At 39.8% G+C, this 143001-nt stretch overlaps 2 protein-coding genes and 2 long non-coding RNA genes across 7 annotated transcripts; 1 reads left to right on the top strand and 3 right to left on the bottom strand.

Moving 5' to 3' along the window:
* Nucleotides 1-8995: 8995 nt before the first annotated feature.
* Nucleotides 8996-28004, bottom strand: LOC147828528 (uncharacterized). Of its 2 annotated transcripts, none has more exons than XR_015450642.1 (4): nt 27846-28004; nt 20406-20568; nt 19582-19798; nt 8996-16871 (listed from the first exon to the last, which is right to left on the bottom strand). It is a non-coding gene; the product is annotated as an uncharacterized LOC147828528 (long non-coding RNA). The 2 variants fall into 2 exon arrangements; XR_015450641.1 differs by having other exon boundaries at nt 19582-19750; nt 27846-28003.
* An 8589-nt stretch (nt 28005-36593) lies between these two features.
* LOC110347385 (uncharacterized) lies at nt 36594-58540 on the top strand. 2 transcript variants are annotated; one of them, XR_002391988.2, is made up of 5 exons: nt 36594-37145; nt 38369-38466; nt 50257-50355; nt 54110-54505; nt 55066-58540. It is a non-coding gene; the product is annotated as an uncharacterized LOC110347385 (long non-coding RNA). The 2 variants fall into 2 exon arrangements; XR_015450640.1 differs by having other exon boundaries at nt 54110-58540.
* Nucleotides 58389-65031, bottom strand: Btf3 (basic transcription factor 3). Of its 2 annotated transcripts, none has more exons than XM_087209579.1 (6): nt 64748-65031; nt 64118-64186; nt 61433-61546; nt 60846-61047; nt 59427-59483; nt 58389-58697 (listed from the first exon to the last, which is right to left on the bottom strand). In XM_087209579.1, exons 2-6 carry the CDS (start codon nt 64184-64186, stop codon nt 58651-58653), a joined length of 489 nt encoding a protein of 162 aa, XP_087065705.1. In that variant the 5' UTR covers nt 64748-65031; the 3' UTR covers nt 58389-58650. The 2 variants fall into 2 exon arrangements, with proteins under 2 accessions (XP_087065705.1, XP_087065706.1); XM_087209580.1 differs by lacking the exon at nt 64748-65031 and adding an exon at nt 64504-64685.
* A 30886-nt stretch (nt 65032-95917) lies between these two features.
* Nucleotides 95918-141314, bottom strand: LOC110347234 (ankyrin repeat domain-containing protein 26-like). The gene is made up of 15 exons (XM_087209578.1): nt 141307-141314; nt 138749-138842; nt 136222-136250; nt 136057-136129; nt 134057-134212; nt 131244-131299; nt 122415-123341; nt 116273-116340; nt 115799-115892; nt 112606-112718; nt 110958-111081; nt 104192-104482; nt 102693-102907; nt 100322-100560; nt 95918-99073 (listed from the first exon to the last, which is right to left on the bottom strand). The coding sequence occupies exons 4-14, from the start codon at nt 136115-136117 to the stop codon at nt 100365-100367; spliced, it is 2301 nt and encodes a 766-aa protein (XP_087065704.1). The 5' UTR covers nt 136118-136129; nt 136222-136250; nt 138749-138842; nt 141307-141314; the 3' UTR covers nt 95918-99073; nt 100322-100364.
* Between the last annotated feature and the right edge of the window lie 1687 nt (nt 141315-143001).

The raw sequence follows: 143001 nt of genomic DNA, 5'->3' as shown, positions 1-143001 counted from the left end.
GGAAAGTTGCAGAAAGAAAGGAAAAACTGAAGCAGTCGTCCCAGGAAACAAACTAGACTAAGGATCTCAGCCAGAAAACCATGGCCAGTCATTTTAGATACCGATAGTGGTAATGTTGAACTTTAAACCCCTATTTATCAGTCTGCTCAGGGTTTAAGTTCCTAGGAGGCAGAAATTCGCTTGTGAAGGGATATAATGTACCACTCTGTGGAGGAGCGGGGAAGAGGGTATGACTATTAACAATCCACCACTGCCTCCCAAAACATATGGGATGCAGGAGGTAAAACCTACCTAGAAAAAGAGAAAAACATTTTTTTTCTCTACATGCAAGCTAGGAAGTATATACAAACTACTAATATTTCACCCATTTTCAGGAAGACACATACTTTAAACATTTTCTAACACTTAATGGATTTACCTAAAACCATTCACCCTTCCATTTGGTTCCTTTTCTCGTTAGTATGCATCTATGCTCCATTCTGATTTACATTATGCAGCAACAAAATCCAGTGCTCCACTGGGGCATATCACTCTGAGTATTGCTTCAACCACGTTCTCCACTGAAGAACAACCAACTTGTCTTGAGGTTGAATTTAAAATACAGTAAGTCCCTGACTTAACAAACATTTGAGTTGCTAACTTATATGAATAGACCTCGCATTATGAACACTTGTAGATGTGAACAAATAGCAGAAGTAGCTCACTTGTCTGCACATAGTTGTGCTCCTGTGTGGTTACTGTATAGTGCTATAGTGCACGGTAGTACACTGCTCAATCAGAGCCCAGGATGTCCAGAAGCAAGAGGAAAAGCAGTGATGATGTGGAGGGTTGGTTTTTTTATGCTTTACGTTGTATATTTGTGTCAAAGGTGCGTAAGACTCACTTTGTCAGACTTAGGAATGTTCTCTTGGAATGGGACTCATTTGCAAGTCAGGGACTTACTTCATATTGAAAGCCAGTCATAAATTTCCTCTTTTAAAAATAAAGCATCTTTAGGGCCGGGGATTTAGCTCAGCGGTTCCACCGCCTGCCTTGCAAGTGGAAGGACCAGAGTTCAATCCCCAGTTACAAAAAACAATATAAATAAAAATAAAGCATCTTTTAGGTAATTTTTGTTAATTGCATAAATATTTATTTGAAGTTTTGTACCATACACTGCTTGATACAAGGGTAAAATGCTAAGCAAACAGACATGGCCCTGCCATCAAGATACTCACAGCCTAGTATTAGAACTCATTACCGCATTGCCACAATGCAATGTATATATATTTTTTTGTATTAAATTTTTTTATTGGTACATTGTAGGTATACAACACAATTACATTTCTCATTGGGAATTGTACCTTTATATAATGCATCTTGGTTCTTATTTTTTCCCCATTCCTAGCCCTCCCTTCACGCCCTCCACCCTTCCCTATTTACAAAGACTTTATTTGCATTTTTTCCATTTCTCATCATTTTTTCCTTTCCCTTCTCTCCTTTCCCCTGCCCCTCCCACTACCCCTACCCCTTTGGACCTTTTCTTCCTATTTTACATTATCGATTATTCATTCTAATAATTGGTACATTTTAGGTATCCAATATAATGACATTCATCATTGGAAATTTGCACCTTTACATAGTCTCCCTTGGTTCTTGTTTTTCACCCTTGCCCAGCCCTCCCTTCAACCCCTCCAGCCCTCCCTATTTACAAAAATTTTGTTCCTATTTTTCCATTTTCTCATATTAATACCATTCCCTTTTATCCTTTCCCTTAGCCTTCCCACTTCCTTCCCCCTTGCCCCTTTTCTTCCTATTTCACATGACCTATTATACATTTAGTCCTTATTTACACTTTCAGTTTCTCATACCAGAGAAACTATTCGGTATTTACACATCTGTGTCCTATTTATTTCACTTAAGAGTATTGCCTCAATGTGCATCCACTTAGTTATAAATGTCTCTAATTTCTCATTTTTTATGAGAGTACTACTGAGTAGTACTCCATTTTATTAAAAAAACACATTGTCTTTATCCAGTCTCCAGTTGATGGGCATTTGGGCTGTTTCCAAGTTTTAACTATTACAAACTGCGCTGCTATGAACATGGGTGCACATATATCACTGTGGTATGATTCTTTTAATTCTTTGGGGAAGATCCCCAGCAGTGGAATAGCGGGGTCAAATGGGATTTCCAGTCCTAGTTCTTTGAGGTATCTCCATACTGATTTCTACAGTGCTCGCACCAGTCTACACTCCCACCAGCAGTGGAGCAGGGTTCCTCTTTCCCCACAGCCCCACCAGCATTTGTTATTGGTTGATTTCATGATAGCAGCCATTCTTTCTGGAGTGAAGTGGAATCTCAGCATTGTTTTCATTTGCATCTCTCAAATGACCAGTGATGTTGAACATTTTTTCATGTATTTATGTGCTATTTCTACTTCTTTGTGTGAGAAATGTCTGTTCATTTCAGATGCCCATTTTTGGATTGGGTCTTTAAATTTGGAAGGTCTGATCTTTTTAAGTTCTTTATAGATTCGAGATAGTAGACCTTTGTCTGAGGAAGAGCAGGTGAAGATTTTTTCCCACATTGTGGATTGTCTCTTCACACTGCTGGTGGTTTCTCTTGCTGTGCAGAAGCTTTTTAGTGAAAAGAGATCCCATTTGTTGATTGTTTGTGCTAGTTCACGGGCAACTGAGGTTTTGTTCATAAAATCTTTTCCTACACCAATGTCTTCAAGGGTTCTACCTAACCTCTGTTCCAAATGGTTCAGAGTTTCTATTTTAATATTTAGATCTTTAATCCATTTTGATTTTAGTTTAGTGCATGGTGAGAGATACAGGTCTAGTTTTAATCTTTGGCAAGTTGAAGCCCAATTTTTCCAGCACCATTTATTCAAGAGGCTATCTTTCCTCCAGTGAGGATGTTTGGCTCCTTTGTCGAAGATGAGATGGCTGAGTGTGTCTGGCGTTGTTTCTGCATCTTCTAATCTGTTCCACTGGTCCTCAAGCCTGTTTCTTTGCCAGTACCATGCTGTTTTTATCACAGTAACTTTGTAGTAGAGTTGCAGGTTGGGGATTGTGATACCCCCTGCCATGTCTCTGTTACCTAGAATTGCTTTTGCTATTCTGGCTCTCTTCTTGCTCCAAATGAATTTTTGGATTGTTTTCTCGAGATCTATGAAGTATGCTGCTGGGATCTCAATTGGAATTGCATTAAATCTATATAGCAGTTTTGGAAGTATGGCCATTTTCACTCTATTAATCCTTCCTACCCAGGAGCAGGGGATGTCTGTCCATTTTCTGATATCATCTTCAATCTCTCTTTTCAGAGTGCCATAGTTTTCAGAGAAGAGGTCTTTGATTTCTTTCGTTAGGATGATTCCTAGGTATTTCAGTTTTTTGGATGCTATTGTGAAAGGAATTATTTGCCCTATTTCTCTCTCAGTGAGTCTATTGTTTGTGTAGAGGAAAGCTATTGATTTTTGTGTGTTGACCTTGTAACCAGCTACTTCACTGAATTTGGTTATTAAGTCTAGAAGACTTTTGGTGGAGTTCTTGGGGTCTTCTATATAGAGTATCATGTCATCTGCAAATAATGACAATTTGACTTCTTCATTTCCTATCTTTATTCCTTTTATTTCTTTCTCTTGTCTAATTGCCGTGGCTAATGTTTCCAGAACTATATTGAACAAGAGTGGTGATAGTGGAGATCCTTGTCTTGTTCCTGATTTTAGAGTGAAGGATTTCAGTTTGTGACCATTTAGTATGATATTGGCTGTTGGTTTTTCCTAGATGGCTTCTATCAGTTTGAGGTAGAGACCATCTATTCCAATTTTTTGTAGGGTTTTTATCATAAATGCATGTTGGATTTTGTCAAATGCTTTTTCTGTGTCTATGGAGATAATCATATGGTTTTTGTCCTTGGCTTTATTGATATAGCGTATTACATTAATTGATTTTTGTATATTGAACCATCCCTGCATCCCTGGGATGAATCCCTCTTGATCAGGGTGTATGATCTTCTTGATGATCTTCTGCATTCTGTTTGCGAGTATCTTATTAAGGATTTTTGCGTCTATGTTCATTAGTGAGATTGGCCTATAGTTCTCTTTTTCAGTTGGGTCTTTCTCTGCTTTGGGGATCAAGGTGATGCTTGCTTCCAGGAATGAATTTGGGAGTATTGCTTCCCTTTCAATTTCATTGAAGAGTTTAAACAGTAGCAGCAGCAGTTCCTCTCTAAATGTCTTGTAGAATTCAGCAGTGAAGCCATCAGGGCCCGGGCTTTTCTTAGGTGATAAGGTTTTAATTACGTTTTCAATTTCATTGGTTGATATTGCGTTGTTCAGAATTTTTAGGTCTTCTTCGTTCTACTTTGGTAATTCATATGCATCTAGGAATCTGTCCATTTCTTCTGTGTTTTCCATCTTATTGGCATATAGTTTCTAGAAGTAGGTATTGACGATCCTCTGGATTTCTGCTGGGTCTGTTGTCATTTCACCCTTTTCATTCCTAATTGCATGGATTTGGGCCTTTTCTTTCCTGTTTCTGACAAGATTGGCTAAAGGTTTGTCAATTTTGTTGATTCTTTCAAAGAACCAACTCTTGGCTTCATTGATTTTTTTGTATCATTCTCTTAGTCTCCATTGCATTGATTTCTCCTCTGATCTTTATAATTTCCTCCCTTGTATGAGCTTTGGGGTTGTCCTGCTCTTCTTTTTCTAGAAGCTTGAGGTTCAGCATCAGGTTGTTTAATTGGGCTCGTTCTGTTTTCCTAATATGCATATTCACTGCTATGAATTTCCCTCATAAGACTGCTTTCATTGTGTCCCATCGATTCTGATATGTTGTATTGTCATTGTCATTTAATTGAAGGAACTGTCTGATTTCTTCTTTAATGTCCTCTGTGACCCATTGGTTATTCAGAAGTGTGTTGTTCAATTTCCATGTGTTTATGAAATTTTTCCCATTTCTTTTGCTATGGATCTCCAATTTCATCGCACTATGGTCTGATAATATACAGGGGATAACTTCAATTCCTCTGCACTTACTTAGACATGTTCTATGTGTGAGTATGTGGTCTATTTTGGAGAATGACCCATGTGCAGCTGAGAAGAATGTGTATTCTGAGTTTGTGGGGTGGAAGACTCTGTAAACATCTGTTAAGTTCATTTGTTCAAGACTTCGATTGAGTTCTAGTATTTCATTACTTATTTTTAGTCTAGTTGATCTATCTATTTGTGACAGTGGGGTGTTGAGGTCCCCCACTGCAATTGTATTAGTGCATATATGGCTTTTCATGTCCATTAGTATTTGTTTTATATAGTTGGGTGCACTAGTGTTTGGTGCATAGATATTTATGATTGTCATCTCTTTCTCTTGGATGCTTCCCTTTACAAGGATGTAGTATCCTTCTTCATCTCTCTTAGTGTTGGTTTGAAATCTACTTGATCTGCCAAGAGGATAGCTACTCCTGCTTTTTTTTGGGTTCCTGTCACATGCAGTATTGTTTTCCACCCTTTAACTTTCAGTCTATGAGTTTCCTTTTGAATTAAGTGTGTTTCTTGTATGCAGCATATTGTTGGATTTTGCTTCTTGACCCATTCTGCCAGTCTATTTTTTTTGATTGGTGAATTGAGACCGTTAACGTTGATGGTTATAACTGAAACGTATTGACTTGTCATTGCCATGACTTTTTCTTTTTGTTGGGTTCTCCCCCTTTACATTTAATTTCTTGTCATGCCAGATAGGTTCATTCTGCTTTGCTTCCTGGGGTTGTGATCCTCAATGTCTGTTCCTAGGATATTGTGTAAAATTCTTTGGAGTGCTAGTTTGGTATTCACGAAGTTCCTAAGGTGCTCTTTGTCATGAAAGTATCTTATTTCTCCATCCATTTTGAAAGATAGTTTTGCAGGGTACATCAATCTGGGTTGGAGGCTGTTTTCTTTTAGGGCTTGGAATATGTCACTCCAAGCTCTTCTTGCCTTGATGGTTTGTGTTGAGAAGTCTGCTGTGATTCTGATGGGCTTTCCTTTGTATGTGATTTGTTTCTTTTCTCTGACTGCTTGGAGAACTTTGTTCTTCTGTTGTGTTTCTGGAATCTTAACAATTATATGCCTATGTGTAGATTTTTTTTGATCAAGGCTATTTGGAGTCCTATATGCCTCACTTATCTGTATGTCAAGTTCTTTTCCCCTGCTTGGGAAGTTTTCTGCCATTATTTCTGTGAAGAGATTTTTTATGTCATCTGCACTCTCTCCTGTTTCTTCATTGAGCCCAATCAGTCTTATGTTATTCTTTTTTGCATCATGTAGCAGCTGCTGGATTGATTTCTCATGTTCCCTTATAATTTTGAAGCAATTTTTCTTTTCCTGGTCACTAATTGCAATCTTATCTTCTATATCTGAAATTCTGTCCTCACACTGGCTCCTTCTGCTGTGTAGACTTTCAATGGAGTTTTTCATGTCCTGGAAATCTATTTGCATCTGTTTTATGGATTCCATTTGTTTCTTATGTTGGGATTCCATCATGTTCCTGAGCTCCTCTCTAGATTTATTAATCATGTCTTGCACTAAGGGCACAATTTCTCCTGTTATCTGAGAAATTATTTCTGATTTCATTTTTTCCAGATCCCCTTTTATTGCCAGTTCAGTGGGTCCAGGTGGTTGAGTATCAGAGGGTTCCATCTCATTTCCCTTTGGGGTTGCTGTAGGTGATCTGGAAGTCTGTTTTTGAGACTTATTTATGTGTTTTCTCATTTTGACTGGGGCATGGGGCTGTTAGCGCCTTCACGGATTACCTCCTCTGAGCTGGGTGAGGTGGGCCAGGGGCCGGGAGCAGCGGTAGGGATGGTGACCCAAAAGCCCTTTCCTGTGGGCTGGGAGCAGCCGGAGGGATGGTGGCCGGGAAACCCCTTCCTCTGGACCAGGAGCAGTGGGATGGTGGCTCAGAAGCCCCTCCCTCTGGGCCGGGAGCTGTGGGAGGGATGGTGACCCGGAAGCCCCTTCCTCTGGGCCAGGAGCAGCAGGACAGAAGGTGGCCCAAAAGCCCTTTCCTCTGGGCTGGGAGCAGCGGGAGGGATGGTGACCGGGAAGCCCCTTCCTCTGGACCAGGAGCAGTGGGACGACGGCTCAGAAGCCCCTACCTCTGGGCCGGGAACAGTGGGACTCAGTACCTTGGTCTGGTGGTCTGGTGTCCTCTGCGCCTTGGTAATGTGGAATCAGGTGTCTGCCTGTCTGCAGTGGGGTGATTCGATGTCTTCCGCCTGACTCAGGACCTCGGTAGGGCGTGCACAGACCTGCCTGTCTGTAGCGGGCTGATTCGGGGTGTGTTCCGCGCGACTGGCGACCTCGGCAGGGTGTGGGCAGACCTGCCTGTCTGCAGCGGGGTGATTCGGAGTCTTCCGCGTGACTCAGGACCTCGGAAGGGCGTGCACAGACCTGCCTGTCTGCAGTGGGCTGATTCGGCGTGTGTTCCGCGCGACTGGGGACCTCGGCAGGGTGTCAATGCAATGTATATTGACAATAGTTTTAAAAAGTTTAAAAACCTTTCTCAAGAAAATATGAAATGAACACCGATCAAAGATTTTCTCAGTCATTACTTAGTGAAGAAACCAGTATGATGTCTAAACTAATTTCAAGAGCATTCAAAAAGTTCAATATTTTAGGTAAATGTTAGTTCAAGATTGCTGAGTGACATACAAATGTTTAAATGTCCAACAGGCCCATAAACCATAATCTTTCAAGTTTTCTTTTCCACTGGATAGAAATTATTTACATCTCTACAGAAATCAATGGTGATGAGACCACTAAATCTGAAGTCTTTAATTGATAATAAACAGTGAGTTGAATTAAATACTTTCCCCCAGATTAACGGCTCTCCCATTTTATGAGAGGTACCTCAGAGTCAGGAAGGCTTGTTAAAATTCAGACTGTTTGGCCCTGCCCAGTTTCTGGCTGGTCTCTCTGGAGTGGAATCTGAGAATTTTCCATTCTAGTAAGTTTTCAGGTAGTCCAGAGTCCTTGTTCTGATTCTCCTGTGGTTTTCTCAAGATGCCAGAGAAAGGATGTCCCTCCTTTGGGTCTTTATCCCAAGTTTAAGATAATTTTTCTAATAGTCGCCAGCCTTAGAATCATAAATAACATTCAAAGTTATTCTTGACCACAAAATATAGGCTGGTTAGGCTTGATCGGATTATTTATTTATATCCATGTAGCAATGTAACTATATCTAAGCCTCAAGTTTTCTCTGCAAATCTAGAGCCTTACGTTACTAAGGAACTGCTAAGACAAGAAAAAATTACTTTCTATTCAATAATTTTCACAATAAACCTCAGACTTGTTGTTGTTGTTGTTTTGAGACAGGGTCTCACTATGTAGTTCAGGGTGGCCTTGAACCCACTGTGTAGCTTAGGCTGGCCTCAGACTCGTGGTGATCCTTCTGCCTAAGCCTCCTGAGTGTTGGGATTACAGGAGTGCACCACCACACCTGGCAATTTCAGACTCTTAAAAGTCTGGGTTATTTGCTCCTCCATCCCAAGGCTTAGGTCTTATATCCAAGAAACTTTTTTAAAAATTAATTTTACTTACAGTATCAATAAATCAGTATAAATTCCTCCCTTCTTAAGGTCTTCAAAATTTGCTAATTTCCCTAGGTTTTTAGTAAGCACGGGACCTGAAGGCAGACATCAAGGCCAGTGTATGAAGAGGGGTTTGTAGACATATAAAAACAACCCTTTTTAATAAAAGGTCTTGTGCCTGGTTAATAGCATCATTCTCAAATTCATCCCTTTGAACATGACATTGCTCCAATTAGATCTTGGAAAAATAAGGATAAATTCTTATACCTATGCAAAGAACAGTTTTGTCATGAAAGACTCACTAAAAGGTACTTGTTTCTGAATATTGAGAATATCCATGAAAATCAGATGCCACTTAAAAATCTTTCATTTTGTTACTTCTGCATAGTCTATTAAATGAAAGATGAAAGAGTACTTCTTCATGTATCCATAAAAATAAGACATCAAAAATAATACAATATTCCACACAAATAACCATAATGTATTAATCAGCTTTCTCATTGGTGGGGCACCCAAAACCCACAACTTAAAAGAAGAGGTTTAATATAGCACGCAATTTCAGGGGATTCAGAACATGGTTCTCCATGCAAGAACATCATGGCAGAAAGGCATGGCAAAACAAAACTGCTTAGTTTATGGCATCCAGAAGGCAGAGCAGGTAAGCAGTATCTGAGAAAGGTAGTAAACAGGAAAGGTAAGAGGAAAAGGAGGAACAAGGGACCAGATATAGTACTCAAGGCCACACCTCCATGACCCACCCAGAACATACCCTTGTCAGTGTGACACTTAAACACATCTCCTTAAACCATACTTAATCCCAAAATAAATACAAGTTCACAATTCCTTCTAAGATGATACAACTATCATGTGTTCAACCAAAATTGTAATAATCCCTGCTTCAAAGTCTCAACAGTTCTAGCATTTTTCAAAAGTAGGAGTCAAAGTTTCTTCTGAGACTCAGGGCAAACTCTTAGCTGTGAGTCTCTATAAAAAAATCAAGAACAAGTTACATAATCCCGAGGTACAATAGCACAGGGTAAACATTTCTTTCCCACAAAAGAGGAATAGGGGCATAGAAAAGAACTGGACCAAATCAAGCTCAAAACATGGCCTTTCTCTTGGGCTGGGTTGCTCATAGCCTGTACTTTAACCTCTACACCCTATCAGTATTCTGATTTTCTGAGCCCCATCAGGCTCTACTTACAGCATCTAAAGGCTTCTCTAGCCTGCATCTCCAAACCTTACCAAACTCCTCCTACAATCCAGTTCCGAAGGCTTCTAAACCACATAGTCAAGTACAATCACAGCCACAACTGCATTTCTTAACTACCAATTTTCTGTATTAGCCAGCTTTCCTGTTGTTAGGCTACAATACCCAACACCTGAAACTTAAAGGAGAGATTTAATTTAGCTCATGATTTCAGGGAATTGAATGCATGGTCGGCAGGCTCCAAGGCAGGAACATCATGGTTGAAGGATTTGGCAGAGCAGAGATGCATAGTTCACTGGGGTCAGGAAGAAGGGCAGGGTAGCAGCACCAGAGAGGAAGGGGCAAAGAACCAGATATAGGATCCAAAGTCACACCTCCATTACCCACCTACACATACCCAGAAGTGTGCTCCACCAATGCTTGGGGAAGTTAACACATAGTAACATTTTTCCTCATCAGTTCATTTGGTCCTCTTGGATAATTAAGTCTTATTTCCTGACTGAGATCAAGAACTAAGCTACCATAAAGTACATTTGAACTGAAAAGAATCTTTGGAATCTTGGAATCCAGAAATTCTGACTCAGTCTACCATACAGCCTAAAAAATACCAGCCAAGAAAGCATGTTTCCAAAAGACTATTATTTACAGACAGCAATAAGAGTATCTGGAACATATTTATATGTGGCTCAGACACTAGAGGCTCTGATCTTAGACAGACATACAGTAAAAGCAGAAATGATAGACTGAATGATTGACTACCTTCATACAACACAAAATCAAAAAAGAGGAGAAATAAAATTCTTCTTTGTGGCACCCTACATAACTATTTCATTAAAATTGATCAATATTTCCCTTGGAGATAAGGACATATTACAGCCATTAACGTATTAACAAATCTTCAAAGCCTTTCTAGAAAATGTACAATATCTGAAATGTTTATATTAGTAGCATTATACCCATACAGATTTAACCTCAGGAAACCTCAACATCTTTTCCTGTTTGACAAATTTTCCCATGGTATTCTTTCTGTAATACTGAGCTAATTAAGAAATATGGAAAACACCAAACAAACTTACTTGTTTCCAGCCTCCCTCTTTTTATACAGTGAAATGACAAATCTTTGTAACCTTCCAAGGTCTCTCTGGGAATTCTCAAAGATAGCTGTTAAGTACACAAACCATCCTGGAAAAAAACAGTATTTCTTTTCTAAATTTAGAATCTGATCCTTGGAGACAAAATCAGGTTATAAGAGAAGATTTGGACAATAGTCTATGGGTGCTTAGAAACAACAATTGGTTACCTATTTCATCAAAATGACAGTAAAATATTTTTAGATAAACATACAAGAAGGCAATACAACTATAAGAAAGTCAGGTCTTTCACAAATGAGAAAACTTGGCTTTTATTTAATGTTTACATAATCAAGGGGATAGTAAAATTGATACAAAACAACGAAATTATGCTGAGACTTGGCAATTTCTATCTGTACAGATTACACAAAAGGTAAAAAATAATTTGTTCACTGCCACTGCATGAGGGCACAGAGACCAATTCATCATTTTAACAGAGGGAAAAATAGAATTCTAGCTTTGTAGTACTGTAAAATTTGTCAATAAAGTTTTGTGAGCTAGTTTATTTTTCCTTAAGTCATCTTGTATCCAAGGGCCATCAAAACTGATAGAAATTTGCCAAAATTATAAGACATTCAACTGACTTCTCTTCAGGGAGATGTTATAAATCAAGGGATATAAAATTCCCTTCTTCTTTCCCTCTACAACTTGTTACACAGCCTCAATTTGTTACACAAGGTTATCTTTCCCTCTGCTCTTTTGTGTTCTGAAACAATGCCGCTTCCTTGTAGGTCAATGGTTGTAGGTCAACCATTGTCTTTTTTCTTAGGAAAGAAAACCACGCACACAGTTGAATTTCTCTACCACTACTGACATAGTTTTCATCATCTACATTAATTATAATTTTTAACTAAGCTAATAATTCATTTTTATGGAGAAATGAGAAGGTAAATAGTTGAGAAATGTCAGTGCAAAGAATTGTAGCAGGGTAGAAAAGCTCATGAATAAACACAGAACTTCCTACAGCCCCATACATCTCTTTTGAACTTTGTTAAAGTGGTAAAAATGAACACTTATTCATTAATGTGTCCCAAAGATAGAGCTAATGTTTAATATGCAAAAATAAGAACCAAAAGTATATAAACCCAAAAATATGATTAATAGTCATTGCTTAAATGGTCTATTTTACTGGGAAATTATCTAAATATCTAATAATTATTCATTTATGACTTACTGTGTTATTAATCTAAGCTTTAAATTATTTAAGGATCTTGGAAATTAAGTTAAATCTGACAAACTATAAGTTATTACTGATGATACTAGAAACTTGTTCAAAATCATGATTCAATTTAGTTGAATACAAATTGAAGATTTTGTAATCTTTAACATAGCAATATTTATCTTATTTGATCACAAACTGATATAACAAGTTTAAGAAATAAAATTAGTGTTTTTCTGAGATTAAAAGCCCTAAATTTTAATTTAAAAAATTAAATGTATCAGGGGCTGGAGATTTAGCTCAGTGGTTCTGGCGCCTGCCTCGCAAGCATAAGGTCCCAAGTTCAATCTCTGGTACCAAAAAAAAAAAAAATTAAATGTATGCTTGTATCATGCCCTGTAGTGATAAGCTCAGGGAAAAGGTGTATAGCCATTGTTCAAACTATTAAATCAGCTAATTTGTTCAAAGACTCACCTTCACTATGTAAACTTGGATTCACAAAATGTTTCTGAGATAGTGATTTCTAGAAAAACAACCATCTTTCTTAAAAGACTAGCACAATTTGAATTACAAGAGGTTCATTCTGTATGGTTTAAATTTGGAAAACATTTATTTATTAATCATTTGAATGATCATCTCTATAAGCTAACCATACCAATGCTCTTTCAACGTAAACAATATTATAATCTAATTCATTAATACCTTCTAGAGATAGGAAATATTTCATACTTATACAGAGGGCTAAAGACCTTTCTTAATTACAGATATAAGACACCTAGTGAGCTTGTAGCTTCAGATCTACAAATTTAGCCGCAGGTCAAAAAATTCAGAGTTATGTTCCTGTCCACTGAATATATAAGTTCTTAATTGATTTGAGATTGTGTATAAACAAATGAGCCAAACAAAGCAAACTCTATTAAAAACCACACAGGATTCTCTGTCATTTCTCACTCAACAGAGAACAAGTCTCCCACTATTCATCCAATAGAGATCACTGAATAGTCAGATCATAAAAGCAAATCCCCAGACACTGCTGCCACTAATAGAGAATAATTTATTCAACGTGTGCAAACTAGAGGTCAAGGAAAGATTTGCAGGCAAATGGGGGTTATCCCCTCAAACATTTCAATGCATGACCTTTGGAACTGATCAATTTAATTTTCAAAAGGTTACAAGACATGGCATTCTTGTACAAATAAATACATGATAAGATTTTACTCAGTATGTTCATTAATGAGAATAACAGTAAGAGATGAAAACTGGCTCCAAGAACATCTGGAAAGTTGGGGAATTTTTGACAATGTGAAGACACAATTGCCAGGTCATACACAAACCTGGCTAATGTCCAAGGGGACATAAACCTTCTGTGGATCATTTCCACAGAAGAGAAATTGTTCCTTTATCAGGCAAAATCTCCAAACTAACATGTAACTTCACTAAGTCTGGGACCTTTAATAAATACTGAATCAAATTTCATTTCTCCAGCTAATCCTCTGGGGGTTTTGTCCCATGTGACATTGAAAGGACATGTCACCATGACCTGTTAATGCTTCAGGGAAAGCCAGGCTGCACTAAAGTAATCACGTTCAGAATTAATCTCTTCTTTCATCAACTGAGAGGTAAACTAACACAGGTATCCTGAAGTGTTGGCGAGAACACTTTTCTCCCAGTGGCCTACTGATGAGATGGCACAGCACATGCCAGAGTCACTGGCGACAGAAGCCACACACTGGAGATCTGACTAAATAGTTAATTTTTTTTTAATATTCTTGATCTTTATGAAAATATTGTTAACACTTGGATAAATGTATATGCTTTTAGGGGAAATGTAATGTATGGTTTTAACCACTTAGCTATAAAGATTTTAATAGTTTTTTAGCTTTGACTATGTCTTTAAAACATCATTTAGCCTCCTGAGTTTTGGAAAACAGTAAGATTTCATCATCATACCTTTTTATCTTTATCCAGCCCAAAAATTAAAGCTTTAAGCTCTTTCATTAAAAAATACTGGCCAGGGGGGCTGAGGATGTAGCTCAGTGGTGCTGCACCTGCCTGGCAAGTGCAAGGCCCTGAGTTTGATTCCAGGTACTGAAAAAAAATACTGGCCAAACATGCATGTATTATGTTCATATAATTTTGCAAATTATATCATTGAATATTTATATTTCCAGGAGGTGGCAGTACTATATTCATATCTCTTGAAAGATTTGCTGTGTAAGAAATAAAATGTTTATAAATATGATAGTTTTAATGTGGACAACAACAAAACAAAAAACAGGACAAACTTTGGCTATAATAAATTAAACGTTATAAGTTAGACATTCTTTCCCTGTAATACTTGAACTTTTTTCTGTGGCAGATTCTCATATTTACATATTCAATGAGAGCCTCAAAAGTTTACCATCTATTTATCTACTCCTCTGTAGTGGACAGTACTGATAAAATCCAAAGTGATGCAGTAACTTTTCATTTCTTTTTTGATTAGAAATTTTTACTATATTTGGTTTTATAATAAAAATGCCAATAAAAACATGAGAAAGGACTATAAATGACTGACACTTTTTAGGTGTGGATATAGACAGGAAGTACAACCATTTAAAGAGGTACAATCCAAAGTGAATTATGTAAATATCCTTCGATTAAAGTGAACTTCAAAGGGTTATTCCATCTTGTTTGGATTTTCCTCTTCCAATGGTAAAAGCCCTTTCCACCAGTGTGAGAGCTATGTGACACTAACTGTGCATACAGGAACCTACATTGTTACCACATCCCTGATGGGAAGCAGTATACTTTACTATTGGTGATTTTATGCCCTGTGGAATTGAAATTAGGATCAGAAGTATAATCATTACACTGGGACCAGACCATTGCAACCATATTGTCTGATAAATTCCCCTCTCAGTGACAAGAGTACAGTTGACCCTCTGTATCCAAATCCACATATTCAACCAATCACTGACTGAAAAATATTTAGAAACAAAAATCATCATCAGTACTGAACATATACAGACTCTTTCCCTTGTCATGATTCCTTAAATAATATAGTATAGCAACTATTTACATAGCTTTCGCACTATATTAGGTATTATAAATAATCTAGAGATGACCTAAAGTATATGGGAGGATATGTGTACGTTACACACAAACATTATGTCATTTCTATCTAAGGACCTCAAGCATCTGAGGATTTGGGCATTTGTGGGGGTCCTGGATCCAATCACCTACTGGAGACTGTGTAGACCACAGCATGCTTCCTTTGCCTCACATTTTAAAACCCACAAATCCAGAGAAATTGTTCCTCATTTGGCAGAATCCAAATGTTATCAAAATGACAAATTTGCTCATGTTATTTTATAAGGCTAGAAAGCATCTTAAATGATTAGATATTTCTACCATCTTCCCTCTTCCCATTCATTGAAGATGTGTTACATGTGGGAAGCCTTGTAAATACCTTCTGTGTGCTCAGTTGATCTACTCGGCATCTCTTCTGCAAAAGGTTAAACGTTGAAAACAGGAAATGTCCCCCTGAAAGTCATTTAATTCTTCAATATACATTTATGACACACTCTTGCTAGATACTGGCTGGCCCTGGGGAAACAGAAGAGACCACCACAGATTTGACTCCCTGCTCCAAGGATTTGCCACTCTTCTCAATGTCATTCCTATGCTTTGCTGAATGAAAATGTTGCCTTGTCTGCTTTGATGAGATGCTATATGCTTCCCAGCGATAGCACTATGTCTTCGGTCCGCTTTCACATGGCTTCCCCTTGAGAAATCTAGTGTTGCAACCAACATTTTATTTTAGAGAAAGAACCTACCACAAATGCCAAGCTTTGTGTGATGCTGGACTCCTGGCCTCTCCTTCCTCTCTGCAGCTGAGGGATCTAGTTAGGGGAAGAGGGCAACATAACTAACCACAAAGCAACATGAAACAGGTTGTAACAAAAGTCCATGTTAAAGATGAGGAAAATTAAGAAAAGAAATTATCTTTGTGATCAAGATAGTATGCAAACATCAACCAAAAGAATGTTGGTGTGACTACATTAATATCAGCATATGGAAATGTAAGGACTTGGAATAGTCAGACTTGAAGAAGAACAAAAAGGAGCTTAATTACCAAATTAACCAATGGAACACAGTGTAGAATCCAATATATTTTCTTCCTCATGGGAGTTTATCTGTAGGGTAAATTCCTAGAAGTGAAATTTGCCTGGTCACAGGATATGTTTACCAACAATTTTGATAGATGTTGCCAATTACCTCCAGTTTATTATCTTCTGCCTCCACACAGAGTACATGTTTGCCTATTGTTTACTAACACTGCATGGTTTCTTTTTTATCTTCCTCATTCCAATTATTAAAAGAGGTAGGTCATTTCAATTTATAATTAATCATAAATAAGATTGAATACATTTCATATACTTGTAAGCCATTTCCTTTCCTTCTTTGTGTTCTTTGTCATTTATCTATTGAGTTATTCTTTTTCTTACTAATTCTAAAATTTATTTATATGCTAATGAAATATATACAGTAAGGAATATTCTTTGTACTAAAGAATTTTTTAATGTACTAGGAATACTTAGTTGCAAGTGTTTTTCCCAGTCTATTGATTAGAAATCATTTTGTTACAAGAGATGGAACTCATTTAAATAATAAAGGACACTTATTGGCTCACACAATTAAAAAGTCCATAGTACCCACAACTTTAGATGAAGCCTGATCCAGCAGCTAAGAATTCCATTTCTTTTTTCTTCTGCTTTCCACAGGGTTGCTTCATACACAAGCTCCAGCAATTCCTAGGTCTCATATCCTCACCCTGTGCCGGAGACAGAGAGAGACAGAGAGAGACAGAGAGAGACAGAGAGAGACAGCGAGAGAGAGAGAGGCAGAGAGACAGAGAGAGATTGAGAGAGAGATTGATTCAGCACTTGGCCACTAGATCCCCCCTTTCCCTCCTCTCTCCTCTCCTCTTCCATCGCTGATGGAATAAGTTTTCTCAAGGTGGGAGGATATGTTAATTAGTTTCAGTTGGTTAGAACCCACCACCCTACCCATGTACCAATGTACATAGATGAGAATGAGGAACAGAAAATTTCCCAAAAGATTAGTGTATATGAACAACTGCAGGAGAAGGGAGTTATGGATATCTATATTAGCCAGCTCTGTGTGACTGCAATGAAATGGCTGAAGCACTGAACCTATAAAGAGAAAAGATTTATTTAGCTCACACTTTTGAAGGTTCTAATTCCAAGATTGGGTAAGGGCAGCAAATGCAGCACATCCTGGAAGGAGTGTGTATAGTGGAATATGGGCCTATCTCAAACAGGAGCAGAGAGAGAAAGAGTCAAAGGTCCCACAGTTTCCTTTGAGGGTGAACTCTGCAATGTCCTACAGACCTTCCACTAGGTCCAACCTCAAAGGTCCATTGCATCTCCCATGACTGCCACCTGGGGACCATGCCTTTACATATGGACTTTGGGGGATACTCAGTATACAAGCCATGGCAATATCATTATCTGAAAAAGAATAGTTTAGCCTCAGGGTCCCTTATTTTAACAGTTTTCCTTAATTCCTGACCTTTGGACTCAGTTCTAGCAACTGGAATTCTATGGCTTGAAAAAGTAGACAATAGAACAGAAGAGCTACTGATGCTAGCAATAAAACTGAATGCAGTAACTTAAAATTTTTAGAAAAATTTTGGAGGTACATTTTTAGAAATGCAGTCTTTCCTATTTAGTACTCAAAAAGTTTCCTTGTGAGGATGTCTGCAAAAAAATCCTTTTCTCAGATACCTGACTTTCTAAATTTGATGTAGTTCCTGAAAATGCAGTTTGTAATTCTAAAAACCTCAAATGCATAATTGTATTCAAAACAAGGTTTGTAACTCTAGAAGATATAAACTGCCATTCTTCTTTGTACAAAACAATGGTCTTAAAACTGTCTCCTTCTTTCTTCTCCTTTTGTGCATCAAGGTAAGGACATAGTTGACTAGTTGATTCATCTCAAAGCAGTGTGTTCCAGGAAGTTTATTCCAACAATCAATTTGTCTTTTGGTGCCGGGTGTGGTGGCACAGGCCTGTAACCCCAGCACTTAGGAGGCTGAAGGAGGCTCAACATGAGGTCCAGGCCAGCCTGACATACACAGTGAGTTCAAGGCACCGTCATAGGCAAGACCCTGCCTCAAAAAAAAGTCTTTTGGTATTATATTAATTTTTTCAGTCAGCCATTTTTGATGAATTATTATATTTTTATAAAATATACTATTAAAATTATTTAAAATACTATTAAAACATTTTATGGCATATTACTTTTACTAGTATTGTTTAGTTACATTTATAAATTTATCACTTCCTTGGTGCTCTCAAAACAATGCCTTAATTTGTTAAAAGTGTGGGGTGTTCCTTCAGAAGAGCCCTATGTTCTGAGCAGGAATATGGTGGACATTGGCAGATCTTTTGAATTTTCCATCTCCCTTTATGGAAATTAAAGAATCCTGGCACTCTTCGCTGGCCTCCCCCTTCCTTAGCTGCCCTCTTCCTGTGTCCCTTGCAGCTAGGGTGTGAGCATGTGACTTAGGGTTAACCAGTCAGGTGCACCAGCTCCAGACATTTGAAATGGGAGCTACTGAGCCAAAAGCAGAAAGAAGAGCAGAATCTGCAGTGGTAACTACAGCAAATTTAGTTTCTGGGAGCAGTAGATGGCATACAAAATGTGGCAGCCATGTCCTCATTGGCAAAGATTTTGGCTATAGGCCTGGGGCAACCTATCTCCCTGTTCTTGGCCCCCCGCCCCCTCAAGACCTCCTGGGATTCCTGGGAACCGGAAGCTTTCTAGTTACTTCCTTTTCTGTTTAAGCAGAATTGGTTTCTGATGATTAGTTGACAGCGAGAAAATAAGGAAGCCTTTCCTCTCCCTAACTCACTAGGGGTACTCCATGCAAACAGCTCCTCTAGTCTTGACTGTGTTTGTACTCCCTTTCCCCCACTCTACCTCTCCCCTCCCCTTCTCCTTTCTTCATAGGCTCCCTTCCTTTCCCCTTCTTCCCTCTTCCTCCCCCCTTCTTCCCTCTTCCTCCCCTCCTTTATGAGGGGCCAGCAACAGAGGCATTCCCCACACACTCACCATGCCTCACTGGCTCAACATCTTCCACACACCTTTGCTGAGAAGAGCCCCACCCCATACAACACTGCTCCTGTATGTAGACCCCTGAGGCCACCCAGTCCCCTTCATCCATCATGCACAGACATTTCTGACCGTCAGGCTAGGATACAACTCATGCCTAGCTTAGAACTTTCTAAATACTGAGAAATGAGTTACTTTGAAAATGCATTGTCCTCTTTCTAGAAAGATCCTTGTGGATTATTTCCATAATGTAGCAGGATTACATTATTCCAGCTCAGATGACCCTGCTTCCTAAAGGCTTGGACCCCACCAATTTCCCTAATTTTCCCCTCCCTCCCTATTTTCCCCCTTCCCCACTTGTCACACCCTCCCTTCCAGTCCACAAACATTTACTGAGTACTTACTAAGAAGCAGACAAGACGATAGTGTCACAGCTCAACCCTCCCTGCAGTAGTCTCACTCCAGTAAGCTTATTTACTCCACTATGTTCTGTATCCCAAAATGAGTCACTGTCAGCAATAGTCAAGTCTGTTCCTGTGCTCTTGTAGGTGACAGGAGCCTCTTATCTTTCCACTGCAAAGGAAGCGCCTTCAGATCTGAATCATGCAAATGGTGACATTTCTATTTTTTCAAAAACAAATGAAAAAGCACTTTCAAACAGGAATCATGCAGTTATGTCCCAGGAGCCAGCTAAGGACAACTTCTCTCTGTTTCTTCTTTTTTTTTTTGTACCAGGGATCGAACTTGGGTCCTTGGGCTTGCGCAGCAGGCGGTGAAACCACTGAGCTAAATCCCCAGCACTTCTCTCTCTTTCTGAAAGTATCAGCAGGAGCTTCCCAGACTCTAGATCCTGGAGGAGAGTTGTGGGCAAACTCCACGTGACCAACCTGGACCCAAATCAGACTTAGTCCCTCAGCCCCCCCACCCCCAGGAACCAAAAACCATGCATAAGAATCCCACAGTCACTTCCTCTGCCAGCCAATTCCAATAATCAACTTTCCCTAAATGTCTATATGCATATTCTGACATATGCAAATCAAACACAACAGGTTCATTAGAGATAGATTTTAAGAAAGTTATCAACATACCTAGACACATACCATCTCCAGTTAAAATAAATATATAAACTATTTTAATTTTTGCCCCATAAATTATAAGTAGGCTAACACATTCACAAAATAATAAAGTTTAATAATCTTTACTCCTACTGAAGATCACTTTTTCTTACCTTTAATTGATTGAGCTTTTCACAGGCCACTGGACTGGAGAGTCAGATTTTCTACATCTCCTTCTCCAAGAGTCATACCAATTTCTATAATCCTTCTGGCAGAGATTCATCAAGAGCTGGGAAGGATCATTCCAAATCAGGTCCATTAACAGGAAAAAGAGGCCTGGGGATACAGTCAAGTGTCAGAATACTTGCCTAGAATGTGCAAGATCCTGTGTGCAATTCTCAGCACCACAAAAATGAAAATAAAAGGGCCGGGGATTTAGCTCAGTGGTTTCGCCACCTGCTGCGCAAGCGCAAGAACCCAAGTTCAATCCCCGGTACTAAAAAAAGAATATAAAAAAGAACAGGAGACAAGCATTCCGAAGTGACAACCCCATGCAGCAGTCTGAACACACCTCTGACTTCACCTGCTTTGTGCACACCTGAGTTCAGTGTTCCCTCGTAATCATCCTCAGCCCCTTAAAGGTTTTGGAGGTTTCTGGGGATTCTGAGGTTTGGGTATCTACAGACCTAAGAGGAATACTATTCCAGCTCAGGAGGTTCCTACACAGCTGTCAGGTAAACATGCACCTGGGAGAAAGTTGAGGCTGCTCCTGGGTACTGGGGGTGAACTTCCTAGCAGTCTGCTCTCCAAAGAGTCCTTCATCTCACAGCGAGCAGGACTTTAAAGTACTCATCAGTGGCCTGGTTGAAGTCCCTTAGGATAACAATTTGTGACCATTTTTAACCTAAAAACAGGCCAAATTCTTTACACTATATACATTTAGATCCAACCTTTGACTATGCCCCAAATTATTTTAAAAATAAAAAAAAATTAACTGAAAGATGGGTTTCAACCATCACAGGTATTTGCCAAAGTAATCTTAAGTATTATTTCAGTGATTCTCACAGTAGGTTTGAATGACACTCTTCACAGCAACACACTGCCATCCATGGCCTCATCGACTGCGCCCAGGAGCCCCTTAGAGAGGTTTGGATAATCTGACAAGCAGGGAGACCATGGCTCAAGGAGCCATGCAAGGAGTCATGCATCACGCAAGTAAAGGACCCAGGCCTTCCACGCTGTGCTCGTTCATGCTCAAAACAGAAACAAATAGATTCTGTCTCAGCATTTTCTAAGCTCAAATACAGTGGTACACAAACCAGTGAGCCTATCTTTTAAAATTTGCTTTTAATTGTTTTGTTTGAATGAGAAGCTATTCACTGTAAATAATTTGTTATCTACATTTTCCAGAAGAAAAGAATAACAGAATTAACTTTATGTGCCAACATAGGAGCGTGCTCTCTTAGGAGGTGAAAAGCAACTGACATGCACTGTTCTGGCACAGCTGTCACCTGGCTTGTTATGACAGTGCTATTCCACCACTACTGTGTACAAACTAGGGTTTACTAACACAAATTATATTTTAAAGGGTGAGGATCATTATTTAAAGGCCTACCATAAAGTTCATATTAAAGAAATCCTTAGTCTCTAAACTTTCTTTTATGCAAATATGCCCCATTTCAACAATTCTCAAGTGTGCTTTTTTCCTCTTTTCAGTTTGACATCTCTGAAGTCAGGATACAGCTTGGAACACGGGATACACTTGATACTTTCATACAGTAACTGTCCACCAGGTGACAGTAATGATGTAGTAATGTGAAACTTCCATTGACACAGGTTAGGATCAAGAAACTGTCAACCTCAAACCAACTTAGAATTTATTAAATACAGTCATCCCTTCATATCTGCAAGTTCCATGCCTGCAGATTTAAGCAACTTTGGATCAGAGATATTTGGATTTAAAAAAAGCTGTGTCTGTACTGAACATGTATGGACTTCTTGTCATTATTTATTGAAAATATAGGATAACCACTACATACATAGCATTCACATTGTATTAGGTTCTATAAGTAAGTTAGAGATGATTTAAAGTGTGCAGGAAGATGTGCATAGATTTTATGCAAATATTATGCCATTTTATGCAGGACTTGAACATCCACAGATTTTTATATCCACGAGGGTCCTAGAAACAATCCCCATAATAATGAGGAGCCATTGCACACAACAACTTGCTTGAAGCAAGGCTCAGCTCAACAAGAGCTGACTTTGAATGGCTTATATATTAGAGACCCAGCTGTTATTAAATCTAGCATTAAAGCCTCACCAAATGTTATTTAATGGTGAACTTCATCTAGGATTACATATTTTTCCAAGCTTTGCTGAAATCAAAGGAATTGAGGGAAAGATAGATCCCACCAAGAAATCATCAACTGATGCAGAGAACCTAGGTTTCATTCTTACCAGTTGTTATGCCAATGATAACCTAAGCACTTTAGCGGTTAGTTTGTGGGGGAAATCTCTACCAGGGTGGGGAGTTGGGATTAGTATTACAAATTAGCACCATTAGTTTTGTATTAAATTCCTATTGATGCTTCTACCAATAACCTCAAATGTAGTGTCTTAAAACACACAAATTTATTTTCTTACAATTCTGTGGGTTAGACTTCCAACAGGATTCTTGCTGGACTAAGACCAAGGTGTTGGCAGGGCTGGGATGCTTTCTGGGGCATCTAGGCTAGAAGCTACTTCCTTGCCTTTGCCAGTGCTGGAGCTGCCATAGTTCTTGGTTGGGGTCCCCTCCTCCCTCTTCAAAGCCAGTGACATTGCCTGGCTCTGGTTCTGCTGTTATCCCTGCTCACTCTGCTTCTCCCTTCTGCCTCTTTCTGACTTTCAAGAGCCCTGGTGATGATGTAAGGCCCATCCAGATAACCCAAAATACTCTTCTTGCTTTAATATCAATTGATTAGCAACTTTAATTCCTCTTTTCCATGGAACCTAACATATTCATAGGTTCTGGGAATTAGAACACTGACCTTTTTGGGAACCCATTATTCTGCCTACTAAAGCCCATGTTTTTAGAAAGTGGCCATTTCTCCTTTCTTTTAGCTCTTTGTGTCCTCCCTTGGACAGAATTTGAGATAGTCATCCAATTTTTGAACTATTGGATTCTTTAAAAGTTCAATTTAGGCTAAATCAGATAATCATGGAGCTAAGTGGCTGGGTTATACCCCTTCAGCATCATTCTCCCACCAAAACTATGTTTGCTGACTTTTATATTATCCAAATGCCATTGGCCTATATCTAAGAGCAGTCCAAGGAAATGACCAGTATATTGACGATAAAGTTGCTGGGAGAACATTGTTCACATACATAAAGTTCTCTCATGAAGGATGAGAAATTTCCTTCTGGTCTCATTACAGGAATAACAGCTAATTTACTTTTATGTTTTGGGTCTTATGAATCACATAACTTGTCAAGTTCTTCTTTTTGTGGTTAACATGAGTCTCAGGTCAAACTTGTGGCCCATTTTAGCACATGTATAGGAATTCTTTGCACATATTTTGTGCATACTAACCTCACTCTTAGCTCTTCTTAGTTTTCTATCCTGATTTTTTCTTTGATGGGATTTCATTGTTTATTTCACATTTAATTTCATTTTGTTATGTTGTAAGCATCTTTTCATTCTTTCTAAAATCCTTTGTGGAATGGTGCAGTTATAAGCAAAGAAACATATCTGACATGGAAATCACATCCTAAGTGAAGATTTGGGTAACTCTTCAATTTACCAAATTGCTCAGAAGACATATAATCTGTAGGGCACAGGGAAAAGGGACGTTACTAGAACCTCTGCAGTGAAGTCCTAGACTCCTGTGAGCCACAGCAGTACAGGGCGAATTAAAGGAAAGGTAGAAAAATGAGACTAAGAAGCTGAGCTTTGGGTCTGATCAGTGCTGCTCTGGGCGGCAAAGATGAAAGCCCCCAGCTTACTGCAGTACATCCGGAGAAACAAATGTAACAAATGACTTGCAGAGAGTTCAGTACATCCTGCCTAAATAAGATGTAACAATCCAAGAACACCGAGAACTGAGTAGATGTTTGTTCCTCCCAGGATGTTTTCGGCTCCCAGGATGTTTCTTGTCCTGGAGAATCACAGCATCACCGGATCATTGAGGTCTCAGTTGTGACCGGAGGCCAAAATGGAATTATGTCTTGGAATTCCATAACTGGGCTGTAGGCAGGAGAATTAGGCTAACCAAATGAGTTTTCCCTAAAATTATGTAGCATTGCTCCCTATAATAATCTCCTTCTATTGTACTTATTCTTGGGGAGAACATTGTAGTTCTGATATTTTCTCCACAGAATTGAACTATTGGAAATACCCAAGACCTGTTCTGATGCTTACATCAGACTGCTCAGTTGGAGGAAGTAGTGGAGGAAAAATAATCCACTAAGTCTTCCTGAAAATGTTTCGAATGTTTACTTTTCAAGAGTCAAATTCTAGAAGAAAAGAAATTTCACTGAGAAACAAATGTGAGTTTAGCAAGGCCAGGGGCTCAAGCTGCTGCTGCTACCGCCGCCCAAATTGAGCTCCGATGAGAGGGAAGGACAAAGAAGCAAGAGAGTGGAAGTTAATCTGTTTTACAGTCAATGTGACGTGCACCTCCTTTTCAAAGTCAGATTATGCAAACCTTAAAACAGCAGCCTTCTTCCTTTCTTTAACTCACTATCCTGCTTCATATAGGCAACATCAATTCTGCTTTTTTCTGGTTTATTCTTCTATATTTTTAGGTAACATGCTTAAATAGCTACCAGTTTATTTATCAATGTAAGCATAATCCATGGAGTTCTTATGGTAGATAAGGTTTTAACTCCCTTAGCTCACAACAACCTTCTCTTTCTGTCAACTTCCTTAATCATTTTGTTACGAAACATCCACGGATTACATTAGCTGGGTGCGGTGGCATGCACCTGTAGTCCCAGTGTGAGACCTAACTAAAGTTTGACTCCATCTTAAATATAAGACAGTGAAGTGGCCTTGACATAAATTCCACTTCACTGAAGTCAACTATTCCCCTAGTCTCCTTTGTGCCCATAAAATAATGATAAAATGTCCTTGCTGTGGGACAACAGATAAAAAAAAGAGACACAGCTCCTAACTCAATCCTCTGTCTGCCCAGAAAACAGATGCTCCCAGGCCCATTATCTATAGAACATTCTGTCAATGTGCTGATTGTTCCTTTTTCCCATAAACTCTACATGTAGCCACCCCTCAACCCCCCATGCTTGCTAAATATCAACCAATCATGTAACTGCTAAATAGAACATCCCCAAACCTGGCGGTAGCCACAATAAAAACCCTGCTGATTTGGAATTCGGGGCTCTCAATCCTGATCCGCTGCGTCGGTGATGGTTGAGTGCCCCTGCTCAAGCTTGAATAAACAACCCTTGTGTGTTTACATCGGAATTGGCTCCTTGGTGGTCTTTGGGGACTTTGTGATCTGGGCACAACACCAGCTACTACAGAGGCTGAGGCAGGAGCATTATTTGAACTCATAAATTCAAGACCAGCCTGGACAAAACAGCAATACCTCCCCATCTAAAAAAAATTCACTGCTTATATAATTATAACTATGCAAATATTATTTCTGACCAGCTTAGGGAGTGACTTGTTCAAATTTTTTTGCATATCCTAAATTGGTACAGTGTCTTATTTTTTAATTATTTAGTTAAATACTATTCTTAAGTGTTCTTGGTCCTTTTCACAGTTTCTGTAGTGAAATCAAAGTCACGATCTGTCAGTTTCATTTTTCTCTATGGATCTCCCTTCTCGGAGACAGGGTTTTGACCATTCCAACACAGTGGGCTTACACTGGGGGCCTGACACTTAGCTATCTTTCTGAGAATCCACTTCACCTTCTCTCTGCTAGTTTCTGTGAAATGGCTTCCTTCTTCCTTGATTCTCTCCTTCCTGTTCATGGAAAAGTTCCTCCAGCATGAGAAGAGGATGCACCGAAAAGGGTGCACATTTTTCCTTGAGAAGTGGTCTGCTGCAAACATCTTTATTCTCTTATGCTGAATTCATAGCCTGCTTAGGTGTGCGTTCTAGTTGGAAGTCATTTTCCTTCACTATTTTGAAGACATTTCTCCATTTCTTTGATTTTGGTTTTGTTTGGTTTGGTTTTGCTGTACTGGGGATTGATCACAAGGCTTTCACAATGAGTTGCATCCCAGCTCCGACTTTCACCCCTTAAAAAAAAAATTTTAGACAGGGTCTTGCTATGTCATTAAATTGCCTGAGCTGGACTCAAACTTTTAATCTTCCTGCTTCAGAGTCCAGAGTGCTAGACATACAGGTCAGGCATGAGTCACCATGCCTATCTCTCCATTGTCACGTAGTGCAGCAGTCCCCAACCTTTTTAGCTCTAGGGACAGTTTTGTGGAAAACAATTTTTCCACAGACTTGTGGATAGTGACTTTAAAATGATTCAAAGGAGAGCTTAAACTGTCACAGTTCACAGCAGGGTTTGAGCTCCTATGAGAACCTGATGCCCAGCTGATCTGGAGGAGGTGGAGCTCAGGCAGCTGTACATACAGAAGCTGGACATCCCTTGCTGCTCATCCCTTGTTGTACCCTTTGGCTCCTAACTGGCCACAGACCACTACTGGTTGGTGGCCCAGGGGCTGGGGACACTGTTGTACCATATGGTGTTGCTATTGAGAAGTCAGCCGCTGATTCCTGATCCTGTTCCCGTCATTTCACACCACATTCTAGAAAGTCTTGGTATCATCTCTGTCCTTTCTGTTCTGAGGTTTCCTGAGGACTTCCTTCTGTGGGTGTCTTCTCATTCATTGGTGTAGCTGTCAGTGGACTCTTTTCATCTAGAAACTTAAACTTTTAGGTAGGGGAAATTCTCTTATATACTTTCTTGGTATTTTCTTCCCCATAGCATTCTCTTTTCCATTTTCCTCATTTTTACCTATTAATTGGAATATTGAATTTTCCACTTCCTTGTGTTTTGCTTCCAAATTCTCTATCTCTGTCTATTTTCTGAGAAAATACTTTATTTTCCCGTAGTTTGACTTTTAATCACAGCTTTTATATTTTTATCTTCAATTAATTTATTCTCTTGTTCATTAAGTCTCTTTTGTAATAGTGTGTGTGTGTGGCCACACCCCTTCCTGTCTCTCAGAGGGCATTAATTCATAATTTATTTCACACTTTATCCTGCTATTTGAATTGAATTGTTATCCTCTGATTCCTTTCTTCTTTTAGCATATCTTTCATTTTGAATTGCCCTCAAATGTCTGGTAATCACTAGAAATAACTTCATATTTAAGAATGAGGCATTAGGGCCGGGGATTTAGCTCAGTGGTTCCACTGCCTGCCTCGCAAACGCAAGGACCCAAGTTCGATCCCAGGTACCAAAAAAAAAAAAAGAATGAGGCATTAGAAAAGCTGTCTGTGTAGGTGTGGCTTGGAAGCCTTCTGGTGGTGTATCAAAATGTGTAGATCTCATTGTCTACAAAGAAAGACTTCCTAATATCCCAGCTGTGAAGTAGAGGTCTGGTGCTGTCATGTGGGGAGCCAAGAGGGAGAAGCCAAGGTAACTTACTTCAGTAGGTGGACTTGGGCTTCAGCTTCTTGTTTTCTACCTTCTGCCTCACTCCACACTCCAGGGTGCCTGCTGCCTCTGGTCCCAGAGCCTTTCTGGCCAGAGTTCTCCAGAAAATATGCCTCCCTTTCCTGGGCGTGGAGAAGGTTCAGTTGCCCGGCTGCCCACAGTGAGGTAGCACTTGAGGCCTAACTTCCCTTCAGAGAGACTTGCAGGAAATGCCCCTTGTGGGCCCTCCTCACTGTGCTTCTGAAGTACCCACTCCTGTGATTCTCAAGGCTTCCCAAAGTTCTGAAGTATGAACAGCCCTGCTTCTCACTTGACCCCCTGAAAGTCATACTCCACACTGAGAAGTCTGCCTGTGTATGTTGCCCGCTTCCATCATAGATGGAGTTCAGTTCCTGTTTCTCATTTTTGCTGTGGTTCAGGCTAATCTTTCAAACAAGGTTCAGGCTAATATTTCACAACTGTTTCACTTTTCTGCAGTTGATTGCTGGACTCTGTTTTCATAACAAACAAATATGAAAACACTTAGGTTTTTCAACTGCCTTACCTTAAATACTTCATGCCATGATTTCTTGACCTTTCAGAGTCTGTGGCATATCTAGACGTTCAATTACATACTTGGCACTAGGCAGATAATTGTTTCCTTCTCTTCCATTTTAGCCTTCTGTCTATCTGTCCTCACTACGTGTTTTATAAGCACACCAATCAGTATGATACAAAATGCCTAACAAGCCCACCAATCTTCAAAGAAGTTAATAAAACATGACCTATTCTGTGGAGAAAAGAGGTGGGGGAGGCAGCAGTTCAAAAGCAACTGAAATGTCAACATGGTTTGGAAAAGGTCAATTAGCAATATCATTGTAAAAATGCTGTGCTTGTGGTAAGCTTGATTAACAGAACAATGAAGCCTATTATGAAAAATTTTAATAAAACATTCTGCACCATCCCTGCCGCTGCTCCTAGCCCAGAGGAAAGGGCTTTTGGGCCACCTTCTGTCCTGCTGCTCCTGGCCCAGAGGAAGGGGCTTCCGGGTCACCATCCCTCCCACCACTCCCAGCCCAAAGGTAGGGGCTTCTGAGCCACCATCCCACTGCTCCTGGTCCAGAGGAAGGGGTTTCCTGGCCACCATCCCTGCCGCTGCTCCCAGCCCACAGGAAAGGGCTTTTGGGTCACCAACCCTACTGCTGCTCATGGCCCCTGTCCCACCTCACCCAGCTCATAGGAGGTAATCCGTGAAGGCGCTAACAGCCCCATGCCCCAGTCAAAATGAGAAAACACGTAAATAAGTCTCCAAACCAGACTTCCAGATCACCTACAGCAATCCCAAAGGGAAATGAGATGGAACCCTCTGATACTCAACCACCTGGACCCACTGAACTGGCAACAAAAGGGGATCTGGAAAAAATGAAATCAGAAATAATTTCTCAGATAACAGGAGAAATTGTGCCCCTAGTGCAAGACATGATTAATAAATCTAGAGAGGAGCTCAGGAACATGATGGAATCCCAACATAAGAAACAAATGGAATCCATAAAACAGATGCAAATAGATTTCCAGGACATGAAAAACTCCATTGAAAGTCTACACAGCAGAAGGAGCCAGTGTGAGGACAGAATTTCAGATATAGAAGATAAGATTGCAATTAGTGACCAGGAAAAGAAAAATTGCTTCAAAATTATAAGGGAACATGAGAAATCAATCCGGCAGCTGCTAGATGATGCAAAGAAGAATAACATAAGACTGATTGGGCTCAATGAAGAAACAGGAGAGAGTGGAGATGACATAAAAAATCTCTTCACAGAAATAATGGGAGAAAACTTCCCAAGCAAGGGAAAAGAGCTTGACATACAGACAAGTGAGGCATATAGGACTCCAAATAGCCTTGATCAAAAAAAATCTACACATAGGCATATAATTGTTAAGATTCCAGAAACACAACAGAAGAACAAAGTTCTCCAAGCAGTCAGAGAAAAGAAACAAATCACATACAAAGGAAAGCCCATCAGAATCACAGCAGACTTCTCAACACAAACCATCAAGGCAAGAAGAGCTTGGAGTGACATATTCCAAGCCCTAAAAGAAAACAGCCTCCAACTCAGATTCAGGTACCCTGCAAAACTATCTTTCAAAATTGATGGAGAAATGATACTTTCATGACAAAGAACACCTTAGGAACTTCATGAATACCAAACCAGCACTCCAAAAAATGTTACACAATATCCTAGCAACAGACAATGAGGATCACAACTCCAGGAAGAAAACCAGAATGAACCCATCTGGCATGACAAGAAATTAAATGTACAAGGCGTGAAGCCAACAAAAAGAAAAAGTCATGGCAATGACAAGTCAATACATTTCAGTTAGAACCATCAATGTTAATGGTCTCAATTCACCAATCAAAAGAAAGAGACTGGCAGAATGGGTCAAGAAGCAAAATCCAACAATATGTTACATATAAGAAACACACTTAATTCAAAAGGAAATTCACAGACTGAAAGTTAAAGGGTGGAAAACAATACTCCATGTGACGGGAACCCCAAAAAAAGCAGGAGTAGCTATCCTCTTTGCAGATCAAGTAGTTTTCAAACCAACACTGATTAAGAGAGACAAAGAAGGACAGTATGTCCTTGTAAAGGGAACAATCCAACAGGAAGAGATGACAATCATAAATAGCTATGGACCGAAAACTAGTGCGCCCAACTATACAAAACAAATACTAACAAACATTGAAAGTCGTATATGCACTAATAAAATAGTAGTGGGGGACCTCAATACCCCACTATCACAAATAGATCAACTAGACAAAAAATAAGTAATGAAATACTAGAACTCAATCGATCTCTTGAACAAATGAACTTAACAGATGTTTGTAGAGTCTTCCACCCCACAAACTCAGAATACACATTCTTCTCAGCTGCACATGGGTCATTCTCCAAAATAGACCACATACTCGTGCATAGAACATGTTTAAATAAGTGCAAAGGAATTGAAGTAATCCCTTGTACATTATCAGACCACAGTGTGATGAAATTGGAGATCCATAGCAAAAGAAAGAGGAAAAATTGCATAAACATGTGGAAATTGAACAACACACTTCTGAATAACCAATGGGTCACAGAGGACATTAAAGAGGAAATCAGACAGTTCCTTCAATTAAATGACAATGACAATACAACATATCAGAATCGATGGGACACAATGAAAGCAGTCTTATGAGGGAAATTCATAGCAGTGAATATGCATATTAGGAAAACAGAACGAGCCCAATTAAACAACCTGATGTTGAACCTCAAGCTTCTAGAAAAAGAAGAGCAGGACAACCCCAAAGCTCATACAAGGGAGGAAATTATAAAGATCAGAGGAGAAATCAATGCAATGGAGACTAAGAGAATGATACAAAAAAATCAATGAAGCCAAGAGTTGGTTCTTTGAAAGAATCAACAAAATTGACGAACCTTTAGCCAATCTTGTCAGAAACAGGAAAGAAAAGGCCCAAATCCATGCAATTAGGAATGAAAAGGGTGAAATGACAACAGACCCAGCAGAAATCCAGAGGATTGCCAATACCTATTTCCAGAACCTATACGCCAATAAGATGGAAAACACAGAAGAAATGGACAGATTCCTAGATACATATGAATTACCAAAGTTGAATGAAGAAGACTTAAAAATTCTGAACAATCCAATATCAACCAATGAAATTGAAAACGTAATTAAAAACTTATCACCTAAGAAAAGCCCGGGCCCTGATGGCTTCACTGCTGAATTCTATAAGACATTTAGAGAGGAACTGCTGCCACTACTGTTGAAACTCTTCAATGAAATTGAAAGGGAAGCAATACTCCCAAATTCATTCCTGGAAGCAAGCATCACCTTGATCCCCAAAGCAGAGAAAGACGCAACCGAAAAGGAGAACTATAGGCCAATCTCACTAATGAACATAGATGCAAAAATCCTTAATAAGATACTGGCAAACAGAATGCAGAAGATCATCAAGAAGATCATACACCCTGATCAAGTGGGATTCATCCCAGGGATGCAGGGATGGTTCAATATACAAAAATCAATCAATGTAATATACTGTATCAATAGTGCCAAGGACAAAAACCATATGATTATCTCCATAGACACAGAAAAAGCATTTGACAAAATCCAACATACATTTATGATAAAAACCCTACAAAAAATTGGAATAGATGGTCTCTACCTCAAACTGATAGAAGCCATCTAGGAAAAACCAACAGCCAATATCATACTAAATGGTCACAAACTGAAATCCTTCACTCTAAAATCAGGAACAAGACAAGGATGTCCACTATCACCACTCTTGTTCAATGTAGTTCTGGAAACATTAGCCACGGCAATTAGACAAGAGAAAGAAATAAAAGGAATAAAGATAGGTAATGAAGAAGTCAAATTGTCATTATTTGCAGATGACATGATACTCTATATAGAAGACCCCAAGAACTCCACCAAAAGTCTTCTAGATTTAATAACCAAATTCAGTCAAGTAGCTGGTTACAAGGTCAACACACAAAAATCAATAGCTTTCCTCTACACAAACAATAGACTCACTGAGAGAGAAATAGGGCAAATAATTCCTTTCACAATAGCATCCAAAAAACTGAAATACCTAGGAATCAACCTAACGAAAGAAATCAAACACCTCTTCTCTGAAAACTATGGCACTCTGAAAAGAGAGATTGAAGATGGTAACAGAAAATGGACAGACATCCCCTGCTCCTGGGTAGGAAGGATTAATAGAGTGAAAATGGCCATACTTCCAAAACTGCTATATAGATTTAATGCAATTCCAATTGAGATCCCAGCAGCATACTTCATAGACCTTGAGAAAACAATCCCAAAATTCATTTGGAACAAGAAGAGAGCCAGAATAGCAAAAGCAATTCTAGGTAACAGAGACATGGCAGGGGGTATCACAATCCCCAACCTGCAACTCTACTACAAAGTTACTGTGATAAAAACAGCATGGTACTGGCAAAGAAACAGGCTTGAGGACCAGTGGAACAGAATAGAAGATGCAGAAACAACGCCAGACACACTCAGCCATCTCATCTTCGACAAAGGAGCCAAACATCCTCACTGGAGGAAAGATAGCCTCTTGAATAAATGGTGCTGGAAAAATTGGGCTTCAACTTGCCAAAGATTAAAACTAGACCTGTATCTCTCACCATGCACTAAACTAAAATCAAAATGGATTAAAGATCTAAATATTAAAATAGAAACTCTGAACCATTTGGAACAGAGGTTAGGTAGAACCCTTGAAGACATCAGTGTAGGAAAAGATTTTATGAACAAAACCTCAGTTGCCCGTGAACTAGCACAAACAATCAACAAGTGGGATCTCTTCTTATTAAAAGGCTTCTGCACAGCAAGAGAAACCACCAGCAGTGTGAAGAGACAACCCACAATGTGGGAAAAAATCTTCACCTGCTTTTCCTCAGACAAAGGTCTACTATCTCGAATCTATAAAGAACTTAAAAAGATCAGACCTTCCAAATTTAAAGACCCAATCCAAAAATGGGCATCTGAAATGAACAGACATTTCTCACACAAAGAAGTAGAAATAGCAAATAAGCACATGAAAAAATGTTCAACATCACTGGTCATTCGAGAGATGCAAATGAAAACAATGCTGAGATTCCACCTCACTCCAGAAAGAATGGCTGCTATCATGAAATGAACCACTAACAAATGCTGGTGGGGCTGTGGGGAAAGAGGAACCCTGCTCCACTGCTGGTGGGAGTGTAGACTGGTGCAAGCACTGTGGAAATCCGTATGGAGATACCTCAAAGAACTAGGACTGGAAGTCCCATTTGACCCCGCTATTCCACTGCTGGGGATCTTCCCCAAAGAATTAAAAGAATCATACCACAGTGATATATGTGCACCCATGTTCATAGCAGCACAGTTTGTAATAGCTAAAACTTGGAAACTGCCCAAATGCCCATCAACTGGAGACTGGATCAAGAAAATGTGGTTTTTTTATAAAATGGAGTACTCCTCAGCCATAAAAAATGAGAAATTAGAGACATTTATAGCTAAGTGGATGCACATTGAGGCAATACTCTTAAGTGAAATAAATAGGACACAGATGTGTAAATACCAAATAGTTTCTCTGGTGTGAGAAACTGAAAGTGTAAATAAGGACTAAATGTATAATAGGTAATGTGAGATAGGAAGAAAAGGGGCAAAGGGGAAGGAAGTGGGAGGGCTAGGGGAAAGGATAAAAGGGAATGGGATTAATATGAGAAAATGGAAAAATGGGAACAAAATCTTTGTAAATAGGGAGGAATGGAGGGGTTGAAGGGAGGGCTGGGCAAGGGTGAAAAATAAGAACCAAGAGAGACTGTGTAAAGGTGCAAATTTCCAACGATGAATGTCATTATATTGTATACGTAAAATGCACCAATTATTAGAATGAATAATCAATAATGTAAAATAGGAAGAAAAGGTCCAAAAGGGTAGGGGTAGTGGGAGGGGCAGGGGAAAGGAAAGAAGGGAAAGGAAAAATGCTGAGAAAGGGGAAAAATGGAAATAAAGTCTTTGTAAATAGGGAAGGGTGGAGGGGGTGAAGGGAGGGCTAGGAATGGGGAAAAAATAAGAACCAAGATGCATTATGTAAAGGTACAATTCCCAATGAGAAATGTAATTGTGTTGTTTACCTACAATGTACCAATAAAAGAATTTATTTAAAAAAAAAGAAATCACAGAATAAAGCAATATTCAGAAATTAAAAAAAAAAACATTCTGGAGTTGGAAAGCTTATCTATGATGAGCTGCAAAAGCAAGAAAAATAATCCTGAACCATTTCCCAGTTTAGAAGCGTTTGTTTATCCTTCTCTGCTACAGTGAGAGCCAAACTTCTGATGGTTTGGATTAGCTTTTAATACTTCTAGCCCTGTGGGTGTTCATCTTAATGTGTGGTCCACATGCATGTCACAAGCACTGTCTTGTCACCACACTGACTAGTGGCCTTGAGGTGACATTGGGCTGCACATTTGCACACACAGTCCTCCTCGGTCCAAGGGTTCCCAAGTTCTCAGTTGTCCACTGAGTCACCTGGCTTGCTTTGATTCGATAACAACCTGAGAGTCATGTAGTCCTTCTTAGTAAGCATCTCAGTCATATTTTTAAAAAAGAAATCTACAGTATTGAAGCTGAAACTGTGAAACAGTGGCAGGCCAGGTGGGGGGTACATTAATATGGATGAGAGACTTCCATAATTCTTGAGAATTGTTCATGGCAGAGTCATTTTATCTGGAAACCTACTTCAGAGTTGACATAAAGTTTGTGTTCACTTTTTCATTTGCTTCACAAGTCCATTCCATTTCCACGCTATTTGTGTGGGATTCACACATCCTGAAAAGAATTAGTTTTAGGATCAAATAGACTCCTGGTCTTTACCAGGTTTTTGCTGAGCCTCAGTTTCCTTACCTATGAAATGAAAATAACAGCACCATCTTTGCGGGGTTCTAAGGATTGGATGCAATGTATATAAAATGACTGTCATATGGTATGTACTTATAAATGACAGCTATAATTAATACCATTTTATTATTATTACATTACCTCTGTAAAGCAAGAGAGAGTGTCAGTCCAATCTTCCATGTTTAGCTAAGAATGGTTCTCTGCCAGCCATCAGCTGGACAGGAAGAGGCTCACATTCCCAGTGGCCTGTGGTTGACTTGTCTCACTCATGAGAGGTGTCATCCTCAACCTCCTACTTGATCTTCTTGATAAAACTGTAGTAGTCACTGCTGCCTGTGACCTTTGCCTGCTGAGCTGAGTTAGCAGAGTCACTTGCTCAGCTAGTGCATTCAGAATCCACCCACCTAATATCTAACCAAGTTCCTCTCTGCCATTTTCCACCCACTGACCCTACATACTGCGTGCTGGCTCTAAGTTCTTAGCTGCCTCTGCTAGAATCAGAGTTGGGTTGAGCCTTTCTTCTCTATTGACATGGCCTTGAAAGAAGTATCCTTGGTTCAATGAGGGTTCAGAATATTGTTCTTTTACACTCCTTCTTTCTATGTGTCTATTCTGACTTGATGGTGTCAATGCCATGGAGATCCAAAGTGAACTTGGCCTCTACTGCAGCCTGAGTGAGGTTCATATGTTGAGATCTTGGTCCCTATGAGGTGGTGCTGAGAGGTAGTGGGACCTGTACAGGGTGCCTAGTGCTGAGTCCTTTGAGGGTGCTGCTCTGAGAAGGGATTAGTATCCCCCTATAGGGATCCCTGAGCTCTCAGAAGAGCAAGTTTTTCAAAGAATGAGCTCCATCCCTGAACCATTCTCTGGCTTTCTGTTTCACTCCTGTTGTTGAAATACCATCTGCCATGAGGTCTTCACCAGAGCTGAGCCAGTGCTGGCTCCAGGGCCTTGAATCTTCACAGCTGTGAGCTGAATAGACCTCTTTATAAAGTTAGCTCACCTTGGGTATTTCATTGCAGTGATGATGAGAAATGGACTAACAGGGTCTTGTGTAGAGTTAGCATGGGCCACCAGGGAAGCCCAGTCAATTACCCTGAAGCAGCAACCGTGCCGATCTACTTGCCACATTGGACAAATACCCACCCTCTGACGTGGGGCAACAGAGCCGGCTCCACTGCAGGAAGCTCAAGTGGCTCCATTCCAGGCTCAGTCCTCCACATGCCTGTCCTAGCTTCCAAGAAACACACACTCCTGCTCTTTGCCACCTCCCTGCCCACAGTCTCTGTCTCCCCTCAGGGCTGCCTTTGCCTTTATGGCACACTGTATTCCTGACTTCTCTGCAGTTGACCACCTGATTAGATCTTGCTCGTCTTGTTTTTCCAGTCCCTCTTGGCCTTTCTGGGTGACTCACTAGCAAATCTATCTTTAAGTGTGAGTGGTTGATACTAACTCCAGGCTCCCTTTCATATTCACACTTGCAGTACAGCAGGAGCTTTTATGGATCCAGAATTTTTGGGCCTGCTCATCTACTCCTGTCAGGTGACAACAATAAGCCGGGACACATGGAATAGAGATTCCCAGGTATCTTCCCTGGATATTCCAAATTTAAATAAGGCTCCAGAAACATAAATTTTAAATAAACAGCCCAAGAGACTCTTGTCTTCAGGAAGCACTGGGAAACACCGAAGTGCTACTGTAATCCTGGTCACTTTACAGAAGAGGAAATGAAAGCCTGAAGAAGAGTAAGAGCTCACCTGAGGTCACCAGCTCCTCCATTGCAGATCTGATTCAATGTCAGGTTTTCTGATGCCCTTGATGCCAAAGCCTCTGCTTGGGAAGGTAGGCCCTGACACTGGGAATTTAGGGCTCCGTGTTGGACAGTGGGTGAGGAGCCAACTGTAACAGCAGTCACTCCTTGGTAGTGGTCACAGCCACACTTGCAGTCTGGTCTTCCCCTCACTTTGGAAACAGGATTTTGATAGGTGCATCACCTGGGAAATAATGACGCAGCCTCCCTGCACTTTTGCTGTGGACCTGTGCACTGGGCTCAGCATCAGAGAACTGGCTTTAGTCTCCAGGAAGCTTGAGCTACTGTTACTTTGTTTCTCTGAGTGCTAGCTCCTTCCTATGTGAAAGAAGGTAGCTAGACTAGACTAGGGTTCCAGTGCTTTTCCCAGAAGGACAATCCCCTGAGTTGCCCTGGAGCTGAGTGTGGACTCATAGTAACAGAAGAGTTGGGCCTGAGAGTGCTGAAGAGGAGAGAAGGAGCAACCCCACTCGAGCAGCTCTCAGAGGTGGGACACCCTGGCATGGGGAACGCAAGGCAGGGTTCTTTGGTGTCAGTTTCTTAAGTCTAGGTAATGAACTCACCCATTTGCATTCTTGGAAAATAATTGCAGGCCCCCATGTCACCAAGTTGCTATCATTTTTATTATTATAATGTTATTTCAATACATATAACCATGAAGCTATATCTGAACACCCTGTTTGAAGATGGCTATCAGTCTGTTCAGGCTGCCATAACAAAAGACCACAGACTGTTAACTCTTAGGTAGTAAAAGTGCTGGTAATCCCAGTACTGGAGGCTGGGAGGTCCAAGGTGCAGGCACCAGCAGATTCAGTTCATAGTGAGTGCTTGCTGTCTGCTCCAGGTTGTGCCTTCTTGCTGCTTCCCCATGGGTTGGGAAAGTGAACATATATGGTAGCTTTCTGAAGACTCTTTAAGAAGATATTGCATTAATCCTATTCATGAAGACAGAGCCTGCAGGACTTCATCCCCTCCCAAAGCCCCACCATCAAATCCCATCACCTTGGTAATTAGGTTTCCATGTGAAGTTTGGAGGGACAGAAACATTCAAACCAGAGCAATTACTATATTGCAGAACAAAATTAAATCAAATACCACAAAACTAAAAATATTCAAATTTTCCTGTTCATTTAATATGCTGCGTAAGTGAATATTATTATGCAGAAACTACATTGCCAATTTGGGGGTCCATGGTAGAACACTGTTAGGTTAGGTCTGGTCTTTATTTAGTCTGTTTTTATTTTGTGAGTTTCAGAATGCAACTCCTGAGAGTTCCAGTTTGCATAGAAAAGAGGAGTATGAATACATCCCATCCTTGTTTCCAGTTCAGGTGAAGCACTTAACCGACATTTTGTAAGTAAGGAAGACATATGTCACTTGGAAGGTCTGTGAGGTTCTTCCTTTCTGTGAAGATATTAGTTGTTGTTACAGATTACCCTAAGAGTGAAAAAAATTTTATTAATTTTTATTGGTATGTTTGCCATACATAATGATCACATTCATCACAGGGAATTTGTACCCATACATAATATATCTTAATTCTTTTTTTTCCCATTCCCTTCCCCTCCTGTCAACCCTTCTTTCCCTATACATTTACAAAAGCTTGGCTTTTTTTTTTTTTTGGAACCAGGGATCGAACTCAGAACCTTGGGTTTGCAAGGCAGGTGGCAGAACCACTGAGCTAAATCCCCAGCCCTAGCTTCTATTTTTTTCTTCTATTCTTTTTTAAAATCCCTATTCCCTTCCTTCCTTTCTCCAATTCCCTTCCCATTTGAACATGTTCTTCCTACGTCCCAGTATCCATCCTCCATTTTGCTCCTTATTTACACTTCGGGTTTCTCACGCAAGAGAAACAATGCAATATTTACACATGTGTTTCTGATTTATTCCATTTAAAATTATGGTCTCCAGAAGCATCCATTTACCTAAAAATGTCTCAAGTTTATCCTTCTTAATGCCAGAGTAGTACTTCACTGTACATAAAAACAACATTTTATTCATTTGTTGATGGAATTCTAGGCCATTTCCAAGATTTAACTATTATAAATTGTGCTGTTATAAGCATGGGTGTGCATATAGCACTGTCATATGATGCTTTTTAACTCTTTCAGGAAGATACCTAGAAGGGGAATAGCGGGGTCAAATAGAACCTCTAGTTTTAGTTTTTTGGGGAATCTCCATACTTATGTCCATAGTGGTTGTACTAATTTACACTCCTACCAACATGGAGAAGGGTCCCTTTTTCTCCAAAGCTTTACCAGCATTTGTTATTGGTTGATTTCTTGAAAATAGCCATTCTTTCCAGAGTGAGATGAAATCTGTTTCTTTTTTTTTTTTTTGGTACCAGGGATCCAACTCAGGACCTTGCAAGGCAGGCACAGAGCCAGTGAGCTAAATTCCCAGCCCTCAGTGTTGTTTTATTTTGCATCTCTCCAATGACCAGTGACGTTGGACATTTTTTCATATATTTATTTGCTGTTTGTACTTCTTCATCTGAGAAATGTCTTTTCATTTCATATGCCCATTTTTGGACCGGGTCTTTAAATTGGTGGTGGGGGGGGTGTCTGATTTTTTTGAGTTCTTTTTTTTTGTACGGGGATCGAACTTGGGTCCTTGTGCTTGCGCAGCAGGCGGCAAAACCACTGAGCTAAATCCCTGGCCCTTTTTGAGTTCTTTATATATTCTAGATACTAACCTTTGTCTGAGGAGTATCTAGAAAAATATTTTTCCCATTCTGTAGGTTGTCTCTTCACTCTGTTGGTGGTTTCTTTTGCTGTACAAAACCTTTTTAATAAGATGAGATCCCAGTTGTTGATTTTTTGTAATTATTTCCTGTGCAATTGGGGTTTTGTTCATAGTGTCTTTTCCTACACCTATGTCTTCAAGAGTTTTACCTATTCTATTTTCCAGTTGAGTGTTCCAGTTGAGTGTTTTGGTTTTAATATTTAGATCTTTGACCCATTTTAATTTTAGTTTAGTACATGGTGAAAAATATGGGTCTAGGTTTAATTTTTGGCTTGTGGAAAGCCATTTTTCCCAGTACCATTTATTAGAGGCTATCTTTCCTCCAGTGAAGGTGTTTGGTTCCTTTGTCAAAGATAAAGCAGCTAAGTGTGCTTGGAGTTGTTTCTGCATCTTCTGTTCTGTACCATTGACCCTCAGGTGTTATTTTTTGCTAGTACCATGCTGTTCACAGTAGCTTTGTAATATAACTTCAAATTGGGGATTGTGATGCCCCATGCCTTGCCTTTATTGACCAGAATTGATTTTGCTATTCTGGGTCTCTTCTGGTTTCATAAGAATTTTAGGATTATTTTCTCTTGTTTTGTGAAGTATGCTATTGGTATTTTGATTGAAACTGCATTAAATCTGTATAACAGTATTGGAAGTATGGCCATTTTTCACTATATTGGTTCTGCTTATCCAAGAGCAGGAGATATTTTTCCCTTGTCTGATATCCTCTTCAATCTCGTTTTTCAGATACTGTAGTTTTCCACGTAAAGGTCTTTCACTTCCTTCATTAGATTGATTCCTAAGTATTTCTTTTTTTTTTTTTTTGGTACTGGGGATCGAATTTAGGACCTTGCGCTTGAGAGGCAGGCGCCGGAACCACTGAGCTAAATCCCCGGCCCTTCTTTTTTCTTGATGCTACTGTGAAAGGTATTGTTTCCCTCTCAGTGACTTTGTTATTCTTGTACAGGAATGGTACTGATTTTTGAGTGTTGACTGTATCCTGCTATACTATCAAATTTGGTTATTAAATCTGAGAGACTTTTGGTGGAGTTTTTGAGGTCTTCTATGTAAAGTATCATGACATCAGCAAATAATGATAATTTAACTTCTTCCTTTCCTATCCTTATTTCTTTTATTTCTTTCTCTTGTACAATTGTTACGGCTAATGTTTTCAGAACTATATTGGATAGAAGTGATGATCGTGGCATCCTTGTCTTGTTCCTGAATTTAGAATGAACATTTTCAGTTTTTGATGATTTAGTATGATGTCTGCTGTTGGTTTGCAGTAGATGGCTTTTTCCAGATTGAGATAAAGATCCTGCTTTCCAGTTTTTTGTAGGGTTTTTATCATGAATGGGTTGGACTTTTTCAAATGCTTTTTCTGTGTCTATTGAAATGATCATGTGGTTTTTGTCCTTGGTTTTGTTAATTTGGTGTACTACATTTATTGACTTGTGTATGTTGAACCATCCCTGCACCTCAGGGATGAATTCTACTTGGTCATGGTGTATAATCATCTTGATGATTTGCTACATTCTGTTTGCCAGTATCTTATGGAGGATTTTTGCATCTACATTCATTAGGGAGATTGGACTGTAGTTCTCTTTTTTGGTTGGATCCTTCTCTGGTTTTGGTTGCAGGGTAATGCTTTAAGCAGTGAATTTGGGAGCATTGCTTCCCTTTCCATTTCATTAAAGACTTTGAGGAGTTTGTGGCATTAGATCTTCTCTAAATTTCTTGAAGAATTTAGTAGTGAATCCCTCAGAATCTAGACTTTTCCCTGTTAGTAGTTTTTTTTTATTACTTCTTAAATTTAACTGACTGATATTGGATTGTTTAGAATTTTTATATCTTTTTGATTCAGCTTTGGTAATTCATATGTATCTAGGAATCTATCCATTTTCTTCTGAGTTTTCCATCTTAGAGCACAGATTTTCAAAATAGGTACTGATGATCTTTTGGATTTCTGTAGGATCTGTTGTGATTACACCCTTTTCATTCCTAATTGCATTGATTTGGGTCTTTTCCTTCCTTTTTTTTTTTTGATAAGGCTAGCTAAGAGTTTGTCTATTTCATTTAATTTTTCAAAGAACCAACTCTTCAATTCATTGATTCTTTGTATTGTTTTCTTAGTCTCAATTGAATTAATTTCTTCCTGATCTTTATTATTTTCTTCCTCGTATGTGCTTTTGGTTTAACTTGTTCTTTTTCTAGAAGCTTGAGGTTCAACATTAGGTTGTTTATTTGAGCTCGCTCCATTTTTCTGATGTGGGAATTCACCACTATAAACTTCCCTCATAGGACTGATTTCATAGTGTCCCATAAGTTCTGGTATGTCATATTGGCATTATTGTACAATTATAGAAACTGTCTAATTTCTTTTTTAATTTCATCTGTGACCCATTGGTTGTTCAGAAGGGGGGTATTATTTAATTCCCATGTGTTTATGTAGTTTTTGTGGTTTCTTTTGCCATTTATTTCCAATTTTATTGCACTATGATCTGATAATATGCATGGGATAATTTCCATTTTTTTGCATTTACTTAAGTATGTTCTATGAGCTAGTATATGATCTATTTTGGAGAAAGTCCCATGTGCTGCTGAGAATATGTATTCTTTTGTTGTTGGGTGCAACACTTCTAAGTCCATTTCTTCAAAGATTTGTTTCAGCTCTGATATTTTTTGTTGGTGTTTTTTGTCTAGTTTATCTGTCTATTTGTGACAGTGAGCTGTTGAGGTCCCCTATTACAACTGTATTAGTGCTTATTTGATTTTTCATATCCATCAGTGTTTGTTTTATATAGTTGGATGCACTGGTATTTGGTACATATATAATTGTTATCTCTTCCCCTTGGATTGTTCCCTTAACAATTATGTAATGACCTTCTTTGTCTCTTCTGATCTATCTTGGCTTAAAACTCACTTTGTCTGCAAATAGAATAGCTACTCCTGCTTTTTTCTACTGCATGAAGTATTATTTTCCATCTTTGGCTTTCGGTCTATGAATTTCTTTTGGGGTTAAGTGTATTTCTTGTACGCATTATATTGTTGAATCTTGTTTCTTGATCCATTCTGGCAATCTGTTTCTTTTTATTGGTGAATTGAAGCCATTCATATTGATGGTTATAACTGATATGTATTGACTTATCCTTGTCCTTTTATTATTTTTCTGTTGTTGGTTCCCTTTCTTTCCCTTCTATTTAATTGTTTGCCTTGCCTGATGGATACATTCTGTTGGGATTCTTGGAATTGTTGTCATCATTGTCTCTTTCTAGAATATTGCTCAGAATTTTTTGGAGTACTGTTTTGGTAGTCATGAATTTCTTCAAGTGTTGATTATCATGGAAGTTATCTTATGTCTCCATCAATTTTGAAAGATAATTTTGCAGGGTATAACAATTTTGTGTTGGAGGTTGTTTTCTTTTAGGGCTTGAAATACTGCACTCCAAGCTCTCCTTGACTTAAGGGCTTATGTTGAAAAGTCTGCTGTTATTCTGATGGATTTTCCCTTATAGTTTATTTATTTTCTCTAACAGCTTTTAATGTTTTGTTCTTTTGTTGAATTTCTGGGATCTTGACTAGTATATGCCTTGCTGTAGTTTTTTTTCTGATCATGGCTATTTGGAGTTTTATATGCCTCATTTATCTGTGTGGAAAAATTCTTTTTCCATGCTTGGGAAGTTTTCTGCTATTACTTCTGTAAACAAGGTTTTTATGCACTTTGTTTATCTTCTGATTTTTCTTTGATTTCAGTTAATCTTATACAGTGGTACCTTGATTCACAAAGTTAATTCTTTCCACCATCCTGGTTGCATACTGAATTGAACACAAACTGAATCAAATTTCCCCATAAGGTCAACATTGAATCTAACCATTGAATTTGATGTGGTTCTCATCAAATTCAGTTTGAAACCAGAATCATGGGAAGAATTAAGTTCTTTAACCATGGTACCACTGTATTCTTCTTTGCATCATTTAGTAGTTGTCAGATTGATTTTTCACAGTCCTTTGCTATTCTTAAGAAGTCTTTCATTTGATAATCACCAACCTCAACCCTGTTTCCCAGATCTGATATTCTAACTTCACATTAGTTGATTCTGTTGCCTATAGTTTCAATAGAAGTTTTAATCTCCTAGATATCTGTTTGAATCTGTTTTATAGAATCGAGGTCTTTCCTATGTTGGGCATGCATGATTTCCATGTCTTTCCTAAACTCCTCTATTTTTTTAAACCTGTATTTGCTCTAGATTCACTAACCATTTCTTTCATTATGGCTCTTTAGTTACCTGTGAAATTATTTCTGTTTTATTTTGTCTAGGGACTTACTCATCTGCTTTGTTACTTACGCTGCTACCATTGTAGAAAATTCAGCTGGATGGCTTTTGATTTCTGTCACCTCAGTGCACTCTGGGCTTACTTTGGGCGAGTTGGGTGTTTTGGATTACATCTCGCTTCTGTGTTTTCTCATTTTCTGTTTTTTTAAAATTTGTTTTCATGCTGAGGTTTGTACATTGCTTATGGTAAGTAGTTTTATTACTAGAATTAAGAACTCTAAGTAATGACTGCTTTGCAGGGATATCTTCTAGGCATTGGTGGCTTTTGGTCTTTAAGTCTGTCCTAGGATCCTACCTCTTCTGCTTATTAGGAATGAAAGATTATAGCCTGTTTGGCCTAGCACCCAGTTCTTTGGTTCTGGGCTGTAGTATTGTTTATGTCCCGCAAGCAATCTAAGTATTGGCCTACAAGGAAGATCAACTGATCACAACAGCTATGTCACTTTGGCTAACTTAATACTATAAGTAATAACAATAGTATCAAACATAAACTAGAAAATGACAAACTGTAATAACTAATACTTTGTCACCTTTAACCCCAGGTACAAGATTTATAGTTACATAGCAAGATCAAAGACAAAGCAGAACATTATATACAGTGAATTTCCACTCAGTAGAGCAATTTTACCCCCTTTCACCATAAAGCAGTATTCAACTGTCATAAGATATAGTTAACTACATATAGATTCATAAGGGTAAATGGTATGAGTGTGGTAGTATGAAGAAAAAAGGGAAAAGAAATAGATTATGAAAAATAAAACAATGGTAGCTGTGACAGATGTGGTCAGATTGATGTAGAAGGTCCTGGTAAGGAGTACAGGGAGATTAGTGGTATTAGATAACAGTAACAGAGAGGGCCAACTAGGCAGCGGATAAATAACAGGGACTGGAGATTAAACTACAGGAAAAGAAAATAAGAAAAAATATTAAAGGAATAAGTTGAAAGGGAAAGTGAGAAAAGAAGTGGAAGAGAGAGAATAAAAGGAAGGCCTAGTCAAACAAATAAAACAAAGTAACGTTAGAAAAGGAGAGAGGGACAAGAAAATGGGTAGTAAAACTCAAACTTCCACCAAAAGAAAAAAAAATGAAAAATAAAAAACGTACCCATAGGGGAGGAAAAAGTTCCTGTGTATTTCCAGAGAAGCGTTTTCGTCCCAGGTCAGCAGTCTTTAATGTTTCAAGTCCCGTTCCTCTTTGCCCCCCTTTATAGTCTGTAGAGAGTCTGTACAGAGGCGACTCAGTTAAGGGGACCTCTCTCCATAATCCCCTGTTGGTGGCAGCCGTTCAAGCTGGGGAGTAGGACCAGGCAAGATGTGTGGCCTTGGTTCTGAGGCATCTGTTGTAAATTCCTTCTGGTTGAGGACTGATGCTGGTTACCAGATGTATATTGCAGTGTCTGTGGGACAGGCTCCCGCCATCATGCAGAGGCTCCTTTGGATTCTCAGAGCTGACTCTCAGTCCTGTGGATGCTCAGAGGAGCAACAAATCTGCTCAAGACTAACATGGGGACATTTCTGCAGGCCCAGTGAGAGTGCAGGGCACTGGGTGGTGTCTCACAGGTGTCCACAGGCCCTTAATCCTTGCTGCTAACCAGGCAGAGGACTGGCCTATTGTGCTAGTCTGGGACTGTGTCTTGGGCTCTGGCAAAAGGCAGGGTGGGGACTGCTGTGCCCTAAGTGGGGACAGTGTGCCTGGTGCTGAATGGGTACTGTCCAGTCATACAAGGCAGAGATTTACATGGGTTTGGAACACCCCGTGTAAACCAGGTTGCCCAGGGACTGTTCTAGATGTTAAAGATTCTGGTGGGTCTAGGATTGGAGCAGGGCGGTGAGAGCTTGGTATAGGCTCAAGTGAGTGCAGGGTGCAAAGTATAGACTTGAACCAGACCTGTATTAGCTTCGTGTGCGGGATGAATGTCCCAGTTTGCATGGGCTAAACTACAGGCTCTCAGTGGTGACTGAGGTGTTCCCAGGGTCCAATACTAAAGACTCCCAATGCAGGCAGAGATTGCTTGTTTTTCTGCTCAGTGTGACAATGAAGGGGTGGATGATGGAGGGAGCAGCTCCCTGGTCACTCGCCCCTGTTGTGTGCCGGCAAAAATGCTGCCAGGCTGCAGCCTCCTCTATGTTTGGAGAGGGGCTAATGAGGCCAAGGGCCAGGTACCCCAAGTCTATCCTGTGTGGCTTGACTCTGCCACACTGTTTGGAGACTGCCAGCTATTTGGGAACTTCTCAAAGCAGCAGTTCTCATGGCTGAGGCCCCATAGGCAGTCATGTAGGGCTGCTTTGCCTCTTTTAAACTTCTCTGCCTATGTTTTGTTTGATCTACAAGTCTCTTCTTTCAAATTGATTTTTTGCATTAGGGTGTATGTCCCTCCCTTTCTTCCAGTTACCTCTGTTTTTAGTTGCTCTTCTCTGAGTCTCTCAGATGTGACTCCTCCTCTCTTCAGCCATGTTGCCTCCCCATGAAAAAGAAAAAAAATTCTTAGAATTTGCAGATCCTTGAGAAACAGTCCAAGAACTTTAAGAAATGTTGAATTTTGCAGAAAAAGCTCAACTTAATTTCCTTTTTGGAGACTTGGATCTAGGCTCAGCTCGGTCACTAACTAGCTACCTACTCATTAAAGGCTGTGCAAGTGTTCACGCCACTGGGCATCAGTTTCCTTGTCCGAAATGGTCCTACGAATTCCATTTAACCTCACTAGCTCACTCTGAAAGTAAATGAGATAGCAACCACAAGGGCAAGGAGCTGCAGATTTGCCTCCAAATGCTTTACAGTGTGCTGGCCCATCCTCAAGTAGCAAGGACTGCCAGGAGTATCCCAGGTCCCCCAGTCCTTTCAGCACACAGCTCCCCAGCTAGAGGACAGGGTGATTATTGCCTGGGGTGCTGGAAGGCCCTCAAATGGAATCAGAGCCCATTTGTTTTTCTCTGCTGCCCTCTTGAGTACAGAACTTGGCCTTGCATTAGATAGGGTCTTGGCAGCAAGTAAACAGGGAGGCCCCAGGCACAAGTTGTTCTGGACACCTGAGCTCAGCATCCCAACACCTCTTGCTCTGCAGACTGTACATGTGCTTGTACTTGTGTGTGTGCACGTCTGACTCTGCCAGAAGACTGGTGGGAATGTGCAGTTCAGAGTCTCCCATTTCCCAGCCACAAGTTCCCACTGCCCCAGCTTGGCCCATCAAGCCTGCTGCAGCTCCTCACTATTTGGAAAGAACCCTATCTGCACAACTCCTTTTCCCTTCCACGCAGAGCTTAATGGCTTAGTTAAGATGGATTTTGGGGTCAAGGGTGGTGGCGCTCACCTGTAATTCCTATGCTCTAGTTGGCTGACGCAGGAGGATTGCAAGTTTGAGCCCAGCCTGGGCAACTTAGTGACTTAGTGAGACCCTATCACAAAATAAAAATTAAAAAGTGCTGAAGATGTAGTTCAGTGTGAAGCCCCTGGGTTCAACCCCCAATACTGCACACGCATGAAAGAAAGATTTGTGGGCTAAGAAACTCCATAAATTTTCTCATATCTGCTGACCTAAAGGGAAAGGAATTCCAATTACACAATAGCCACTGTGGTAATAAAGACCTGCTTTGTTGTCCTAATTTTATTTTAACGTCATGGGCCTATTTTAATGCCCAATTCTATTTTAAGATCTACTTCTACTTTAACTTTTAGTATTTGCATTAGATTTTTGAACACCTTTGAAAGCTGTGGTGCTAAATTAGTAGCAGCTTCCTTTCTTCTTTGGCACTCACAGTTCAGCTTCCTTTAGACGGGAGAAGTCAGTTCTAAATGAACCAACCAAGGGACTACAACAGGGGCCAGTGGACGAAGGAGGAAAACATTAGAACTTTATTGTGCATAGTATATTCAATCTCATCCTTCTTAAATTTCCATTTTGGGCAAGTTTTTACAGTATACAAATTGGTGAACTAGTGCAGGTATATAAGTTATAAATAAATATTTGTATGTGGTGGGGAATTGCTGATATTATTTCACTTCATTTTTGTTGTTTTTACTGAAGGGATGACAATCTTAAAGTTTGGAGACCTGTGTCCTACAAGAGCAGCTGTATTTCAGAATCACTAAGGGACATTTTTAACACACTATATTATGCCTTATTCCATCCCAAACTCAGTGAACCCTGATCTTAAGGGTGAGCTGTGAGATACATGTATTTTTAAAAAGCACTTTCTGATGATTCTGATGCAAATCTTCCAGTTTTCTAGAACATAAATTCACCAAGGGCAAAGACAGCCCCTCTCTCTCATCTGCCGCCATAGCTACAAAGCTTAGCACAATGCCTGACATGAAGTAGATGTGCCATAAATTTTAGCTGAAGAAATGAATGGTGAACAACAGAATCACTACCCAGAGACTACCGATGCCAACTCTGCCAGTCTTTGTTTTCCTGCTTAGTGCTTTTATACGATTGCTTTACAAATTCAAGAATCTAGTATGTATAAAATTGGGTAATTAGGGCCGGGGATTTAGCTCAGTGGTTCCGATGCCTGCCTTGCAAGCACAAGGCCCCACGTTTGATCCCCGGTGCCAAAAAAATAAAATAAAATTGGGTAACTTATTTGATGTCTTTTAATAAATAGGTGTTCACTGTGTATTTTAATACTATTGAGCATTTCTTATCAATTGTATTATGTAAAAAAACCTTTATACCTACAGCATTCTTCTGCATATATGCTTCTGTACTATGCTTCAGATAGAGTCTCAGAAGTGGGATTTCTACATCTAAGAGTAGGAACATTTTAAGGCAGAAGCTCATGGTGGGGAGGGGAAGAATGATTGGCATTGGCCCCAGAAAAGCAAGCTCTGGCTTTGGCAGCCAGGGCTCACAGGATTTTTGTGATCTCGCAGAGTGAGGATCTGCTTGGTACAGTGCCCAGCAGCTTTGGTCTGTCTACATTCTTGTCCCTTTTTCTAACACTACTACTTGTGACACTTAGATTCTCTGAGCCTTTGCCAATAATATGAATATTCAAAGTATGTGACAGGGCTGGTAATTCTGAAGTACTAGTAGGTGACAGAGATAAAAGTATTAAGTTTTCTGTTGTAAATAGCTTCAAATGGACAGAGGAAAAGAGTCCAGAAGTAGTTCCCACCAAAAGATAGCGCCTAATCTTTCTTCTATTAAAGTATGCTGTTTCCTCCCAAGGGGGTTGAATGCTAGCTCCTTATGTGGGGCCCCAGGAGATAGGACAACTCCAGACTAAGGCCCTGAGGAAGATTTGGAGACACAGATAGTTAAGAGTGCTTGCTGTTGGGTCAGCACAGAATCATCCCGGACAGTGTCACTGTCCGAAAAGGGAGTACTGTTGTAACTCCACAAGATGAGCTTAAGTGCTCAGAGCACTCCTCTTCACAGTGATCCAAGTAAACTTGTTGGGTAAGTTCTCCTGGAGCCAGGCCAAGGTAAAGGAACCAGTTCCTCCTCCTGTCTGCAATGGCTGTTAAGTCCAAACACCTCCAAGAAAATAATTGATAGTCCTTGGGCATGTCTCATAGGATCTGGAAATGTCTTACAAGATCTCCAAACTATGGTCTGCATTTTGTCTCGGGGTCAGGGCTGTAGTTCTCAAGCTCCCTCGAGTCAAGAATGACCTAAGGTGCTCATAAACATGCACACCCCCATCGAACCCCCCAGAGTCTGATTTTAAAGATCAGGGCTCCAGAATCTGCATTTCCTTCAGTAGTCTAATGTAGGTAGTCCATACACTAGGTACTGCATAGAGTCCAGAAGACTGACTTGTTACATAGAAACCTAAAGTCACTTCACCTCCAAGGGCACTGTTTCTTCTTCTTAGGGCTTCACTTTCATACTAGGCAAGCAGTACTCACACAGCCCCGGGATGGATGCTATGTGAATATCAAATTACAAAGTGTGAGCTAGAAAAATACCACTCTAACTCAAAGCACACATTTAGGATTCTGTAACTTCAGCTTCTGATCTTCACATTGGAAAAACCATGGACAGCACTGGGCTAGATAACAGTATTTCCACAAGAGGAGCCACTGCCCCATGATGATTTGTTCTCCTTGGTGTTTGTGTGTTTTGCTGTGACAGATGTTACCTGGCCTCCCACTAGGCAGTGTCTTCTGATCAGCTGCATGGCATTCCTTGTGCTTGGAATGATCACCACTGGAAGACCTGGAAAGCCTTCAAGTATGAATCACCCCTGGGGTCTGACTCTACCAATCACTCACTCTACCAAGAGTACATTTGTACTCCGTATTCTTCCCAGATGGGCGAGTGTACTGATAATGGGTGGTTTCCAGGTGGGAGGGCCCAACCATTGCTCTGGACATTCCCTACATCTCATCTTTATTGTACCCTTCCCAACAGTCCTGTAGGTGCAAGTTGTTATCATAATCATGAAAGAAACTCAAGGAGATTAGGTTAGGCAATGTGCCCAAGACCATATAGCTAGTAAGTAAACATACCAAGGTTCTAATCCAGGAAATCCTTACTCTGAAGCTTGCACGTGATATGTCTCCACCTTCAAGGAATCTCCATGGTAATTAGGGAGACTAATTATAGAACAGTATATAATTAGTAATCAAGGTTGAGATGATAAATATTTTCAGTAACGAGAAGAATCATCTAGGACTGATAGTGAAGGGACACAGTAGTAAAGGAGCTGTAGGGGAGTCCAGATTCAGACTGAGGTTTTAGAAGCAGTTTGCCAAGGTGGAGGCTGTGTACTCTGTGGCGGAACGTAAAGGAGATGGACCTTGCCCTGCATCAAACTTGAGATTTGGAGGAAGAGAGGTGAAAGAATAACAATGACAAGTTAAGAGTTGGGGATAGGGGCATAAAAAATTAAAAGATTATGGTCCAGCAGCAATGAATCGCATGCAATAACACACACACATTCACACAAAGCCTGTGTCATACTCTGGCCTATGCTGTCCCCTCCGCCATGATGTCCTTCATTCCCTGCTTATTTGGATGACCATAAAGGGTTTAAGACATTTCAGATGTCCCCAAACAGACTGAGATATGCCACCTCTGTGCTTCTCTGAGCCTTGTATACATTTCGACCTAGCTCTAATCATATTGTGTAGTAACGGTCTGTTCTGAGACATAGCTCGAAGCCTCCTTCCACCCAGCCCTGGTACACATAGGGCCTGAGGAATGCATGGTGGACAGAGGACTGAGGCTCGATACTTCCAGAAGTAGAGCTGTGGAAGGCTTTTGAGCAGGGAGATGATTAAAGTTCATGCAACCCTGGTGTGGTTTCAGTGAAAGAAATGGGATGGAAAGAAAGTGATAGATTTGAGACCTGGGAAACTGACTCGACAAATTGTCATGGAAAGAAAACTCAGACCAAACCTGGGTTCACAGCCCCTTCCAACCTCGGAAATTAGTGTATGAACAGAAGGATGGTACACAAGGGCAGGACATAACAGTGAAAGCTGGATTCTCATTTTGCTTTTCTCTTGTACAACCTAAGACAAACCTCTTTTAACCTCAATACTCCAAAATGCCATAAACGATTATGACTTTAGAGTCTGCAATATATTACCATTTATTTTAAAGGGCCTATCTTCAGTGTTCCTTGCCTTATTGTAGCACTGTTTAAGAGCCAAAGTTTGGAAATGATCTAATGTTAATAAGGTCAAAGCTTAAACAAACGAGGGCACATTCAGACAATGCAATAAGAGAACATTCTGCAGCTTTTAGAAAGTATAAAGTAGATCTTTACTTATGTGGAATGTTCTCCAAATGTTCAGAACAGTAAGTAAATAATATACTACTATTTAAGTGTGGTTGTGTGTAGAATGTAGAATATCTGTGTAAGCGCACGCGCGCACACACACACACACACGCACACACACACAGAGTTGTAATTGCAGGGGGGCTCCCAAGAAGTAGATTGTGAGAAAACTTGTGTTCAGGAAGTTTACTGGGGAGTCGCTTGTACCAACATTTGTGGGCAGTGGAGGAAGCGAGGTGGGCAAAGGGAGGAGCTGGGCTACCATGCAGCCACCACAGTGATCTCAGACACCCAACAGGGAGTCCTGCCATGAGGCTGGTCCTTCAAAGTTGTCCTCTGTTAATGATGATGATGTAACTCATCATCAACCAATGAGGAATGCAGGTTGTCTGGGTAAGGAATATGGCCTTGGGTAGGTACCTCCCTTCCCCTGAAACCCCACTGGCTGTTCCTGCCCCATTGGCCTACACTTTAACAGAGCCACAAATGTCTCTGCTTCTCAGTTTGAGACATGTTAACATACACGAATTTGCTAAAGTTCAGAAAATATCCCAAATCAATATTTCAGACAACTGCTGACTTGATATTATAAATCATTATTTCTTTAAAAGAATTCCAAGGTGGTCATATTATCATTACCTGGTTTTTATTTTCAGTTACTGTCATGGCTTAGAGAATCTTTTCTTCCAAGATAACTACAGCAGGTGTACTGTTGTTCTTATCTTTATTTTCTATTGATATGACTTAATGCATAAAATACTGTAGTGTTTACCTTTTGAACACTCATTCAAGGAAAAATTTAAGAGTACATACTTTATGCCTAACACTGGTACATGCTACACACAGGCTCTTCTACTGAGCTGCATCCCTAGCCTAAGGCACAGATTCTTTAGTATAGCCTATAAGCATTAGTAGTCTATAAGCATTTTGAATATGTCACTTTGAGAATATGGCAGCCATGAAAGTACTTTGCTCTGATCTCCTCCAACAGAATCCTCTTCACCTATGTCTGTACACTGCAAGACCCAGCTACTGCTAGACCCACTGCCATCCACACATCTAAGCTCTGCCTCCACAAGCAGCTCCAGATAAGAGCAGCATTGTGGGGACATTAGCGCCAGTCCATCCCATATATGTGGGATTCAGCAGATGGGCAACTTTGCTTCAAGGACTCCACCGTGACCTTCCTAAAACTTTCTGAGCACTGGGCTGTAGTTTAAGTCTCTCCTACCCACACCTTCTTTTCGTTCATAGGCATTATACCTGCATCAGGGTCTGAGGTTCCCTGTTTGAACTTGATTTCTTTACTTTATCCTTCATAAGTAATTTTCCCCAAATTACATTCACATTTAATACTATCTTGGAAACAATTTTTCAGAGAGCTCAAGCTGACACCTATTCCTTCAGACTACCAGAGCATAACAGGGCCTTGTCCCTAAAACCACAGTGCCAACCGCCTGAATCAAGGGATTTAAACTGTGGTGTTACCTGCCTCTTAATGATTAGCTAAGTCCCAGCCACAAAACATTCCACATGCAAAATGTCCTCACCAAGCCCTCACAAACTCCAAACCAGGGACCTAAAATAGTTCCAGCCTGTTTAGCACTCCACACACGAATCAGGAATTTCATGGGGATATATTATAATGTCTGTGATACAAGTGTCACCAATCTATTTGTATTTTAAATTCCACCAATATTTTGTAGCCCTTGAAGTTTTTAAAAAGGCCTTTCACCATTTTTCAGTGCAGAATATCAAATCTAGGACCTTGTGCACACTTCACATTCACCTTTGAATGGGTAAATTGACTGCACTTAAAAACAATCCTAATTTCACCATGAGGTTGGTGTAGCAAGTTCTCTTTGTTCCCATTTCTAGCTAAGAAAATGATGGCGGGGGCCACTTAACCAGTCCATGACAACTCATATCAGAGCCCAGGCCACCAGACTCTCCCCCAGAGTACTTCTCAGGCAGGAGTGAGTTTACACTTCTTTGCCAAAATACCAATGGTTTTTACGAAAAGTGCAAGCAAGCTCTGCAGGCCTAGAGAGTTTGAGACTATGGGTGAGAAAAAGAAAGAAAAAGAGAGAAGAAATAATGGGGGCCAGAACAGTGGTAAGATGCAGGAGGTAGGAAAGGATGTATTATATTACCAAAGCTTGATGCTCATGGTCATAGATGAATGCATTTGTCTTATAGGCTTTCCTAGCTTACCTTATCGCCAATGCAGTCAGCTTCACAGCAACTGGGCTTCTCATGTCCCAAAGAACCTCACTACATACGTGACATCCTCCCTGCTTTGTAATCATGAGGCAGATTGCAGCTATGGAGAAGATGAATCTACTGTGGTAAGGTAGACAAATCACCAAAGCTAAAGGACAGTCACCAGAAGGTAACAATTCCACTTCAAAATTATTAAAATGTTACGTACACTTGTCTACCACTAGAAATAATGCCTTTGTATAATATAGGTCAAATGCCCAACAGTCTTCCACAAAAATCTGGTATTCAAATGTCCCAGCCAGAAGACTTGGACATATGTGGACAAGGTGTGCGGCAGAAGAAATGACTGTGATGGCTGCTCAGTTGAATCAGGTAAAAATGAAAAGACACATTTGATTGTTTTTAATGGGTTCTTGGAGTGGCTATCCTTACACACTTCAGTTACATAAAATAACTCATACTTAGCAGGAAGCTTTCTAAGAAATTCTTTTCTAATGAATATTGTACAGCCACATGAAGAAATTCTATCATTTCCAGGGCTAGGGTATAGCTGAGGGGTAGAGTACATGCTTAGTACACAAAGGCCCTGGATTCTACCTGCAGCAGCACCACCACAATGAACAAATGAGTGAATAAATGCAAGGAATTGTATCATCCCAGTAGCTTCTGCCTATTTACATAAATGAATTATCTAGCTAAGATGTAAATAAAGCCAGCTTTACAAGGCCTAACAAAGGAAAAAATCTCAATGCACGGGTCCTGTCTGTTATCAAATTCCATTTGAGATTCTTTGGCAATTTGGTTAAGATCAAAAAAGTCTGTTCATTTTGTTGGCTTGCAAAAATTGTTGCTAACCTTTGTTTTCGCCCTTTCTCTCCCACTTTCCTCCTTGTCGACTACCATGTTCCCCACTGTGGCTTTAAACTGAGCAGCACTACCTTACAGTCTAGCAAAGCTGGATTCTTCTAAAACCACAGCAGCAGATGCAATTCCAATCCAACATGGTCTTAATCAATGTTTCAAACACTTATCAGAAATGCACTAGATAATTACCTGTCCTTTGCTTATCATGGAGGGTAAAAATAGAAATGCATCTTAGGAATTGTGAATGGCATTGCTAAAAGTACAAAGAGCCTTCTCTTCTGGCTAGCTGCCAATTAGCAAATAAAGATTATTTCCCTGCTGGCTAAATATACAAACTTATATGGACCTTTCCTTGTTTATGTAATATATCAGTGTGTTTATTTTTAGGCTGACATGGAGAGATCGCACTCTCATTGGCTTTTCTTTTTTTTTCTTTTGAGATAGGGTCTTGCTATGTAGCCCAGGCTGGCCTCAAACACACAATTCTCCTGCCTCAGCCTCCTAAGTGCTGGGATTACAGGCCTGCGCCACCAGGCCTGGTTCTCCTTGGCTTTTCAAAGTATAACATATAGGATCTTTAATAAACATCTGCAGTTTTCTCATTACACAGCGTTCACTATTATTAAAACCCAAAGGGCTACTCCTTGTCCAATAGCATCTTTTCCAGTCCACCTTGACATCTGAAGTTATAGTTTTAAAAATAAATATAATTGTTTAAGTTTTGCAAGCCCCAAGTGTTCTGGCTAGAGACGTGATACGGTTTTCTTTGTTGTCTATGCCTGCATTACCAGAACTTGCCACAAAAATGGCATTCAAGGCTGTGCTGATTGGATGAAAACTTGTGTGGATAGGAGACTTTTCTAATCATAGCTTTGGAAAAGCTGGAAACTTAAAGACTACTCTCAAAATATTGACAAAAATATAAATATACACTATACTGGGTAGGAGGTAGAGAAGAGCTGGTAAAGAACATGAACCCAGTGTTACTGGGGAGAAAAAAGCAGAAATCAGACCTAACCTTTAGGTACCATTGGGCCATTTCTAAACCTGTTTCCGTACTTCAGAATGTCCAGTGCATGAGTTATTATTGTGATCACACAAATGTACTCTAGCTTACTTCAACAGATATAAGGATAGTAATTCTGTAAGCTTTCAGATTAAAATAGATGTCTCTCTCTGGTTCTGATCCAGCTGAAAACTAGTTTAGTCTAGAATTAGTCTTAGAAGTAGAGGCTAGCATCCAAAAAAATTTCAGTCAGATCACAATGACTTGCTCTTCTGGTCTACCAGGTTCTAAATTTCTTCCCAGTAGGTGATAAGTGATGAGCTTAGAACAGAGCTGTGTTTGAATCCCATCCTAACACTGAAGGGGATGTATGACCCAAGACAACTAATTTCATCTCTTCAACGTGGTTTCCTTATCTGTACAATGCGGCTCTTTTAGGGTGTTTGATAACCACCTTAAGAAGACATTAGACAAGAGGCAGTGCTGTTCACATGTAATAGTAGCTACAGGTATTGTAGACAATTCAAAGAGAAAATGACAATGTATGGTATTGTATTGTCTGAAATTATGTTATCCCACTCTAGAGAATAGATGAGAGAATTATCCTTCCACAATCCTAAAGACATCAGACTTGACTATGTGACTTCCTCTGGCTGACGCAATTTGGTCATTAATGACGCAGATCACTTCCCAACTTAAGCTTGTGAGAAGCCAGCTAGTCGTCTGCCACCTTTTTGGTCATGAGATTGGCAGTGTTCCAACCACAGGGAAATCACAAACATCACATGACTAACTTTTCTTGCGACTGAAACTTTTGGTCATTTGTCAACTGTAGCCTAATCTTATCTATGCTGATACTGAAGAACTACAAAGAAACAACAAAAACAAAAATCCCACCAGTTTTTTTGGTACCAGGAATGAACTTGGGACCTTGCACTTGTGAGGTAGGCGGTAGAACCACTGAGCTAAATCACCAGCCCTGTCCCACCCTTTCTTAACCCATAGCCACCATCACATACCCTGTTATCTAAAAACATTTTTAGAGGTTGGGGAAAGGTTTGATTAAGGCCCTAACAAGATTAATCTTAGCCAGCACCTGTAGAATAAGGAAGCTGCCCTTGGACAGGTCTGGCTGGAAGCCATTGTGCTTAAGTCCCTTTTGTACAGGTCTAGCTTGAACAGCTGGAAAGATGAGTGGCAGCCTCTGTGAGCTTGTCAACATGCCACAATAACTCGAGACAAACTGAAAATCTATGCCACTCAAAAGCATGGCAGAGGGAGGAGCAGCAGTATTACTACAAATGAAAAGTTCCCAGCCCCAAGACCTCCTACTACTTGGTCAGTTACATGTCCAAGTGACTTCTGTTGAGCACCAGCTTTATCCCATCTTCTCTGCCAAGAAGCTCTAAGTGGCCAAAATAGGGCTTGTTTCATCAGTGTGGGACCTGGAATAAGTATGTAGTGGAGCCCAACCTGGCCAAAATACTCTGGAAATGTACACTTGATTTTTCTAATTGCTGAAACTTCTGGATTCCCATTACTATAGCAGGCACTTTAACAGAAGTGATACACAGCCTTCAACGAAAATGATACGGTACAACAAAAATGTGCAAATAGTTCACAAAGCACTTCATTTGTAGTACCATAACTACTAGTGACTCAGGTATACCTGAATGGTACCTTCAAATAGGGCTTGCATACTGCCATAACATTTTAAATGAATTCTTGTTAGAAGTACAATTTTCTTCAATTGGCTTTGATGCAGTTTGCACATAATCATTTCAATTTTGGTTTGTAAAAAATTCTTGTAACTGTATACTCAATTCTACTTTATGCTAACATTTTTAAAAGAAGCCTTTGTCATCTACAGTGCTGCCACTTAAGAACAGTGTGACTCAGGGGACATTCCTAATAGAAACTTTTTTTTCCAGTCACTTTTTAGAAAGAACAACCTACAAAGAAGGGATATTAACTACTTACAATTTTTTGAAATCTAGCACTCAGAGTACATCTACAAAATGGAGGTACTGATTTCCACCTCATAAACTGAGGATGAAAATGAGGTAAAACCGAGATTAATAGATACTTTCATATACTTACAATAAAGATAAACAATATCGAGAAGAAGCTGCTTGCTTACCCACAGAAATATTCTATAGTTTTAGAGTACATTGGTACACGAACCATCCAAGTCCTAACAACTTTTGGGGAAAAATTTTTAAACATGAGAACTTTATACCACCTTTGTTATACTACATTGTTTTTAAATCTTTAAATTCTATCAAAGGGTTTATCAGTCACATCACACTCCATGGTTAGTTTTCAATAAACAAGTTTGCCTACTGTGCACACATCACTGAGTAAGAAATAAAAAATAAAAGCATATACTAGGCAAAGAATTTTATTAATCTTTGTTTCAAACTTTATTCCCAGGCTTCTTCATTAATTGCCTGCAAAGAATGAATTATATGTAAGCAAAAACTGAAAAGAGCTGCAGTGTCCAAGAGGCTTGGGCTTAAAAACATTAGAGATCTAGATTTTATCAGATCCATAAACAAAAAAACAATTTTAAAAAGCAGTCATAATATAAAATAGCAGCTCCCAGTAACTCCTTCCAAGTTGTATCTTCTTCAGAAGCAGACTCAATTCAGTTTGCCTCATTCTTAGAAGCCTCATCAAAATTCTCCACAAGATCTAGGGGAAAGAAAGGGGTAGAAAGTTGGAAAAAAGTCAAATCCATAAATAATTATCTCATCTTAATAGCAGATACGGAAAAGCTCTCCAACTTACACACTATTTCCAATGAGACCACTATCCATTTAGTACATTGGGAAGTTATTTTTGACATATAAGACAAAATAAAGTTATTTTAACAATGACATAAGCATATTTCCTTAAAATATGAAGCTGCAAAACACTGGTTACTCTACGGGAAGAGCAGAACCAAACAACACCATGACACAACTGTGAAGTGTTCTTAGGTTCCTATGAACACCTGTCTATGCAAAGTGGCAATACTTACGAATCTAGAGATTCTTCTGCACAATACATATTTGTTTTACCACAAAGTGATGTAATAAAAGATTTAAATAACTTCTCTATGGCATCCTGTAAATTCATGGATTTCAAGGAGGAAACAGAGGTCATGTGTGATCTCCAGATACTTTTATTTAGGTCATAAATATAGAATATTCAATATTTAAGGTTAGATACCTGTATCTCCTTGGGATCTCAAACATAAGCCAAGTCTAGAAATGTAACTAAGCTACTTCACAAACTGTTATTCTTCTCATTCCATGTCCCCCTTTCTGCAGGCTCAGCCTCTTTTAACCCATCAGCCCCGCTCGAGCAGTTATTTTTCTGTTAACATCTGTTGTTCTCTCTTGCTAAGTCTCTAGGTTAACCGCAAGTGAAGGTTCCTACCTGGAACTTCATCATCATCATCCTCTCCAGTAGCAAGTGGTGCTTTTCCATCCACAGCTGTGAAAAGGAAACAGAAATGTAACTTGCGTATTTCTCTAGATTTTCAATAAATAACTGAAAGAACAACAGATGAAATACCAAGCATCGTTACAACTTATATTCTTATATACAACTTATATTGATGCAACTGACATTTAATCTATAGTACCATTAACAACGTGATACTCTGATGTGTACAAATGACTAGAATGCTAGTAATAGCTAACAAAACAAATACCACATCCACCCTTTTAATCCCCCTGGCCCACCACAGACTCGGATGCAGTGTGAGGCTAGCAGGGAGCCATTAAGGATAAAACACATACCAAATTCTGGTAAGGCCTATTTTGGGAGGTAAATGAAGAGGATTTTCTTAAATAATCTTGTTTGTACACAGTAAAAGCCTCAAAAAACATTTGCTGATATAAAGTGATTAAAAAACTGTAAGTGTTTTTGAATGGTAAGCAACCACTTTCCTTTATCACACAAAAATGGGAACTACGTATGAGTTAGGGGACCTCACTCTCTCATGGGTACAGGTGGACTACTTCAAGACTACTTTCGTTCTGAAAGGTAAGATGGCCTAAAATCCTTTAATACTTCTCCAGGTAACAATATAAACTGAGGCAGAATGAGTTAATATCTAGAAAAACATGGGTGACTAAATAGGAAGCCATGTACTAAGACGAACTTGTTTCTGCATTCCTGTTCTTCAAAATCTTAAGCAAAAAACCTCAGCATGAAGTTGTTACATCTCTGATACACTACTTTCAGCTCTGAACAAAATCCCTATTGGACTGTAATTAAAAATATCAAAAGATTATCGGCAATACTGATACAAATGAAAAAACCATAACTATAGTCGTCAATGACAATTTGTTATATTTCAAAATAAAGATCCAAAAGATTCCCAACACAAAAATGATGAGGGAAATGCTAAGTACACTAGTATATTTTAAAAATCACTTCTAAACTGTACGTAGATACCAGCAAACCCCAAAATTTGCAATTTTATCAGTTCCAACTAATAAAGATAGAAAATTTTAAATCTCTGACCCCAAGCAAATAGAAAACATTCTATATATATATATATATATATTTTTTTTGGTACTGGGGATCAAACTCAGGACCTCACGCTTGTGAGGCAGGCGGCAGAACCACTGAGCTAAATCCCCAGCCCCGAAAACATTCTATTAAATCAAGAATGACCATAGCAAGCTAGACAAATTACTATAAACACCAAGAATACTTGCTTAAAATTAATAATTTGTTTTCTAAGTTTTCTTTCCAAATCTAGATAGTCATATCAACTTAGAGCCCTGTATCACAAAAATGTGCTCCTAAATGAGTATACCCCAGTAAAACCAGTAAGAAACACACATTGTTTGGGCAGAGCTTCAGCCAGTCTCCTTAAACTAGTCAGACTGTCTGCACCGAGCTGGTTCAAGATGCTGGGTAGCATTTCTGTCAGCTGTTTCGTCTCAGCATGGCCTGTAATGGTGAAAGTGTTTGCTGCCAGAGATGCCTGAACTTTTGGGTTGTTGAAGTGGATCACTGTTCCTTGGTTTGTAAACATATTCACCTATAAAGAAAAAATTTAAATTAGCAATGCCCACCAAAGTTTCCTTTAAAACTGTTGTTTTATTAAACAAGCACTGACATCTAGATAACTAATATAGTATTTCATTTTGAAGTACAAGTGAAATTCTGCCTGGAAGGGAATGTGCAAGTAGCTTTCAGATTAGCAATCTCTGATACCCCTTAACAGGGTAGAAATACAACTTAAGAACTTTAAACTCCACTATGATATGACTAAGAGTTAAAAAAACAAAAAGCATAAACATTAAAATTGTTGTAGTTGCCTGCCTCGCAAGCTCAAGGTCCTGAATTCGATCCCCGGTACCACCAGCCCCCCTCCCCCAAATTGTTCTAGCTAAATCTTATTAAAAAAAAAAATTGACACTTACCTCTTCAATACCAGAGATATTGTTTACCCCTAACTTCTTTAATGAGAACTGAAGTTTTTTATCATCTGCTGTAGCTGTTCTATGAACCACCTTCTTCTTCCTGCGAGCAGTTCCCTAATGTGAGAAGGAAAAGACAAATGGCATACTTAGGCCACAGCAAATATTTTCAAAATGGGAACAGTTCCTAATTTTTTCTGATCTTTAGTTCTCTGTAATAAAATTATTGTAACCACAAACTGTGTAGTTGAGTAGGCAGACTAAGGTAAAGATGGACACTAAAATGGAAAGGAAAGGAATATATAAAAATCCTTCATAACTTCTAGTTTTGTCAGATATTTAAAAAAGGGATCAGAGGTGGTATGTGTCAGCCTAACTTACGCTTCATTAAGCAAAGTTCCATACCTAGAACTAACCTTTTGTTTTATATTAAAGAAAAATCAACATCCAAAATAGTATTTGCAAGCAAGACGGAATATGAAACAATCCAATGAAATTGTACACAGGCTTGTAAACCACTACAAGTAAAAACAAGAATTTCTTATCTTAACCTACAAGGCACCTAATATGGTCAGCCTTGCCCCTAACATGGGGCTCTTGACCATATCACTTCAACCAAATAAACCTCTGCTATTCCTGAAACAGGCTGACCAGACTATCACCAATGTAAAACAGCAACTCCCTCATCATTGTCTGTCCTGGTTTAGTTCCATAAAACTTATTATCTTAAGACAAATACATTTTATCTATCTCTGGTCACTATCTCTGCAGGGAAAATTCTCTGAAGGCTCCTACTTGGTTTACTGCTATAAACGCAGTATCCAGCTTGCTGAAGACACGCAAAGAAAAGTTACAACCCGACTACCACATGGTTCTAACCTCTATCCAATTCTTCACTCTTTTTCTTCTTTCCTTTTTTTTTTTGGAGACAGGGTCTTGTTTTGTAGTGTAGGCTAGCTTCAAACTCACAGTGATCCTCCTGGCTCCGCCTCCCATGTGCCATCAAGCCCAGTTCTTATTCACGTTTTTTTGGTACTGGGGATCGAACTCAAGACCTTGCGCTTGCAAGGCAGGTGCAGCACCACTGGCCACTGAACTAAATCCTCGGCCCTCTTATCACTTTTAAAATCTTGTTCAAGCCATTACCTCACTAACTACAACCCTACCTATGCCAAATCACTCCTATCTCTGTACCTTTGTCTCCCCAAAGTTTGAACAATCACACTGAAGTGGTCATGTAGACACCTGGCTTCTAAAGATTCTTTTTAAGAGTCTAAAAACAAAGCTAGCATACCTCCTGCAGGTCCCACACATTTCACAAATGGAGAGTTCAATTTACTCAGTGAAGTTAATCATGTCAGTAATGTGCATAGAAGAAGCACTTTACTCCTAAAACTGCACTGAATGGATGGTTAAAAAGACCAATACAGAGAAACCAACAATGGCACACGAAGAATACATTAAGAGTTTTTCTGGCACCTGAAGTCTACAGTCTGTAATTGTTAAAAAGGTCAAGAAATACCCAATGCTGTTAATGTGCAGGTGTGGATCTTGAAGACTACTGGTGTTGGCAAAAGGAAAAAAAAAAAAAGATATTCACTCTGGCAAGCCTGGTAGTTTAACAAAACTGTATCTGATTATTTAATCTAGGTTAAACTTCTGGCTCTCTCACAGTATACTCTACTTGAAGGTAAATGCTTAAAGCTGCAAAATTTTAACAGGTAATAAATTTGTACTATGGAAGCTTCTTCACAAGTTCTACCAAGTAAAGACATGCTCTGATTCAACAAGCTGCCTGCCACACCTTGTTAAATAGTAGGAATGTGCTAACAATACAAAACACAACTAAATTACTCTTAGAGGACAATCTACAAACCAAGTTCAAAAAAGAATATCTTCAAAGAAGATATACCCCCAAAGAATATCCACCTGAAAAAGCCAAGTAACCAAAAACTAATATAAAATTCAGTCACCCTAATCTCCCTAGTTTTAGCATAAAAAGTCAGAACAGAAAAACATCTCCTAAGCAGTATTTTTAAATCTAACATCACTGTTCTTGAACTCCAAAATGTAACTATAAAGAATCTATACTCAAATATCCTTAACACACTACTGGTGTGGTGATGCACACCTGTAATCCCAGCATGGTGGGAGGCTGAGGCAAGAGGATGCAACTTCAAGCCCAGCTGGGGCAATTTTGAGAGATGGTGTCACAAAATAAATTTTAAAGGGGTGGGGGGGGGAGTAGTGCCTGGGGCTGCAGCTCCAGTACCCAGGGCTCTAGGTATAATTCCCAGTACTACCAAAAAAACCCCCAAAACCCACCGACTTTGTACAACAAAGTAAAACAAGTCAAGGTTATGGTGTGCACAACGACGTGATCTAACTTAAATGACACATTTTTCCTCCTAATAAAACTAGGCAACATTTTTGCTCTGCTTATACACTGTAACATTTAAAATTTGTTTGCTTATTTACATAAAAGCAATGTTTTATGTGTCCTTTTCTTCTTGATTCACTTGCTTTTCCTCTTTTAATGTAAGTTCTCACTCATATGTATCCATCTAATCTCTGCTTCTCCCACCCCATGGATGTGGCTCTACGAATTTCCGCCCATAGGCTAAGTGACAAGCCAATCATATTAATAATATCAGAGAAACTTTAAAAAGAGAAACTATTAAAACTTACTTTCCCACCAATGCGCACTTGTGCCTGCAATTTGGCGAGTTTTTCCTGGTTCATGATAGTTTCTTTCATCTAGAAAAAGAGGAAATCTTCAGCAAGGAAGGACTAGATCACTCCAGTATTACACGCTTATTTCCCAAAGCACAAGCAGAATAAACGTCCTACACAAGCCGAGGCCTGAACCCCAAATCCACCCCATAAACCTCCAAATTTTGGCTCCGAGGGAGCCCCAAAGCACTCACTTCCCTCCCCGCTCCCGCAGCTCCCCGCCTTTACAGCCTCAGCACAGGACTCTGCCCGGAGCCTGGGTAGGAACCCCGGCCCCCGGCCCCGGCCCGGCCTATCTAGGGCCTGCCCGGCCCAGCCACTCTCGGCAAGCCTCGCGGTACCTGAGGCTCCTCTCCTGCGAGGTGGAGGAAGAGACGGAAGAGAAGGGGTCGTCTCGCCCCCAGGGCAGCCGCCCCTGGCTCCCTGGCTCGACCTCGCCCCCGAAAGTCAACCTAAACAGGCGCGCCCGTCCATCGCATCGCCTTCCTCTCCTCAGCCCTGTCCCTCCCGGCCTCGCTCCTTCCGGGTACTTCCCGCCCCCTCTCCCGTCCTCCTCCCACGCTGACGTCCAAAGCCTTTTTGTACCTTGTCAGAACGGTTATGGGGCAGCGCAGGGGACTAGGGCTGGCGCTCAGGGGGGGTCTCGGGCAGACCAGCTCAGATTAAGCGCACACACGCGGGGACTCAAGATGGCAGCTAGAGGGAGGCCGGAAGTGACGCAGGGCCACTTCCTCCAAAATTCAGGAAAGGGACTTTGCGTGGCTGCGCACACGGAGTATGAAAAAGTCTCGCCGGGGCCGGGGAGTTAGCTCAGTGGTTCCAGCGCCTGCCTCGCAAGAGCAAGGACCGGAGTTCGATCCCCGGTGCCAAAAAGAAAAAGAAAAAAAAAGAAAAAGGCTTATGGCGGCTGCTTACAGGCCCTGGCAGCGTCCCAGATGCACCGCCCTTAGTCCTGGAAAGGCCACAGAAGGGTTTGAGAGCTTGATTCTTTGCATAGTTGGGGTTGAGTCTTTCCCGTGTCCATCGGGCCTGACCCATTTTTTACCCTCCAAAGAAAGGACCTGGGGCTCCCAGCGTTGCCCACGGCTTCAGGTGTCCGCTCATGGGATGGTGTGGATTGGAGAACTGTCAAAATCAACTAAGCCACTTTGGTTTTCCGAGGCTAGGTGGTTTGGTAGATTTCCGGACCCTGGTTTAAAATATCTGGAGCGTTTTCAGAGTGTGTGCCCAAGCTCCACTCTTCAAGAAGCAATTCTGTAGAACCAGACGTGGATTTTCCCAAGTTTAGCAGATAGTTAACCACTTTAGACCCATCTACATAACTACTGTCACATGTTTCTTTAAAAGGCAAAATATTGACTCCTTGATATCGAATTGATGTGGATTTGGCAATGAGCCATTCCCAAAGGAACTGTACCTTCCTTAAGTCAGAGATGAATGTGTCCCCGCCGTGTGTGTGTGTGTGTGTGTGTGTGTGTGTGTGTGTGTAAATGCTATCTGCTCAGTCTTTTTGTAGTCCTAGCTCTGAAATATTTTTGCATATTCAAAAGTGAGCCTGAAATCTTGGCCACAGAAAGTACAATTTATACAGCAAGAAAACTTGAGTAAGGACATACTTCTCCAAATAAGATCATTTTTGCTTCTCCTTGCGTGTGCCATGCTGTTTCTGCTCTGCCATGCCTGTTTGTTGTCCCTGCCTTGGAGTTGGCTGATTATGGATTGAAACCTCTTCAAACTGGGACAGCAGTTTGTTCATCAGGTACATCAAGAGAATCCTAAACTTATAGAGCAACTGAGAAATCACATCCGGAGCAGATCATTCAGCAGCAGCAGCACTGAAGAACATTCCTGACTTGATCAGAGACTCTAGCCCAGAATGAAAGTGATTTATGGCTATTAAGTATTCAGTGTAGACAGTAGCCAAAAGCAAAACAACAACAAAAAACACCAGAATAATGGAGGAAAACCTCTTGTGTGTATTCTTAAAGAGCAAATCTGTTTAGGCAATAGGTTTATCACAAAAAGACTGGAACATGACTCCTTTGGAAATGAATGCTCACTAGCCTTGTTAAGTGCCAGTACAGCACTCAGACAAGGTTCCATCCATTTCCAATCTTTTATCATATTTGTACATTAGACTTAATAGCAGAGTATATTTATTGAATTGTAGTACTGTTCATTGGTGAGTTATTTAGCTCCAAGTTACCTTAAGAAAAGCTTATTTGAGAAGAGAGATAAGGGCAAAGGTTTGTCATATTGGTTTAGAAGAAATACTGGGTAGCATGTCAGGAGAGAAGAAACCTTAGGTTTGATAAGTGCTCTCAATAATGAATACATATCATAGGTGCCAGTAATATCTTTAATGCTCCTTCTGATGAGTGTCAGGGAATCTTAAGGGCTGGTAGAAAGTAGCATTTGATGCAATGGATATTTTGAGAAGAGGAAAAATAGATAATGTGAATGTATAGTAAGTAAAGGTAGGATACCCAGGTTTTCTGCATAGTTCTTAAGTAATCTTCTCTGTAGTTTAGTATTAATAACATCAGCATGGCCAGTTATGCTAAATACATAATAAAATACATTTAGAAGTCCTTAATGGTACTGGTTAGGTCAGTGATATAACTGTTTAACTTAATTACCACAATTTCTCTGGTTGTGAACTCACCTTAGAAACTACCAGATATACCTAATTAGCACACAAAGTCAATGGCTTGACCCTAAGTTAAGGATATTCTAAGTGAAATTTAATTATGTGCCCATAAGCATTGATTTAAAAAATAATTATTTAATGGGTGACAAAACATCACTAACATTCTTTGTCCACATCATCCTCTGCTATAATTTAGCTAAGTGTACCAGTCTTAGGCTTAACCTTAATTTGGTGCAATTTTGTTTTTTGGTATCGGGGATCGAACTCAGGACCTTGTGCTTGTGAGGCAGGCACAGCACCACTGAGCTAAGTCCCCGGCCCAATTTGATCCAATTTAAACATCAGATTTAAAAGATTTTATTATGAATTAGATGCCACATTGGTAGTGGAGGGAAATGGCATTAGGTACCAATGGCATGGCTCTCTAAAACGATGACTGAGACATTTCTAATTCCAACTGGAACTTTTAGTTTATTAATCATGAAATCACTGAGCTATATCCTCAGCCTTTTTATTTTGATATAAGGTCTTGTTAAATTGCCCACGCTGGCCTTGAACTTGTGGTCATCCTACCTCAGCTTCCTGAATATTTGGAGTTACAGGTGTGTACCACAATTTTCATAGAAATCATTTTAAGGACCACACAATGTGGTTCTGATGTAGGTCCAAGGGCTTAAATTTATTTGTTTCAGGCTGGCCTAAAATTTGTGGCAATCCTGCCTCAGTCTTCCAAGTGCTGGGATAACAGGCATGTGCCACCACACCTGGCAAGAGCTTAAATTTAGAGCAACACTAGGATAGAGGTTTCTCCCCAAGCTAGACCAGCAAATGCATAAGCACCTGGGCTCAGGCTAAAATGAAGACCTGTATTAGCATATGGGTCTGGCTAGAGAAGAACAGGACTTAAATCTGAAGCCTTCTGAAATTAAATCTCCTATAGTCTATCTAAACAATCTTAATGTGTATGAACTTACACTCAGCTCTTAAGTGCTTAAGTATTACACAAAATAAAGTACTAATCACACAAAAGTTACTACTGTGATAAAATCAAAGTTGGTGCTTAATTAAGAATTAACAATTATTCTTACCTTGTGTTAAAAAATTAGCATTTCTAGCATAATTATTTTAGATTCATTAAAAATGCTTCAGAGTGGGCCAGGGATGTAGCTCAGCAGCACAGCACCTGTGTGGCAGGTGCAAATTCCTGAGTTTGATTCCCATACAAAAAAACCTTCAGAGTTGGGCATGGTGGTGCATGCCTGCCACTCTGGGAGGCTGAGCCAGGAGGATGATAAGTTCAAGGCAAGCCTGGGCAATTTAGTGACTTAGTAAAACCCTGTCTTAAAATAAAAAACGGGCTGCAGGTGTAATTCAGTAGGCCCTGGGTTCAGGCCCCACTCAATTACCCTCCCCCCCAAGCTTTCAGATCAGTAAAACTGATAAGCTTCTAGTTGACTAAGAAAATAGAAAATACAAATTAACAGTATCAGAAATGAAGGAATAGGGCTGGAGATATAAACCTCAGTGATAGTGTGCTTGCCTAGCATTTATGAGACCCAGGGTTTGATCCCCAATACCATTTAAAAAAGGAACAAACATATACTACAGATCTGTAGACATTAAAAGCATAATTAGAAACACTACTACTAACTCTAGATCTATATATGCAACAACTTAGATGAAACAGACCAATACTTTGTAGAATACAAATAACCAAAGTTCACTGAAGACAGATACCTATATAGGCCTATATTATATTGAGAAAATTGAATTTATAGTTAACAACCATCTAAAAAATAGAAAACTATAAGCCCAGATGACTTCAATGATGAATTCTACCAAATACTTAGGGAAGAAATACCAGTTCTATGCAATCTCTTCCAGAAAACAGAAGAAGAAAACATTTTCCAACTCATTTTATTTGGCCAGTTGTACCAGATAACAAAATCAGACATCTTAAGAAAAAGCAATTCTTTAAAACATTGTCTTTATCTGTTACTGTCTTTAGAGTTAGCTATTAGTTTTACATGAAATAATGGGAACTGGTGTATTTCTTCCCTTTCACTTTTCTAGTTTGTTTCTTTGGGGATATACCAACCCTGATAAATCAATTTAGATGATACCTCTCCACTTACATAGATTTCCATTCTATTCAAACCATTTTTGTTCCTCAGGTCCCTGTATCACTTTGTATGAAAAGTGCCCTGCGTTCCATTGCAAGCTATTTCATGATTGTTTTTATTGGTCTGATTGTATTAGCCACTCTTAAAATTATAAAGAATGCCCCCGATATTATTCTTCCCTGTGTGGAAAATATAGTTGCTATCAAAAAGAAACAAGAAGGTGTTAAAGTAAACTACTTTTAATTAGGAATGCCTGACTTTCATTAACTGAATTGCATTGAAGTAGCTGTTCTATAAAACTGAACATGTCCTTTTTATGCAAATGACATTTGTATTTAATGCACCAAATTGTTAATCTAACTTTTATAATATAGTGTACACAAATCCTTAAAATAAAAAAGATCATTTTTTTCTTTGAATACATTTTTACACATAAATTTGTTAAAACTGTGATATCTCATTTAGAAAACCAGTTAGGACAACTGTATCACTTTTTAGAATAATTGTAACAGTTATTTCCTGAAAAAACAGTGTAGGCTGCTATAATCAAATGAGTCAAGTTTAGTAAGCTGTGGGAGTGGTGGTATTAGACTATGTAGGTCCTCACATATCCTAATTAGTAGGTCATAATGATAAAGGTTGAAATAATTGTGCCAACAGTATTCAATGCTATCAAGATATAAAATGTACAGAAATGTTTACCTTTTTGAAAGGAATTTATGTGTCTGCTCAGGAATATTTTTACCCCTTTTCTTCATGCTATACTGGGGGGCATTTGACACTTCCTAGTTGTGATGTTTTTTGAACTTTTACATAAATAAAATTTGCCCTATGAAACCTGACACCTGGTTCATTTTTTACATAGTTTAAGGAAACATGAGTTTTTTAAAATTTTACTTTGATTTCACATTTTTCTCTTTTGCAACTTTAAATATGCCATGTTGAAAATAAAGACTTCCTAATAGAAAAGAAAATATTTTTTACTTCATTTGCTTCTGTCTGTTAGCAGTCAGAAACTTCTAATTTTTCTAGTATTTATGTACCAGCCTTTTAAAAACTAACCGAAGAGAACCCCCACACATGCACACACTCATAGTTACTAACTTGCAAGCTTAGCTGAAGAATGTCATTTCCCATGTGCTTTCAGCGTCTGCAGCCAGGGCCAATAATTCGCTCCCACTCTTTACTGCTGAGCTTGAACAGCCTGAGAATCATTTATTCAGCACTCAAGATGGCCTTTATCAATAGAGAAGGCAAGAAAGGTGAAACTAGTTTGCCCTCCTTGGTTTATAAATTAATGACCTAATCAAAGTCCATGCATTGTTTTCATCTCTGAGTTCTACTTGAGTCGGTTTCAGCAAGAGCCAAAATACTTACTTTAAATTCTTTCTTTCCTTTTTCAATTGCATGTACATTTGGAGTTTTGTTCAAATATTTAAAATTTTTATTAAGATTATATATATTTGGGAAGCTTTTATATCTTTACCAATCATTGTGTGAGTCTGTTCAGTTACAGGAACTAGATCTGCTACTTGAAATATATAATGATTCAATACTTTATAAGGAATTGATACTTTTTAAAAGGTGCTGAAAGGGCTAGAGAAGTGTCCTTAGGACAAGGCTGTCATAAGTGAGTCCCAGGAGACTATTGCAGAACTGGGCTGTCTTAGGAGCTGCTACCACTGCTACCCATTAGGAGGACAGAGACTCAGGCCCCCACAGTTGGAATGAATGATGTTAGTAGTACACAACTGTAGATACAATTCAGGAATCAACAGGATACAGTAGCAACACTCAGTATCCACAGAGCTAATGACTGGGGGGCTGCAGTAAATAATGCCATCTTTGTGAGCATGCTTGCCAGCAAAAACAAAACAAAAGCTGAAATAAATAAATAAAGCAACATGTTATTTTAACTTCAAGTTCACCTTCCATTCTTCCTTAAATGTACCTTTTGGCAGAAATAATTCACTTCTAGAAACCTAACCACAAATAGATCTGGGAAATTAAGTATTTAACTTTCTAGATTTATAGCCCATGGAGGTAAAGCATGAAAGAAACTGGAATGAATTTTTAGTCACACATTAGCTTACCCAACCAAACTGTCACCTCCACGAATATTGTGCATCTGTTTTTCAAGTCATTTATATATTTTAGCAGAGTTTATAAAACTTTCTTATGGATTTTTGTCACATGAATTTCCAGATATGATATAGTTTTATTCTTATTTCTCTCCTACTTTGACATTGCAAATATCTTTTTTTGGTTTTATACATCTGTTTGTTGTTGTACTCTTGTTGAAAGGAGACACATAGATTTTTGACCCGAATATGATCTAGTAATCGATTTATGGTATGCACAAAAGACCAAAAAAATGTTAAATTATTCCACAGAATGCAATCAACAAAATTCAGGTAATAGGAAATGCTAGGAAAATTGATCTGGTTTCTCTTTTGTTTGTTTGTTTTTTGCTTTTGTGACAGGGAATGGGTTCACATAAAATAAAAAGCTACTGTGCAGCAAAGGAAATAACCAACAGAGTGAAGAGCATACAGAACCTGTAGGATGGGGAAAAAAAACTTCTGTCAACTTTTTCTTGGATAGAGATCTAACATCTAGAATATATAAAGAACTTAAAAAATTAGACCCTCCAAAATAAAAGACCCAATCCAAAAATGAGCAACTGAAATGAATAGACACTTCTCAGTAGAAGTTCAAATGGCCATTGAACACATGGAAAAGTGTTCAACACTGCTAGCCATTAGAGAAATGCAAATTAAAGCCACGCCGAGATACCACCTTACCCCAGAAAGCATAGCTATCACAAAATAAAATAATAACATATGCTGGCAAAAGGAACTCTCCTACATTATTAGGTATAATGTAAACTAGTACAACAACTATGAAAGGCAATGTGGAGATTTCTCAAAAAACTAAAAATAGAGATTCCATTTGACCTAGCTATCCCCCTTCTAGGTAACTTCCCAAAAGAATTAAATTCATCATACTTCAGTGACAGATGCATACCCATGTTTTTAGCAGCATAACTTAGAATAGCTAGATCTTGAAAACAGCATATCTGTCCATCAATAGATGAATGGATAAAGGAAATGTATTTATACATAATGGGGTACTTCTGTGTCATAAATAAAGAGAAACTTAAGGCATTCGTACACAAATGGATGCAACTTGAGAACATAATATTAAGTGAAATAAGTCAGATACACAGGCCTAAATATCACATGGTTTGTCTTATATGAGAAACTTTTTCATATATATATATATATATAAAATATTATATAAATATGATAACCTGGAAGTAGGGTGAAGTTCAAATAATTTTCCAAGTTATCTGTTATGTTGTTTCAAAACTATTTTATGATATGTGCTAATTTGTTTCATTTATACTGCTGGTTTCTTTTTGGGTATTGAAAAGAAAGTTTTGTCTTTTTATTTGTTTGTTTTTCTCTGTAAGAGTGAATCTATTGTTGTCCATGTCTTCTACTCTGGATAACATTTAGGCCATTTTTTAAGATCATGATTCACAGTATATTAACAATCGTTATTCTCTATTTTGCTACAAAATTTTGTTTGATATGTTATAGAGTAAGAAGAATGCTTTTAAATTTTTCTTTATTAATATCTACTTGTATTACATTAAAATGAAGAAGAAAATGGAAATGCAATGGGTTATGTGAAAAGGCAAAACACAAGGGGCAGCTTTGTTCTCTACCTTCTCAACTTTGTTTGAGAACTGAGCAAAAGGAGAAAGGCATAAGTTCACTGTCTTAGTTCCTTTTCTCATGCTGAGACAAAATACCCAATGCCCAAAGTTAAGGGAGAAAAGGTTTATTGGGCTCACACTTTGTAGAGGTTTCACTCCATAGTCATCTGGCTCCAAGGCAGGGTGGCATGGCAGACAAGCATCGCAGAGGAGAAACAGTTCAAGGTGGGCAGAAGGTAGCAAAGCAAGCAAGAGGGCAAGACAAGCCTCTTTCTGTCCCTTATATTGCATCCAGGGTACTGAGATTAGGGTGGTGCCAAACCAATCAGTGGATTGATTTAGTAATCACCCACCCTTAATCCTAGCACCCTTAATCCTAGCATTGCAGCATGAATCAATCATGCACCCTATATACAACCACCTCTGAAAAGGCCCCACCTGTGACTGCATGAGGCTTTGGGGGGATGTCTAAACACAAGCCATGACATCCACCATGAGACTTGAGCTCCATGACACAGATTCCTCCCACCAGACCCCCTCCGAACACTGCAGCCCTAAGGAACGATATTTTGAGAGATACCTCAGCAATCCACAAGCTGGTTTTAGAGATGGTGGGCATTTTTCTAGGAAACATGGCCATTCCCAGAATTGAGGAGCTTCTGGAACCTTTGATCCAAAGGCCATAGCTCTGTCTAGGGAAATAAGGAGTCTAGCATAGGATTTTACATACTTGACCAAGCTGTGGGGAACACTGGAATAAAAGGTATAAGGGGCCAAATTGGGTCCAACTAAAATTTAGAGGTTGGTCCCCTAAACTCCAGTAGTTCATGCTATGACTGTATGAGGGCTGGGACATTTAAAGAGGTAGCTAGGGTTAAATGAGATACTGTAGTTAGGTGGACCCTACTATAATAGGTCTAGGGCCATAATGAGAGGAAATTCAGGTGTAGAAAAAGACAGTGGGGATTCATAACATGTGAAGAGGTAGCAGAGCACAGCTACAAACCAAGGACAGAGGCCTTGCAAGAAGCCAGACCTGCCACATGGTGCCAAGAAATTGGATATCTGGTCTCCACCATGGTGAGTAAATGAGTCTGTTTTGTTGTAGCTCTCAGGTCTGTAGTAGGTGGTCACAGCAGCTGTAGCTCACTGGTACAGAGGGCAGGAGGTGCTGCTTCTTGCTGTTTCCCAAAGACTATCCTGGCCACGATGAAGTGCAAGTAGAGGTGTAGGGAAGGAGATCATTCTTGTTTTTCCTGAAAAAATTTTTTATTTGGCTTCATTTTAACAAAGTTAAAGTATACTTTGAAAGTGACACATAAGAACACTAATGTTGTATATAGGGATTGGCTATCAGATGATGTTCTGATACATGATTACATTGTGTACTGTTTAAATGAGTTTCCACCTACCTACGTCCTGAAACACTTACCATTCATTTATGGCAAAAGAAACTATCAATACAGATTCTTCTAGGTCTTTGAAATGCTTTCTTATATTTGTAAAAAATAAGTTATGAATTTTAGAACTGTTTGAAGTTTTAGGCAAAAAGAAAAGTTCTAATTACACTGCCTAAAAATATTAACTATGAACACTGTATCATAATTTCATTCAGTTGGTTTTTGAGTAGCAGATATGAATCATTATATGGCCATATTGTGGTTTGATTTGCTCATTTAATACACCAATATGATCACTATTCCATTTCATTAAACCTCTTCAAATTATTTTGTAATGCAACCTCACCACTCCATCCATAGTCTTAATTGAACCAGGACCGTAGAGCATAGAGCACTTTTTGTGAGTCACTGCCACTCATGGACCACATCTGGAGAAGCATCTGTTGTGCCCGGTCCCCTGGGTCAGTCCCCAGTGATGGGGTCCCTGTGAGCAGATGCCTGGCCTCTTGCCTTCCTGCACCAGTGAGGGCTCAATGCCAGTGTCTCTGGTCCTCAACAGTGAGCACAGAGGAGCAATGTCACTCAGAATGGCTGGGGAAGAGGAGTGAAAGATTCTCTATCAATGGAACAGAGGTTGTTGGTCACTTCACAGAAGGAAGTATTGTCCCAAGTGGCCCTGTAGCTGGCTCATCCTGTCCACTTTGGGCAATTTAAATCCAGGGCCATAGGATTGGTTTCAAAGGAGGAATGAGTCCTAAGATGTCCAGACCACTAAGTGCATGATGGATTTTTCCAGGCAAGTGACTCCAGTTTGCTACCCTCTGGCTCTGTGATCCTGGTATGCAGTGGCTCCATGCTTCTGTTGGTACAGTCAGCTCTCTGGAAACAGGCCAGCCACAGCAATGACCAGGAACAGCCCTTCCCTCTCACATTCCAGCAGCAGCAGTGCTGGACACTTTCTGAACAAGGAGGATAGGAGGCCTGGAAGGACAGGACTTCCAGGGCCCTGCACAGGATTCACCTTCCTTTTCCTGTCAGAATGTCCCCTGCCTCCTGTGAATGCAGGGAGGAGTGGGACTCCCACATGAGGGATTGTCTCTGTGATTCTGTGGAACAGAAGGGTCTGGGAGTTGGGAGATCCACTGTGGAGCTGCCAGCCAAGAAGTCCACAGGTTAGCGAGAGGCACTCCATTCAGTGGGGGTTTAGCTGCTTCCACACAGAGTGGGACTCTGCAGTGGAGTATGTTGCCTAGTGTTCTTGTCCTCTAACAGGCCTTGGTCTTATCTTGGTGACAGAGCTGCCATACCTAGGGATTATAATAAAGTCAAGTGCTTCACCATCTCCCACTAAGAGATCTGCACCTACACCACGGTGGAGCTCCAGGCCCCAGGAAAGGGCTGTGCTATTCCACACTGGGAGGTATAATGTCCTCAAGCAGGCCCAGGGCTCCCAGATCAGCCTGTTCCTCATGTTGCCTCTAACATTCTGTGATTGTGTAGCCCTACATAGAAGTAAAATCATTCTGGAGCAAACACATGTATTTGTTTAAATTTAACAATTGGATTTACAGGGACTTAAGCACATTATAAATCACACAAGTATTCATAGGAAGAGACAAAAATAAAGGTATGTGAAAGTTATGGAATGTATTGCACTGCAATTATTCATTATCCATCCCTCCCCAGGAGAAAATCAACACTTCTGCTACTTCTCACACCTTAGGCTTCTGTGCCTTTTGTCTACAATGCAGTGGGCAAATAAATAAATAAATAAATAAATAAATAAATAAATAAATAAATAAATGAAAAAGCTAACTACATCTTTGAGATGAAATCAGACCCTTCTTCAGCCTGCAGTGTTCATTGTCTGCTCTGTGGCCACATCTCTGGCATTTACCTAAGGTCAGAGGAGGTCAGGACAGGACTGAGTGATGAATTCCCCCAGGATGCCATGCAGCCCTATGAGAATCAAGGCCAGGGCTCTGGGTGTGGGGGGCTTGGCCTGGGTCAGAGCTTCTGATGTCTGTTGCTGCACACACACACACACTGGGAGACTTTATAGAGTGACAACACGGACCTGCTCTGCAGTGTCTGTGGTGGAGACCATGTGTTCCCTCTGCCCTGCTGGGTGCAGGCAGAGTGCTAGGTCAGGAGTCCAGCAGTGAGCAGAGAGGTCAGGGCACTGTGCTGCTGTTGCATAGATCTGACAGATCTCAAAAAACAATCAGTGGGAAACTGGTGCAGAGCTTCACCTTGTCACCCTGGCCTTCGCTGTACAAGTTTGCTATGTGGACCCTTCAGCACTTAAGGCAGGCCTCTTAGGATTTTTGGTTACTCTGGGTACTAAGTTACATTTAATTTTATGATGTCTTATTTTTGAATCTTCATCTGAGTTAAAAGGGCCCAAGGAACAGTAGAGTTAGAGGGAAAGTAAAGCCCTGTCTCTTTCTGCCTGGGGAAGTGATCTCCTCTGGTTTCTGCTGGGTATTGGTGGCCTATGGGACCTTCATTCCTGGTCCTCTTTCTTCCATAGATCCTTTTCTCTTGCTCAGAACAGTTCTCTGAGAGTATTTGCTGTCAAAAATGTTTGCTCTCTTCATTGGTGCCACCCACACCGAGGGTAGGGCACCAGTCAATCAGCTTACAGCCTGCATAAAATATGAAGGGAGAGATGGAAGTCAGCTTCGCTGCTGGGTTCTTGGTGATCGCTGCTCATTGCCTTCTGCCTGCTACACCATGAACTGTTTCTCCTCTGTGATGCTCCTCTGCCATGCCACTCTGTCTTGGAGCCAGCTGACTATGAACTGAAACTTGTACAAACTGTGAGCTAAATAAACCTTTCCTTCCTTAAAGAAGTTTTGCTTTATTTAATTTGATTAACCACTTGGTGTAGAGGGGATACTTTTCAAAGGCAGGAATGCGAAACTGATGGTTTTAGTTGCCAGATGGAGTGTAGAAGTATCAGTATTGTAGTGCTCTTATTCAAGTATTATTCATGTCCTAGCCTAATGCCAGGTTGCCATGCCAACATCATTCACATCATGGCATCTTATGGCATAGCCATTGCAGGATCTCACTTGGTCACAGAGTAGGATGGATGAGCAGAGTGCAATAAGGCAATTTGAGGGAGAGAGAGAAAATGTTCCCATGAATTTTAATAAATTGTGTTGTGATTATTGTTCTTTTTTATGATTTGTTACTGTTGCTATACGTTGAAACTTATAGGCCTCTCAAGTGCACGCTATGTTGAAGTTTGATCCCCGGAGTGGCACTAGTGGGAAACTGGAACATTAAACAGGTAGGGCTTCATGGGAGGCCTTTTGTTCATTGGCAATGTGCCCCAGGGAGTGCATTTGACCATGGTCTTCATTTTCTGGCCATGAACGAGCACTTACACTCTGCCACAGGTTCCATTCATGCGACAGCACTGTATCCCTTTCCCTTGAGCAAGTGTCTGAGAGTTCTCTCTTGCCTACATCCTCAGCCCAGAACAACCATGGTGTGTGTAAAGTGTTGTCTCCTTGTGATTGGGCTTTCCTGTCCCAGGAGATGTGTGGCATGGCAGCAGTGAGATGTCAGGCCATGTGTCCTTCCAGCAGGAGGGTGATGGTGTGCTCCGTGGTGGCTGCAGTGTCGTATCTGTCTCACACCCTGGGACAGGAAAGGTGCTGGGATTTGCATTTCAAGCCACATGCCCTGAACTAGGAGGATGAGGGGATGTAGATGGCTATGGCACATCACTGCAGCCCCCAATTTCACAAAGGACCACTGTTAGCTTTCTGCCAAGACCATACTGGGCGCTCATGCAGCTGTGGCCTGCTCAACACTGCATTGGTTTTCACTGTGTCTAGGCAGCCTATTACATGTCTGGTTTGGATCAGTACTTGGAAAGAGTTTCCTCACTTGAAATCTGTCTTCACGTAGGCACTGCACTTTGGTTTTCATTTGCATGAATACATGTGTCACTACCCAAAATGCAGACAAAAATGCAGTACATCCTCTTATTCTCCACCCATTTGGTTAAAGTTTGTTTCAAGCCCACATCCTACTGGAGGTTAGGGAACATTTTGTAGGCTTCTGATAGACTTCTCTCTGCATCTCCTTTAGAAATCTCAGTTATCTGGATCACATGGCCAAGAACTCGGAGGGGTACCCAGGTGACCCCTGCCTTCAGTGTCTGGAGAGACACTACTCATTTTCACCTCTGTGGTTTTGCTGCAGCTCATGAGCCTTTGCTTTCTCCTGGACTTGGTGCTTCACGGAGCACTTTGGGAAGGTAAGACCCCTGAGCTTTGGGTTCCCTCTCCCAGATGTATCCCTCATCCATTTGTGTGTGGCCCTCCACCTCTCCAGGAGACAAGGAATGATAGATTTGGGTGTTCTGCTGCTCTGAGCGCTCTGGATTTCACACTGTTTTTCTCAGGGCTCTCAGTGCTGCTTGTTCCCTTGAGCAAGCTTCTCCTTTGACTTTTTCTCTATTAGAAGGACAGGAACACCAGGCAGCATGTCCCCCTGTAGAGTTCTCCTGGCTGTTGTGCTCTCTCACAGGTAAGGGGACCCCAGCTGGCAGCTGCACAGTGAGGTCCAATTCTCCTGGACTTGTTTGTACTGCAGAGTCACACAGACCAGCACTTGTGTGGGTTCCATGCTTCTCCCTGCATGCACAGAGGGACCAGGACATGTGGATAGGAGCAGGGCAGGTCTACCCCATGCTGGGACTAGGAAGCCTTGTCCAGCCCAGCAATGCCCCATACTCCTGTGTAAGATGCGCCAGCACTGATGGTGCTGGAATGTGGGAGGGAAGGCCTGGCCCACCTGGGATGTTTCCCAAGGAGCTAACTCCACCAACAGGAGCAATAAGCCACCGCAGGACAGGGTCACAGAGGCCAGGGAGAAGATCAAACTGAGATCACTGTCCTGGGGAACTTCACCACACACTCATCGGTGCACAGCTTAGTGTGCATGGTCCCCTTGAAGCCCATCCCATGGCCCTGGATTTAAATTGCCCAGAGTGGAAAAACCCAGCGCATTCCAATGTTTCCTCTTATGAAGTGGCCCTAGGTCTCTATCTTAACAAATGTGGGTGTTTTGACCCTCTTCCCTGGGCATCCTATCAGTGTGGCTCCCCCATGCTCATTCTCTTGCTCCTGATCACGGGCACGTGCACCCCTTTGTGGTGCACTGAGAGAAGGGGGCAGACAACTGCTCCTGGGGACCAGAGCCCTGGGCACTGGTCCGGGGGACTGGCCAGAGCAGACCAACCCAATGGGAACATGGTCTTGTGAGTGGAAGCCCATCTGGAATCGTGTCTTGGGCTCTAAGGTTCTGGTGTAATTAAGACTAAGAATTTGTTACATTTCACTACAAACTATTTTGAAGATGTTTGACAAGATGAATAGTGACAATGCTAGAAGGTTAAGTAGACAAATCAGACCCAAAGTGGCAATATACTGCTTCATGTTTACCACACGAAAGAAATAGTTCGTAGCACACAAACTGAAAGAAGTTTGGATGAAATATTAATGGTTTTAACTTTTAGGCAATGCAATTATGAGTGACATTTTCCTTTTGCCCATACTTTGAAATAGCGGTGTTTTTACTATGTTTTGGTTTGCAGACAGAAGAAACCTTCATTTCGAACCTTTGAAAGTTTAGAGTGCTGCTTTGAGGGTGAGAATGTGAAACGGTGAGGCCACAGCAGAAAACCCCTCAGCACTTCCTCAAGAGTTAAAGCCATGTGGCCAGGAATGCCACTCTCAGCATACAGCTCCACGGCTGGGGAGTAGACACACAACTACACTTGTACGTCCCCAACAGCATTTTTCAACTCTTCACAAAAGCACAGGCATCCCAAGGCCCCTCCACGCGGGAATGTTTAAACCAAGTGTGTGGTGCCAGTGGTCCTGGCTTTTCGGTGGTGTGAAGGAAAGACTAACATACAGAAACTGGGCTGCACTTTGCGCTACTGCTGAGAGCAACAGGCCCACTCAGAAGACAGGCATTGAGGATTCCACTGATAGGAACTGTAGAAAAGAGTCAAAATCACAGAGATCAAAGGTAAATTAAGGATACCAGGGGTGGTCTGGAAAGGGGAATGGAAATTATTACTTCAAGGGCACAGAGTTGTGCTATGGGCAATAAAAAACATTTGGAAAATGTAGGATTTTGGTGGTACCTGTAATTACTGTGACCAGGGAGGCTGAGGCAAGACTACCACTACTTGAAGACTGCCATGCAGTAGGCACCCATTTCAATCCAAAGTACCAGAAAAATAAACAGAATGCAACAAAACAAAAAATAAATAATTGAAACTGGTGGCAGTAGTTTCACAATATTATGAAAGTAGTCAACACCGCAGAACTGTACAATTTAAAATGATACAGGCCGGGGATTTAGCTCAGTGGTTCTGGCACCTGGCTGGCAAGGGCAAGGTCCCAAGTTCGATCCCCGGTACTAAAAAAAACAAACAACCCCCCCCCAAATAAAATGATACAATGCAAAATTGTATTTAATATATATTTTTCTCCCAAACTGAATCTGAATGTAGCCAAGGGCCTTTGACAATCTGAGGTCAGTTCTGGTAAGCAGAGGAGAGAGCAGATGACTTAATGAGAATGCTGAGTTCTCCAAGAGCAGTGGTGTCAGGGAAGTCCCTTCCACATCTATCCAGAGGCCTAGTGGTTACTGCAAGTGGAGCAGGTGGAGAGTCTGAGAGCCAGATGGGGCAGGTGCCTGAGGCAGCCACCCAGGCATTTCAGTGGCTGACCACTGCCTGTTTCAACTGCATCTGGATTTTGTGGCTCTGGTACTGCGATCGTAGCTTTATAGTAAAGGTCAGTGTGACTCTGGAGTGTGGCTCTGTCTCAGCCAGGTTCAGGGCTAGTTGACAATTTCTATTGGCTCATATAGCCTCTGCCCCTCAGGGCCAATCCTTTGTGTTTCATGGGGAGTCGGGTAGAAAAGAGCAAGGGCTCCTCCTGGTGGTGAAATGAGAGACGACTCGATGGATGCCTGAGCCCCAGTGACCCAATCTGAATGTCCTTTCTCTTGTCTCGTAGCTGTGAGTCCTTGGGGGGACTTTCTGAGTCCCTCTGAGCCTCTTTTTCCTCACTGTGAACCTGGATTATCGGGTGGATGTGAGAACTGAATGAAATTTTGCAGTTATCCATTCACCCTGCAAGAACACAGAGCTTCTCTGGGCCTGATTGTAGCCCCAAGTCTAGGACAGTGACTGGCTGGGGCCCGGCCATGTTGCCCGTGACATGGTGCCACATCCTGGGGACATGTTATTATTTGTCCCTACTGTCAGAGCCAGCTCTTTCATTCCTGGAATTGACACACCTCCTACCACATCTTGTTTTTCATAATCTTTCATTTTCATTTTGGGTATAGCACAATACTGATTTGGCTTAGCTTTTCAGGATAATATGTGGATCAGTGGCGCCCTCTGCAGGACACATCCCAGATTCTCAGGTGCTCAGTGTCTGCAGGCAGGGCAGGGAAGTGTCCTGGCCTCTACTGGGCCCAAGCACTGCCAGACCCAGCCCCAGCTCCAGGACTACCTGACAAAGGCAGAGAGGCAAGGTCATCCAGCTCCAGCTCTGGACATCTGATCACCTGATGACTGTGATTTCCCCTCTCAGGCACACTCAGCTATTTCCCCTCCCATGCTAGGTCTGGTGGAGTTAAACTTGAATCTAGGTATAGGCCCTGTGTCTCAGCCCTTGGACCTACACACAGATGGCAGAATTATGCATGCTCATTTGCTACCAAAAACTTGCAATAGATTAGGTACCCTTCCATAACCACTATTTCATATTCAACAGTTTTTGGAATAAAACATTTATTACATAAAATGTTCCACTTGGATCATTTAAGTTGCAGAATTCAGTGGGATTTGTGAAAACATTGTCACCACTTTTTCCCAAATTTTTATCGTACTTTATTTTGTTTTTGTTTGTTCTCCTGACACTTTGGATTAAAACCAGGGACTCCCGCTTGCTGGCCTTGAACTTGCCTCAGCTTCCCAGATAGCTGGGATTGCGGCTGTGATCCAACATATCTGATTATTTCCATAAAATTTTAATGACTCCAAACAGATAAACAATGCTGTCATGGAAACAAGCCTGTTAGAAGGGCAAAGATGTCACCTTCCCCACCCTGCTGCCCAAGTCATTTCTGGGCAAGAAGCAGCTCATACTCTCCCTGAAGCCCATCTGCTTGGTTGGCAGCCTCAAGGGGGGGGGGGCAAAACACCTGGATCTGTCTGTCCTGCAGAATCACGTAGATTACCATTCATCAATTGAAGCCCAGAATGGTGTTGCTGGGAGGTGGTAGAAACTCTAAAAGTCTATTCCTGGGAAGGTCTTAGGTCACTGGGGACATGCATCAAAGAGGATTCTGGGACAATGGTCTCTTCTTAGTCTTTACTTACTGGTCTTGGTGTGAGCATTGATGCTCTGTTGTAGATTCTAGCCACGAGACTACACCATTTCACTTTTCCCTGGGAAACTGTCTGAGAGCTCTCTTGTGCACATCAGCACCAACCCTGAACCACTGTGGTGAGTGTCAAGTGCTTTAACTTGCAGTTCCTTAGAGATTCATGCCATTTCAGCAACATGAGTGTCAGGCAATGGGCCCCTGCATCAGAGGATGGGACGCTGTATTCCATGCGAGCTCTGGTCTCATAACTTTCTTACAACCCTGGGAACAGGCGAGAGACTTCCTGAAAAGAAATTCAGGCATTGGCATCTGCATATTAAGCCATATGCCCTGGACTAGGAGGGTGAGGGAATATAGACAGGCACACTAGATCTACCACAGCACTTAATGTCACAGAGAACCCCTTCTTGACAGCATTTTCACAGCATCCTCTTGGGTGCACATGCAGTTGTGACCTGCTCATTTGCTAGGTGATTGTCATTGCCCAGGGATAGCCAATTTCATGTCTGGTTTGGATCAATAGTTGGAAAGTGTTCCTTCTGAAATCTGTCTCCATATACATTCTGCACTTTTGCTCTTAGTGCAACTTAGTGGAACTGAAAACAGAAGCCAGTGTTCAAGCCCTTTATGGAGCAATGGCCACTGTGATAAAGGTGGTATATGCCTGTTCCCTGTGCCAGTAGGGAAAACAGTGAGGGCATGAGTCAGAGAAGACATGAGCACACAACCAGCCATCTTTCTAAGAGGACATGTCCCCTTTCTCTGATTTCCTGTCCTCACCAAAATGTGCTCAGAGGCCTGATGCCTTCTCTGGGAAACAGGGCATTTATTACATATTTTGCTGTGAGCATGGGAGACAGTAATGGTGATGCATGTCAACAGACTGTCATTGTCACCTGCACTGGGGTATGGGAATGGTCAAGGTCCTTCTTATTTTTTGATTTACCCAGACTCAGGCATGAATGAAATTGGGCACAGCCTCCATGACCCTAGTCGCAGATCTTCCCCTTAATCTAGGATGCCCCTTAAGCTAGGGTGGCCTGTTCCCCTTAAGCTTCGCCTGCCCGTTTCTTCCGGTACCCTTCCTAGGTTGGGGAAGAGACTCCCTGTCAGGGCCCCACATCAGTGAGTCATTTTCACATCCCCTCCTTCAGGTCTCTCTCTGACCCTGACCTCTGGCAACTTCCTGTAGTCTGCATGGCCATTAGGTGTTCCACTGTCAGCACTCACTCGGGCTAGGAGTCAGCTTAGCTGATGACCCAACTCCTTTGACTACTAAATCTTTTTCTCTGTTGGGACTTGTGAGACTCTTGTTTGAAAAGAGAGCTGACTTTCACTTCAAATGCTGAGACATGAGAAAGATGGGGGGGTGAGGGGGAGAGAGGCAGAGAGAGAGAGGGAGAGAAAAATTGCTTTAAATATTTTTTCCTGAATTACTGCAGGAAGCATCCTACCCTGAATAAGGGCAACCAGGGAAAAAGAGGATGATGTTGTGGAGTGATGGTAAAACTCAGTGGTAAATACTTGCAAAGGTCATTTCATTGTTGAACAGTTAAATTGGGGAAGGTAAAAGTAGCACGTTTACCTTAAATATTATCATTACTAATCTACAGTAATCACACCTTTGAACACAGAGGACCTGAAATACTCATTATTTATCTACTCTAGTGTCTCCCCTTGGGAACACTGGATGAACTCAATTTTTATCTACTTCTGACTCCCCTTCTTTCAGACATTTCTGTTTACAACTGAGACCCTCACCATTTCTTTTTAATCAAATGAAATATGGAGGTGTCTTTGTTTGTTTGTTTGTTTGTTTTCTGGAGGCGAGCCGGTGGAGAAAGAGTTGTAGGCAATGTCAAGATGAATGGAAAGAGCAATGGAGAGTAAGTTCCCGGGAGGCCACGGGCTGTGGGCCTCACATATCAGAGCATGTGGGCCCCAATGGGAAGAGAAGGAACTTTGCAAAGCATGCAAAGCTTAAAACGTGTGACACAGACTATCACCTTCATCTGTCACATGCTTCTGTTCACATCTATATGAAGCTGCACACACTTGCTTTTCTATGTGGCTATTTGGTCTCACACAATTTTTAAAGGCAATAGGCATTCCAGTTCTCCAAACCACTGACATACACAATCTACCGTCTGGTGGACCCTGCAAGTAATATTCCTTCAATGCTCTTAGGAAATATTTGGACCTGGATTCATACAGAATTTTGGCTGAACAAAGTGCAGTAGTTTACAGTTTCACCTGTACTGTGTTGTCCTTTTCTACAAACCCTGGGAATAGTCATAAATGCGCTTATTTTGCAAATGAAGCAACAGGCTCATAGGGAGAAGTCGTTATAGTGTCGAGCCCAGATTGGGGTCCAGTTGTGTCTGATGCACTGTGCCCATTTTATTTAAAATTCTAAGTGCTTCTAGCTAGATATTTGAACTTATATAAGTTAAATATTCTGCCCAAGATTATTTCTTTATCAGTATATTAATACCTGACATACCAATCTATCTATTTTGATCTACAACTCAAAAAGTCCTGCATAGATGAAAGCAACTTATAAACTCTCGCTTGATTATGCTGATCTGGAAGATTCTTGGGGTATACTTGACCAGAGAAACCCCTCCAAAAATAACAAATGAAATGTAGTAAGCAGAAATTCAGTATGAATTTTATTCATAAATTCTTTTATGCAGCAAACATTAAGCTGGCATTTCCTTTATGCAGCGAGGCTGTTTGAGCCAGCGAGGACCAGTGAAGGAGTGAGTGCTCCTGCTGAGGAAGTCAGTTCATGTTTACATTAAAGATACTCTTTCTCAGAAAGAAAAGCAAAAGAGGATGTGAACACTTCAGGAAAAGTATGATGAGAGAATAAACACTTAGAAGAACGCTTGGGCCTGAAGATACAGTTTTGACATCTAAAATGTGCATCGCCTCTCCTCTTTAATGGCAGAGAATCCTTAAACCCAGGGAGTAAGTGTGAAATTCCTTTACTAATAATCTACCTGAGACAATGCACAGTTAATACTAAACTTGACTTTGGTCTGTCATAAGGGGAAATTTTTCTTTTGTTAAAATTTCTTGCTATTTAATGTGAAAGGCTAAAAATACTCTAATATTGAACTCTTAATATTTTTCAGGAATATGAATTACGGTCATAAGAAATCATGATTATGGCTGTACAGGAGATATTAAAGATAAAGCAGCCCTTTTCATTTTATTGTAAAGAAATATCTGATGATGGACGATTTACAGAGAAAAAGAGTGGTATTTAGCTTGTTCTTCGGGAAATCAAAGATGAACATCCACTCCTGATCTTCTTGCTGGGACAGCCCTGGGATGGTGCAGAGTGTCACATGAAAACAACCAGAAAGCACAACTGCAGGTGTGTCTTTTTGGTCTCCTCTCTCTTCTGTGGAGTCACCAGGATTCCAACACAGGAGCTTTACTCTGATGAGTTCATCTAATCCCAGAGGTCTCATCTCTAAACTCCACAGTCAGATTAAGTTTACATCACCTTAATGCCTCACGATATATCTAAATTTCCACACATGAAACTCGCATATAAACCACTTCAAAGGGTATTTTTGGTAATCAGTGCAAACTTTAATGAATCTACAAATGAACTTATGCAATTTGAGATTTTTCTTTCCTGTTGTATTAATCTACCAAGGTTACCTAAACAAAATACCATGAGTGAGTGGATTAAACAACAGAAGCACATCCCTCACCGTTCTGTGGCTGGCAGGCTTAGATCCAGAAGCCAATGGAACAGCTTCCATCGGGGACTCTTCTCATGGCCTGTTGGTGGCCAATGTCTCAGAGGATGTGCACATCACCTATTTGTATACCCAGAGAAAGAAGGGGAGAAAAGGGGGAGCAAGGGAGATACAGCTCTTTGGTGTCTCTCTGCTTATAAGGACTTCATTCCTGGACACTTCAGTTCACAAACTGGGGTACATGACTGCTCTGGCAAGACAAGAAGAGGCTCCAGAAAAATTCCAAAAGCTGTGCTGCAAAGCCCAGTTGCCCAGGAGGAATCTGCTCATCATGGTGGGGATCATCAAGGCAGCCTCCCTGGAGAGGAACTGCAGAGGACCCTGATGAGGCAGCTGCTGCGGTAACGGTCACCCCTCCTTGGCATATCTTCACTGGCCTGGGCTTCTCAACTGAGATGAAGTATTATGGGGTTGGGTCTGTGGTCACCCCCAGAAAAGGAAAAGGAGGAAGGAATCAAGAGCCCTCAGGAGAGCCAGCTGCTGCAGATGACTGAAAATTGCCAAAGCATCACCTCAGGAGCCACTTGGGGCCTGGTTCTGGGACTTTTGCTCCATGAACATCAGCATATTTAGATCAGGATAAAAGTGTTTTCTGTGAAGGGGCCAACAGTAAGGGGTTTTTGTTTGTTGATCAAATTTAGCTGTACTGTGATAGTGCAAAAGAAGCCTTAATGACGCATATGCAAAGAGGGGTCACTGCGGCTTCTTTTACAAACAGTTCTAATACCAGAGCACACAAAACAAACAGAATGATATTTTAGACCACTCTTTCCTGCTTGTGTTCTCTGGACCTCTTGTACTAGAATCAGGTAAGTGTTCAGTTTAGATCCATAGGTTGCAGTCTGCTAATTTAGGTCATCTCTGTGTCCTCTTTGCAAAGTTCTGTGTTTCAGTTTAAAAGTCTTGCACTTGTTTTGTTAAACCCATTCTCATTTATTTTTCTTTTTGATACTACTGTAAATGGAACGATTTCCTTAATTTTATTTTCCTTACCAGTGTGTAAAAATGGTTTGCAGTTGATTTTTGTGTAGTTATCTTCTTTCTGAAATGCTGCTAAACTCATTTTTTAGTTCTAGTAAGATTGTTTTGTAGGCTTTTTGCTATTTTCCACATGCAAGTTTGAAATTATCCAAATAAATATCAAAATCAAGTGCATCTTGATTTCTCTTTGATCTTAAAATCTCTCTAACTGGATCTTTCCTTACAATGCTGGACTGAAGAGAGTGCATCCTTGCCTGCTTCCTAATTTTGAGGAGAAGACTTTCTGTCTGTTATCAGCAAGTATGATGTTATGTGTATTTCTAGTTGCCATCTATCATGTTGAAAGAGTTTACTTTTCTTCCAAATTTTGTAAGGGATTTTGTTGTAGTTGCTGTAGGGTTTCTTTGGTTATTTTTATTTTGTTTTACCATGAATGAATGAGGGATAGTGTCAAAAGTTTCTTCTGACTGTGGATATGATCATGTGGGGTTTTTTCAGACTACTAATATGGTGTATTACATTAATTGATATTTTGGATGTTAGATCAACACTGCATTTGAGCCATGAATCACACTTGGTCATGGTGCACAGTCTCTTGTACATGTTGATGGATTTTGCTTGCTCATATTTTATTTAGTAGTTTTGCATCTGTATTCATGAGGGAAATTTTTCTATAATTTTCATTTTTGTGATATGTTTGAATAACTTTGACATTGGCTAACATTAGTCTCTTTGAATACACCAATTTTCTTCCTTATAGTCAATTAAAAAGTCTATTGGAAGGACATTGGGCCTATATAAATGAAGCAGAGTTGGAAGGCAAATAGTGAGAAAGAAGAAAATGGCTTTTCTGGAAAGATCAGGGTTTTCACTTAGATCATCGTCAGAGAAGTGGACAGAGCAGGACCTTTCACTGGGCTTGCCGTGCCTGCCTCTCTCAGCTGGCGTCTTCTCTGTTTAGCTTGTGCTCCAGTAACTCTTTGTCCACAGAGAAACCTGCCACCTCCTTGCTGGATTTCTGTCAGGCCATGTTGTCAGTGACCCTGGTGAAGAGGAGACACCAACTCTGCTGCTTAAAATGGCAAGTAGAGCCATGCAACATGCCTGGCCTGAAAGCGGTCAATGCCTGGTGTTATTTTCAGTGGATTCTGTGGACACACCATGGTTTGGTGTGAGGAATTCATTAGTTCCTAAGTGTCCTTTATGGGGGAAAGACAAAGAGACTTTGTGCCCCGTGGGAGCAAGCGCACAGTTGTGTCTGGCTTGTGACTTGCCCCTCAGTGGCCTGAACGCGTCTTTGAACACTTTCTTCTCCTTCCTCCAGCACTGGCTGTTGACTTCTCATCCTGAGGGAAGAAACTGTCCCTCGGTGTAAAAATGGGCAACTATGGGTTAACTGTGTAACTATGCTTGCTGAGAAAGATACACTGTAACTAGTCACTACTGTAATGCAAACTCACTAGAGCAAGGCGATCTCAGATAGCCCTGCCAACCCTCCTGCTCCCCGCTTCTTTGCCCCTTTGCTTATGTATTTATGCTTAGATTGATGGCTGTTTCCCCAGTGATTACGGTTGATGTGTCTCCCTCCCATAGACACATGAAGGTATAAAAATGAGAGTAAACTTCTGTTTGACGCTTTCGAGGTGATTTGAATCCCTTGAAGCTGTCCACAATAAAGCTGATTTTTGCTCCTACTGTGTGGTTGGTGGTCTGTCTGGAGATCCCCAAGCACTCATGCTTCAGTCCCAAATTGCCCTCTGAATTTGAGGTCACAAGTCTGAGTCCCTGCCTGCGGCAGTCGCTGCAGAGGGTCCCCTGAGCTCTGGCACCTTGGGTAGGGACAGCGATCATGGGGGCCCCACTCCAGCCTTTCCAGAGGCGCTCTGCTTGCGAAGGTCACTGAGGAGATCTGGACAGTCCCTGGTGCAGCCTGTGGCAGGTGCTTCTGGCCCACACCCTTGGCCAAGCGGCCTGCTGGGGTTGAATGTGCCTAGGGCATAGTTAGTGCTTGACAGACTGTTTTTCTGTTCTCTGCCAGAGTTATCAAAAAGAACTATAGGAAAATCTCAGGTAAGGGAGGCTACTACACATGGCTAATGGGAAGATCAGGAACAGTTTGTGGATGGTTTGAGGATGACTCAGAGGATATTCCATTCACTGACTGGACAAATGCTGATGTCTACCCACTGCACCTCATCCTGATCCAGAATGAAAACATACGGCTGAAAGTAAACATGAGGGCTTACAATATAGTGAAGCAGACAAATACTCATCAGGTAATCATATAACCATTATGAATTTATATGGGAATCCTGGGTGTGGTGGCACATGCCTGTGATCCCAGCACTCTGGAGGCTGAGGCAGGAAGATCACCACAAGTTCAAGGACAGCCTAGGCTCCATGGTGAGTTTAAGGCCAGCCTGAACTATATAGTGAGACCCCATCTCAAAACCAATTTTTTTTTTTACATGGGAAGAACCCTAATGGTCCAGTGGGGAAATAGTGAAATAAATTATGACGTGTTCTTTTGAGTTAATATACAGCAATTGAAACTGTTTCTAATAGTTGTAAAATGATTATAGTAACACTGGGTGTTTTCAAATGGGATATAAGATACACAGTATGTCCCGTTTTATAAAGTTCCTGTCTTACACGGAAAGGCTGGCCATGTGCCACACTATCAGTGCCTGTTACTGGTGGTGCTCAGGAGACAGCTCATCCTCGGGAAAGAGCCACACCCTCTCCAGGAGGCCAAGAGTTGCATGAGCACAGGATTCCCATGAGGTGCAGTGCAGGCTCTAAGAGATGAGGGACTAATTTTCATGGGGCAGGGCTGGGGTGAGGCTCCTCGGCCTCCTCTTGCTGGGACTCACAGAGCTGAGACATGGCCTGCAATGCTGTCCCTTCACTCTCGCTCTGCAGCGCTCACTTGTCTTCATCGGCTGTTGTTTTTTGCCCACTTTTTCTAAAGACAATAATATGTGTCTAGGGATGAAGTGGAAGTTTGATTTCCGAGTGTTCCTGGGCATCTGCTTAAACTCCTTTGTCATTCATCCAGGCCTGGTGTTCTCATGTGTTGCCCCTTCTTCTAGAATCGACTGACAATGGGTGTTTAATTTGAAGACTTTTTCCTTGGAAGCCAGTGACATGCTATTACTTTTATCAATTTACAAAAACTAATCGCATATTTCTGGATTTGTTTTTCTCAGCAGCTTGGGTCTTTGAATAACAAATTAAGTTAACTTATTACAGAAGTACTGAGGTCATGCACGTAAGTACAGGGCAGGAGATATATGGTACAGAAGGGGAAGGTGCTGACTTTTCCTCTGACCTGTACAGTTTTTCACTTCAGCAGTTTCCCTCTACGTTCAGTCACTTGTGTGCTTTAAAGACCTCAGGGGCTGGCTGCTCGGGGGAGCAGTTCTGTTGGGCTGCTGGTGATGATGCCAACAACCTGTCCCCTCTGCCTCCTGGGACTCACTCTGCTTCTTGCGTGAGGTCCCCATGAAGACAGGGCTGTTTTTGCATTGTTAGTTGAGGGGCACTGCTGCTTTCCTTGTGCTGCAGGTTACTCGACAAGAGATCTACCCTCTGAGGCCTCTAAGACTTCGTCGTGGGTGTGCTGCAATGTGAATACTGATGGGAAGCCGCTGTCATCAAGATCTTGCTGGCGTCTTCTGCCACCACTTGAGGACACAGCTAATGACCTAATTTGGGCTCATGTCTGCTGGCCTGAGGCAGGAGCGGGGAGGACAGTGTGGAGTGGAGGTCCCACGGCTGGCCTGGTCCCTCAGGGACACTGCTCCTGCCCACACAGGGCTGTAGTTTATACAGAAAGCAAGGCTGCTGCACATGCACGTCACCCACCTGAAGCCAGATGACAGCTCACTTCTGGGATTTATTTTTTCTCTTTATCAATGTACAGTCTGTCCCATCTGTGTTTCCTCTTACCTGCCAATCACCACTCTATTTCAGGGATAGTTTCAGGCACAGTTGAATTATTGTTAATAGCAGATGACTTTTGGGCCTCTTAACTTTCATGTTTTAACTACATGGTCCAGTATATAATGGAACTTCACTTCTTCTGGATCCTGAGGTTCAGCAGTTCAGCTGACCCTCTGGGCACTGTCCATGCCAGTACAGTGAGGCAAGAGGACACTGGAAGAGCTGGGGGTTGGGGAGATGAGGAGCCACTGACGGCAGGGTCCCCTTGCCTGGAGGTCCAGAGAGGACAAGTCCCGCTGCCTGCACTGTGGTCCCCACCTGTGCACCACTTGTGTGGGGCTCCCCCAGCAGGAGCAAAGTGGGATGGGCAGCTTCAAAAGGCAGCTGCTAGTTTTGCAAGGACCTGGCATTTCCCTTCCGAGCAGTTAACAGAGGGCTCCACATGAAGGCCAGTGTGTGCAGGGACCAGGGAGTAGAGCCAAGGCCCGAGAGTCTGGTTGCCTGGCCCTCACTGTGCATGCACAAGCTGAGGGTGGCGTAAGCAGGAAAAGGGGCAGGGCAGAGAGCAGTGCCCAATGGGAAGGGATAGGAGAAGGGGAAGGGGGGAGGGCTAGGGGCGGAGTGTGGGGAGAGCAGAGGGACTGGGGTCTGCTGGGCTCAGAGTCCCACTCAGCCCAGTGTTCCAGCTCTGGGTCTGTTTCACCCAGCCTTCATCACAGGCCAGGGGCGGTGTAGCGCAATCATGTGAGTTTTCTCTGTGGGAAGTATATATACAAGGTAACTAGTATCAGGAAACTCACATTCCTAATGAAAAAGCCTAAAAATTGACCATATCCCCATTTCACAAGCATGCATTCTCCATCTTCACTTCAAAAATTCCTGAGAATTGAATTGAGTGTTTTCAATTTTAAACTCATTTATTAGTTTAAGCGCTTTGATTTTCCTTCAAGTATACCAGATTTTGAACATCTGCTAATTATCCCAGTGTTTCAGGGAAGAGAGTCTAGCAAGAGCACAGCTAAAGGGCAGAGTAACTGTATCAGTCAGCTTCCTTTTGCTGAGACGAAGTACCCGAAGCCTCTGACTTAGTGGGGGTTTACTTGGGTCATGATTTAAGTGGGTTCAGCCCATGGCCATCTGACTCCAAGGCAGAGGAGGCGTGGCAGAAGGGCATGGTAAAAGCAGCTGCTCACGCCATGGCTGGCATGAAACAGAGGAAGGATGGAGAGGCTGGAAACAAAAATGCATCCTTCCAGCCAGGTATGGTGGTGCCAACGTGTAATCCCAGCACAAAGGAGGCTGACACAGGGGGATCACTGTTGAGTTCAAAACCAGTCTGAACTACCTAGCAAGACCTTCTCTCCAAAGACAAAACAAACCAGGTCACAACCCCAGCCCCTGGACATCTCCAAACCAGGCCCTACCTCCTAACAGCACATTCAGCAATAAACCCTGTGGATTAATCTACAGGAGTTCAGTGTACCCAGGGTCATTCTGGGGGAAGGAGCTCATGTTCCCCAGACTGGAGGTCATCTGTGGGCACTCAACTCTGTGTGTCCAGTCTCTCAGAGTGGAAAGTGACCTGTGTTCCTGCCCAGTGCAGCCAGCAGCCTGGGCCTGATATCCACAGCCTCCCTGGGCCCCTGGCCTGCATAAGGATGTGGGAGGGTGGGAAGTCTTCTGCAGGTGGCCTCTGCCCTCACCACAGAGCACAAGGACAAAGCTGCAGCCCAGAGAACATCTTTTCTCTGCCCTGTGTGCAGCCTCCTGCTGTCTTCCAGCTGGACAGGGTGACACCACAGTCTCATCCCCATTCTTCCTGCTGGGGATAAAAGGGCCTCTCCTTGCCTTCTCTGCGATGGACTGGCCATCACAGTGGCCCCAGCATCTGCTGAACAATGTTCCAGACTGGACCTGACATGTAACTAAATGGAATCCATGGATCTGAAAGGATCCTTCTACTAGAACAGATAAAGAGCAAACCTCAGAGACACTAAGGAGGAGTAAGCGATAAAATGTGTTAATTTCCTGATTGTGAAGCTTGTATTGTAGTTGTCAGAGCCAGGTGTGGTGGTGCATACCTGTAATCCCTGCTACTGGAGAGGCTGAGGCAGGAGAATTGCATGTTAGAGCTCAGCCTGGGCAATTTACAAAGACCTAGTTTCCAAAAAATAAAAGGAAAGAGTTGGGGATGTACCTCAGTGCTCTCTGGGTTTAATTTCTGGGGGGAAAAAGACAAACAGAAAGGTGAAAAGCTGGCAAAATGTTTCTCTGTGCCGAAAGAATTATAGGTGGGATTTTTTTATTTTTGAGACAGAGTCTCACTATGTAGCCCAGGGTTACTTTGAGTTCATTGCAATCCTGCCTCAACCTCCCAAGTGCTCAGACTATAGGTGTACATCACCACATTGGGCCTATAAATCAGTTCTTAAAGTTAGAAAAATAATAAAATTATATGTTTGATGGCACTTGCAACATGTTACAGTGTTGACAGTGGTTATAGCATCATTATACCAAACTGATGTCATCCATACAGAATGACAAGAATTGGGAAAATGCAACTTTCAAAATATCACTAAAGTGATATTTCACTCCAACAATGCATTAATGAGAACTTGGTTGTTCAGGTGGATTTAAAATAGCTGGCGCAGGGCCAGGGATTTAGCTCAGTGGAACTGTGCCTGCCTCGCAAGTCCAATGTCCTGAGTTCAATCCCCTGTACTGGAGGGGGGGGGGAGCAGGCATATAGGAAGTTTGAGTACATATAACTTAGTAACCCTGGGTTTTACTTGCAAACATCACTTAAAAGTTACAGATGTGAAGAAACAGTTTAAAATAATATATAATTTTCATCATGTATCTATGATACAAATTTTTTTCTTTTAATAAAGTTTTCATGTCATGCAGCTTATGGGAAATAATTAAAATGTGTTATATACATATATATAGTACAATAAAAATTATCTTTTCAGATCATATATCTTCTTAAAATCTCCAGATATTCTTGTGTTGTTTCTGAGATTAGATCTTGGCTTAATTTATTAGCAGATCTTGTGGGAGAAACTTTTAAAGAATCCAGATTCAAGTACAGCAGTAGCTAGAAAGAAAAAGAGTTACAATCTTTATCTCAAAGACTTCATATTAACTAAACCTGAGTTATTAAAAAATTGAGAACTTGATCAGTGATAACGAAAATTCCCTATGTACAAGTATAATACAAAATTATTACTAAACACAATTTGCCTCCAGTTGCGCACTGAACTAATTATCATGCAGCTGACACGACCATGTGCTAAGGTCCTGGGAGACCAAGATTGGGATGCAGGGGCCAAACTGACTCTGTAACCTGGAAAAACAGGTTTCAAGTGGAATCCACACAGATGCTGTGATAGATAAAAAGTGGCACTGCTGGGACACACAGAGAGACCTGTATTTTGTGTCACTCGTGCAGGATTTGGGGTGGAAGTGATATGTAAGGTGGCACCTGAAGCATAAGGAGAAAGCACACCGGGAAGGGGGAAGGGGGACAGGAGATGCCTAGCAGGGAGGCAGAGCCCAGGGGCAGAGGAGGGTGGATGGCAGGAGACAAGAATCCAAGTGATCTGAGTACTTTTATTCCATGCTAAGGAATCTAAAATTTCCCTGAAGGCCAAAGGTAAACCAACGACAAAATCAATGACAGGAGCTTTAAAACAAAACTTGTCAAGCAACGGTTTATGAGCTGCAACTGCCTGACTCCTCCTCCTAGACGAGTTCAAACTGTAGCCATGAAACAGGGAAGTTGAGGAGGCCTCTGTTTTTCAAGCACAGTTTCATCCTGCAGCTGAGTCTCTGGGGAGACCCAGGAGGGAGGGTGCTGAGCCAGGGCAAAGAGACACACAGGCTTTCTGAGACTTTTAAAGTTATGAAGCATGACAAAATGAGGACTACGTATATCCTTTATTGGAAACGTTTATATTTTCACGCCTTTCATTTGGTGTTATAAAACACTGAATGGAGGTTCTATTACACAATGAAAGGAAAGAGATGCCATTTGCTTTTTATGATTTATTTCAAAAGTCAATTAATATAAATGTAATTCATAAATTTTGTGAACACACCTGCTCTTACTGCTCTAGTTATACTTTTGTCCAACTCTTGCCGCATCTGACATAAATCAAATGTTTAAGCTATCGTAATGTTTAAGGTATAGAAGAGACATTTTATGGGAATAGTGTCACTTCGAAAATGTGGCCTTTAAGACTTACAGAGACAAGATCTAACCTGAAGAATGCTTGAAAGTTGCATAAGTAAAATTCTTAGTTTTAAGTTTAGATAATAGACAATACATATACGCAGTGCCGTTAGGGTAAAACCTAATGCCATTTGGTCTATTAAAGGAAAAAAGTGAGAGAGAAAAAGTTATTGTAATCCAGTGAGGACAGTGTATCTAAAAGTGTATCTTACTACAATTGACTTATGTGTTTTACATATTTCTTCGGCCTAGGTTAGTCGGTTTTTTACTCTGTATGTCTGGTAATTAACTTTCTAAATTATCAATAAATGAATCTGATGCTGGCAAAAATAAAAGAGGGTGGGGGAAAGGGGAAAAAAAGAATTGAAATGTGTTATGTACACGTACTGATTGCCTACAATTAATGTAATCATTATGTATGGCAAAAAATATGCTAATAAATGTCAAAAAAGAAAAAATCAGTCTGTTAAATATAGAGATGATGTTTTATTAAAACAAAATATAAAGCTCTTATTTTATGCTGAATGCATTGCTTTATATTTCTTTATTTTCCCCTACAGTACCGGGGATTGAACTTAGAACCTTGGGATGGCCAGGCAGGCATGGCGACACTGAGCTACATCCCCACTCTATTTTATAGTTCTTAGCAAAACTCTGCCCATTATAAAACTTTAATCCTTTTTTCCACATTAATAGATTTTTACTGAAAGTTAACTCTACTTTCCCCTACTTTTAAAATAATTAAAAATTAAACATACATTCTGTTATTAATTTCTAGCACAGAATCTGAAGTATAGAAATGGAGAAAGTGGTATTGTTATAATGGCATGCAAAAAATCTATTCGCAGAAGATTTAAAATACAAAGGGGCCAGAGATTCAGCTCAGTGGCCCTGCCGCCTGCCTTGCAAGCACAAGGACCTGTGTTCGATCCCCGGTACCAAAAAAAATTTCTTTTTAATTAAATAAAATATAAAAGAATAAAGAATAAAGCTGGCATTTAAAAAAATAAAATACATACAAATATTTCAGAGAAATCTGCTTAAAAAGGATAAACATTGGTTAGAGCCAGTTTGCAAACTCTCTTTGCTTCATCACTTTCTAGAAATGGAAACAGGGAAAACAATATGCAGCTCTTACTATAACTTTGCTATCTTTTCAGAAGTTAGAAGTCAATTCTTCAGAAACATGTGACTCATTAATCTTTTCCATTTATGAAATGTGGGGAATGTGCCCATCTATTTTACACTTTCCCCAGCTAACATGTTCTTACTGAAAACTTTTGTATAAAAGCTTTTTTCTTACTAATGCTCCAAGGAGGGTGGAACCTAGCACACACAGCATCATAACGCTTTGTAGTGGCAATGATAATGTGATATCCAATGCCTTTATGAATTTTAGGTGTGAAGACAAGTTTCTTTGACAGGTTTCCCAATATTTCAAAAGACTCTCTTCTGTCACATTTCTGCAGCAACAGCATTACAGACAAGTGTTACAAAAGTACCAAATGAATACCAGAAGAAAGTGGAAGCATTTATTAAAAGAATCCTCTACCACCACTAATTTAAACTATGTAAAATGTCGATCATACTTTTACAAGACTTGAAAAACTAACCATGTAATTATATTTTCCTACTTACTTACTTTCTATAGATAATAGATTTTATGTCTTTATATCCCATCCACAAGAACTCATAATACATGAATTTGGCTTTGATAAAAATGAAATCTTTTCCTGAAAAGATTGTTCAATTTTGTGAAGAACGTTTTGGCCTTTTTCCTTACTTCTTTATCTTACTTTCTGCATTGCTGAGACAAAATACCTGACCCCAAAAGTTAAAGGAGGAACAGTTTGTAGCTCATTTTGTAGAGGTTTCAACCCAGAGTCAGCTGGGTCCAACGCACAGTGGCATCACAGAGGAGAAACAGTTCATGGCATGGTAGGCAGAAGGCTGTGAGCCTGCCTTCATCTTTCCCTTTATATCCCATCCAGGCTACAAACCCATTTGGATGGTGTCACCCAGGCCCAGAGTGGGTCTTTCCATTATACACATCCAGAAAAATGCTAAACTAATCGGTGGACTAATTCAGTTATCACCTACTCTTAATCCATATTCACACACCCCAGATACAGCTAACTCTGAAAAGCTCCACCTATGAGCACATAAGGCTTTGGGGGAACATCAAGACATAAGTCATAACACTTCTCTGTGTGTGTGAGTGTTGGAGTTTGAATGCAGGACCTCACACATGCTGAACATGGACTCTACCATTGGACAACATCCCCAGCCCTGTAATGAAGACATTTTAACTCTCTAGATAGGAAATACTTGTGGTATAGCAAATTTAAACCACAATCATTGTTTTTTCTCCTCTTAAAGACTATCTGGCAGAAACTGTCTCTGTTCCAGCCATGAGTGGCCTCCACCTCCATTAACTGTCTGCCACATTTCACTGACCCTTGAGTACTTTATAACATAAATGATAGCTGAGGGCAACTGATTTTCAGGAAGAGAGAAGAAAGCTTAGAGGGAAAAAGGACAGACTCAGGACATCCTGAGGGAGGGCTGCTCTGGAAAGTGACCCCCCCCCCCAAAGCGCACTCAAGGTCTTGAGAACAGAAGGCTCCAGCTCTGTCCTTGTTGGTGGGAGGTTGGAGTGGTTTGGCTCACAAGTGAAAACTGACAATTTGCTGAATTTAGAAAAGTCCTTTTAATTCTCACTTTCCCATTAAATTACAGTTTCCTTACATTTCCCTTACTATAAATTCAGAATTGTTGTTCCCAGTAGAATGGCTTACTACAGTGCCCAGCACATATTATGAAAACTGTCTTGGTGACACTAATCACCATCTTTTTTTTTTTTTTCACTAATCACTATCATATTCCGCTAGATGGGGTGTCACCAAAGACTTCTGACCTGTGTCAAGGAACAGGTTAGTGGAAACTGAATGTTGCCAGGAGAAATAAAAAAGCCTGAAAAATTGCTAATGTTTATGTTTACTATTAAATCAAAAGGTATATTCACTCCTTGTGAATATATATATTTAAGGAAACATGCTCCTTTCTCTGTAGTGTGATGTTTGTTTCTTGATGGGGATTGCGCTTCTAGGGCTGGAGAAAGCGAGTCCAGCCTTCATGAGGGAAGCAAGTCTGCAGCGTCTTTTATACTTGCCATTTCCAAAAACATAAGGTGACAAAATTGTGCACAGCAGAACAGTGCACCGTGGCGTTCAGCTTATTAGAATTCTCTCACAGCTGCTGGTTTTCAAACTATGTCGGCAGAATCTAAGGTTCCCCTGAGGACACTGCAGGCTGAATGGAGAACAAGTCCCCCTTTAGAGCCTGCACTCCTTCTTCAGCCAGACAGTTCTACTTCTGCTTCGTACAACAGTTTCATGCAAACATTTTTTTCTTTAAAAAAGTTCTATTTGAAAATATTTTTTTAGAAAGTAGTGAAAGTCAAAGTCCCTAATCTGACACATGAGCCATCACAGGATCAGAGAGGTCATAACTTGGCTGTAGTCACAGGGCCAGCGGGTCAGGCAGGAATGGGCTTGCAGTCATCTCGCGGGGCCTGAGTTTTGAATAGTTGCTTCTCTCATATTCAGGAAAGATTATACATTTTTAAATCACCTTAGAGAAAATATGTAAAACTGTCATGGAGCTCAATGATGTTCAACATGAGACGTTAAGAGTAGCTCTCTAACAAACTTGAGTTCTAAAGTTATGAATATAGATAAAGCATGCAAATTAATATGAATTGTTAGTAGCCACTAAATCACAGAACAGGGAACTTGAAGGAGAAAATCATAAGACGTGGTTTACTCAAATCATTCAACAAGTGAATAATCCATGTTTTGGATTATTTATAGCAAAATTCAAAAAACAAAACAGATTTCTCTTTACCATCTAGCATCATCTAGCCACCTCTCACCATGACTTGAGATATACAAAGACATGGTTTAATTTCAATCTTAGTCCCGGCAGAAGCAACAGGAGAAGCACCATATGGACTTAGACTCTCTCTGCCTCCCTCCTGCAGGGACGTCCTGGCTGCATGAAATCAGGTCTGCTGTCTCTGCGGTGAGCAGCTGCTGCTGGGACAGATGCCAGGTGCTTGTTTCATCCACTGACAAGTGTGTGCTGAAGTGTGTGATCCTCAGTGAGGCACTCACATGCCCACATCTGCCCGTGAGCTATGTGCTAGCAACAAAGCTTATGATGGATCTGGATCTATCTGACCTATGTTCTGAGTACAGATGGAGGGAGGTCATTTTCTGCTACCTCACTGCAGTCACAACAAGAAAGATGATGATATAACCCTTATATACATGTTTTCTTCCTCCTTGACTTGAAATATGCTGAATCTAGGCACTGTACTACATACGTCTACATACATCAACGAATTCATGCAGTTGGCACAATTCTGAACAGGAGAAGTTAAAAATACGTATAAGGAAGTCACAGGAATTCCCCAGGTCTTCTGACTCTCCTTTCAATGCTCATCCATCAGACCAATTATTTCTATGCTGAAATATTTAAGTACCACATCTAGGTCAGTTACATTTTTTGAATAAGGTTAACGAGTATCTCTTGAAAAATGAGAGCTACAGGGACTTTTTAAAAAAATTGTGAATTTGTTTCCTTTCTTTATAGTAACTCATATTAGTGTGATCTTTACTTAACATGTGTAAGTCAACTAACTAAACACAGTATTTCATCAGATTAACCTCTCCCCCTGGCATCAAACCCAGGGCCTCATGCATGCTAGCCCAGTGCTCTACCACTGAGCTACTTCCCCTGCCCAGTATTTCACCAAATTATCAACAAGAATTAAGACAGAAATCTGAGATACGAAGGAAAGATGATACTATCACTAACCTTGGTCAGTAGCTCTCCATGCTGTTGTTTGAAGGCTGTGGGTTTAATGGAGGAACCAGGAAGTTTCTTCCCTGGGAAGAAAACTTCTCTGGACCACTAAACTATGATGAAGATTTCTAACACAAGGAGATTCTAGGACAGGTCTTGTACTAACAGTGCTCAGTAATGATCTATTTTGTTGTTGCTCCACCAGAAGTCTGATATTGGCCTCTTCTAGCTGCTCATTAGCCCTGTGAAGACTGCAAAAGACAAATACTGAATATCAAGCAAGTGTGCTCATTGAGACAGATGGGTGAGCGTACAGAACATTCTTGAAACCTTAGGTACCAACAGTTACATGCTTTGCAGCACAAAAAGCTACATTGCTTGAACAGAAGTTTTGATATATTGGGCAGGAACATAGTGCAGTACAAACATTTACATTGCTTGAACAGAACATCCTGTGGCAAAAACATGGGGTCGGGGGGCAGGGGCTTGGCAACAGACAAAGCCCTGCCCTGTTGTGCCTTACTTCTTTACCACCTTAACAGTGAAAATGTATCACAGCGCACCTATCACAGGACAATTAAAAGTGTTCTAAAGAAGTACATATATTTGTAGTGGGATTCCTAACTAACAAGCCATTCTAACAAAGTGAGAAAGAAATGGCTGTCAGTGGTGGCTGGCTTCACAGGAAACACTGCTACTTCCTATAAGAGCTCTTCTTATGAGATTCCTGAGGAAGCCACTAGAAACACTTGTATTTAAAGGATCACTATGAGAGATAATGGATAGGTTAATTAGCTTGACTGCAGTAGCCATTTCTCTTTGTATATATATCTCTATAATCCCAGCACTCTGGGAAGCTGAGGCAGGAGGATAACAAGTTGGAGGCAAGCCTGGGCAGCTAACTTAGTGACTGAGACTGAGATCCTGTCTCAAAATAAAAAAATAGAAAAAAAAGGTACATATGTGTGTGTATGTATGTGTGTGTCTACAACAAACAGACATAGGAAAACATTATGTTGTACTTCTTACATATACAATGAAAAAATAAAACTAAAAAAAAAAGAAGTGTTTATATTTAGTTAACCAGTTTAGGGGTTTTAAAAACCATTTCTTAAAGATATTTTCAAGTGGTGGCTTTCCCACCTGCATATTTGCCCCATTACCTGGCAATGAGAAACTACTTCAGCGCAACCGCCTCCAGGGGAGGAGACCGTGGGCTCAGTGATCACAAAGAACCAGGGCACTCCTATGGAGGCATGGCAGGTGAGCCCGCCTCTTCTGTCTTCCGCCCGCCTCTCACACTAATTCACACCAATGAGCTATACTTCTGCTCGTCCCTGTGTGAATCTTTCCCTATATCACAAATATGACTTTATGTAGAGTAGAAGAAATATGCAGCATAGTTTGTCTCCAGGCCGCCTCTAGTGATAGCACCAAAGACCAAAGTCAAGGGAAGTTATTTTATCAAGTGGCAGAATGCACCCAGACGAGCAGTATTAGTAGTACTTGACCTTCTCGGTTTAGGTTGTAATCTTCCAAAACCAAAGTTAGTAATAATTCTACTTAAATGAATGCCAGGATGTAATGTCATAACAACATAACTCTCTTAAGCATAAAGCTTCAAAAATAGCTGAATGACTAGGTCAGATTACCTACAGAAGAATGCTGTAACCAAACGTGATGGTACACACTTGTAATCCCAGCACTCTAAAGGCTGAGGCAGGAGGATCGCCATGGGTTGGAGGCCAAGTTGGGCTACATAATGAGTTCAAGGTCAGCCTGGACTACAAAATGAAACCTTGTCTCAAAAACCCCAAAACCAGTAAAAGGTGGAAGAAATACAAACTTCCTTTGTCTAACATTTTGAAGATAAGTTCATTTACTAACTTTATTTTCCAAAGTTATATTGTCCACTTGGCATTCGTATCCTAATTTCTTTTTAAAAATTTGTTTTTGTTTGTTTATTTTTGGTACCGGGGATTGAACTCAGGACATTGCACTTGCACGGCAGGCACCGGAACCATTGAGCTAAATCCCCGGCCCAATTTCTTTTTTAAAAAATTCTTTTATTGGTACATTTTAGGTATACAATACATTTACATTTATCATTGGGTGCTTGTACCTGTACATGATGTATCTTAGTTCTTATTTTTTCCCCCAGTACCTGTGCATCCTTCACCCCCTCCACCCTTCCTTATTTACATACTTTGTTTCCATTTTTTTCTTTCTCATAATTTTTCCTTTCCCTTCTTCCCTTTCCCCTTCCCCTCCCACCACCCCCACCCCTTTGTCATATCCTAATGTCATGGACCTGTCTCTAAACATTATGCTTTAAGGGACAAATTAACGAGCTTAAACTTTCTGTGATTCTGTTTTGACTTACTTGTTTAGTTCACTGGACAATGACTTTCTTCTAGCCAATTCTTTTAGATATTTTTGCCTATACTTTTCCAATAGTATTTTATTGGACTCTTCTTGAGTCTTCATTTGAAAGAGCACTGATTCCAGGTCTGCAATTCTGAGTTCCATCTGACTTCTCAATGAACCATTACTAGTCTCTGTTAATTGCTGTACATATTCTTGACATGCTGCTTGTCTCTAAAGCAAATTAAAGGATATATTTTAAAAGTAATTATACCCCAATTACAAAAGGTGATCAAACTATGCAGTGAATGTTTCAATTCAAAAATTTTATTACAGTATAAAACAGTGCTATTAATCCCCTTCAAAATCCTTCCCTTCTCTTTTGACACACTTAAATCCATCATCCTTGCCCCTTTCTGAAGCAGTTCTGGAAGTCCTCTTTCATGAGTGTCTTTATAAGGTGCGATTAAAAACCCAGTAAATACTGCTGCTGAGTGCTGTCCAATGAAATGGCAGGCTTGCAACAACATTATGATGTGTCCTCATCTACCTTAGCCACCAGATCTGGCACCATGTGACTTCAGGCTCTTTCCCAAAGTCAAAATGACCATGAAAAGTAAACATTTTGAATCTGTTCAGGACATCAAGACAGCCATGACAGCACAACTAAGGGTGGTCATGATAGAAGACTCCAGAAGTGCTTCAGAAAGTGGCAAGAATGATGACACAAGTATGCCCAAAATCAGGGAGAGTATTCTGAGGGGGACTCATGGCAATGTGTCTTTTTTATTGTGATAAAATTTTGGGGTTGTTTTTTTTTTTTGCCACCGGGGATCAAACTCCAGACCTTCTGCTTTCGAAGCACACAGCAGAACCACTGAGCTAAATCCCCAGCCCCAAATTTTTAAAAATATTTAAAACATTCACTGTATGTTTTGATCATAACTCAGTTATTTTGTATTTATTTCCTTTAGTTTTGAGACAATGATTCAGAAAGAAATTTGATATATGTGAAAAAGATGCTGGATTTACCATCACTATTAACTGCATTAAATCTGAATTATAAAAATTGTGAATCTTTTTTTTTTCGTGGTGCAAGGGATCCAACCCAGTGCAAGGAAAGCACTCTACCGCTGAGCTCCTTCCTTAGCCTAGAATCATTTTTAATATTCATGTAATCTGATCAAAGAATAGAAACAATTCAAAAACTTAAAAACTGAACAAGGTGACAATTTAAGAGTACTGTATAACTGTCAAACCACGTTTTTCTCTGCTTTTAACAGTTTCATGTCCATTAGTCTTCAAAAATCAAATGATTCTTTAATAAATACCATTATTCTGAGAGATCAAGTTAGTTATAATGAAATGGAAATATTTAATGGAAGACACAAGATGTCATCTTCCTTCTAAAAAATTCACAAAAGTTATAAGGGAAGGGGAAGAAATACATACAATGTAAACATTCAAAATATAATTTTCATGAAATTATTTCAGCACATTAAAGATAAATAAATTAACCTGTAAAAACAGATTGACTTGTGATAATTTTTCGACTAATTCCCGCCTGGCTCTTTCTTCAATCTCCTGCTTATACTGTTCTAGTTGGCCATGTTCTAGCACATTCTTCTCTATGTGACGTCTCAGGTTAACTACTTCTTCTTCCAGCTTCTTTTCATTCTTCTCTAGTGTCTCACACTTCTTTTGTATATTTTTCATAGATAATAACTCGTGCTGGAGAAAGTCACTATTTCTATCCAGATGTAGACATCTGGATGATGCAGTTTCCAGTTTTGCTGCAAGATCATCAACCTGCATGAATAAAAGAACACGGATTGGTAATGAAGGAAGTAAGCTGGAAATAGAATCAAAATTTCTGACAGAGGGCCGGGGAAATAGCTCACTGGCACCCCGCCTGCCTTGCAAGCACAAGGTCTTGAGTTTCATCCCCGGTACTGGAGAAAAAAAAGAAAAGAAACTGACATAAATTCACTTTTCACAAAACATAATCTGTACTATATTCTTAGAAAATATTCCCTTGAGGCCAGGGATTTAGCTCAGGGGTTCCACTGCCTGCCTCGCAAGCGCAAGCTCCCGAGTTTGATCCCCAGTACCAAAAAAAATAAAAAATAAAAAGGAAATATTCTCTTGAATTACTCAAAAAATCAACAGTTAAAACCAGCAGGAGGCATGAAAATATACCTTTTTTTTTCCCCTCCAATGTTTTTAAGTTTAAATAGTGATTTGTTATGTTTTTCTGTTCTTCTTCCCCCCCCCCCATTAACTTTATTGGTACATTTTAGGTATAAAATACAGTTACAGTCATCACTGGGATATTGTACCATTACATAAGTCTCTTGGTTCTCATTTTTTTTCCCCTTCCCTTGCCCTCCCTTCAACCCCTCCACCCTTCCCTATTTGCAAAGACCTTGTTTCCATTTTTTTCCTCTTCTCATATTTTTTCCTTTCCCTTTTTTCCCTTCCCCTACCCCTCCCAATTACCCTGCTCTTTTAGACCTTTTCTTCCTGTTACACAATATCAGTTATACATTTTTAAAATTACAATATTAACATGTAGGAGACATTACCACAGATTTTACAGAATTTGAAAGGATATAGAAAGCATATTACAAAAATCGTTTTGGAAATAAATTTGACAACGTCTAAGAAGTAACTTAGAAGACAAATTAATGAAACTAACTCAGGAGGAAATATAAAATTTGAATAGCACCTATTAAAGAAAGTATATTCCTAGCTTGAAAACCTACCTATATGACAACAGCAGGCTCATAAACATTTTAACTGATAAATTATATCAAACATTTAAAGCAGGAAAAAGAAGGAACACTTCTCCCCTCATTTTAGGAACTCAACATTGTGCTAATCCTAAAACTGGATAAAGATAATAGAAGAAAAAAGTATGAACACAGATAGAAATTTGTTTAACAAAACAAACTCTTAGAAGTCAGATCTGGCAGTATGTAGAAAGTGGTTTTATTATAGGGATGGCAGTGTTGGTTCAGCATTGGAAAATCCACCCCCAAAAGTCATCGTTTTAACAGAGGAAAGGAGAAAGCCATATGATCCTGTCACTAGTTGGAGAAAGAGTATTGGACTAAATTCTACAGCTGGTCATGGTAAAAGCCATCAGGAGACTAGGAGTAGAACAGAACCTTCTCAACAGATCAAAGACATGTACTCCATACTTCCAACAAAAACTCCTTCTATGAATGGAGACGATACAATGCTTTCTCCCTCAAGTGGGGAACAAGGGCATATATGCCTACTCTTCATCTGTCCATTAGACTTTGAAACATAGGTCTAAACCAAAATAGTCTGGCAATAAAATGACACAACTAGGATAGGATTGGCACGGCAGAAGCAAAATCTTTTTATGTAGATGACATGATCATCTACAGAGAAAATACTAAGAAATCTCTAGGAGCCCCTAGGACTTGTACTTGAATTTAGCAGGATTAGAAAACACAAGGTATATATAAAAATTCAGGTCTGTGTATACTTGCTATAAATGAAGAACTGGATATTGAAAGTTTAAAGTTATGTAGGAGTACAAAGGACCTAGAAAAGTTAAAAACAAAAACAAAAAACAGTGTTGGAAGGCATTTAGCACCCAATTTTAAGACTTCTTCTAAAGCTACAGTAATCAAGGCAGTGTTGGTGTAAGGAAAGACATACAGATCACTGGAATAAAACAGAGAATCTAGAAATAGAACCACACATATATGGTCCACTGAGTTTTGAAAGATTATTTAACATTAGCATTTTATAGAATATAAACTCGATTCAAGAGCCCAGGAAGAGATAGTGTCTTCAGCAAATGGCACTAGAACACCTGGTATCCATATATAAAAAGTTAACCTCAACCCTTTTTTTCCCATACATGGAAAATAACTTGAAGGGATCTATGAACCTAAATAAGAAAGTCTAAAAGTAAAAAACTTTAAGAAGAAATTATAAGGGAAAATATTTATGAATTCAGGGTAGGCAAGAACTACCTAGGATCATGATGTATAAAAGAAAAAAAAAAGATAAATGAGATTCCACCAAAATTTAGAACTTTAAATGACATCATTAAAATGAAAAGTAGTCCTTAAACAGACCATATTTACAATGCATATAACCTATGAGCAGAATATGTAAAGAATTCTCAGAGCTCATTAATAGACAACCCAATTAAAATGTAGACATAAGAGGATGATAAATAGCCAGTATAGCACAAGGAATGGTGTGCAATTCTAGAATCAGAAAAATACTCATCAGTACAATAATAAGATTGAATTATACAGTCTTTAGGGACATGAAGTCAAAAGCTTTAAAAGCCTTGTCATGACTTTTTCTTTTTGTTGGATTCTCCCCCTTTGCATTTAATTTGTCACACCCAGTGGATTCATTCTGCTGGGCTTCCTGGGGTTGTGATCCTCATTGTCTTTTCCTAGGGTATTGTCTAAAGTTTTTTGGAGTGCCGGTTTGGTATTCATGATGTTCCTGAGGTGCTATTTATCATCAAAGTATCTTATTTCTCTATCAATTTTGAAAGATAGTTTTGCAGGGTACATCAGTCTGGGTTGGAGGCTGTTTTCCTTTAGGGCTTGAAATACATCACTCCAAGCTCTTCTGGCCTTGAGGGTTTGCATTGAGAAGTCTGCTGTGATTCTGATGGGCTTTCCTTTGTGTGTGATTTGTTTCTTTTCTCTCACTGCTTGTAGAATTTTATTCTTCTGTTGGATTTCTGGAATCCTAACTATTATATGCCTATGTGTAGATTTTTTTTGATCAAGACTAGCTGGAGTCGTATATGCCTCACTTATCTGTATGTCAAGTTCTTTTCCCCTCCTTGGGAAGTTTTCTGCCATCACTTCTGTGAAGAGTTTTTTTATGTCATCTGCACTCTCTCCTCTTTCTTCATTGACTCCAATCAGCCTTATGTTATTCTTCTTTGCATCATCTAGCAGCTGCTGGATTGATTTCTCATCTTCCCTTACAATTTTAAAGCCATTTTTCTTGTCCTCCTCACTAATTGCAATCTTATCTTCTATATGTGAAATTCTATCCTCACATTGGCTCATTCTGCTGCACAGACTTTCGATGGAGTTTTTAATCTCTTGGAAATTTGTTTGTATCTGTTTTATGGATTCCATTTGTTTCCTATGTTGGGATTCCATCATGTTCCTCAGATCCTATATTGTTTTCTCTGTGTCCTCTCTAGATGTATTAATCATGTCTTGGACCATGAGCAAAATCTTTGCTGTTATCTGAGTAATTATTTCTGATTTCATTTTTCCCAGATCCCCTTTTGTTGCCAGTTCAGAGAGTCCAGGTGGTTGAGTATCAGAGTGTTCCATCTCTTTTCCCTTTGGGGTTGCTGTAGGTGATCTGGAAGTCTGTTTTGGAGGATTATGTGTCTTCTCATTCCCCCGGGAGTGGGGTGCTTCTGGCGGCCACACGGCTCACCTTCTCTGCCCTAGGAGCTTGGGATGGCAGTGGGGGAGCTTCCTTCCGAATACTGGGACCGGCTGAGCTTCTCTCCCCTAGGAGGTTGGGGTGGCGGCAGGGGAGCTTCCTTCCAGGTGCTGGGACTGGCTGAGCTTCACTGCCCTAGGAGCCTGGGATGGAGGCGGAGAGCTTCCTTCCAGGTGCTGGGACTGGCTGAGCTTCACTGCCCTAGGAGCCTGGGATGGAGGCGGGGGAGCTTCCTTCCGGGTGCTGGGAATGGCTGAGCTTCGCTCCACAAATATATTCTCTACACTCATTATTCTTTGTCACAAAACGTGCACTTGATCTTGGACTCTTTATTTTCCTAGGATTGTTTCATTTCTGTCCTTCTTAAAATGACTCTGAGCTATCTCTTAGTAGTACAACCAATCAATGCTAACAGAGTAAGATGTTGAAAATATGACTTTAATTAATGACTATGGTATGTATGGATTTTAGTTATAAGCCTTTTCCTGAATTGCAAAGGTTTTATGTCAATTGGAATTACATTCTAGAATGTCCCTGGATTGGACATAAGTGGAAGCAGAAAGGACCTAGAAAAGGAAGCAAACTCAAAGGGCTCCAAAGCGACTGTTATTGGAAGAGGGGTGGCCCTCAAAGAGGCTGAGAGGAAGGACTTTGAGGCCAGTGAAGGAAATGATACTGATACCTGAAGAAAGAGGACTCTGGCTACATAGCAAGCAGCTGAAAGAAAAACTGCTGAAAGATGAGCTAAAGTGAGACTTGCTGAAAACCAGGATTTACTGGGTTCAAATATCAGCTTCTCATTTGTAGCCTCTGGACATGTCAAAGAATGCTAAAATTTTTGCAAAGTAACATTAATATATAACACTGCCAAATAATGCTAAAACAAATGGCTTTTGGGATCAGATCAAATCCAGGGTGCTGCTGGGAACACATGGTCTGAAGACAAAGCCAAGGCTAAAAAAAAAGAAGAAAGAAAGGAAGAAAGAAAGGAAGAAAGGAAGAAAGAAAGGAAGGAAGAAAGGAAGAAAGGAAGAAAGGAAGAAAGAAAGAAAGAAAGAAAGAAAGAAAGAAAGAAAGAAAGAAAGAAGATGAAGCCAAGGCTATGACTACAAAAGCTTTTGGTAAGATTTCAGAAAGACTTAAGGCTGTGCCCTCAAATGCAAAAATCTTAATGGAATCACCTTAGTACAGTTTCACAGGAAGCCTAAGATAGACAGCTTAAGTCAAAAAGATTTGGAAAAGTAACTTCTCACAGGGCATGAATCCAATAAAATTCACAGAAAATATAAAATTGTCAAGAAAATGTAGTAGCAGAAGCACTGCTCACCAGCTGAACTAAGACAAAACAGCAAACATGAAAGAGGTCTTTGGATGTTGAAGTTCTACATTTAGGAAGCAGGCTGAGAAAACCAGTCTGACTAGATTTGAGAACAGTTTTCCAGATATGACATCAGGAGAAAAAAAACGATTAACTAGACTTTGTCAAAAGTAAATATGCAGGGCTGGGGATTTAGCCCAGTGGTTCCACCACCTGCCTCGAAAGTGCAAGGACCCGAGTTCGATCCCTGGTGCCAAAAAAAAAAAAAAAAGTAAATATGCTTGAAAACATACCACACCAAGAAAGTGAAAAGGTAGGCTACTGAGTGGCAAAAAATGTGTGAAAATCATGTATCTGGTAAGGGATTTATGCCTAGGATATATAAAGGACTCATAATTTTAAAATAGAAAAGACTACTCAATTTAAAAATGGAGAAAGAATTTAAATAGACATTTCTCCGACGAAGATGTGTGAACGGCCAATCAGCTTGTGAAAACACATGTGCTCCACACCATCCCCTTAGTCACCAGGAAAATGCAAGTGAAAACCACAATGAGACATCACTTCACTAGAATGGAATCTTTTTTCCATCAAAAAGAAGGACTGTGTGTGGCAAGGATGAAGAGAAACAGCAACTCTCATACAATGCTCATATGCTCTCATACAAGTCTGGAAAACAGACTGGTACTGCTAGTTTCTCAAAAGGTTAACCACAGAGTTATCACATGATTCAGCAATTCCACTCATAAGCCAAGAGAAATGAAAACAGGCAAACACAAAAACTTGTACATGTATATCCATAGCAGCATTAATAACTGTCAAAATGGAAACTATTCCAAAAGTCCATCAAGTGATGAATTAAAAATCCATTAAGAGGATATTACTTAGAAGAGGAAATTAAGTACTGATACCTGCTACAACACGGATAAATCTTGAAAACATGCTAAATGAAAGAAGACAGTCCAAAAAGAAGCCAGAGCACATATCGTATGAGGACTCTGATACAAAATGTCCCGAAGAAGCAAATCTCAAAGTACATCAGTGGTTCTCTGAGGCTGAGCAGGGAAGGTGATGGCTAAAGGGTATGAGTTTTCCTTTTAGGGTGGAAGAATGTTCCAAAACAGTGGTGATGATTGCTAACTCGGTGAGTATACCAAAAGCCACCAAACCACATACTTTAAATGTCTGAATTTCAAGGTATGTCAATAGTGTTTCAATAAATATGTAACCTTCCCTCCCAGATTCATTTGGTACACATGATTTGGGGTCATATAATGGTGTATAGGTTGGCTTTATATCATCAGCCAGGGCTTAAGACAGCAGTATGCCTTTTTAAGAGAAAGCCATTACATTTTTCATTGATATTAAGTCTATAAAGTAAAAAAAAAACAAACCCAAAAATACCTTCATTTTACTGCTCAACACACTGAGAGATTTATAGTTCCCCAAACTAAGTAGTTTTTCTTCCCCAAACTAATGAAAAATTACCTTGTGTATTAGGATGCTAATTGGAATATCCAATTCATTGGATTTTAAATCTCCATGAAAATGGAAGTCTCCATTTTCCTGCTCATTTAACTCTGTTTTTGTCATTTTTAAAAGGTTCTTAAATCTGCAAGAATGTACAAAGTGAAGTTTTGAGAGAGTGTTAATTCTTTAAACAGATACTATGTTCTATCGAAAAAGAAGCAAATCTAGAAATTACGATTCTTTCATTTGTTTCTAGCTAACATTATTTGAAAGCATTCTGATGCAATTATAATCTTAGAAGAATATATGCACAAAGTTTATGATATATGTGTGGCACGTAAAGAGCTAACACTGTAACCATATACAGGATTCTAAAATTAATATCCACTTTGGTATATTAACATAAAAATGAACTTATTATTGTTAGCTAAAGCCGAGTAAGCAAGGTGGAAAAAATATATAAAATATACCGATATAGGAATGCTTAAAAAGATAAAGAAAATATACTTTGACACCTTTTAACCATGGTGAACAAGTAAAGAAAGCGGGCACAAAAATCTGGAGGTGGACTGGAGGTGTAGCTCAGTGATAGAGCATGTGTTCAGCATGTGCAAGGACATATGTTCAATCCCAGACCAAAAGGGAAAGAAAAGGAAACAAAACAAAACATCAAAGAGATCATTCAAAGTAGAAAACAGAGGAAATAGCATCTTTGAAATCTGAGTTGGAGAGGTAAAGAAAAGAGGCAGAGTTTAGGGGAAGGGAAATCAACAGAGAAATAATGGATAACCTAAAAGGTTGTTTAAATAAGACGTTTCAGCCTTTCTTACCACAATGTTCACAAAATGCAAGAGATGCAAAACAATGTAAAGACAGACAGTTAAAGGAGAGAAAAATAGTGATTAGATTCATAACAAACTCAAGTTGTCCACAAATAAACAGAAAAGCAGCCATGTTGGGGACTTCAAGACACTGGAAAGCATTCCATTTTCTTCATCTGGTGGTAGAAACATTTGCATCTGCAAGTCATATGTACATTTTGTGTGTATGAGCCATATATACAGTCACTGCTTTCTATCTGTAGGTTAATCAATAGTGGACTGAAAATACTCAGATAAAAACTGCATCTGTACTGAACACATACTGATTTTTTTTGTCCTTACTCCCTGAATGATATAACAATGATTTATATAACATTTACATTATATTAGGTATTGTCAGTAATCTAGAGATGATATAAAGTGTATGGGAGGGTTGCGTAGGTTATGTGCAAATACTACACCACGATATGAAAGAGACTTGAGTGTCCATGGAGTTTGGCATCTGAGGGGGTCCTGGAACCAATAACCTGAATACATCGAGAGATGACTGTACATTATTTATGTAGTATATATGTGTAAAGATACACACACACGTGCACACGCACACACACACACATACTAAGCAAACAGAAGGTTAATAACACGTACACCTCATGCACACATGGAAGTACCAAAGTGTAATTCTGTGATAGGTTTTATAACTAAAAAAAGAAAGAAGTACAAAGAAATACAAGATAAATCAAGATTAATTTTAGTGTTGTTAAAGATGATATAGGCTGTCTTTAGCTTTAGCAGTGAAATCATTTAATGAATAGTTGATAAGACTTGACATAAAAAAATCTTACCCAGTTAGCTCTTTTTGAAATTCAGCATTTTTCTTCTTTTCTTCATCCAAGGTATATTTCAGATATTCTGTTAGCTCAGTAAGTTTCTTTAATTGTTCTTTATCACCTTCAGACTTTGAAAACCAATTTAAAATTATTTTTTAATCTAGAAATTCACTCGTCTTTCTTAAAAATATGACTTCTCATGAGTTCATGAATGTTTTAATGCATTGTATAAACCTGACACCAATAAGTACAGACTTCAAAAATAATTACTTCTCTTAACATAGCTCAAATTAACTTGTAGCTTCATAATTCCTTTTCGGAAATTTGTACTGCCAAAATTTGTTAAAAGTTTTACACATAAATGTTGAGGAAAAAATTTAAAAAGAATGGTTATATTTCCATTTTAGTTTCTAAAGATACCCTAGAAGTCTTTCCATCAATAACTTAAGTTTCCCAGATTTATTTAAACCATATTTTATCAAGACAAGTTTTGGAAAATATATACCTGATTTCATTGTATTTTTGAACCACCTGACTTTGGGAAGAGAAAGATACTAATTCTCCATAAGCAGTCTCTCAGGAATTTATCTCCTCCTCCTCTTCCTCCTCCTCCTCCTCCCCCTCCCCCCATCCTCCCCCCCGTTCCCTCCCCCTCCTTCTTCCCTCTTCTTATTCTTTCTTTCCTATTAAACATTTTTCCTTAAAGTTTAAGTCTTCTTTGTAATGTACAGAAATCTAACTTTTGAATGATTCTTGTGGCTATCATCTTGTTTCTCCTGCTCCACTGGCCTCTAATATTCCCTTGACACATGGTCTCACCTACAAATTTAGTGTTTTTATCACTTCTTGTACATTAAAACCTACTTTTCCTGCTGTAATTCCAATAAAGTAATGTGAGGGTCCATCAAGGACTTTTATTTTAATAGCACTCTTAACCGGCCAACTGCTTGGCAGCCTCTGCTCACAGTGTCCACACCTCCTCTCTGCTCCTCTAGCCCCACTGCTCTCCCAAAGGCAGTAGCTCAGTCTTGTCCCCATTTCATTTCAAATTCTCAGAGGCCCTTAAATCAGACCCTTTGACTCTGATTACCTCATCCCCATTACCATCCCTGACCTCTGTTCAGGGGTCATTTATACTTTTACTTTTTCCTTTCAGTTCACTTCTCATAGAAGAAGCCTCACCAGCCATTATTCGGTATGAATTACTTCTGAGGAGAATCCTACACATTGCATATTGAGTCACATTGGTGTTACTTTGAATTTATTCATTTTCTAATCTTGGGGAGGGGGCATTTACCCTTAGAATACTGACCAGCATAATTTATCTTCTTTTCTTTTATAATGCTACTTTTTTCACTGGGGTCAGAATGTTTCCCATTGTTTTCTTTCCAATACTTTCCTGTTCTATACTGTGCTATTACCCATTTTTCAACACCTGAATACATTTGTGCATGATGCTTAATGTAAGAGTATGTCTCCTGGCATTTTAATTCACAGAAGACTCTTTATCATTATATTGTTATGGGCCGGGGATTTAGCTCAGTGGTTTCACCACCTGCTGCGCAAGTGCAACGACCCAAGTTCGATGCCCAGTACCAAAACAAAAAAAAAGAAAGAAAATAAAACATTATATTGTTATGTTATGTATATGAAAAGTATAGCAATAAAGCAGGACTAATTTATGTGAAATCTAGAAAAAATTAGTTCTCCATGTTTCTTCAGAGAAACAATACTCAGAACACTCTGGTGCCCCTGATTACGTGTCTTAGTTTGCTTTTCTTGTTGCTGAGACAAAATACCCAACACCCGCAAGTTAAGGGGGGAAAGGTTCATTTAGCTCACAGTTTGTAGAAGTTTCAGTTCATAGTTGGCTGGCTCCGAGGCAGGGTGGCATGGCAGAGAGACATCTCAGAGAAGACAAGCAGCAGGAATAAGCAACAAGTGACAAGCCTCTTTCTATCCCTTCTATCTTGTCCAGGCTACCTACCTTTGGGATGGGTAGCACTCACACCATTAATCCTGGCATCATGTCCTTGATCCCAGGACTACGCAAATCAATCAGTGGACCAATTTAGTAATCACACACCCTTAATCCCAGCATCACACACTAGATTCAGCCACCTCTGAAAAGGCCCCACCCATGACCACATGAGGCTTTAGGGGACAACTAGACACAAGCCATAACATGTATCTTTGTAATGGAGCTGTGTGGAATAAGTTGCTCTGATGTTAAGAAATTAGTAGGGCTGGGGATTTTGCTTAGTGGTTTTGCCACCTGCTGTGCAAGTGCAAGGACCCCAGTTTGATCCCTGGTACCAAAAAAAAAAAGAAATCAGTTGGTGGAAGGAGCTGGCTCACAGCTCCAATTCCCCACACACAGTGCATTCTGTGACCCTAATTCCCAATGGCAGAGCATGAACAACAGGAGACTCTGCAGTGCTTGCTCAGCAGTTACATGGTTTTCATTATACCTCAGCAAACTGTCACCAGACTTGTACATCAATCTTCTGGACTGTTACATCTTTGAGTAGCTGGTAAGCATAAATGGCTGGAAAAAAAATCTGAAACCACAATGCTAGGAGTGCTAGTTAACTCTGTAAGATAAACAGCCATTTGTACTTTTTTACTGCCATCTTTTTCCTCTTCTTACAGTCGAAGAGAAATAAATGTTTCTCTGGGAAAAAATGATTGCCTAATGACCTAGTATCTATTCTTGATAAGGATATAAATTACAAGTAATTTATACTCAAAATCTCATGGAAAAGCTTTGATTCCAAGAGAAATTCAAAATTCTAGATTACATAAGTAAATATCCTGAAATTTTAAAAGTTATTATAAAATATTAGCTAGTATTCCAAATATGTAATTATATATCAATGTCCAGAGAAGCATTATTTCCAACAAAATGTAGAAATAACTTTCAGGTCCATCGATGGATAATGGATAAACAAAATGTGGTATATATAAAATATTGATTTTAGACTATCACAATCTTTCTTATTAAAATATTACTGCCAAAGTAATTGTATAAATTCAACTACCTTCTATAAAGAGGACTTCACTACAAGTAGAGCAAGTAGTATCAATATGATTATGACAGATATTTTTATCAATGAGATTTTTCTTATTGCCTAACATATTCCTATATACTATTAGAGAATAAAAATCCCTTTTCACTATGATAGAAATGCAGAAGAGACTGACTTACCCAATTTGCACTGAACAAGTTTTTCTGAAGGTGTTCAATTTTCCATGCTTGCTTTTTGACTTTACTTTTCAGCCTGGAATTTTCAAGTTGAAGTCTAAAATATTTATAGAAAAATAATTATTTTCATGGACCTATTTTTAAAAATCACATAATTTTTGAACATTTGAAAAAATATACACAATCTCAAAAATTGGAAAAAGTAGATGATTTGGTAATTATCATGGTTCTAGCTGTGGTCGTGGATAATTCTTCTGCAGTGTTGTGATGGAGCCCAGAGCCTCATATGTAAAGCACATGCTCTTACTATTGCACTATATCCACAGACCTAAATTTCTCATTTCAAGAAACTTTATCACAGGTAGAATTTCACACAGCTTGATGGAGATTTACTGATTATCTGACATATTTCTCAAACGATATTGTTCATTTGCTTTACAAATGCTCAAGTTATTTGTATAGTGCTTTAAATCATACTTTTGCAGGTGTTCTTGCATCTTCTCAGCACCCTGCACAGTCTCTGTGTATCGATTCTCTTCTTCCAACTGAAAAAACAAAACAAAACAAAAAACTTTACTAATAACCTGCCCACCACCAGTTTTCACGCTACAGTTGTACTGGAACACAGCCACAGTGCTCCACATCCGTACTGTTCATAGTTACCTCTGTGCTGCTACTAAGAGTTAACTGAATTGTTGAAGCAAGGATCCTCTGGCCCACAGAGCTCAACATAACACTATCTGGCCCTTTACAGAAAAGTGTATTGATCCCTGCTCTAGGTCTGAAACACACTATTCCTGATTTTAGCTGTCATCGGGTACTCAAACTGACAAAACCGGAAGGCTGGCACAGTACTATGTGCCTGTAGTCCCAGCTACTTGGGAAGGTGAGTCTCCAGACCAGCCTTGGCAATTCAGGGAGATCCCCGTGTTGCAGGAAAAAACCCAAAAACAAAAAAACTTGGTAAAATGGGGAAAAAGAGGAAATTCCTTTACTCATGCTGTCCTTTTAGTTGTATTTTTATATTACAAACATTATACTGTACTTTTGTATTTTTGTATTCCAAGTACGATTCATCAACCATGAGTTGAAAAATTCTTACATATGACTGACAAGAGGTATGCCAGGGATGCTGAAATGAGCATTACAATTCAGTAACATCTAGATGGCTCCTGAAACTGTTTGAGAAAAAGTATCTACACAAAAGTGAGAATGCCTGGGCCTGAGTCCCAGCTCCACCAGTTACCAGCAGTGGGATTGTAAGAAGATGAACTTTGTCTTGTTTTCTTCGTCTATGAATTGGGAGATAACTACAGCATCTACAGCTCAATAGACTGCTGGAAAAATTAACTGATGGAATATACATAAAGACCTTAGAAGAATATGTGACACACAGTGAGCTATATAAAATCTTTGCCATTAGATATTACTGTGTTTTATGTTTTAATAACATTTGATATTTTAGGGAAGCTGAGGCAGAAGATTGCCTAGGTCCCACCCAGCCTTGGTAATTTAGTGAGATCATGTCTCAAAATTTAAAACAGGAGCTGGGCTTTTTGTCACACACTTGGGATCCTAGCACTCAGGAGGCTGAGGCGGATTGCTCTAAGCTTGAGGCTACCCGGGGGTGACATAGTAAATTCAAGGTCAGCCTGGGATATAGAGTGAGATCCTATCTCAAAAATCAACAAGAAACAAATTAGGCCAGGTGTAGTGGCGAATGTCTATAATCCCAGCACTCAGGGAGGCTGAGGCATGAGGATAGCAAATGTAAGCCCAGCCTGGGCAATTTAGCAAGATCCTGTCTCAGAATAAAACATAAAAACAGCCCGGGTTGTAGCTCAGTGGAAGGCCCACGGTTCAGTCTCCAGTGCCAGAAAAAATTGTTTTAAAAAGGTGAAGCAGTAAAGAGCAAATACAGAAGTTTTCAGGATGCACCAGGGCTCTGGGTGAGGCTGTGGCCAGCAAGGTCCAGGGGGGTTTGGAGGAGGGAAGGAGGGAGACACTCACTGTGCTGCTCCCTGGTGCCTCCTGAGCTGACTTCAGGCTAGAGAAAGCAAAATCTGATGGCAGCAATGGAAGAGGTCTTTACAAACTCAACTGGCCATTATTCACAAAGAAGGCAGCAATAAACAGCGCATGGGGCCCAAAACACACCCCATTGGTTAATCAATGAGACCCACTGATTAATTCAAGTAGCCAACGGTATCTTACTGTAACAACTTACAGTTTATTTTCTCTCAGCACCACTCAGTGGGCAATGATCACACAGAGAGTGCTTCCTGGATTGAGTATTACGTATGTGACTCGACCACAAGAGGGCACGAAAGCCGCGGAGCTGAAGCTACTGGACCTTTTTGCTACACAAAGGTCCCAAATCAATTCCTTTCCAGTAAGTGCTGGGCTCCTTTTGCAAGCACTCTGATGAGCAAATGAAGGGTGTGTGGTGTGGGTACATAACAGAGCTTTTCAGTTGGTCAAATGCATGGTCTATAAATCCCAGGTATAGCTATATAATGAAGAAAGGCATTTCTTTTCTATGGTGAGAAAAATATGAACATTTGATAGAAAATTGTCCTCTATTAGATAAAGTGCTTCAATTTTATATTTCTTAAAATATCTTTATAATATAAACCATAACAAATGATTGGTTATAGTAGAAAATAATTAATTTCTTTTTGGACAAGGTCTTGCTTGTAGTTCAGCCTGGCCTTGAACTCACTATGTAGCCCAGGCTGGCCCCAAATGGTGATCCTCTTGCCTCAGCCTCCTGAGTGCTGAGATTACAGGCATGCACCACCATGGCCAATCTTAATTTTTTTCCTAGTAACTGCTAAGGAAAAAATATTTTCAATTTAGTCAAGGACAGGTGATGACATGAATATCAAGACATTATTCTCTCCTTAGGTCAATTAATCTATACTTAGGCCAGATTATTTCTCAAAAAACAAAAAAAGCCATGTAAGATTGCAGCCTGGCTAAATTGTTCTCCACAGACCACTGTGGTGCAAACAGTGTCATCACCAAGAGTCAAACGGGACGAGAAAGCTTCATAGCAAAGAGTAAATTGTGAGCCACTTCTGAATACTGGAGGCCAAATGAAAAGAAACTACGGAGAGGTCAGTACAAATAAAAGCAGGGAGAGGGTGACATCAGGACACTAACTCAGAGGATAAAACCCAATGGCAGGGGGAAAAAAGTGAGTGCACAGTAACTGGTGAATGTCTATAGTAGCATTAAGTGCAGCCAAAAGTGACCTATCAACCACCCACAGGTCCTTCAACTGATCAATAGATACATGAGGTAGACATATAATAGAGTTCACAACTCTACAACAGAAAGAAATGAGCTATAACACAGGCAAACCCTGAAAACACTATGCTAAGTGAAAGAAGCCAATCATGAAGGATACATGTGAGCCCAGTCTGTTGGCGCATGCCTGTAATCCCAGCACTCAGGAGGTTGAGGCAGAGGATTGCTGAGTTCGAGGCCAGCCTGAGCTACACAGCAAGACCTTATCTCAAAACAAACAACAACAACAAAAACAACAAAACCCAGGACAAATGTGTATGACTCTATTTATATGAAATGTCCAGGACAAGGAAAATAGATACTAAAAAGAGACTGACGGTTTCCTAGGACTGGGGAAGATGGAGAGACAGCTGAGGGATTTGGAGTTTCTTTTCAAGGGGATGAAAATGATCTATAATTGACTGTGGTGGTGCTTATGTGACTGAGTAATACTAATAGATGTTCAATCTTACACTTTAAATGAGTATCTGCATTATAGCTCAATAAAGTTGCTTTTAAGAAAAATCCAATGGCAGAACTTAGATAATTTTCTTAATTCTTTATTTTAGATATAAATACATGATCTGAATATTTCCATACCTTTATTTTAAAATGAAACAAAAATGAAGGAAATGTGTAACTTTTCAAATAGTTTTAAAATTACACACTCCTTGTTTAATGACTGAGTTACATTCCTGTGACAAAGGAACATCCTTAAATGAGGAACTGTACATAGCATGCACATCACAATATTCAGAGCAAAGAAATGGTCAAAGGAAACTCTGACTTGATGACTTTGCTTTTATCTGCATAACTCTTACATGCAGTATTGTAATGTATAACAGAACATAAAAGTACAGTACTGTATTATACAGGAAAATCAGCAAAAATTACAGTACTCTATAAACTGTACTGCACAAAAAAGTATTGAGGCTCTCTAGACAAGATGTACAGAACTAAAAAAAAAAAAAAAAGATGGGTTGTAAGTCCAGGGGGTGGGTTATAAGCCCGAAAAGCGCACCTCAGTCATAAATCTGAACAATTACTAAACAAGTAGATTGTTAAATGAGAAATATCTGTATCCTAAAACATTTGCCTTTTTGAGAAAACACTTTCTATACAACTCATCGTGAAATCCATGATATAAATATACAAAGATTCTATATTCACAAAAGTGAAGGCAAGAAATAAGATAAAGTTCTGAAATATTTTGTTAAACATTATCCTCTGATTGAATCTGCCTATATCACCGTGATGACAGACATATCACTAAAAATATTGCTTAACAGGAACAAGTCTCTCAACTTTGCTGTATTTCTCAACTTTCCTAAGGTCAAATATTTCAAGTAAAGATGTGGGAAATTGTGAGAAAAATGGCAGAAAGAAAGAGTAACTTATAGTATGAAGATAATAAAATTATAACAGTCATAATGAAAATATAAAAGAAATCTATCCACTGAAATCACGATTCCAAAACACTGTATTTTTTAAGCAGCTGCAGATGAACAGCTGACATGTTACATTTCATACATACTTGACTTCTGATTTGACTTAATTTAGGGTAACAGCCAGGTCTTGCTGAAGTTGTCTCACAACTACCTGATAAGATATTTCAGTTACTGACTTCATAAATCACCTTATCTTTATGTTAATATTTAACTCACATATCTTCTGAAAAATATCACCACCCACATCAGGTCATCTTTCCAAGTCATATTCATGTATATGCTCCTGTTTATTGCTGAGTTCACTTAGGGACATGGAAGTGGTGTCTTCCTGGCCAGTCACTATTCTGTTCCCGGGACACTAGACTCAACCCTCTACCCACTCCTTCTCTGATGAATTTGCAATGCTTACAACCTACTTAAGTCTCAAGAAGAAATGGGCACATGGGTGGGACTGGTGGTGGTAAATTCCACATATTTTCCCTCATTTTGGCTAGAGACTCAAATTAACTTTCGAGTTATATTAGAGTTTATGTTCAACTCTCTGCTCAAATCCAATAGGTGCCTGTATCATAATAAAAGCAAGTTCCTAGGTAACACGGCCTTCACCTCTTTCCCTGACCTCAGCTGATACAACTCTCTCCCCTACGCACTCCATTCCTGCTGTACATGAATCCCACCACCCGAATTCCTTAGCCTGAAAATGGAGATTCAATGTCCAGGTAATATCACAGATTGCTACAATTATCTTGGTATTGGATAAAGTCATATCCTTTACACAATAGGAACAGCCTCAAAATGAAAATTACAAGAAAGTTACTTGGGGGCTGGGGATTTAGCTCAATGGTTTCGGCACCTGCTGCACAAGCGCAAGGACCCAAGTTCGATCCCAGGAACCAAAAAAAAAAAAAAAAAGTTACTTGGGAAAATGTTCAATAGACCACATGTACCCATAGGAAGATTAAATCAACTATGGTTTTGCTGTAAATTGCCAAATTTCCCCTAATTTATGATTTAATGAAAAGTTTATGCCTTTTAAAGACTTGAGAGGTCGTAAGAGTATATAATTTGAGATAAACATTTTCAGCTTTGGCTTATGCCAACATGAAAACAAATAAAATTATGCCAAACAGAAACATATAGCTACAGCAGGAAAAGTATCATAAAATATGGCAGCTATACTTCAATTCATCTGGGAAATCTGGAATGAACTGTCAAAGTAACCCATTTAATTGAATCTTTTTGCTGGGGGTAGGGGGGACTAGGAATCATACTCAGGACCTTGTGCCTGCAAAGCAGGCAGCGGAACCACTGAGCTAAATCCCCGGCACAGTTGAATCTTAATTTAAAAATGCCCATAAACATTTCCATTCATTTTCTTCATCGCGGTCTTAAAATACAGCAACACAAAGATTAAAATTATTTCATGGCAGGGGCAAGTCAGGGGTACAACCTGAATGCAACATGCACCAGGACTTCGGTTCAATTCCCAGCACTAAAAAACTCTCAGATCTAACTTTTGTGTGGATTTCAAATTCAGTTCTACATAACTCTGAAAGTTTAAAACAATGTGTAATGAAGACATGATGATTTTTAATTTTCCATATTTTTGTGGTACAGGTGACAACTCAGAAAGTGCACAGATGTGTGCTGCTGTGGTCAGGGAAACAGAGACACTCGTCACCTCGGGGGTCACTTCATCGGGAACCAGATCTGAGGTGTATTTGCTGCAAACCAGGTACGTTTCTGGGCTGATACAGGAGGTACATTTATAAACTATGTACTTTTATATCCAACTAGATTAAAACATTTATGCAGAGTGAAATTTCACTTTGAGTTTCCTTCAGGAAGTTTGACGAACATTTACCTTTCTTGATACTTACCTCTTTTTCTGCTTTCTCCTTTTCATACTGATACATTCTTTCTTTTAAATGATTACATTCATCCATTAACTCTTTATTTCTATCTTCCAGCATGACAGTTTGTTTTCTACTCTCACCCTGAAGTGCCTTCACAATACCATAAAACTGGTCCTGAATGTTAATTAGTGTCCTTTCCGTAGAGTCAACTCTGTTGTGAGCATCATCCAACTGCTCTCGAAGCAATGCAATTTCTCTTTCTACTTGAGATAATCTCTCTTCTATAGAATCCTGCTTTCCCATGTATTTATTCACTTTCTCTTCTTCAACCTGATACATGTGCTTAATTTCCTTCATTGGACACTGTGTTTGCTTAAGGTCTCTTTGTATCTGTTCTAAAACTGAAGAATTTTCTCTAAGAGTGCCTCTTAAATGATGGAGCTCAATTTCTAGGCTACTGAATTTTCTTCCAGCTTGAGAAAGCTGTTGGGAAAGCATCTCATTTAGGTTAGATATATCAAAACTCAGCTTGTCCTGTAAATGAGCCCACTCTTCCTTTGCTCTCTGGAAATCAAGTTTCACACCTCCTTTTGATGTCTGACTTTCATCATAATTGTGTACAGCAGCAGCCAGACTGGAATGGTGTGATTCAATGTCTGTTTCTGGTCTTTCCTTGATTTGTTTTTCATTCTCCAGTTTAGAATGTAGCAGGGTATTTTCTACTCTCAGACTGTTAAGATGTCCATTATATTGAAATATTCTTTCCTCATTCAGTTTTATTGTCCTTTGAAGGTCTTCATTCTTTTTATTTGCAATTTCAATATCTTCCAGATATTTCTTTTCCTTTACTTGGTTCTGATTTTTTATTGCATCTCTTTCTAGTCTTAACCTGGCAATTTCATTCTGCAACCTGTGATTTTCATGTAATACATCTTCATGACTAACAGAAATCTAAAACAAAGGAAACATTTAGCTAGCACTCAATAAAATGGCATATTGCAATTTCCTCAGAAATTCCTGCATAGTTATACAATGAAAAACCTGTAATAAATATATATCCAACTGAGTAAAAGCTTACAGAAACATCAAAACTTACAAAAGCATAAGTTCCCAGAAGTTTAAAAGGTTTACAAAAAAAGTTGAAATGAAGGCACAATCTGTAATTGTAAAAAAAGAAACAGTAATTCTGAGGAATCTCAGAATTGGAAAAAATTTTTCTGCGTTACAACAGATTCAAGACAAAAAGTAAAAATGTGACCATATTAAAACTTAGGTTTACATTCTGATATCTAATATATATAGCCAGTGCATAGTAAACAAAGTTCTACAGGTATTGTAACAGATGAAGTTTTCTGAAAGTCTTTCAGTTCCTTCCATCCTGAAAATATTACACAGTGTCCTTTTCTAACATTTTTATAGTAAGTTATAAGAATGAGTTATTGATAAATGCTCAAAGTAACACACTAAGTACTTCTACATACATCAAGAACTCATTTAGTTATCTAATTCTGAAAAGAAGAGGTTAAAATATAAGCAAACCAACCACAGGATTTCCACAGGTCTTTGACTCTACACCTAGTACTCTTTCAACCAACCAGTTTCTTCTGTAATATAAATATGTAAATAAAAAGGTTCATATTTGAAAGTGTGTATGGTAAATGAGATGAAATTGGTAGCACTCCTCTTAGAAAATCGTGAGATAGGTCCCACCGCTCCTGGCCCAGAGCAAGGGGATTCCCGGCCACCATCTGTCCAGTCACTCCCAGCCCAGTGGAAGGGGCTTCTGCACCACCGTCCCACTGCTCCCGGGCCAGAGGTAGGAGCTTCCGGGCTACCGTCCGTCCTGCTGCTCCCAGCCCAGAGGGAGGGTCTTCTGAGCTGCCATCCCAACCTCTCCCAGCTCAGAGGAGGTGAGCCGCACTTGCGCCAACAGCACTCTCACCCCCCACCCCCGGGTTGAAATGAGAAGACACTTAAATAAGTCTCAAAACCAGACTTCCAGATCACCTACAACAACCCCAAAGGGAAATGAGATGGAACCATTTTTTTTTTTTGGTACTGGGGATTGAACTCAGGACCTTGTGCTTGCAAGGCAGGCAGCAGAACCACTGAGCAAAATCCCCAGCCCATGGAACACTCTTATACTCAACCACCTGGACCCCCTGAAGTGGGAACAAAAGAAGATCTGCAAAAAATGAAATCAGAAATAATTTCTCAGGTAACAGCAGAGATTGTGCTCATAGTGCAAGACATGATTAATAAATCTAGAGAGGAGCTGAGGAATGTAATGGAATCCCAACATAGGAAACAAAGGGAATCCATAAAACAGATCCAAATAGATTTCCAGGAGATGGAAAAAACTCCATTGAAAGTCTACACATCAGGATGAGCCAATGTGAGGACAGAATTTCAGATATAGAAGATAAGAGTGGAATTAGTGAAAAGGAAAAGAAAAATTGATTCAAAATCGTAAGGGAACATGAGAAATCAATCCAGCAGATGCTAGATGATGTAGAGAAGAATAACATCAGACTGACTGGAGTCAAAGAAGAAACAGGAGAGTGCAGATGAAATAAAAATCTCTTCAAAGAAGTAATGGCAGAAAACTTCCCAAGCAGGGGAAAAGAATTTCACATGCACATAAACGAGGCATATAGGACTCCAAATAGCCTTGGCCCAAAATATTCTAGACACAGACATACAATTGTTAAGATTCCAGAAACTCAACAGAAGAACAAAGTTCTACAAGCAGTTAGAGAAAAGAAACAAATCACATAAAAGTAAAGCCCATCAGAATCACAGCAGACTTCTGAACACAAACCATCAAGGCAAGAAGAGCTTGGAGTGACGTATTCCAGGCCCTAAAAGAAAAAAGTCTCCAACCCAGATTGATGTACCCTGCAAAACTATCATTCAAAATTGATGGAGAAATGATACTTTCATGACAAAGAACACCTTAGGAACTTCATGAATACCAAACCAGCACTCCAAAAAATTTTAGACAATATCCTAGCAACAGACAATGAGGATCACAACTCCAGGAAGAAAACCAGAATGAACCCATCTGGCATGACAAGAAATTAAATGTACAGGGCGTGAAGCCAACAAAAGAAAAAAGTCATGGCAATGACAAGTCAATACATTTCAGTTAGAACCATCAATGTTAATGGTCTCAATTCACCAATCAAAAGAAAGAGACTGGCAGAATGGGTCAAGAAGCAAAATCCAACAATATGCTACATACAAGAAACACACTTAATTCAAAAGGAAATTCACAGACTGAAAGTTAAAGGGTGGAAAACAATACTCCATGTGACAGGAACACGAAACAAAGCAGGAGTAGCTATCCTCTTTGCAGATCAAGTAGTTTTCAAACCAACACTGATTAAGAGAGACAAAGAAGGACAGTAGGTCCTTACAAAGGGAACAATCCAACAGGAAGAGATGACAATCATAAATAGCTATGCACCAAAAACTAGTGCGCCCAACTATACAAAACAAATACTAACAAACATTAAAAGTCATATATGCACAAATAAAATAGTAGTGGGGGACCTCAATACCCAACTATGACAAATAGATCAACTAGACAAAAAATAAGTAATGAAATACTAGAACTCAATCTCTTGAACAAATGAACTTAACAGATGTTTGTAGAGTCTTCGACCCCACAAAATCAGAATACACATTCTTCTCAGCTGCACATCGGTCATTCTCCAAAATAGACCACATACTCGCTCACAGAACATGTTTAAATAAGTGCAAAGGAATTGAAGTAATCCCTTGTACATTATCAGACCACAGTGTGATGAAATTGGAGATCAACAGCAAAAGAAAGAGGAAAAATTGCATAAACATGTGGAAACTGAACAACACACTTCTGAATAACCAATGGGTCACAGGTAATTAAAGAAGAAATCAGACAGTTCCTTCAATTAAATGACAATGACAATACAACATATCAGAATCTATGGGACACAATGAAAGCAGTCTTATGAGGGAAATTCATAGCAGTGAACATGCATATTAGGAAAACAGAACAAGCCCAATTAAACAACCTGATGCTGAAACTCAAGCTTCTAGAAAAAGAAGAGCAGGACAACCCCAAAGCTCATACAAGGGAGGAAATTATAAAGATCAGAGGAGAAATCAATGCAATGGAGACTAACAGAATGATACAAAAAAATCAATGAAGCCAAGAGTTGGTTCTTCGAAAGAATCAACATTGACAAATCCTTAGCCAACCTTATCAGAAAAGGGAAAGAAAAGGCCCAAATCCATGCAATTAGGAATGAAAAGGGTGAAATTACAACAGACAGCAGAAATCCAGAGACTCATCAATACCTACTTCCAGAACCTATACCCTAGTAAGATAGAAAACACAGAAGAAATGGACAGATTCCTAGATACATACGAATTACCAAAGTTGAACGAAGAAGACCTAAAAGTTCTGAACAACCCAATATCAACCAAAGAAATTGAAAACATAATAAAAAACTTAGCAACTAAGAAAAGCCCGGGCCCTGATGGCCTCACTGCTGAATTTTACAAGACATTTGGAGAGGACTACTGCCACTACTATTTAAACCCTTCAATGAAATTGAAAGGGAAGCAGTACTCCCAAATTTATTCCTGGAAGCAAGCATCACCTTAATCCCCAAAGCAGAGAAAGACACAACCAAAGAGGAGAACTATACGTCAATTTCACTAATGAACACAGATGCAAAAATCCTTAATAAGATACTGGCAAATAAAATGCAGAAGATCGTCAAGAAGATCACACACCCTGATCAAGTGGGATTCAACCCAGGGATGCAGGGATGGTTCAATATAGGCAAGTCAATCAATGTAATACACTGTATCAATAGAGCCAAGTACAAAAACCACGATTATCTCCATAGACGCAGCAAAAGCATTTGACAAAATCCAATACGCATTTATGATAAAAACCCTACAAAAAAATTAGAATAGATGGTCTCTACCTCAAACTGATAAAAGCCATCTATGAAAAACCAACAGCCAATATCATACTAAATGGTCAAAAACTGAAATCCTTCACACTCAAATCAGGAACAACACAAGGAAGTCCACTATCACCACTCTTGTTCAATGTAGTTTTGGAAACATTAGCCATTGCAATTAGACAAAGAAATAAAATGAATAAACATAGGAAATGAAGAAGTCAAATTGTCATTATTTGTGCAGATGACATGATACTGTACATAGAAGATCCCAAGAACTCCACCAAAAGTCTTTTATACTTAATAACCAAATTTAGTAAAGTAGCTGGATACAAGGTCAACATACAAAAATCAATAGCTTTCCTCTACACGAACAACAGACTCACTGAGAGAGAAATAGGGCAAATAATTCCTTTCACAATAGCATCCAAAAAACTGAAATACCTAGGAATCAACCTAACGAAAGAAATCAAAGACCTCTTCTCTGAAAACTATAGCACTCTGAAAAGGAGAGATTGAAGATGATGTCAGAAAATAGACAGACATCCCTTGCTCTTGGGCAGGAAGGATCAACACAGTGAAAATGGCCATACTTCCAAAACTGCTATATAGATTCAATGCAATTCCAATTGAGATCCCAGCAGCATACTTCACGGGCCTTGAGAAAACAATCCAAAAATTCATTTGGAACCAGAAGAGACCCAGAAAAAAAAAAAAGTATAAAAAGGACCCAGGATTTAGCTCAGTAGTTTCGCCACCTGCTGCACAAGCACAAGGACCTGAGTTCAATACCCGGTCCCCCCCCAAAAAGAGACCCAGAATAGCAAAACCAATTCTAGGTAACAGAGACATGGCAAGGGGGTATCACAATCTCCAACCTGCAACTATACTATAAAGCTACTGTGATAATAACAGCATGGTACTGGCAAAGAAACAGACCCGAGGACCACTGGAACAGATTAGAAGATGCAGGAACAACTCCAGACACACTCAGCTACCTCATCTTGGAGAAAGGAGCCAAATACCCTCAGTGGAAGAGAGACAGCCTCTTTAATAAATGGTGCTGGAAAAATTGGCTTTCAACTTGCCAAAGATGAGACCTATATCTCTTGCCATGCACTAAACTAAAATCAAAATGGATTAAAGATCTAAATATTAAAATACAAATGCTGAACTGGCTAGAACAGAGGTTAGGCAGAACTCTTGAAGACATTGGTGTAGGAAAAGATTTTATGAACAAAGCTTCAGTTGCCCATGTATTAGTGCAAACAATCAATAAGTGGGATCTCTTCTTATGAAAAAGCTTCTGCACAGCAAGAGAAACCACCAGCAGTGTGAAGAGACAACCCACAATGTGGGGAAAAAAATCTTCACCTACTTTTCCTCAAAGGTCTATTATCTGGAATCTATAAAGAACTTAAAAAAATCAGACCTCCCAAATTTAAAGACCCAATCCAAAAATGGGCATCTGAAATGAACAGACATTTCTCACACAAAGTAGCAGCAATAGCAAATAAATACATGAAAAAATGTTCGACATCACTGGTCACTCGAGAGATGCAAATGAAAACAATGCTGAGATTTCACCTCACTCCAGAAAGCATGGCTGTCATGAAATGAACCACTAACAAATGCTGGTGGGGCTGTGGGGAAAGAGGAACACTGCTCCACTGCTGGTGGGAGTGTAGACTGGTGCAACCACTGTGGAAATCAGTATGGAGATACCTCAAAGAACTAGGACTGGAAGTCCCATTTGACCCAGCTATTCCCCTGCTGGTTGGTATCTTCCTCAAAGAATTAAAAGAATCATACCACAGTGATGTATGTATACCCATGTTCATAGTAGCACAATGTGTAATAGCTAAAACTTGGAAACAGCCCAAATGCCCATCAACTGGAGATTGGATCAAGAAAATGTGTGTTTTTTAAAAAATAAAATGGAGTACTACTCAGCCATAAAACTGAGAAATTAGCGATTTACAGGTAAATGGATGCACACTGAGGTGATACGCTTAAGTGAGGTAAATAGGACACACGTGTAAATACCGAATTGTTTCTCTAGTGTTAGAAACTGAAAGTGTAAATAAGGACTAAAAGGTACCTATAATAGATAATGTGAAATAGGAAGAAAAGGGGCAAAGCAGAAGGGGAAGTGGAGGGGTAGGGGAAAGGAAAGAAGGGAAGGAAAAATTATAAGAAATGGAAAAAATGGAAACAAAGTCTTTATAAATGGGAAAGGGAGTGCAGGGAATGGGGAAAAAATAAGAACCAAGATGCATCATGTAAAGGTACAAGTTCCCAATGAGAAATGTAAATGTGTTGTATACCTAAAATGTACCAATGAAAGAATTTAAGAAAGAAAAAAAAAATAATCGTGAGATAAGGTGCTGTTGCAATAACTTTTTGTTTCCTTTTCAGTGTCTGAAATGCTACTAAATGTGACAAATGACAAGACACTCAGCTAATTTAATAGAAACAAAACGTCAGCTCTTTACTTGGAGTGCACTGTCACTCTTCTCAAAAGTGAAGAAATTCCTTCCAAAATAGGATCTCTGCTGGCCACACTTCTCCTTCTCACCCACTAGTGGTAGTAATCAACAAACCTCCACACTAACACACCAATGGGGTGAAATCACTGTCTAAAACTAGAACGTTTCCTGTTAGTAACAAGGATTTTAAGATCACAGAAAAACCATTAATGCCTGTGGGAAATATTAAAAACCTCTCCTTGAGGTGAGGTCATTATGAATTTGAACACATGACTGCTGCAGACCAGTGGAGGTCAATGAAGATCACTACTTTATAAGTCCAAAATGGTACCATCCCCAAAATATGTATACTATATTTAGTACAGAAAGACTGATGAAGGACTGAACAAGGATTATGAGAATGTTTTCCTGAATTCCTATTATTTAGATGGCAGAAACTATCTATCTCTAGACACATTTTTATATTTAGATAAATCCATTTTATACATGAGCTTTTCATTAGTAGAAATCAGAATGTAACTGCTAAAGAGAAAAATGGATTAGCACTATGTGAACTAAGCTTGCACACTCTGTAAGTGCCCTGCTACTGAGCTACATCTCAGGCCTTTTTTTTTTTGAGACAGGGTTTCATTAAGGTGCCCAGGATGGCCTCTTAAGTAGCTGAGATTACATGCATGGACCACAACACCTGGTGATTACTACCTCATTGGGGAGGGGTTGTACTGGGGATTGAGCGCAGGACTGTCAAAGCGAGCTGTATCCCTTTTATAAATTTCTAACATGGAGACAGGGTGTTGCTAATCTGCTAAATTGCCCAGGTTGGGCTCAAACTTGCTATCTTCCTGCCTGGGCCTCCCAGACAGTGGATGAAAACATTTCAGTAAGTTACCAATTTCTTATATTGAACTGAAATAAGAAAGTTGTTATTTGTATCCAAACACCAAAAGTATCATTTTGGAAGGTATGATTCTCTTAATAGGTAGCGGGGTTGATCTGATGACCCCTCAATGTAGACACTGAATATGTTAGAGACCAGGAGGCAAACTGAATCCTTAACCTAGCAGTTGGTAACATGGAACTCCAATCTCAAGGCTCCGGGAATAATCACTGTTAAACATGCATCCAACTCGGGTTGTCACTGTTGCACTGTTTCTAACATTGGAGAGTATACAGACGGAAGCACAGACATTGTTCAGAAAAAAATTCTGGCTCAATTCTCAAGTTTAGCTACAAGTTTCTACAGATTCTAAGAACAGCGTGTCTATAATTAGCTAAAATATTAGAAGATTAAATAAATATTGTGACTTATGGATTCCATAAGTAATTTCATTTGGCCTAAACTACCTTATTAAAGCAAACAAAACAATATTAAACCAGAAATATGAATTTAAACTTTTACCCACCTGTTCCTGGCTATTTTCACAGCCATCAAGCCTTTTTCCCTCTTCCTCTGGTTCCTCTGAAAAATGTATATATAAAGGTAAAATGAACTACTAAGATCAGTTAGATAAAGTCTTTATAAAATAGAAAAAATAAAAATTAATAATACAAATTGATTTTTATTTTCCCAGTTTAAGAATTTGAATTAAGCCTAAGTTTTAGGTGAATACTGAAGAAATACTTTTAATTATCCCCAAATTAACAAATGATTTGGAAAGACATTAGATGACACCACAATTCAAGACATGTAGATCTCTTAAAAGATTCATCAAATTCGACTCAGCACAGATGAACTCTCAGAAACATTTAAAATAACACAGAAACACATAAGTCCACAGTTCACATTATTCTCTACCTCATCACAGCTACTTTTAAACAACCCAGTAAGCGTGTTATCATTATGGTCTCTAAAACTAGTTACTTCTTACACCTTTATCAGTGTACACTCTTATCTCTGAGATGTCTTCATCCACTCTTCTTGCAACTTTTTTTAAAGACTCAGTCTGTTACGTGAATTTATCCTTGATTATGATTTTCCCTACATACATAGGTGTCTCTTTCTTTGGGGTTACTTTAGTATTTTTATCAATGTTTCTTCTGTATCTTTACCACCTGAACTACAAACATTTCTTTATTAACCGATTTGCTCCTGAACTGGGATGGGATAATCTTTGAAATCGTTATGTATACACAGTCTTTCTTCATCTTAATCTATAATTATTTATTGAATTCTTGCTAAGTACTAGGCACTGGGGTTTAAAAGAGTACAAGTAAAAGGTATCACGGATGGCTTTTCCAGAAGTAATACCTGAGCTCAGAATTAGAGTGAGGTTGGCCACACAGAGGTCAGGAAAGTGAGACAGTACAAAAGGCAGGAGCAAGAGGGCAAAAATATATGAAATGGAGGTAGTACTTGTCTAAAAATAGAGGGAGTGTAAAGGAAAATAATCACTAGCTATTAATAAACCCAGAGATTGATGAGGGCAGACAAAGGACAGGGCTGAAGATGGAGAATAAGTCAGATCATGGAAGCCTATAGGTAACTTTAAGATGCTTGGACATTAATGCTTTGAAGAGGGGCTCATGGTCAGATTTGTTTTGGAGATTAATCACTCTAAACAGTGACAAGGATGAACGTGAGGGCCATATGAATAAAGGGAGGGAGAGCAATGGAAGGAAACAGTCCAAATAAACCTAGTGCAGGCCTGAGCCTCTTCAAGTTCCACAAATACCGCTTCCAGAAATATTTCAGGTATGAAATTATGAGTCCCCGCTGTAGAGTGAAGTTTTATTAAATGAATAAATGTATAAATCTGGGTCCCTGGAGAAATAAGACTCTGCTCGTTACTTTTTAAAAGGTATCAAATGAGAGGTGGAATCAACTTGAATTTAAGTTGCTTGAGTTTACTTGGTAGTTCGCTTGCTTCACCACCTTTTCCTAAGTCGATGGAACTCATTTAAGGGTTTTGTTTAAAATGTCCTGCTTCTTGAGTTTACCAAGCTCATCAACATGTAAGAGCTGAGGGTGTAGCTCAGTGGTAGAGTGTGTGCTCAGTATATGCAAGGCTCTGAGTTTACTTGAATTTAATCCTCAGCAGGGGAGAGGAGGAGGGATGGAAGGAAGAAGGCAAGGAGAGGAGGAGGAGGAGAAAAGAAGTCTCTTGTATGGGTAAATAACTTTGGATTTACAGCTTGCAGTCGCTACTCCAGAAGATGACTCATCATCTATCATGTGGCAAGAGTTGTTACTACAGACATGGTGACATGATTAAGGGCATTAAATTAACTAGTACACGATGTAGAATACATATCGGATGACATTAATCAATAGACTGTGTGGACTAGTGATTTTTTTTTTTTTTTTTTTTTAAAGATGGGGTTTTGTTAAGAGCCTATGATGGCCTTAAACTCCTGGGCACAAGCGATCTCTCTGCCTCAGCCTTTCAAATAGCTGGACCTAGAAGCATATACACTGTGCCTGGCTAGATTTTCATTATTACTTTTATTTTTTAATTTTTTTTAATTTCTTCTGGTACCGGGGATTGAACTCAGGACCTTGGACTTGAGAGGCAGGTGCGGCACCACTGAGCTAAATCCACGGCCCTATATTACTTTTAAATGATACAATACTCCTACACCAACACTCCTTGCGTACTACTGACTCATGAGGACATGACTGAGGAGATCCTATATAGGAAATTCTCAATGATTTCCATTAATATTGTGAAAATCAATCTATACAAACACAAAAATTGTAAGGAATAATTAAATACATGGTTATGGAAGGTTCTTTTGACTTATACATAGTTATAAAAAATACTTGTGAGTTCAGAGATGTAAAAATAAAGAAGTGTTTTGTCTGAGTAGCAATCTGTAGATCTCTACTTAGTTTTTCCATCAACTCCTGAAGTACTAAGAGTCTTGGCACCCACTCTCAAGTTTATGCTAAATACTTGTCTGAAAAAAATTACTCTGTCTCCTAATTCTCCTTATTATTTATACCTTGCTTTCATTAGAGAATGAATATAACTGCTTTGTGAAAACATACTGTTTGGTTGTTGGTTGCTTAGGAAGAATAACACACAAAGCCTATTCTACCACCAGAGATTTCTGCAAAGTAAGAACTATAGTATTATAAAATCATGCAGAGGTCCTCCTGGTTGAATTCTCTAGGCTTATTACTTTCTTTATGCTGTTTTTTTGATTGCTGTGATTCACACAACATGGTGTACAATTCCTTAACAGAAACACATTCCAATATTCATCTTCTTCTTACTTATTGAGGTTGTCTTCCTGAATTCTGTGGATGGTGACAGATTTTTAGTCACTGATTGTGTTGTAAGTGGATATTTGTCATCATCTTTCAAATTCGCCGATCTCTGACAAGTCTTATCAAACAGGTTCAAACTTGTAGAACTCCATTCAGAAAAATCTGAAAATAAAGTTTTATTCATTAAGATGTAAATGATAATAAAAATGTAACTAACTTGTATACATTTTTTCCTCAGAAGCACTCCCAGCCTCACAACACACTACTGCCTAGGGCTTATTGCCCTTTGCAGGTCCCGTGAGTTTGATCATCATCGTCATGTCTCATTCTTTTGTTTTCCTTTATTAGTATTACTTGGATGTATCCAGCAATCTTTTATATACTTTGTTTCCCCGATTGTTCAAGGTTAAGTCTTTAAGGATATTAATTTTAAATTAAAAACTGTCTACCTCAAATATAAATATCCATAATATTCTTTGTACATTTTAAAGACATTTAATGAATATGCTACTTTAGATTTTAAAAAAACTACAATAAGATATTCTTCCTTCAATATCCCAATATCTTCAGAATTCACTTTTTAAGGCTTGGGTAATACCATAATTTATACAAAAAAATGGTAGCTTTAAGTGACCCAATTGTTCCCATGTAAAAACTGCGTTAGCCTAGGTCAGTGGTGGTGAGCCCATGGCACATGTGTTGCAGTGGGCTGTTTGCTCTCATTGAAAGCTCTAAAAGGTTCGCCATCACTGGTCTAGGTCCACATTAAATTCAAAGATTACAGAGTGCCAGGAGACAGGAAATCAAAGTGTAACAAAAATATTTCCATTTTCCTTTATAAACAAAATTGTCAGATTTACACTTTTTAAGACAAATGAAAGAAAAAGGAAGTATAAAGGCTAACAGTCAGTTGTGGCTTTCATCAACCTTGTCTGTTGTTTAAATGGTAGTTTAACAGTGGGTTAGAATCCCTAGAATTCAAGATCCATTCACAGGGTCTAAGAGAACAAACAATACCAAATGTTGTTTGCCAGTGGTGTTTTCAGAGATGTAATGTGTCACATATCCGAATTCTAATGATTAGTGAGTCATAGCTCTAATGGGTATTGGAATGTGTGACTGCATGCTTGTATTTTACCTCCTTCAGATTTAATTTCTAGTAGAGTAAATGTCAATAGTTCCAATGTATTTCAACAAAAGCTCTGTCAAATCTGTACTAATTTTTAATACCATAAAAGGACTTACGGCTAAAAAGTTGCAGAATCACTGTTTTGAAGTTTGTTTGTCTACCAAATAGTCATTAAGAAATGATATTCTCCTTTTAATAATCAAAGATATGAGATACCATACATACATACTCATACAGTCTGTTAATGAGAACATCTATCTGCTTACGATCATCAGTATATCGAGACTGAGATGAAATAATTACAGTGGAAACACAGTTGACATGTTAGGAAATGTCAGAATTACAGCAAGCATTGTTTTTTTGTTGTTGTTGTTGTTTTAGAAAGGGGATCCTGGGTACCAGTGAACCTCTTGCCACAAACTCCTGAGTAACCAGGACTCAGGCCTGCACCACAGGGCCCAGCTCTCCAGTGAGCATCTGCCAACTTTGAAAACATCTTGGGGGCTGGGGATTTAGCTCAGTGGTGCCGGTGCCTGCCTCACAAGCACAAGGTCCCGATTTCAATCCCCGGTACCAAAAAAAAGGAAAGACAACATTTTGGAATCTTGTAAAAACTCAGTGGATGCCTGAACAAGTGTAAGGATCCAAGCTGGGGACATTAGGGTATTAAGTAGAAACACCTTAACACATTACATTTTTTTTCTCTTATGCTTGCAAACACCTTATTTGAAAATATGGACACCAACAATCATATCTGCATTATCTATGTCAAATCCTTTTAAAAATTTGGGAAAAGAATATGAGGAGACTGTGGGCATCTCAAAACATTTTAATGCAGCTTACTTTTTTCCAGAGTAATCTGAATTGCAAAATTTACCTGATTTGCATGTCTGTAAATCCTCCACTGCTACTGCTTTATTCGGAACAGAATCTTTCATTTCAATGGTGGGCTGAATGGGGTTTGAAGTGAGATATTTAATAAATACTATGTATTTCATGAGCTGTATGTAGTTAATTCAAGATACAAATATAAAGTTATTACCTTCCGGTGAAGACATTTCTCAGGTGATTCTAAAAAGCAAAAGGAAAACATAATCAGGTTACATGTAAATATGAGAAATCCAAACACACATTCATGCAGAGTTAGCATGGAGCTGAATCCTCATGCTCTGCTTTGGAAATGATTACTTTAGGTTTTGGGTTTTCTTCCCCTTTGATTAGGACAATACGATGGGAAAATCAGAATACAGGTCTAATAAGACACGCAGTTAAGATTTCCAAAGTGAGATTATGCTTCCAAAGGCCATAACTGAAATAGAAAAGTCAGCATCTATCCATACGCACATACATGCCGAGTGATGGAGAAAGTGATCTCAGCAAGCCACGACCCCGAGAGGATGAATGTCAAAGCTGATGGTATACCATTATACCACAAGTATTTCATTGTGTTCTTTAATCTGTCCTGACATTGTCAGAATTTGTCCTGGATTTGTCAAAATATACAAAGTTGTGGTAACATTTCGGTAGACTATATCATTTATTTCTTATCAAATAAAGGTTTTGAATTGATTAGCTTGGACATACACTTGTAGAATAATAGTTCATAAAAATGTTCATTTTTTCCATACTTTTGTGGGCTACTGGTATGCCTACATTTCCTGTATCCTCCAGTTTAGCCATCTTAAAGTTTCTTGATCCACTAAATCACATCTAATAATGCACAGTAAGTTTTCAATATTGAAATATGGTTATCAAAAAGGGAAAGATAAGCTGAATTGTCATAGAATTATTTAATACTAATAACCTTTTATACTTCAAAATCAGCATAATATTTACTAAAAAGTAACAATTTTGGTATTCAAGGAATGAACTCTATAATGTCTCGTTTCCAAAACTGGTTTGGTACATTCTGCTAGTCTTTAAAGGATTTGTATGAATATCCTTTATTGTATCAAAATGCTATTGTATCAAAAAAGTAGTTATCTTAAAAAAAGGCAATGATTCTCTATGCAGGTTAATCTCACTTGAATAACCAATTATGAATTCAACCTAAAGCTTTGATGCCTGATGGTTGCGTACAGAGAGGAGGTGAGGGGCTACAGTTCAACCCAATTCTAGCACTCCTCCCTTCTCCTAATCATCTCTGGAGCAGCAACAATCTACTCTTCCACTTGTGCGCACATACACTGAGGCCATGGGAAGTGAGTTCTCTCAAGTTTCCCCATCATTAACTCCAAAATTACCTGTCTACTTTCCCTCTTTCATCTCTTTTTCCCCCTAAACAATCCCTCTAACTTTCAAAAGTGACCTCTAGGTCTATGGTCTTGATTCTGTCCATTTTCTTCTTTTTATGGATTATTCTTACTACTTATTTCTTTCTTTGGCAGCGGTATCACAGAATTGTAATTTCTATTTCTTCATCCTCTTTGCTCCTTCTCCTGTGGCTGGAAACATTTTCAGAAATAAAAACAAAATTTATGCTTTCCCTTGGCCCTGTTTTGTCTTGAACTATCATCCAATGGCTCTTTGTCCAGCTTTCTCTAAAGGGAAGCTGATACCCGGACACTCCCAGGGGTCTGAGGACAAGAAGCGTTGGCGTCACCTGAGGACTTAACACAGGATCCCAGACCTGCTGAATCACAGGTATGGTTTAACACAGACCCCAATGCGGGGTGTCATTGCAGGTGAAAAGCTCTAGCCTATACACCAAGTCTCTTCTAAATCCCCTTACCGAAACTTACCTTTCGGAATCTAGCATCAAGTTCCTCATCATGTCCCACAAAGTGAAAAGGCATCAAAAGTCGTAAACTTTCTAATGGACTTTTTAATGAGGCTATGATTTTTCTGACCTCTCCATAACAAATCTTGTTCCTTTCTTTTTTTCAATGCTTATTCTGAATATACTACCTGGTGAAACAGCAACCTTTAAAAGTGGCAACATTTTATATGAAATTCGACAACCAGGACTGGACCTTCATGAACCAAGGGACGACTGAAAACACATGTATGGCTGACCATGAATGTCTATATTTTTCTGTAATAAATGAAACACAGCTCTGCATAATCTGGTACTTCAATCCTCAGTGCCTTCCTTCCCAATGATGAGAAGACAGAAAAAGTGCAAAACTGCTGCTCTACTTCTCCATCAAGATTTGGTACTGAAAGCTCATTTTATATCCTTCCTACACTTCTCATACCCTGCTCTTCCTTTGTCTAAAAAATTAATTTTCCCACCCTCCTTACATTCTTCTTTTTTCCTTCATTTATTCCTTGCATTATTATTCTTTCTTATTCTTCACTCCTGTCTCTCCTGTCTTATTTTCTAACTTCCCTCAGACCTTAAAATAGCTCAAAATGAACTAATAATTCAGCTCCTTTAGTGACTCTCAAATTCAGCCCGTTGCTGGACCTTGATTTATGCAACTTATTACTATTTTACATCTTTTTCCTTTCTATGCACTTAATAGGTAATTTTCTTTGGCTATTAAAATATAGCAATGCTCTGGTTTTAAATAAACATGCTGTCAAATAACTTTTCAAAAAATTATGTATTTATATATATTTCTTACCTTCTACTTGTATATTTCTGGTATGTTTTCCTTTTTCATCTGCAGCTCCAGATAAATGATCAACAAACTTCTGTGGAAGATTCTCAAAGATACTCTATTAAAATTAGTATGTCAGTAAGGAGTTCCATAAAGATTTGCTAATCCTGGCCTATGAAGACACCTGATTTTTCTATCTTAACAGCAATTAGAGCCAGGCATGGTGGCATACACGCATAATCACACCATCAGGAGGTGGAGAAAGGAGGACTGCAATGAGTTCAAGGATACCCTAAATTACATAGTGAGGCTGTGTCTCAAAAAGAGAAAAAAGCAATTAAATTTAATAATGGGAAGCATACACTGAAAACCAGAACATTTCAAAGAGAATCCATGCCAAGCCAATTTTGTATCTCCACGTGGGTGCTGACTCTATAAAGGAAGCATGGAAAGCCACAGGAGAGATTTATACCACAACATACTGTCTGATGTGCATTATTTGAACCTGGCTTTAGAATAACTGACTCTACTTTACATTCCCCAACAAGGATAACATTGATTTTAAAAAAAATATATTTAAATGCAATATTTCTAAACTGTAAGATGTTTTAATGAGTGAATGTTTTGGGGAACTGGTACGTATGTTATCATTTCTTGATCTCCTTCACTCTCTTTACCCCCGACTGTCCCTTTCCCTTCGCTGATTAAACAGATTCTTGTAAGTACATTTGCTATAATTCAGCCTTAAATATTTCCAATCACACAAGTCGTTTTAGTGTTAAAATACTTGGCAAGCAGAGAGACTTCAGTGTTTCAGGAGTACGAACGACATTTTAGAAGCTGCTCCATTTATACAAACAAGGGCTTCAGAAAAAAAAAATCGAATGTTCTTGGTAAAAATTTTACTGATAGGGAAAATGGATGAAAATATAAATGTACTACTAGTAAGTTTATGTTACACTCAAATAATAGCACACAATTCTTAGACACTACGTGCAACTCTTTTAAAAATTAAGAACGTCAAAAAAGTTTGTAAAAAGCCTTAATGAAAAGGGCAGCATAAGAACTGTTCTTACATGTCTAAAATGTGCCAAGTACTTATTTATACACTGTCTTTTCTGTAAGTGATTACGATGACAGTTACTGTACTTCCTGCTTCCTGCTCACTCTAGGACGTGAAAACGATGGACAGATGTGGCTCACTGCTCTCTGTCCAGAATACGTCCTCCTACACTCGGACACGCCTGGCTTCTCCTCATCCTTAATTTGACAGCAATTCACTCTCTTTCCTAGCCTAACTACAAACCCCCGCAAAATTCTCGAGCCTCGTCAGGCGATACAGCAGCTCCTCACACCTGAGAGGTCAGGCCTTCCCCACAATGGTCCTCTTAAAGTAAGCTGTCATTAGTTACACGTTTGTCACTACGGGCATGGCTGCCATAAAGGGGGCACTCAATGCATTCCACATTCAAAACTGGTTTCAGCTTTTTAAAACATGACAAAACCCAACGGTGACTATAATCCTATGTATTTACAATTCCCCAATCTCTTCCTTCTCCTGAACTGTTCCTTGCGGATCTATACTTGCTGTGTCAGTTACTTTTCTCTCATTGCTGAGACAAAATACCCGACACCCAAAGTTAGAGGGGAAGGGGCTTATTTTGCGCACAGTTTGTAGAGGTTTCAGTCCACAGCTGGCTGGCTCCAAGGCAGGGATGGCCAACAGGCATCGCAAAAGAGAAACAACATGGCGGCCACAAGGTAGCACAGGCAACAAGGGACCTTCACCGCCTCTTTCTGCCTTTTATCCCAGTCAGACTACCCGAGATTAGGGCGGTGCTAAACCACTCACATGTGGCGCTTTAGGAATCACGTGCCCTTGATCCCAACATCACACATTCCAGATTCAGTCACCGCGGACCTAATGAAGCTTTGTGGGGGACAGCCAGACCCAAACCCTAATAGTTGGCAATCCAAGTATAGTAACGCTTTCAACTCCCACTCATTAACTTTTCAAGTTACACGCTGTAAAAATTATGATCCAAACATTTTCTCTTGAATTTCACTGGCCGTAGGCCGACCTGGAGTAATTCTTTAGTTTTTACATCGACTCAATGTCAGAATCCAAGCTGACTGTTTGTGACGTCTAAGCCTTAATTTCTAACTGCACTGGCTTCACTAAATGAATCCTACAAACCAGCAGAAATGTACCGTGTAGCAGTACTGTACTGAAGACTTCATTCATTCCTTCATCGGCACTACGGGGTATTAAAACCAGAGCCTCCATACTGAGCTACAACCCTAGTCCTTTTACTTTTTGAGACACAGTCTTATTAAATTGCTAAACTGTCCAGGGTTTGAGGTTGGGATCCTCCTGCTTCAGCCTCCCAGAGTGCTGGGATTATAGACACGTGCCATCTTGTCCAGGGGATTACTTTATTAACTACGGGTTAAAAAAATGTGAGGACATAATTTCTAACAGGCATGTGCAGAGGTGAGCAAGTCAAGTCCAATTATTCTCCTTCGTACTTAAGTCTCACTTAATGCTTATTTTAAAAACAATGATAAACAATAGACAATACCTCGGAATCCCAAGTGATGATTCATCATCTTCTCCTAATCCCGGGGCAGACACCACACCTGTAAAAATGTACCCACAGACACATTAATGCGAACATTTACTGCTGTGGATTTTAAATATACGTACAAATCTATCTGCATTCATGAATATTGTCTTGTCGTTTTTCTTTTGTGGTGTGGGGAACTCGGGACCTTGTGCTTGCGAGGCAGGTGGCGTGCATTCATGAGTATTTCAAGAACATAAAAAGTTTAACAGTAAAAAAGAACTTCTGAGGGTTGAAGCAATTTCAGAAGAAGTTTGTGGAAGGAAAACAGGAAAAGAAAAACTTTTAAAGAAATGGGTACCATGTTTTTGGATCTACAGACTTGACAAACTACTAGCATACAGACAAAGAACTTTCACAGATATTCACTAACTTACCACTTTTATAATCTTTGCACCCTTTGTGAACATTTCTTTGCTCCTGTGAAGCATTTTTAAAAACACAAGTCCCACTTCCTTCCTTTCTGACTGCTGCCTGGGGTGCTTCTTCCTATATAAAAAAAGGAAATCATGGAACGTCAAAAGACACACAAGACTTTTGCCCACCCACCCAGTCAGTCGGTCAGTCAGTCAAATGGAAACAATCACAGACACATCAATCAAATCACAGGGACTGCTCTGGGAGAAGTGAAAACCGAGAACACATTCTGCTCTATGTGCAAGCACATGCAGAGATATATGAAAACGAGAACAGAAAATTGAGAAACTGTCGAAAAATTCATTTGGAACAAGAAGAGACCCAGAATAGCAAAAGAAATTCTAGGTAACAGAGACATGGCAGGGGGTATTGCAACCCCCAACTTGAAACTATACGCGACGAAGCTACGGTGGGTGATTAAAAACAGCACGGTACTGGCAAAGAAACAGATCGAGGACCAGTGGAACAGACTACGAGATGCAGAAACAACTCCGGACACACTCAGCCGCCTCATCTTTGACAAAGGAGCCAAACACCCTCGCTGGAGGCAACGTAAGTCTCTTTAATAAATGGTGCTGGGAGAAATTGGGTTTCACCTTGCCAAAGACTAAAAAACTAGACCTATATCGCACACCATGCACGAATCTGAAATTGAAATGGATTAAAGATCTAAACATAAAAACAGAAACACTGAACCGGCTGGAACAGAGGTTAGGTAGAACTCTTCAAGACACTGGGGTAGGAAAAAGACTTTATGAACAAAACTTCAGTTGCCCGTGAACTAGCACAAACAACCAACAAATGGGATCTCTTTTCACTAAAAAGCTTCTGCACAGCAAGAGAAACCACCAGCAGTGTGAAGAGACAACCCACAATGTGGGAAAAAATTTCACCAGCGGTCCCTCAGACAAAGGCCTACTATCTCGAATCCATAAAGAACTTAAAAAGATCAGACCTCCCAGACTGAAAGACCCAATCCAAAAGTGGGCATCTGAAATGAACAGACATCTCTCACACAAGAAGTAGACATGGCAAATAAACATACGAAAAAATGTTCAACATCACTGGTCATATCGAGAGATGCAAATGAAAACAACGCGAGTATTACCACCCCACTCCAGAAAGAATGGCTGCTATCCTGAAATCAACCAATAACAAATGCTGGCGGGGCCGTGTGGAAAGAGGAACCCTGCTCCACTGCTGGGGTAGTGTAGACTGGCGCAACCACTGTGGAAA

Source organism: Heterocephalus glaber, unplaced genomic scaffold (assembly GCF_053883595.1).
Source record: "Heterocephalus glaber isolate CG9 unplaced genomic scaffold, H.glaber_assembly_v1.0 deba00001056, whole genome shotgun sequence".
NCBI classification, from domain to species: Eukaryota; Metazoa; Chordata; class Mammalia; order Rodentia; family Bathyergidae; genus Heterocephalus; species Heterocephalus glaber.
Note: the sequence above shows the minus strand (reverse complement) of the source record. Positions and strands in the feature narration are given on the sequence as shown.

Excerpts from the sequence above, each read along its gene's own strand:
- Btf3 (XM_087209579.1), bottom strand. The coding sequence starts at position 64,186 with ATGAAAGAAACTATCATGAACCAGGAAAAACTCGCCAAATTGCAGGCA. Across the intron at positions 59,484-60,845 it reads TGAAGCTCTGCCCAAACAAT|CTGTGGATGGAAAAGCACCA; the intron begins GTGTGTTTCTTA and ends TCCTTTTCACAG. Across the intron at positions 58,698-59,426 it reads TGATGATGATGAAGTTCCAG|ATCTTGTGGAGAATTTTGAT; the intron begins GTAGGAACCTTC and ends TCTTTCCCCTAG.
- LOC110347234 (XM_087209578.1), bottom strand. The coding sequence starts at position 136,117 with ATGAAAGATTCTGTTCCGAATAAAGCAGTAGCAGTGGAGGATTTACAG. Across the intron at positions 123,342-131,243 it reads GTGAAAATAGCCAGGAACAG|ATTTCTGTTAGTCATGAAGA; the intron begins GTGGGTAAAAGT and ends CCTTTGTTTTAG. Across the intron at positions 102,908-104,191 it reads AAGTCAATCTGTTTTTACAG|AGACAAGCAGCATGTCAAGA; the intron begins GTTAATTTATTT and ends AATTTGCTTTAG.